This window comes from Cygnus olor, chromosome 3, assembly GCF_009769625.2.
Source record: "Cygnus olor isolate bCygOlo1 chromosome 3, bCygOlo1.pri.v2, whole genome shotgun sequence".
NCBI classification, from domain to species: Eukaryota; Metazoa; Chordata; class Aves; order Anseriformes; family Anatidae; genus Cygnus; species Cygnus olor.
In genome coordinates, this window is record NC_049171.1 from 52,307,616 (window position 1) to 52,451,794 (window position 144,179).

At 39.1% G+C, this 144,179-nt stretch overlaps 5 protein-coding genes across 7 annotated transcripts; 2 read left to right on the top strand and 3 right to left on the bottom strand.

Annotated features, from left to right (window-relative positions):
• Positions 1 to 461: 461 nt before the first annotated feature.
• ZUP1 (zinc finger containing ubiquitin peptidase 1) lies at positions 462 to 9,182 on the bottom strand. Of its 2 annotated transcripts, none has more exons than XM_040551722.1 (9): positions 8,924 to 9,182; positions 7,142 to 7,258; positions 5,939 to 6,048; positions 4,983 to 5,151; positions 4,372 to 4,560; positions 3,883 to 4,051; positions 3,036 to 3,187; positions 2,470 to 2,690; positions 462 to 1,268 (listed from the first exon to the last, which is right to left on the bottom strand). In XM_040551722.1, the coding sequence occupies exons 1-9, from the start codon at positions 9,093 to 9,095 to the stop codon at positions 1,221 to 1,223; spliced, it is 1,347 nt and encodes a 448-aa protein (XP_040407656.1). In that variant the 5' UTR covers positions 9,096 to 9,182; the 3' UTR covers positions 462 to 1,220. The 2 variants fall into 2 exon arrangements, with proteins under 2 accessions (XP_040407656.1, XP_040407657.1); XM_040551723.1 differs by lacking the exon at positions 8,924 to 9,182 and adding an exon at positions 8,542 to 8,794.
• A 9-nt stretch (positions 9,183 to 9,191) lies between these two features.
• KPNA5 (karyopherin subunit alpha 5) lies at positions 9,192 to 29,865 on the top strand. Of its 2 annotated transcripts, none has more exons than XM_040551719.1 (14): positions 9,192 to 9,329; positions 11,224 to 11,357; positions 13,806 to 13,907; positions 13,991 to 14,090; positions 14,887 to 14,981; positions 15,675 to 15,806; positions 16,672 to 16,760; positions 17,932 to 18,031; positions 19,626 to 19,789; positions 20,841 to 20,919; positions 21,966 to 22,091; positions 23,208 to 23,335; positions 24,222 to 24,400; positions 26,237 to 29,865. In XM_040551719.1, the coding sequence occupies exons 1-14, from the start codon at positions 9,326 to 9,328 to the stop codon at positions 26,422 to 26,424; spliced, it is 1,620 nt and encodes a 539-aa protein (XP_040407653.1). In that variant the 5' UTR covers positions 9,192 to 9,325; the 3' UTR covers positions 26,425 to 29,865. The 2 variants fall into 2 exon arrangements, with proteins under 2 accessions (XP_040407653.1, XP_040407655.1); XM_040551721.1 differs by lacking the exon at positions 9,192 to 9,329 and adding an exon at positions 9,906 to 9,928.
• A 546-nt stretch (positions 29,866 to 30,411) lies between these two features.
• FAM162B (family with sequence similarity 162 member B) lies at positions 30,412 to 34,847 on the bottom strand. Its single transcript, XM_040553631.1, has 4 exons — positions 34,638 to 34,847; positions 34,241 to 34,352; positions 31,409 to 31,517; positions 30,412 to 31,172 (listed from the first exon to the last, which is right to left on the bottom strand). Exons 1-4 carry the CDS (start codon positions 34,759 to 34,761, stop codon positions 31,074 to 31,076), a joined length of 444 nt encoding a protein of 147 aa, XP_040409565.1. The 5' UTR covers positions 34,762 to 34,847; the 3' UTR covers positions 30,412 to 31,073.
• A 4,675-nt stretch (positions 34,848 to 39,522) lies between these two features.
• Positions 39,523 to 51,003, bottom strand: GPRC6A (G protein-coupled receptor class C group 6 member A). The gene is given in 6 exon segments (XM_040553536.1): positions 39,523 to 40,672; positions 41,646 to 41,769; positions 43,144 to 43,365; positions 46,132 to 46,959; positions 48,979 to 49,282; positions 50,596 to 51,003. Coding segments are annotated over 6 exon segments (2,793 nt in total). The 5' UTR covers positions 50,790 to 51,003; the 3' UTR covers positions 39,523 to 39,551.
• Positions 51,004 to 69,223: 18,220 nt separating this feature from the next.
• RFX6 (regulatory factor X6) lies at positions 69,224 to 108,088 on the top strand. Its single transcript, XM_040553192.1, has 19 exons — positions 69,224 to 70,868; positions 70,978 to 71,134; positions 72,805 to 72,928; positions 74,519 to 74,580; positions 82,641 to 82,718; positions 86,382 to 86,409; positions 91,281 to 91,388; positions 93,891 to 93,968; positions 94,056 to 94,169; positions 95,357 to 95,406; positions 96,222 to 96,381; positions 97,201 to 97,345; positions 98,606 to 98,715; positions 100,754 to 100,871; positions 101,940 to 102,062; positions 103,456 to 103,665; positions 104,196 to 104,705; positions 105,701 to 105,919; positions 107,095 to 108,088. The coding sequence occupies exons 1-19, from the start codon at positions 70,712 to 70,714 to the stop codon at positions 107,259 to 107,261; spliced, it is 2,718 nt and encodes a 905-aa protein (XP_040409126.1). The 5' UTR covers positions 69,224 to 70,711; the 3' UTR covers positions 107,262 to 108,088.
• The last annotated feature ends 36,091 nt before the right edge of the window (positions 108,089 to 144,179 follow it).

Sequence of the window (144,179 nt, forward strand, 5' to 3'; positions counted from 1 at the left end):
ACATGTCCTTCATTTCATTACTTAGAGATTACTAACTATGAGACAAACAGGTTAATGGTAAAACTCCCAACACTTACATCGAGGCATCAACACGCAGCAATCCAAATGAGAGGGAAGTACCTAAGCTCCAGTTAATAAGTGAATGTCATGGGATGATTCAATTGCTTAACGAAACATCTAGAGCTATTTGCAACACACGAGACCTCCCCGCACCCCACCCCGGCCTCCAGCTGCCAGGCTGGAGAAGCATGACTTTTACAGTCAGAGCAACATCTTAGACACAGTATGGCACCTCAAAGGCCCAAGGCGCCTGTTTCAGCGAATGGCTCCGTTGTCTTAAATGGCACTAAGCCTGTATAATGGAGCTCCCGCCCAACAGTCATGTCTCAGAGCCCCCTTTGAGCTATAAATCAGAAAATATAAATAGAAATTAAAACCAAAAAAGGACAAAATAAACACAGTTTTTTAAAAATAAATATTTCATTTATTCATAGTACAAAAAATATTTTCTTTCCACGGCCCCACGGTTTGTCTTGCGCACACCCCTAGAACACACACACCACCCTTTGGACACCACTGTCTTTGATCTCATGCCCCACACTAACACTGACCCACCTCATAAGCACATTTGTGTTTACAGGTGGCGCATGTAGAGAAGCCAGCTAATTAAAAAGAAGTGCAGTAGCAAATTAATCCCTGGTGGAACAAACCATGCCATGTGAAATCACTGAACTGTCTCTGTACTTTGCAAGTAGTTGCAGGAGAAGTTGCAGAAGATGTGATATTTGATCAAATTTTATAAGAGATGGAGCATTAGCCATAGAGGTGGTATAAATACATTTACAGAGGTAAATTTCAACAGGCACTCCAAAAAAAAGTAGTTTCACAGTATGTTTACCCACTACTTATTGACAGTTAACTCTGGTAAATAGTTTGGCTCAGGAAAGTGAGTATTAATTTGCAATTTAAGCAACTAAGAAAATACCCAATTTTCTACTAAGGTAAGAACTAAAACTGAAGAGTTACAGATTCATCTGGACAGAAGTGTTTTGACTGAAGATCAAAACTACAGGTTAACGCCAGTGTTGTGCTTTTCCAGGGCCCCTGAAACTTAGTTCAAGGCATAATTTAAGTCTAGAAAATGTTAAGTTAGGGTCACAGTCCATCCGTTTAATGTTTCACACCCAACAGATTCCAGAAGGAGATAGTAAAGGCATCCTTTAAGGAATCTTCTCTGCTGTTAAGACCCAAGAAGCATGGCAGCGAGCCTAAAAAAAAGTGTGAGTAGGGGAGTGAGAAAGGAGAGAGAACAGTTTAATGAACTATTACACCATTTTAAACCATTAATTTGAAAAGCTTACTAAAGTATAAGGGGTTATATTTCATCTTAAATGTGATCTTTCTAGATAAAACTCAAAACAATTGCAATTTTAAAATTTAAATCAAACCTTTGGAAAGAAGAACCCCCCCCCCCCAACCCTACAAGACACACTTCCTTAATTACAGTGACCTGAATTCTAATGCTTTTGCCAGTAAGGGTAAGAGATAGTGTGTGTCTTGCTGCTATTTCTGACGTGTTCAGGGACAGGAAGCACTTAGATAATGTCTCATTTCAATATACAGCTGTTAAAGACACTTCAGCAGGTGACTCAGACAACAGTTATTTCATAATTTATACACAAAAAGTCTGTCCTGAAGTTTGAAGATGCTGAATAGCACTCATAAGACACCACAGAGTCAGAACATGGCTCCAGCAAATCAATTTGTTAATGCAGGAAAGTGAAAACTTAAGAAAAAATTACATCCAACATTCAGCTGAAAGAACTTTAAGGTCCAAAGAACTTATAATGCCCTATGTGAATCATCTGGACAGGATTTATAAAAAATGCTGACAACTTGAACATATTAAGGTAATCAGAGCTGCATGTTGAATACTTTACATTCTAACTACTCTTAGAAAGCAAAAAGTACTAGTTCTAGTACCCAAGATGAAAAGACATTAAGTGGTTAGGCTTCAGTATCCGTGTGCCTTTTTCTTCAATTATCAAATGCTGACAGATGTCACACAGCTTTACAAAGTTGAAATAAAAACACCCTGAATGTATTTTTGTACTATGAATGTTCTGTACGTACCTTATATGCCTATGATAAGCTATTTAGAATACTGTAAGAAAATGGAAAAAAATGCCTAATTTACATATGCAACCAGCTGCAAGCTTCATAAGAGATTTATAAGCTGTCAGTTATATCAAGGTAGCACCCATTTACATGCAAAACTGTTCTGTTCTGGATATCCTAATGATTACTCAGTTAATGGAGAATATGCAGAAAGTAGTGGAGAAGAAGACTGGGGAAACTGAATAGGTGAAAAAAAATCACCATGAGACCACACACACACACTTGAGTCTGAAAGAGGAGATGCAGATTCTTGTACATTTTCTTACAAAAACTATTTCCTGAAATACTTACGGTTTTCTCTTCCAATGTGAGGATGCCATCTACAGCAACTATCTGGTACTGCTTTTCTTTTAAGCCACCCACAAATCTCCGAAGTAGTTTGAGACCAGTACCATCTGTGCTTTGTTTCAAGAGTTTCTGCATTTCCTGAGAAGGACATCCCGGGTCAAACAGTAGTAAACATAAGGTTTTATTTTTCTTCTCTTCTATTCCAACAACAGTACGACTGTGACCTAATTTCAAAACAGATTTTCAGTATTTAAGACACACATAAAATCCAGTTTACTTGTTTGTAGCATACTACTTATTTTCAAATCAAGGAACATATTACTCGAAATTTAATAAGGTAATTATAAGTATAGAGCAGACGTCAAAACGCTGAGATCCTGCTCACACCCAGCTTTTCCATCAGTAAAAATAGAAGCTTTTTAATGTTACATTTACTTACTAGAAGTTTAACAGTAAATAAAGCTAGGCCTTCAATTGAATGAAGAAGGAATGTACGACACTGCTCTGAATTGCAGCACATATAGATGAAGATAGAGAATAGTAAGAAACCAGCATATTGTGATGCTGACCTTGATGCTGCAAGTAGATAGGCGGTCTGGAAGTACACACTACCTTTGTACCACCTTCATTATCTGTAGAATAGTAACGCAAAACCCACTCAAACAAACGAGGGTGTGTACCCATGGGACCAGTCGGTTTGTGAAAGTCAATAATTTGACACCTATAAAACATTTAAAATAAAAGCAACATAAATTTGAAGCAGGTTGGTTTTTTGTTGTTTTTGTTTTAACACTTCAGTCCCTTTTTTACCACTTCAGTCCCTTCCTCCTGCACCACGAATGTTCTGTGAACAACAGCAATTGCAGGTATCAAGTGGTCATTGTCACTATTTTTTTTTTAATTAAATACAGGCATACAAGATACATAAGTACAAAGCAATGCAGTATGTACTGTTCAAGACCACAGTATTTACTCTGTGGCAAAGAAATACTCTACTCCGTTTGCCTAATGAGCTTATGAAGTTTGCCAGAATTAAAACATTTGCTTTTTGTAGAATTACATCACAGAGCCAAATTAAGAACTCTAAACACGCAAAGTGACTAGCTGAAATTCAGATTCTTCATGACACTAAACTTGGAGCGAAAGTAAGCTTTTAATCAATATCTGATTTTATGCCTATGTGGCACAATTCCTCACCAAGTCTCAATGACCAAAACAGTTACTCAATTTATGTATCTGCATAAGTAGTTACACAACTTCACACTGCGCTAAATCTTACCTACTTATAGGCAGTTTAAATATAAAGCCACTACGATGGCTTCTGCTTAATAGTTTAATTCTTACCTTAATTCTGACCCTTAAAAGACACATGCTTAATTATCACTTAAAAACAACATCAGAAAAAGTAATACTTACTTTATCCTGAGACTGGTTAACAGTGAATAAATTTCACATGCTCCTATCCATGCCTTGGAACCACGTAATCGGTTGTTGAAGTGAGATGCCCCATGAGGATCAAAGCCTTCTTTCCAGGCATCTTCAATCATGGACTGAATCTTCGGTATACTAGGAATTAGCGCAGTGTCTGAAACAGAAAAGCTTTTGAACTGTAGCAACAGTTACTGAAATAGTCTATCAAAACCATCCAGCCTCTTTTATAAGAGCTAATCGACGTTACAAAGATACACCCCCCAAAAAACCCAAAGGTTAAGCTTCAGCCACATAATGCCTTGCCAATAGTCATGCCTTTGACTCTTTTCACAGTATGGTCTAGTGTTATAGGAAACATTTAATGGGTATCATTGACACTAGTAAGCCTTGCTGTATAAATGAAAAAGGAAAACATGGATCAATAGGTTGTCATTGAAGACGTGCAAAACAGGTAGGCAGGATTTTGATTAATACCTCTCAAGCAGTCATTATACAAGCTGTTTTGCAGCAGTGAGGAAAGGAGCATTTGGAAATTCCTGTAACCACAACCCCAGCCTTTGTCACCCAAAGATGAGTGGAAGTGATCTACTCCTGCTGAAAGCCAAACACGTCTCACATCTTTGTTTTCGTTCTGATAGTACTTGCACAATGCTTCAATTACTCCTAGAAGAACAAATATAAAGTTTATCTGTAAAAAAAATTAGTTTGCTGGAAACAGATTACAACTAACTGAAACACAATACAAAAAGCGACTATGAATTTTAACAGCTGAACTAGGTTAGGAAGCAAAAGGTACTAAAGTAGTAAGCACAGACAACCCTCATGCAGTAAGAGATTTTCAACTTCTGATACATACTGCATTTGGGCTCTTAACTTGCTTCCAAGGTTCCACAAGTCTTCAGGTTCGATAAAGGATTAAAAATACGTCAAACTTAAATTTAATTATTAAACAAAGTTGTCACAGATTAATATTATTTGCGTCCTAATTCTAATCCTAAGTAATGAAATACTTAGTTAAAAACTGCTTTGGTCATCAAAAGCTATGACTAAAAGCTATATGCTTAGTTGCTGAAATGCATTCGTACCCGAGGTTTTTGTTTTCCCATCATCTATACCAACAGCCAAACTTTCCATCATGTCAGCTTTTCTCTTGTGATATTCGAAAGGCTGCATCCTTCCTCTATCAACCTCCCTTTCCATGTTCTTTAGGAATTGCTGCTTGTAGCCTCCAGAACTATCCAAGCCATACTGTCTCTGTTAGGGATAGAATGTGCATGATTAAAATCACATTTTAAAAATTCATGTTTAATGATGTAAGAGGCTGCATGCACAATCAGTAACAATGAAAAATAGTGAACAGTGAGACATAAAATCTTCAGATTTACGACCTCTTAGAGCTGAAGGCCAAGCTTCACTCCTGAATAGAAATGCAGAATTAGGACAGCCATACCTGGAAGAGCAGGCACATCTCTCTGCTCCCCCTTGAGCTGACAGCCATTGGCAGAGGCAGTCAATTACCAGGAGGTAGCAAGTGCGGAAACCAATGCTATCAGTGCTGTCAGGTAGGAGACAGAGGGAAGCTTGTGGTGGGGTAGTCACTGAAGCAAATGATGGTGTCCAGAAAGAGGACAGTCAGGATGCTCGAGGCCTCAGGTATTCTGCCAGGTAATATACTCCACGCTGTGCTGAAAGGCAGAGCACTAGAGCTGGGTGGGATGCAGTATGGGGTGGCAGGGTGCCTGGTGAGAGCAATGCAGCACACACAGGTAGCACCTGCCCCAGGGTAGCAGTACAGTCAAGGAGCTCGAGGTAGGCATGCCCCACACCAGTTCCAAGATCAGGGTTGCTGAGAATTTGCATTTGCCTGCAAGCCACTCCTGCACCAACACTTCAGCACAGCCTGCCTGACTGCACAGGTGTGACCTAGTAATGCCATTCTTATTTTCATTTAATCCAGGAAACAAAACATAACAGATTCAATACGATCAGCTTCTAATGGCACACCTCTTCAAAATTTTGCCATTTAGAAATGTTATGGTACCTGTAGCTTTTTAAATTCTTCCTTCTCTCGCCTCTCTTCTTCCAGTCTCTGCTGTTTATCTTCTTCATTTTGGAGCTGTTGAGCCAGTTCTAGATCTCTCATGTTTCCACCTATTCAGGAGTAGCAATCCAAGAACAGAGGACTTGATCAGGAAGTTAACAATGCTTTGATGGGTCATTTATCCAAAGATTCTTTTCTAAGCAGACATAAACAAGGCCAACTAGGCACTACTTTTCAGAGAGGGATCCCACAGTGTACTGAGCTATTAGCAAGGAGTACTAAACAGGACTGACAACATTCAGTCTACTAAGACTCAGACTCCTGATTTCCACAAAATTTATGCAGTCACGGGAGCTGTTGCTTGGCAAATAGTCCAAGTAATACCTCTACTATTAGGAAAACCTCTTTTGTTTACTATGTTTCACTTAATTATTAGCAAGAAATCCTAGTTTCTTGAATATCACAGACCTATTAGCTTCTAGGATCACCGTTAGCAACCTCATAATGCAGTGACAAAAAGAAACAGGTTCAGAGGACTGGATAAGGAATCTCTAGGTTATTATTAGCCATGCAAATAAGGCAAACTTATTTTAATTCCTTTACGTTATCACTATGACTACTGAATCAGCATGAACATTTGGAGTAAAGAATTGAGAAAAAGACGTTTTCAAAAGGTATAGATTTTAAACTCTTTACATGGGTATTTGCCACTCTAAACCCTGTATCATAGGATCGCAGAATGGTTTGGGTCGGAAGGGACCTTAAAGACCATCTAATTCCAAGCCCCTGCCATGGGCAGGGATGTCTCCCACCAGACCAGGTTGCCCAAAGCCCCATCCAACCAGGCCTTGAACACTTTTCAGGGATGGGGCATCCACAACTTCTCTGGGCAATACGTACATAATCCTCCTACAGAGCTAGGAAAATATATATAATACAGCTATCTTTTACACATTTTCCACTCTAAGTTTTAGTTTTGTCTAACACTTCGTGAACTTACTTAACAAGCATGGATAGACATATTTTTCTGCATGTGTAGAGCACTTGGGCAAGCAATAATATTTAGTATAAATTTCATTATTGATATATTCCGTTCCCTTTTTAAGAAATGCTTAGTCTACATTTTGTATGAGATTCTATACTGCAACATGCAAATGCTGTAAATGCTTTCAAAGATTATCAAGCTTGTATCCTTTCACATACCTTCTGAAAAGCTATGTTCCTCTAGGTGTAAATCCACGTGTTCTTCAAGAAACTGAAGGTTTGTACAGGTAAGACTGCATATGGGACATTCGTATAGCTGTTCACCATTTCCAGTGTCTAAAAAAGAAATGCAGTTTCTTGCTTAATGCAATTCCTGTTTTTGCGTGGTTTTCTTTTTGAGAGAGAATGACCCCCTAATTGATATATATGGTCTAAAATAAACATACAGTAACAAATTTTATGTTGCCATTGATATTCCTCGCAGAAAGGCAGCATATACTAAACAGCTGTTATTCTTAACCATTTAGCAACTCCTGGCAAGTCTGAAAACATATTTTCCTTCTATTAATCAAGTTTTATTCCATTTAACTTACCACAATCTTTATAATATTTTCATTAAGAAGTTACAACTGTCAAATCTTTAATAAAAAGATCTGTGCTGCTGATGGAAGTATATTTGCTTACAAAAATTTAATGTTTGTATGATAACGCAGCAGTTGGTGGTCAGAATAAAAAAATAATGCTGTAATTCTTTGTTAATCTTCCTAAGTTTCCTCAAATAAATATTCCTTCTGCAGTTTTAGTATTATTATTGAAGAATACCATCGAACAGTTAAGGTTCAGAAGAACTTCTGGAGATCATTTAGTCCCTCAAATCAGGGTCAAGTCAAACAGGTTCAGGTACTCAGAGCCTTTTCCAGTCACTTTTCAAATAACTTCAATAACAGAAACATCACAACATTGTTGGACAACTTATTCCAGTGACTGACCACTCTCACAGTGAAAAGCGTTACTGAGTTTAAATGGTATTTCCTGTATTTCACCCACAGCCTGCCATCCTGTCTGTCACTGGTCAGCACTGAGACAAAGCCAACTCCATCTTCAGTGCTCTCTTTTTGAGTCACCAAGATTCACTTCCACTTAAATTCACAAAACAAAGGATGTAATATGCTTATGTTAACTGGTTCTGGAAAGCATTTGCCCAAGCTAAAAGCTCGTGACTGGCTAGAAGGGAATTTGGTATTATAATAACCTGAGCTCACCTGTAACATTTTGCGTAACACTACAAGCATTTCAGGAACCTATACAAATACATTATGTACATTAAAAAAAAACAACATACCCTTAATACAGACATTTTGAAAAGAGAAATTAGCATGTAGGCAACTAATTTATTCAAAGTCTGCATTATTTACACCAACAGGAATAATATATAGTAATAATAATATAATAATATATTTCTTAATGCTAACATTTGGTTTGTTTCTTTTTTTTTTTTTTTTTAAGGCAGAATATACTGTGTGTTTGGTTATGCTGTCACATTTTGCATCCTTAACACCACGCTTGTCGTGTCAGCATAGCTTGTTACAAGAGGAATGGCATACTTTGAAGGGAATTACCCAGGGGCTGAGATGTCATCACCAAGTTTCTCAGATAGCTACAGCACCTTTGGACAGCAGGTCCGAAGAAAACGTTAACAATGCTTAAGGTAAAATACAGTGTTAAATAACATAAATAACAGATTTTCCCCGTGCTGACTTTATCCTCAACAGCACCCTTGCAGTCTCACAATCAACGTCTGGTATTCCTGAATATTTCAGTGCTGGATCTTTCCAAAATCTCAACCTTAAGCTGAAAACTGCTTTCCCCTGACAAGCGCTGTAGGCACCCCAGCACCCAGCCGGTTTCGGGGGCGGTGCCCAACCCTCACGACCCCACGGCCCCCGCCCTTCCCCAGCCACCTCCCTCTCCGGGACCCCCTCAGCCCCCACCACCGCTCACCCGCACCGGGGGCGCCCAGCAGCCTCCACCCGTGCGCTCCCGGCTCCTTCCCCGCCGCCTCAGGCCGGGCCGCCGCCGCGTGCCGCCGGAGCCCCTGGCAGGGCGGGCAGCGGGGGTGCCGCCGCGCCGCCTCGCAGGGCAGCGCCCGCCCGCACCCGTCGCACACCAACATGGCGACCACCGCCACACAGCCTCCCGCCCTGCCGAGGACTGCCGTTCCCCACCGGGGCAGCCGAGGCCGCCTCCTCCGCCGCCGCCGCCGCGCAGAGCCTGCTGGGAGCGGCGGGGCCCGCCCCCGGGCGGGGCGGTGAGCGGCGGGGCGGCGGCCGCCATCTTACGCCGGGAGCCGGGCGCCGTTTCTCGCCTCGGGGGCGGCGGCGGACGCCGTGGGGCTGCGCCTCGATGGGTGAGTGACCCCGGTCAGGGGGTCCCCGGCCCCCTGCACGCCTCACGGGGGGTGAAGGGCTTCGGTAGCCGCTGTGCTCCCCCGCCCCAGGGCGGGCGTCCTGCCGCTGCGGGACCCGGAGGCCGCTGCGAAGGGGGGTGGCAGCGCTGGGAGGGGAGAGGGCAGCGGGGCTGAGCGAGCCTGGGCTCGGCCGGGAGGGAAGGGCCGGTAACGGGGCGGTGCTGGCCGCGCACAACAGGTGGGCGAGGCGCGGGGTGCGGCCGCAGGGGGTCCCGTGCTGAGTGAGGCGCAGTTCTGCGGAGCACAGGCGCAGGCTTCCTCCTCGGTGCAGTGCTCCTGAAACCAGAGTAAATCAAGGACCGCCTATCTGTCTGTCCTTCTCGTTCCTCTGCTAAAATCCTCGTGGAGCATAGGGGCGAAGCCATAACATCGCCAGCTTTTCCTTGCTGAGAGCAGTTTTGGTGGGAGCTGCCTCCTAGTTGTGCTTTTGTAACCCTTACGGAGCTGCTGAACTATATTGGGTTGCTTTTGGTACATTCTTCTCTTTTTTGGTTTGTTGCTCGGCCTGACAGGTTTACCAGCCTAACCGAATCAGCAAGGTGTGAATATGTAAGAAGGTTCTGACATTCAAAGCCAGTAGAGTTGCTGGAAAAGTGTTTTTCTTGCTAAATTTGTAACACAAAAGTTGCACAACAATTACAATAAAATTATTTTAAACAGCGTCTTGCTTAGCATCATGGTCCAGAGCCATCAGCAGTTGCCAGGTTTCTTGTTTGGGTGAAGCAGGCTGCCGAGTCCTTGGGTGTCACGTTGATGTCCACCGAGGTCTGTGGTCTGTTCTCCTCCTGCAGCCTGTGTTTATTACTCAGCAGTCCTTGTTACTGCTGCTATTAAAAATAAAAAAACAAATCTCATCGTGCAAGTTGACAGAGACGTGTGGCACAGCTCTAGAAGTGTAGTTAAGATATTCTTATGTATGTTGTCTTGTTGTGAAAGAATTTCATACGACTGAGTTTGCTTGGAGTCTTGAATCATATTTTTGACAGTTAATTATTTCTCAGATGAAGGCTACAGTTCTAGCTTTGAAAATTAGCACTGGGCTATTAACAACCTTTTTTCAGTCAGTTTGATCATCTCAGTGACAGAATCATGTTGTGTTGCTTTTATCTTTCCACAACTGATATGTCTGAAATGATGGGCAGATTCCAATCCTCTTTATACATCAAAAGAGCTGTTAATTAAAATGAGTCAGTGTTTTTTTTTTCACTTAAAATTGAAAAGGGTATGCCTATCTGGGTGCTACTGACACCCCCCCTCCCCTTTTTCTGTAGAGTTTTTTTCTGTATACAGGTTAAAAGGAGACTTAGCATAACCTTTGTGTTTGTACAATTGGCGTTTAAAAAAAAAAAAAGAAGCAGTGCAGTGGGATGTTAAATGAAGCAGTAATTACTGCAGGTTTTCTTCAAGGATTTGTCCTTATTTTTGAATACACTTGCTGTCTACGTTCTGAGAGGGGAAAGCAAGTTCTTGTACTTGCTGACAGTGGAAGACAATGGTTCCTTCAAACTTAGGTCAAAATTTAGCAACATAGTGTTTTTGCTTTTATTGTCTCAGTTTGCTCAAAAGATCAGTAACTTCATCTTGCAGTAGTTTATGCCCTTTAATGAAGCGTCTGATTGCTGAGATGACCTGCAATTTAATCTGCAGTTTAGAGACTGTTTAGGCAAAGATTTTTCCCTGATTTCTCTCTTTGAGATTTTTGTTGATGAACTGGATATTACCAACAGCTACAGGTGTACATATAGGTGTTGCTTTAGATACATTTTTAGCACAGGAGACGGCAGATTTGCTTTTCAAGGTTTGTCCTTTTGAAGTAATTCTTTCTTTTTAATAGACAACATGTCAAGCCCGGGGAAGGATAACTTCAGAATGAAAAGCTACAAGAATAATGCACTTAATCCTCAAGAAATGCGCAGACGAAGAGAAGAGGAAGGAATCCAGCTTCGGAAACAGAAAAGGGAAGAACAGGTAAGCACCTTGATGAGCTGTTGACTGTTAAGTGCTTGTGAAGTTAAGTTCAAGTATGTGAAAGGACTTGACTAGATGCCTGCCTCCTGTGAAGTAGAATCCAGAGCACCAGGTTAAATGTCTGTTTTCTGTGCAGTTTTGGGGAGCACCAGGCACATCTCAGTAAGATCATAAAGCAAAAACAGTGAGCAGAGGCCCTTTTAAGTCACAAGGGCATACAAGGAGATACCTGTGTCTTAAATTTAATCTCTAGTCTAGGTTTAAACATGTAGGACTGGGCTGAAAGATACCCTTATATCAAATAAGGATCAGAAAATCTGCATTCTCTTGTAGAGTTTGGACCAAAGGTGCAGACTCTAAGTAGGGGCGAGAGGAGCTTTCATCTTTGAATCTGTACTTCAGGTTGCTCAAGAGCTTTTATGCAGTAGCCTGGCAAAGTGGCCAACAAATAGCGGTCTCTGGACTTTTTTTTTTTTTTTTTTTTTTTTTAAATATTTGCAGTTTTATGAACTGAATTGTTAGTGATCCAAGTACATGGAGCATTGTATAATGTCATGGTTGGTGGTAGTTACTTTTCTGAAATGTTTAGTAGTTCGTTGCCTGGAAAGTAAGGAATACAGTTTGTTTTTCTGCTTGGACTGAAGTGGCTGACTCATGTCTCCCACCACCTAGAGAGTGTCCCAGGCACTGATCTGTAGTCTCCTCTGAGGTGGGAATGCTTACCTTTCTCCTGGGAGAGTGGTGCTACTGCATGGAAAAAGAATTTATAGTAGATGGGTCGGAAAGGTAAGAGAAGGAAGTAGTATCCTACTGGAGTATTTACCTGTGAATGAATTCATCCGAATTGCAGTTTCTGGTGAAAGTTTTGTGTCTTTTGTAATAAATACTCCATAGTTAAATTTCATGTATATATATATATATATATATATAAAGGGGTTGTTTCCCATGCTGGCTTTTGTAACAGTGAGAATACTTTAATCTTAATCGTTAGACTAGTGTTGTCAGCAGTTTTTGCGCTGTTGGAAACAAGTTTATGCAGGAAAATGAGACTGTTTTGTTCCAGTAGAAGTTATAAATTGCAGATAAGCCATGTTCCTAAACAAAAAAAAAAAGTTTGTTTCAAGCAAGATCTTGCTTGTCATTGCTGAATGTTGGAAAGAACAAGTGGTCTTCTAAAAGAGGAATATTGTTTCTTCTTCCATTTGTGGATTTAAATGTAATTAAAACTTGTTTGTGTCCAGGATTCTGCAGTTGTTTAGTGCCTAGGTTAGTGCCCAATCCAGAAACGTGTTGGATGAGGGAGATAATGCTTTGTTTTAGGTTCCTGTTTGTATGGCTAGATGTAAATGTGGAGCTGCTTATTCAATTTTGGGCGTATGTGACAGCCGAAATGTAGGTATCTGTAGACAACTTTGAGGACAAAATGTTCTTCAGAACTTAGGAGGTTTCATTATTGTGCCTAGAGGTGAAATCTGAGACACTCCATGGACTGAGATTCTCATGGTTATTTTTAAGGATACCAACATCATATTCTTAGAATTGTTGATTATTATAGACTATAAGTGTAGTAGTGGATTCAAGATTAAACAAAATAGTAAACAGGTTTCTGGAAGAAAACAGGGTAACGAATGCTATGTTTGCATGCCAGAAAATGATGAGGCATTCGTTAAGTATAGCCTGTTAAATACTACAGTGCAGGTATGTATTTTAAGCATAGTCAGTTCATGAAGCCAAAGTGATTTTTGGACACAGAAAACATTTAAGGTTACATAATGCGAAAGTTCACCTTGAAACTACACTACGTTTTCCTCCAACTATATTAAAAGCGTTTATTTTTTCTAAAACTGTATACTAGGTGTAGGTACATAGGTACATAGATTTTAGACTTTCTGTTAAAGGGGGAATGCAGTGTGATGAAACACGGACTTTGGCTCTGTGATGATGATTTCAGCCTATGAACTAAGTAGCTTTTGGAATACCGTTTTCTGCTTAAATATAAATGCTGATTTATGAGGGATAAAACAATGGAAGACCTGTATCTTGCCTGTCACATTTGGACTATGCTCTTAGTCATATGGTCTGAGTTTCGGGGTAGACCTATGTCCACCAGGAGTTGGACTCGATGATCCTTGTGGGTCCCTTCCAACTTGGGATATTCTATGGTTCTTTTTCTTACATTTGAGACATTTATAGATCTTTTCTAATGAAAAAAGAACTTTAGTTTCTGAGGGTTTCCCTGGAGGGTTACAGTGCTGTTTATGTATAGTAGTGTTTTTCTCCTTTATGTTCTTCAAATGTTACTGTACTTATCCATTTGAATGGATGAGTAGGAAGGTGAGTAGTTGAAACACTGACTAGTATTGGTGAATACATTTTTTTTAAGTATGTCATCAGTACCCTTTCTATGCTAAGTTATGATACATTCTCAACATTTTTTTCTTTGTTTAGTTGTTTAAACGTCGAAATGTTTCTCTCCCGGGAAATGAAGAATCTATGGTAGAAAGTCCAATTCAGGATCCTGATGTCAGTTCTACTGTACCTATTCCAGAGGTAATTGCTCTAGAATACGTTTAGAATATTAGCAGTTCATGTGTTTTAGTACTAGGCCTAAGGAGTCCTCCTTTCATTTCTAGGAAGAAGTTATTACAGTAGATATGGTGCAGATGATTTTCTCAGATGATCCTGATCAGCAACTCACAGCAACTCAGAAATTCAGAAAATTGCTATCTAAAGGTATGTAAACATTGCTTTGTTTGTTTGTTTCTATGTTGTTATTATGAATTTTAGTCATATAGAGTCAGTTAATGTGGTTTTGTTTCTCTTTTGAAGCTTCAGCAAACTATTTTAGTGTAGTTTATAGCAAAACAGTAACAAATCCATTCAAACATAATGGCTAAATACAAGAAGCTTCATTATTCTAACGTTAAATTTTTCAGGCAAAGTGACAAAAGCAAGGATGTTTTGATTAAAGTGTCCAGGGCAGTAACTAACTGCTCACTAACATTACTTAGAGTGCTTGTCTCAGTGATTGAATTTCTGGTTCTAGTTCTGTATTTGAGGGGGTAAAAGTGATATGGGCTGTCAAAGAGCAGTGGTAATTTTGTTGTTCTTGAAATGTACGACATTAAATAGACCAGCAGCCTTTAATGCTGTTATTTGTACAGTCTGCTGTACAAGGGTAGGTTTGTTCATATGAAGTAGTATGTAACAGTAACTGTTCTGCTGATCTGAGTTCCTGATTGAAGAAACAGTGTTGTAACAAGCTACTAACATGCCAATGAGTAATTGTGTGTGCTACTATTATTATACACAATAGGGTGTTTACTGAATTATAGCACTTTATGGAGATGATCCAGCAGTCTTCTGAAGCCAAAAATTTAGTTCCTTCTTTTGAGATTAAAATGATTGCTAAACATTTATGGTAAGAACTTCCTGAGAATCATATTCTTGCTTTGTGTTGTACCGAAAAAGTAATGTCTGTGGTCTCTTTCATTAGACTTACTCAAATATGTTTGTTTTTGTCATCTAGAACCTAATCCACCCATAGATGAAGTCATCCAAAAACCAGGAGTAGTACAGAGATTTGTGAAGTTTCTAGAGAGGAATGAGAATTACACACTGCAGGTGAGTTTGGCTGGTACTAATTTACGGTTTGGAATGGGATTAGAAACACCCAGAAGAGTTTTGGAAAGCATAACTAAATTATTTTTATATATCCAAGCTGTGAGGTTTAGTTGTCTGAAGTTTAATTAATGCCACTGAAATTGTGGCCCAACTCTTGTGAATTTCACAGTAGTATTTAGGGTGATGTATTCAGCTGGTCAGATTCTTGAATGTGGAAAACAGTCTTTGTTCAAGACAGCGGTGTATTGAGAGCATCAGCGTTGATGTGTGAGAGGAATCTGTTTTGTTCTGTGTTGGGTGTAGTGTAGTACCTTTTCTTTCATGAAATTTCAGCTGTAAAAATACATGAAACCAAAAAGCTAAACTCTTAGAAGAAAAATAAATAACGTGTGATAGGAGTAACTAGTAATTGCCTATTTTTGGTAGCCAACTAAATGACACTTAGGCCTTGTGCTCATTGATATTAGAACAATTAATTCAACTGTATGTAGCATAAACAAAAGGAATTTGTACCAGTCAATAGAGATTATTTTCTTCTGTGGAAACTACCATAATAGTAATAACTGCCTTTCAGTGGAAAGGAAAAAAGTTGGAAAAGTCATGTCTGCAACTCATGTCAAACTGTTTTCAGTGATTTATTTTTTTTTTTAATGCTGAGTTGTTTGAGATGGTATTCTTTCTGCTATTCAACAGTTTGAAGCAGCTTGGGCTTTGACAAACATAGCTTCTGGAACTTTTCTACACACCAAAGTTGTAATTGAAACTGGAGCTGTTCCAATTTTTATTAAGTTGCTTAGTTCAGAACATGAAGATGTCCAGGAGCAGGTAACTGTTTCCTTTCAGCGTTTTATAGCTATAAAATTCATTTATGAATTTTTTTGTCTGGTTAAAGAGGTCTTGAGTCCCATTTAACTACTGATCTGGTTTCAGAAAGATAGGAATTCACCTTCAGTGTATTTTTTCCCTCATGCTATTTTTTTCCTGTTTCTTTCAAGTCCCTTTGAACCTGTTTTTTATTTTACTTTACCAAATACTTTGAAAAGCATCTCACTTCTCTCGTGCTATTTATAGGCTGAGAGGATCTAAAACACCGAAATACAAAAAATGTAGTAGAAAACAGTGCTTGTGGATTTTTTCTGTTTCCATGCAGCTTAATTTCTTATATCCTTCTGCCTTATTGTTTTACAGTCTTTGTTAATCTTTTCTTTTTGCTTGCTTGTTTGTTTGTTTTTCTTTCTTTATGTTTAAGAGAGGCTGCAATTTACTTTTACTTAGTGTGGATTTGGAATGTTTGAAAATTTGAGAAAGTTAGCGATTTAACTTTTTTTATTCCTTAAACATTGTGTGCAGCTTTGAGCCAGTTTTAGTACATCAGTGAATGCATAGTGAGCAAATGTAACTATTGAAAAGGGTTTATATATGTTTTTTATTGAAAAGCATCTAAATCAGTGTACTTTCATAATGGAAGACTTTGTTTTCTTGAAAGTATAACTTCAAATGTAGATAATTTACGTTTTTTGTGAACTTACGTGAAGTCATATATAAATCAGTAGTCTTCTGAAATTTTATAGTCAGAATAATACTGCTGACTTTTATGATTCCGTAGCATTTGCTGTAAAAATACTTAGATTATGTGTAAATGATGATTTGCAAGCGTGTATAAACTCACTTGGATGCTTTACTTTTTAAGGCAGTGTGGGCTCTTGGTAACATTGCTGGTGATAATGCAGAATGCAGAGACTTTGTTTTAAACTGTGGGATATTACCACCCCTCTTGGAGTAAGTATTTTAAGTTGTTACTGATATGGGTAATGGTAAACTTAAACCTTATTTGAAAAGACTAGAAGTTTTTTGCTAACTTGAGAATATTTCTCTATTTTATTTTATTTTATTTCTATGAGCCTAACGTTTTGGATTATCTGAGCTTCATGTATTTTTTTTTAATTCATCCATGGCTAGAAGCTTTCAAATATCTGCAAAAAGAATAGTTTTACATCACGGGTATGAAGTTTCTCTGACTTGTGGAACTCTGATTCAGTGTTCTGGATATATAGACTGGGAGGGAGGTGGTTTAAGTCATACTTACATTTGAGTGATTCCATCTGGTTGTGCAGTAGGCTGTCCTCTCTGGCTTCCCTACTCTTGTCCAGTAGCTCCAAGCTCCAGTCTTGCTGTCCATTTGGCTGTTGAGATGAGCTGGGTGGACTAGTTGTTATATGAGCTGTGTTCCATCAGAAGATTTCACTAGGAATATTGTTCCAGCATTTACTGTGCACTTATAACAGGATGTAAAGGAGCTTCATCACAGGGAAAAACCTTACCCAACATGAATACTGTTCAATGTATTCTTGCTTGAAATAGTAAACTGCTGTAAAACATTTGTAAAATAGCTTAAAATAATGTAATTATCTTCCTCAAGGACATAAGGGTTTAAAGATTTCAGACAATTTGGTATGTATCTGAAAACGAACCTGATTTTTCGGGTATTGAATCTTCCACAGTCTATTCAGCAAAAACCAGTAAAACATTAGGGTTTTTTTTTCAGGTGATCTTTTAAGTTCTAATATTTTATGGACCCTTTTTAAAATTATTAATTTCATCTTCTGAATGAAAACATCAAAGTTAACTTGAAGGTGTATTGTGTTTCCAGATTCCCTTTGTGAAAAGATTAAACGATTTACCATATGAGCAGTGCTTTGCTTTATATGCATATATACTTGATTTAGGAATGAGGTGTCCCTGCAAAATATTCAGTCCCTTCTAAGAGAATACTTGCACCATGTCAGCTGTGAAGAGAAACAAATTGAAACTAGTACCCAATAATAGGATTTTTTTTTCCTGTTATGAGGCATTGTTGGTAATAATAGAAGAGAAAAAGACGTAACTTTTTCAATGAAAAGCGACTTTTTATTTATTTTTTTTAATTAATATTATTGCATCTCTTTGACAGACTGTTAACAAATTCAAATCGTCTTACAACAACTAGAAATGCGGTCTGGGCTCTCTCAAATCTCTGTAGAGGAAAGAATCCACCTCCAGACTTCAGTAAGGTATAATGAAGTACTCATTTCAAGAAATCAGAAAAATGAATATTTACGCTTGTAATATGTTGTTAGACACAATCTTTGGATCTGGAGATAGACTTGATTTTATCTCTTTAATGTGATCACACAGTCTTGTCCGTCTCTTGTATCTGCATGTAATCATCTACTTTGACACCTGCACCTGACTAAGTAAAATCTCAGGCTTTTAAGTAGTTTTTAAAAGCCTGAGATTTTACTTAGTCAGATGCAGGTAGTCATTCACTGGTATGAAATGATGGACAAGCAATACAGTGAGGACCAAACCCCTTTGAGCTGTGTTTTCTCCAGATCTTTTTAGAGGATGTGAGTTATAATTGAAACTTTTTTTATTAATTTTACGGTTGTTTAATAAGATGTGAGTTCATGTTGCAGAAATAAAGTTTTTCTTGTAGTCGACAGAGCAGAAAATTGAATTAATTCAGACTACTATGATAGAGGTCATTTGCTGATATGCTCTCCCCTTCACTTCCACCTCTCTCCAGTTAGAAAGACAGTAATGTAAAGATTAGTAGGGGCATTAGCTTCTTATTTTGAGTATGAAATTAACTTCTGGTAATGTTAATGACAATAAAAGATGGAATCGAACATTGGATATTATGGTAGATTAGGCCAATATTAAATAGTCATTAAAGGTAATTTGGAGAGAACGTGTTGAAACTTAGGGAATAGTGATTACTGTCATTGCTACTTAAAAATTCTTGGAGAGAGGTTAACAAAAAGGGAGATCTCTGATGTCAGTTAATCAACTCACTATTGCTCTACCCAATTTTTATATCCAAAAGTAGTGTTTTGTTCCAGTAGCAAAAAAGCAAGGTTTCTTGCTACTTAAACCATTTTAATGTTGTTGGAAAAAAGATACCCTGTAGGTAGCAGCTAGTAAGAATAACTTCAATAGCACCAGCTGGACACACAAAGGAGGCTGAATTGTATAACCAAGGCAAGGTAAAGAATTAAATTCTACAAAGAATGTGAGATTCCTCATCTGTACAGCTGAAACTTGTCAGGTTTCAGCTGGTAGTAAGATGGTCTGGTTTAGTTCGCTCTATATGTTTGTGTGGAGGACATGAGGGTCAGAGCTAGCAGTTGAAATGAGGTTAGCCATAGGTTGTTTGATTTATTCCAGTGAATGTTAATTTTACTCTGAGATTCTTTATGTTAAAACAGCTGTAAACTGGATATTACAAATAACCTCTGCTACTTCTATATCAAAAAGCATTGTTACCGTGAATTTCTATTCTACAAGTGATTTTAAAAAGGATCAGTAATTCCCGGTCATCTAGTTACATGTGAAAGCAGATAGGTTTTATTTTAAGCTGTGCAATTATATACCTAATGTAGTATCTACATAAGTAAGTAGTCTCTTAATAAAAACTTAGCCAATCCACCAATTTGACTTGGTTATCTCGTTTAATCAGGGTATGTTTCACCTAGGTCCTAGTTTATTAATGAACTCATGTGCTTTAGCAGTAAATAGTTTTGCACGGTTATTCCTTTTCAGAATGTTCTCTGAAAGATGAAAAATATAAAACACTGAATTTTGCAACATTTTTCTTTAACCTAGGTTGCTCCTTGCTTAAATGTTTTATCAAGACTGTTGTTTAGCAGTGACCCGGATGTACTAGCAGATGCTTGCTGGGCCCTCTCTTACCTTTCAGATGGACCCAATGATAAAATCCAAGCTGTTATTGATTCTGGAGTGTGTCGAAGATTGGTAGAGTTGCTGATGTAAGTCCCTTCTTCACCATTAACTGTTCTATAGTGCTGTTAATATTAAGGAATTCAAACTACGTTTTGTTTTTTTCACCTCAAGTTTGAATTTATTTCATGAGGCATAATGAGCTTGATTTCAGTCTGACACCTTTTCACTTGCTTGCTAGGTTGCTTGACTCCTGGAAATTTGCCAGAAATTGACAATGAAAAATGCTTTCTCTAAAGTAGTCCTTTATATTTCTGAAAAAAAATAATTCTTCCACATAATTTCATTTATGTTGAAGAACAGAAAGGTGACAACTGAAGATGAAGCTTGAATTGTAATTAAATTTCTCAGCTCAAGTATTTTAATGTTATATTTTGTTTCCTTACCTTTCTAGGAGATGTAGTTGAAAGAGTTGTTGAACTCACAAAGTCCAGAGGCAGGCTTGTGCTGCTTTTGAACTGTTACAGTATGTTTGTTTTATGGTTCATTATTTTCCTAGAAAGGGAGACTAGGTTCCTGTGTTCACATGAGGACTACAGAGTAGGTCAGAGATGGTAGTTCCCAACACTGACAGTTTAGCACAGTTCTCTGTGAAAAGCTCATTTGTACAGCTGTCAGGAGAGGGTGAGATTGGTTTCTCTTGTGTAGATGCTTTAGGACAACTGAAAAGGTTTCCTTCCCCCACACGCCATATACTTGAGTGTGGGAATGGGGGCTTCAGATACTGGCTTCTAGGGTTATTGACTTATAAAAGGGGAAAGTTCTCTTACAAAAGAGGGCTGTTAAGTTTTAGTATACACCTTCCGTGGATGATGCAGGTTCCAGTATTGTATTCAATAATATTTGAGCTGGGTGAAGTGAGTCTGGTGGACAGATAAATTACTCTGTTATGTCGTTCCATAGAGATGCCCTTTCTTTGAATCAGCATTTGGTTTATATTTCTTAAACTTGGTTAAATAGGATGAAATAATGCTGTTTTCCCCATAACTAAAAATTTAGTACCTGAAGTAGACGTTCGTTCACTGAAAATCCAAAATTGTACTGCAGCACTTGGTAATACCAAGCAATATTTCTCTCCAGGCATAATGATTACAAGGTGGTATCCCCTGCATTAAGAGCAGTTGGAAATATTGTTACTGGAGATGATATCCAAACACAGGTAAGACTAGTTCATTAAAGAAAAATGAGTCAGCAGGAAGAAAAATGGTTACAAATCTTTGTATAAATTATTTTTTAAAAAGTTTGCAATAAAATACACACCTAATACAGCTATTTGTGTGCATCAGTGAAGGAACCTCTGTCCAAATCTATGCTGTTAATTTGGCAGTCAGTTTGGACTGGTATTTTAATCATTAAATTACTGCAAGAATGAACAGTTTGTTACAGCACTGTGTGTAGTAGATTACTTCATTCCTGTATGCAACATTGAATGCTGGTTTCCGTTAATAAGGAAAGTAACTTTTTTCCCTTAGTTGGGATTCAATTGTCTATTCTAATTCCCTTTTTCAAGCGTTCAAATGCAAAGTTCTCATTTTTTGTAAGCAATACTCGTACTTGATTTGTCCATGAATTTGTATGTATGATATATGATATCTATTTATATGATAGACCAACTGATGCAAGTTGTCATAAAGGTTTATTTTTTAATCTTAAAAAACGGAATTGAGTTTGAAGGTATGCAGGAAAATTACAAAGGTCCTGTTTTGAAGAAAATTGTGCTTAAAAGGCTTGTAGTACTGGAGTAGGGAGAAAATAATGAAATCAGTTAATTACATAATTTACTGTAAGCAATTTGGGAGTAGATTTCACTAAGGACTTAAATAGAAAATATCTGTTGCTTTAAAAAACAAGTGAGCGAACAACTGAACAAATTAGATTTACAGTTCTCAGTGGTGTAAAAATTCATACTCTAGTCTTAAGCTCTTATTGTAGCCTTCCTGTCTTTATTCTTCTGGTGTTAACTTAGTTGAGGGCAGATTCTTTCAAGATATCTAAACAATTGGATTGTCTATTCAAACACTACAGTATGTATTGAGCATTTTAATTTGCATGATGTTATCTTTCATATTTCTTAGTAGTGTAAATGTGTTGCAAAATACGCTTCTTTTGAAGTTACCTGTAAGTTGATTTTTTTATATGTGCATATACATATATATATATATATATATACATACAAAACAATTTTCAATTCTCAAATTGTTTTAGGTGATTCTAAACTGCTCTGCGTTACCCTGTCTCTTGCACTTGCTTAGTAGTCCCAAGGAATCTATTCGGAAAGAAGCATGCTGGACTGTTTCTAATATTACTGCAGGAAATAGAGCTCAGATTCAGGTATAGCTTGTCTATTAGTAATTTCGGTGGGTTTGTTTTCATTTTACCAGTTCACTTAATTTTCTTTCACAAGGAGAAATGAATAGATGACACATTGACTATATTATTTGTTTTAATCCTAATTGTCTATAATTTTGTGTAACTTTTAAATGTTTTCTTTTTAATTTTGAATTAAAATTACAGGCAACTTCACAAAATAATCCTTTGAAAACAGCTGTCATGATTTATACTAGATAAACTGATTCATTTCTCTCAAAGGGATGTGGTTGATGCTTATAAAGCAAATGAATGGATACTTAACATATTGTGCTAGACTTGCTATCAACAGTTGCTATTTTTCCCTGTGAGTGCATCATCTAATGGTGTATTCTCTTTAATTTTGTTATGCATCATAATCTACCTGTTATTAAAGTAATAAGCAATTTTTCTTTCAAAAAAATTGAAACACTTCACTGGACTAGTTTGTACAAAAAAGACAATTCTACCAATTCCACCGATTTGGAAATGTTGAGCGTTTGTCTAAAATTGGACGATGTCATCAGTACTGAATTACCTGTGGTTAACTATGAAATCCTGACTGTTTCTCCAGGTGTCTGGAATTTTCAGGAAAAAAGGTTCTGTTTGACAAAAACGAGAAATCAGAATTGGAGTACATTTCAGTATGATTTTTTTAATCTCCTTGAATTAGAGATGAAAATGTTAGTTCTTGATGTCAGTTAAAATGCTATACAGTCTCCAATTACAGAAATGGTCTTTTCTATGGAGATGACAAACCCGAATGAAATGGCCAAAGTGAACTTTTGCTGAAATCAAGTGAGGCTTGATCTCCAATTCAAAAACTCAGATTTAGAGCTTATGTCACATGATTTTTCAACAGGTCTGTCCAGTAAAAAGGTCATCAACTGTTCGCCAAAGAGAAATCAACAAATTGCAATGTTAGAATAGTTAGAATTTCGGTTTAGCATTTCTAGTTAGTGTGGCGCCTTCTAACAAAACAATGTTTCCTTTGCTATGAAGAGGCATTACTGACTTCTGTAGTGAGGGTATTAATCTTCTTGCCCTGTGTATACTCAATCTTTATTAATTATTATTAAACATCCTCATTTCATCTCTTAGGCTGTTATAGATGCAAATATTTTTCCAATATTGATTGAAATTCTTCAGAAAGCTGAATTTCGCACCAGAAAAGAAGCAGCATGGGCCATAACTAATGCAACATCAGGAGGAACCCCTGAACAGATTAGGTAAGATTGTGTATGTTGCTGGTATTTTCTGTCGAAGTACCTTTTCTGAGGCATTTTTTTTCTGCAATTGAATCCTAACAAACAAGAGCAAGAAAAACCTGGAAACAACTAATTTCTTGAAACTCTGTGTACATTGACAATCACCTAGAAGCTCAGAAAGATAAGTAGAGTATATGCAGTAGAATTGATAAATTGAATGAAGCCGTTTGGGTTCAGGAGTATTCTGCCTAAAGCCTTCATGAAGTTATTTTCTAGAGTTTATATTATGCTGTCAGACACAATTTCAACAGTTAATGAACAATTTCAGTGTTTGGAAATGGAAAGCCTTGGGAGAGTTGTTTAGAAAACTTGTGCAGTTGGATTGCATCTCTCCATGGAGAAGCTTCAGCAATTTTAGTGGTTTCTATGTGCACTCTAAAGTCACTGTCAAAGTTACATTAAAGCAGATATCTAACTTTTTCCAAAATGGAGTTTAATTAAAATTCTACTGTCAGTGGCTATTTAAAAATACTACGAAGAGTGGATTTTTTCAATAACTAGAAGAAAATGCTTGGTAGTTTCTCAGAATACCATTAACATACTAACCGATTTGAATCAGTAGTTGATAAAACAGATTTTGGAATGACAATATAAAATATTAAAATTTAAAAGCCTGAAAGTCCAGTTAGGAATATGCATGTTAAATTTTTCTATTAGGATAAAGTAGAATATTAATTGTATTTCAGATTAAATTTTTATAAATTTTTGGTTTTAGTCTTTTTTTTTTTTTTGATAAAATGATAACCAATGTGTGTGATAGAGTGGCATATCAGAATAAAAGTACTGGTTTATCAGTCCTCCTTCCCCCACGTCCCCTAACCCCTTCTGTTTTTCTGCTGTTCTAAAGGTATTTGGTAGCACTAGGTTGTACCAAGCCTCTTTGTGACCTCCTGACTGTGATGGATTCAAAAATAGTACAGGTGGCTTTGAATGGACTTGAAAATATTCTGCGTCTTGGAGAGCAGGAGTCTAAGCAAAATGGAATGGGCATTAATCCTTATTGTGCCCTTATAGAGGAAGCATATGGTAAGAAATTACTTACTGTAAAACTGCACACCTAAATTTCTATATTTCGGGTTCTAAATCCCTTGTGAACCATTTTCAAATTTGTAGGTAAGTTTAATGTAATATTTCTTTTTTTCAAGCATAAGTGGACATTAAATGATTAAAAAAATAACAGCATGGTGGAAAAAGTGATTAAATGCAGAAAACGTTAAGATGTTTTTGTCTGCAGTCAGTTTCTGAAATGTACCTTAAGAGAAACATTCTCAGAAATATTTAACGAACAGGTAGGTTTTCTAGTCTATTGGAACCATGGTTTGCAAAAACTATCACCCAATCCTAAAATATAGTTTAGTATATAATCCCGTCTGGTACAGTTACGTTACCAATAGGGATGCAGGATCAAAGTTTTACTTCTTCACAAAGTTAACAACTTTTTAGTATAGTAAATATCAGTAATAGCAAGAATCCACTTCAGATGATAAAATTAATAAGTTTGTGGTTATTTGTGAAAGTACCTTGTTCTGTGTTGTTGTTGTTTTGTTGTTTGTTTTTTTTTTAAGACTTGTGGAATTAAACCACATATTAAAAGCAGATTATCAAAACCAAAATTACATTTGTAGAATTTCATGACTGGATACTGCTGATTTAACAAAAATTGTTAAAACTGGCTCATAATGAATCCAGCATTATTTATGGAGGCTTATCTTTTTGTAGTTTCTGACAAGAAGAGAATTGGCAGGTGTTTGTGTTTCAGTCAACTAGAACTGTTATTAGCTGATGCTATGTTACATCTGATACATCTAGATGGTACTAATTTTTCTGCAAAGTAGCCATTAAATCTGAATTCCCTGTTAAGGAGCTGTATTTCTAAAATCATGCATACCTGGAGAACATTCTTTTGCAATCTAATGTATAAGAGGAGTAAGTATTAGAGAGTTTAAAGGAATTTTTTCTTGTCAAGATTTTGAGTCTGTTCAAAATTTCACCTACTGAATGTCTAGTTCCTTTTTTTTTGTTTTTAGTTGAGTAGAGAACTGAAGCTGTAGAGCAAGTTAAGTAGGGCAAACACCTGATGACATCACCCTTATTTCTTTGTCCTCTATCATCATCGGAAGGGTTTCTTACAAGCTCTTCCAAACCCAGCATAAATGAAAACTGAGTTACCTTAAACAGCAAAAAGGAGTTCTGAGTTGTAACCTAACTCACTTCCAGGCACTTAACTCTGCCAGCAGAGCAGAGGTTATTCCCTCCAGCTTGCAAATGATAAGCCTTTGGAAAGATAGCATCTTCAAATCATAGAACTAAATTTGAAAAAAAGTAACAGGCTGTGCCCAGAGACGCTCCATAACAGGAGACAGAATTTAGAGTTGTGGAAGACTGCAGGAGTAAAAGAAAAGAAATAGGGATTTTGGAAATTGCTACAGGAAGCAGTTGTATGTTATCCTGACTCCCTACTTTGCTTTCTTTGTACCTAAGGAATGTTTCTTTATAGATACAGTAGCTGCCTTCTCAGCTTAACTGCTACTCATTTAGTATAGTTTTAAAACTATTTTGAACAGCAGAAGGTGCTGCAGAGAATTAAACCTAGAAATACATGGGTTAAGAAATTCAGTTACTTATCCATTAGGATCATTTGGCATGGAAGAAAAGGCATATTACTTGTCAGAAAGAATGGAGAGAGAGGAAAAAAGCAATTGTGTGTGAAGATCATTGATTTTGAATGAATTCAGATGGTTTGGGGTTGCCTTTTTATTTTAATGTGAGGACCACCACTAAGTCTTCATACTTATATTAGTCTTTGAATTCATTATTCTTCTGAAGCAATTAGATTTTGAAAATGTTTTGTTTTGAATTTAGGACTTGATAAAATCGAATTTCTTCAGAGGCATGAAAACCAAGAAATCTACCAAAAGGCTTTTGAGCTCATAGAGCATTACTTTGGTGTTGAAGAAGAGGATTCCAGTATTGCACCTCAGGTGGATGAAAGTCAACAGCAGTTTGTGTTCCAACAGCAGGAGGCTCCAATGGAGGGATTTCAGCTGTAAACTATTAAAGTGAAGAGAAGCATAAAATGTAAACACTTGTAGGTTTTTGTTTATTTGTTTTTTTCTAGAGGTCTTTTCTTTATGGCCAAAGTTAGAGAAGTTGAGTATGTTTTGCAGAAATAGATGAGGAAAGCAGCTCATGCACTTTTATATATTGTTAGATACAACTGTTCTTTGTTTTGTATGTGTTTTTTTTCATTCTCATATGTACAGAAAACAACTGTGAGTAATGTCTAAAGTAAAGCATTAAATGTGATTTAACAAGAACTGTTAAGCTAAGACTCGGTAGGATTTTAGGCAGTGGTTCTGAATTTTTCATGTAGTCTCAAACTGCATATCAGCAATACAGTTACTGACAGTTGCATTTTTGGCAGTAGGCTTGACTTGCCCAGTCTATCAAATCTACCTCTTGTATTGAAGCAAAAACTTTGCTTCAGAACTAAGGCATGAAATAAAGATGAGCTTTTAAGAAGCTGAATTGGAATGTGAAAAATATTTATTTAAATTGTGAAACTTCATACATTATTTACTTTACAACACACTGTTGGAATTTATTTATAAAATGTATTTAAAGACATAATAGATATATATATAATGCTAATTACGCAATATAACAAACATATTTCAGAATCATTTGGGAAGAGGACTGTTTCAGAGGTTTCCAAATTGGAATCAGCAGAGAGCTTGCTTGTCATTTGATGCTTGCTCTGTAACTAAAGCTGCTAAATGGCATTAGAAGTCAGCCACAAATACAGTACTTTGCTGTGAAAGCAGTTGCTGTAGTTACCGCAAGAATGCTGCAATTATGAATGACAGAGATGGTCATTTGCAGAGTTGGAAATACAAAGCAGATGGTTTACAGCTGTCTCCTGCCAAACACCACTTTAGTTTGAGAAACGTTGCAATGTTTGCCTTTCTAGTAACAGTAGCCTCTTAAAAGTTGAGACAGTAGTTGTTACGTTTTTGACCAAATAGGGCTACTGCCACTTGAATTGTTCTTTCAGTTAGCTAACTCGGTTTTCTTTTGGTAAGAATAGAAATACTGCAGTGAAGAATGAACAGAGAATCACTCCAGCTGAATGAAAACTTGTTGTACTGTAAATAGCATTAGGTATGTGGACACCAAAACTAACTAGAAGTTACTGTATTCTAAATATTTAGGCTCTACAATACACAGTGTTTGCTGTTTAAACACTAAAAGAAACAAAATTCTAATGTCCACATCAACAGTTTTGAATACAGAAAAACGTATGCTGTGCTTGGACTTGCATATAGTGTTTCTGGAATATTAGTAGTATGTCTCATTTGAAGAAATTAATTCTTTGGGTTAACTAAAGTATGTTTCTTTACCTGTAATTAATGTATTAACATCGAACTCCTGGGTTAAGTGAAATCTTTGGCATATGGCAGCATTTCATATTTCATAAAAAGCTGCAGTTCAAACACCAAATTACTTATCCCACGGCACTGTGCTTGTCACTAATCGGTATCTTAATGCACTGAAAAATACAGGTTCAAGGTGGTATCATTTACCATACCATTTTATATTTAGAATTTTTGTATGTGCAAGTTAAGATTCTAAGATGTTTCACTTTGATGTTACAGCAATATATACTATATTGTATTTGAATGGGGGACTTGAAGTGGATTTTTTACGATTAATGGTCAGTTTTGACTAAGCTGTAACTGGCAGAAAAGAAACCTCTTTTTGAAGTCTTTTTACTGGAATTTAGAGGTGTAAGAAGAGTGTATATAAGGAGTGCTGTTACTTTACAAACTCTGGATAATGAGATATTTTAGCAAATGACACTTTAAACCTAGATTTGTACAGCATACAACAATTTTGAGTAGTGTAATAATACTGAGTACAGCTGCCAAATTTTCAGATGTTAGATGATTGTATTTGTGCCCTTTTTACTCTTAGAGTTTTAGGATTTCATATACTGATCTTCCTTCCCCCCATTGGTTCAAAGTACAGGGTAGTGATCATGGAAGTCTACCAGGATTACTAGTAAGTGCTAAATTCCAATGTTCTTCTCGTGTTTAAAAAAATTATTCAGGTAACAGGGTATTCCATTGTGTCTAACAAACTTGTTTTGATAATGTTACATAACCAGCTGTGCCTGCTTTTATTTGGAGGACCCTGTAAACATTGCATTTATAAGCCCCTCTAACTTAAACCAAATCTGACCTATAAAGATCTTGATTAAAAGACTTGAAAATTTAAGGAGGGGATATATAAAGTATTATATTTGTTTTGAAAGAATGTCTTCAGTCTTGTGGATATATTAATCTGTGAACAGTTAGTGACTGCACTTTATGCATTTAGAAAAATATATTTCATGCCTCTGATATATTTAAGTGTAATAGTTTAAAAGGGAACTAAAATTGATGGACTTTGGCTAATAAAACCATAAATTAAACTCAACACTTTCTTTACCCTGAAGTTAAAAAAAAAATATATATATATATATATATCATTAGTTATTCTTTAAACTATAAAATACAAGATGGCCTTTCCTGTTTTATCATTGGATTTATTTCATGTTTTGTTTAAAAGCACATTAATTAACACTATAAAGCCAGAGATGATGTCTTACGGACAGCTCTGGGGTAGTCATTTGCACGTAGGGGTGTGAACATGATAATGTTGCCTAAGCAGATGAAAACAGGGGAGGCAGGGGAGTATTTTGGCATTTTATGATGTACTGAAGTGCCCCGTTATTTACGAAGTCTGTTTCAAAATCCAGGGTTTTGGCTTGGGGGGTCTTGGTATTAAAAGGGTACCACTTGTTCTGCTTAAATGTGAATACCAGCTAGCTAATCTATGCAACTATGCAAAGCATAAGATTTTTTTTTTCAGTTCCCTACTCTTGATACACTGAATCATATCTAATTTCTTCATCATTGCACTTTTGTCTGAGGACTGGTTCATACAGCTTTTTAATTTTCTAGTATTTGCTTTAAACACTGTTGCTAGCAGCAATCAGAAAATAGTAATAATGTTGGCACAAAAATAAGTTAGCTGTAGAACAAGTTTGCAACTGGAAAATATTTATTGTCGGGTCTGTCTTTTAAAAAAAAAAAAAAAAGATGCACTATTGTCTTTCCTCTATGATTATTCCTCAGTTGGTTTAAAGTTACGAAATTTTACAACTGAGGATTTTTGTAATAGGTCTACCAATTGATATGTAAAGCTTAACTTTGACCTCAAGAGTTCACTGAAATTTCAAATGAGATATTTCAGTTACTTACAGCACAAGATCTTCGTATAATGTGTAGAAACCGAAATACCTGTATTAACTTTAGATAGTAATAGTGCATCTTTTAAATTCAGGCCAAAGGCCCATTACTGTAACAAAACACATATGAGTAGTATGCAATATTATGGAATGTTAAATCTCCAAATACCATACAGAAAACAATAAAACCTATTTTGCAGAAGTTTATTGTATTTATTTAGTGTTTTAATAAATGCGGCTTCTTAAACTAGAAAACACAAATGCCATTTTGAATACAACACTGAGTCAAATGAATTCAAAATGGCTGTTTTCTGCACTGTAAAGCTATGCACTACCACCAGACAAAACTTTTTGGTTAGATATTTACAAAACATATTTAAACATATACTTGTATGAGTCACAGCCCTGTCTTCACATGCAGAACTGACCACCTGGGGGAATTCTCATGAATTTTGTAAGGACTTGAGAAATCGTGGAATTACCAGTCTGTTTCCCTTGCCCTCACTTGCCCAAACCTCCTGTCAGTATATAAAATCTGAAGTATTCTGGCTGATGAATTTGTTATGTACTTAGAATTGCATGCCTCATTTTTGCAATGTCAGTACTTTCATAGAATGGCTTGGATTGGATTGGAAGGGACCTCAGAGATCATCTAGTTCCCACCCCCCTGCCATGGGCAGGGATGCCACCCACTATGTCAGGTTGCGCAAAGCCCCATCCAACCTGGCCTTGAACACCTCCAGGGATGGGGCATCCACAGCTTCTCTGGGCAACCTGTGCCAGTGCCTCACCACCCTCTGAAGAATTTCTTCCTAGTCTCTGATCTAAATCTCCCCTATTTTAGTTTAAATCCATTCCCCCTCGTCCTATCGTTAGCCAACTGAGCAAAGAGTTATTCCCTGTCTTTTGTAAGTCCCCTTCAAGTACTGAAAGGTTGCAATAAGGTCCCCACGAAGCCTTCTCTTCTGTAGGCTGGACAGCCCCAGCTCTCAGCCTTTCTACGTAGAAGAGAACTGCTTGGTCTTTGCTGTATTTAACCTTTCACTCAAAAATACAACTAATCTTTCAGTAAGGAACTTTAATCTGTGTAACAGAGCTCAAAATCAAGCCTGAAAGAAGGGTTTTAGGGCAGATAATGAGATAGTGGAAACTTGGCAAGCCCCTTACCTTCCATTCTCAGGAAACTACCTCATCTCCTCTGAAATTAATTACTGGTTTTAATCATATGCAACGAGTATGTATAGTATCTTTTATAAAGACCTCAATTTCTTTCTGTGATCTTGTAACTACTATTGTTAGCTCTAGTGTGTGCAATACTGTAGTTGCCCATTTATTGGTGAAATCCCTAACCGTTCTTGGTGACAGTTAACTTTGCTCCTACAAGAACATTTGGCACCTCACGTAAAGTTACTTTGTCTTTGACTCCGCTGCTAGCGCAGCCTCTTTCCGCCACTTGGCCTTCTTTGCCAAATTCCAGCTTGTTAAGGACTCATGACGTGCAGCAGCCTGTAGAAGGAAAACACCTCCTGAAGAGTAATGTTATGAATAACATCACACAGGGAAAGCTATCAAACCTCAGGAAACACCACCCACTTACTGCTTTATTTCCAGGGTAACAGGAACATTATCCGAGACTATGGCAGCTGTAAGTTGCTGCTCTTTGAATTTTCTCCATTAACTTCTCACTGAATTACATCATTTCTAAAATATGCTACATGTTAGCTAGCTAGCCATATACTCACCTTTTTTGCTGAAGCAATCACTGCAAAACAGGCAACAATGGAAAGGCCAATCATGATGTAACAAGCTTTAACTCGAGCTTTGTTCCTTGCCCTGTCTAGCATCTCTGGCCTGCAATTAAAGTTTTTGAATTGAATCATAAAAAAAAAAAAAAAATGAAGCATCACTCAAGACATCATGAACATCACCACTGCAGAGTAAAAAATAAAGTAGTTTGTAAAGCAAGCATCTTTAGATTGCTATAGTGTTTAGTTTTTTTGTTTTGTGCCACCCAAGAGCTTTGTATTTTGTGACCCTAATCAATTTCCAATGGAAAAACAACATTTAATGCATTTAGGAATATTTTCAGCTGGAAAAAAATAATAATAATAAAGGTTTATTAGTGTAGTAAATATTTGCACTTAAATACTTGGGCTAATAGTACCAGAAATCCTACCTTAAGATCTATATAGATATAGTGAAATGTGAGGGGGTTTGGGGGAGTATCTATTTTAATCTGATAGAAGAATATATGTGGCGCTAACAAAAAATGATGAAAGCAAGTTCCTTCATTATCCAAAATAATCATTATAAATGTATTGTTGTCATACCTAACCTGTTGAGATGTCATCCTGGACACTGTAGTTTAGGGACTTTACATACTTAGATATGTGATTACAGCAGAGTCTGTGTTGCTCTGAGCTAGAATTTTTAGTGAGTTCTTTAAAAAAGCCGCAGCTTTATTGTTTAAAGTCATCAGCTGATGTCAGCCTGCTCGCTATTACAAGAACACATACCTAAAGATTAATTTTCCTCGTCATCAAAGGCAAAAGTAAGTAATGAAATCTGCCCTTGCTTTTGGCTGTAGTTGCTGTAAGAGGGGCATTCTGCAGCCCAGCAAGCTCAGCTGGTGCAGCTCCCATTCGCATGGTTTTCGGTTCCAAGAAGTAGGCTGCGTGCTGCTGAGCACCAGGAGTGCAGGACATCTCCATATCACTACAGTCCTCACAAGACTTTCAGCTAAGCCATCTCCTGAGCCAGGCGTTATACTTGGCAGTACTGTTTTTAGGATGTTCCATTATAATACTGGCTGTGCACTATTTTCATATTTTCTTAAATTGACTTTATGTATCCATTACTTCTCTCAAAGGCTTAATGGAATGGTGGAGGGCAAGTCATGAGCAGCTATGCCACACTACTCCCCTGTACAACAACACACACACACACACACACATTATGCATGGCAGGTTTCTTGTTGATAACTAACAGTACCTGTGGTTTTAAGTCACCACTTGCGTGGTGTACAGTGGTAAACACAACCTCTTTAAAACAAACCGCACTACAGATCAGTGCATAAAACCATTAATCTAGAATCCATTTGTAAGAACAAAAGCAAAACTGTAAATGTTATTAGTCTGGCTTATTAACCTAATCATATTTCATAGTACACTAATTGAAAATCTGAAGCAGATTTTCACTTTCTCCTTGCTTTCTGCCTCTGCTTTAAGGAAAGCAGACCTTATTATCATCTCTAATTGCACATTAGGGCCTGTGTTACTCAACCCTTCATCAAGACTTTGGTTAAAACTGTGAAGTCCTAACAGCTCTTTGCTGTTGTTTTAAACATTTTGACCAAGGGCTGCAGATTTGAGCCTTAGTACTAAATATCTTCAGCTGCTAGATTTTGTTCACAGGTAACGGTACCTTGCAATTCTTTATTGACTGTTAAAGCAGTGACACTGTTCAGCTTCAATGTCATAAAATTAGCTTCTTTTAGAATATTATGATGATTTCTAAAAAGATGTTGCTTGTGCAGAAAACAGAAAGTGGTGAGGCCAGAAGCAAGTGATTTGTTTGCATGTGTGTGGATCAGCAGAGGCACGTGCCTTTAAAAACACCTCTCCATGATTTCAATTGCCCAACCACTCAAAGCTTTTATAGCTGCCTGAACCTTTCCCTAAGGGGAGACTGTCAGATAAACACGGAGCAAAAGATGTGGGACCCTCTAGAAAGCTGCTGCCCAGCTTGGGAAACAGCAGCATTGTTGTCAGGAACAAACAGTAAGAGGAACAGCTAGAGGATGCACTTGCTGCTTTGCACAGCTCTGTTTGCTGCTTGTGCTGAACCTACCACCCTAGGCAGGGACATACTGCGATGACAAAAAGCTGTGTCCCAGAGAGAGACACGATTGTACCTACCACAGCCTAAGAAAAAGGCCGTGGCTGGCATTGCAGGGGTTTCATACCTTCCCTTGGGGAACAGTAACTTCCACCAAGTTGAGGTGAGAAGCAGGTCAACGCGAGGCGAAGACTACATCAAGTACTTGGTTTTCCTTGGATTTGCCTTGGGGAGGAAGGGATGTTTTTCTCATAACCTCTGTATCTATTTTTTTTTCCTCAAATTCTTCTTCAAGCTATAATAAATTCTAATTTGGTTGATGTAATCATTCTGGGACTGTCAGCTCCCTTAGAGCCATTTATGGGAGCTATAAACAGAACATAGTTTACTAATAACTTCCTTCTCTGGTTACACATTAGGAATAAACAAAATAAACAAAACATTTTATATATATACACACACATTGTCTACATAAACATACATGTGCGCACACACACGCACACACATATATGACCAAGGCTATCTACCCATGATCCAATTCTTAATCATAGGCTATGAGATCTCCAAGGGATGCTTTTTCTTTCTAACCTATAACCTGCACAGGAAACTCTTCTGCCCTCTAATTTGTTTCAAAGTTTTCGGTGTTGAAGCTACTGGCTGGTTCAAACCCCTCAGAAAACTCAGGCACACCCCACCTCTTTCCCTTCGGCTCAGCAGGACCGTGCCGACACACTTACGGGATCCTTGGAGGAATCTCTTCTTCCGTCTTGAAGCGGCCGGTCCAGAGGAGGATTTTTCTGTCGAACTTGGAGGGTTTGTAACTCGCAACCACCTTGTGAGCCTGCTCAGCTTGGAGAAGAGAAACAAACGAACCACGGCACCGAGTGAGCCTGTCAAGGGTGGGAAGGGAACCCCCTCTTCCAGCCCCTACCGGTCGCTGGGGGAATCAGGCTGGGGGACTCAGACCCCAGCGGGCGTCTCTGGGGCTCTCCGTCGCCCTTCCACCTCACCTCTGGGCACCTGGGCCGGGAGGCGAACAGAGGCGAAGCCCCGAGCTGCCTCGCCCCCCACCCGCCCCATCCCGTCGGGGAGCCCCGTGCTGACCCCGGCCCCCCGCAGCAGCCCTGCCCTTACCGCGGCCGGCTCCGGGTCCCCGGGCGGGCCCCCCTGCGGTGGCAGCCGCCGCTCCCCGCGTGGCGGCCGGGCGGGTCGGCGGGGCCGGCAGCAGCCGCCCGGGGCGGAGGCACGGCGGGAGCATGGCCGGGCCTGGGTCTGCACGGCGGGCACAGACACGGACATGGACACCGCCACGGCCCAGGCCCCGCCTTGAGGGGCCGCCGGGGAAGCCGTCCCCCGAGGGGGGCCGCGGGCAGCCCGCTGCTAGGGGCGGCCCCTCGGGCCTCGAAGCCGGCCCCGAGAAGCCGCCTCTCGCCTCGCCTCGCCTCGCCTCGCCCGGCGCTGCCCTGGAAGCGTCGAGATGAAAATCACGCGAAAAGGGAGCCCCGGGGCAGCCGGCTTCGAGCCTCGGCGCAGGGTGGGCCCGGGTCCCTCAACACCGACCTGCACCCAGTGCTCCCAGGGGTCCCAGACCCCACGCGACACGCTGTAATGCTTATTTCAGTGGGAAAAGGGGGTTTTGTTGCTGCGTTGTTTGGGTTTGGGGGTTTGGTTATGTATGTATTTGCTTTTGAGTCCTGGTCAGAGTTAACCTTTATTTCGAACGAAGACCAAAAATATCATACAGGAAAATAAACAAGCAAACAACCCCGACAAATATTGAAAGAAAGACAAAAAGTCGTAAAGAATACGTACTTAGTAAGCAGCCTGTGCCGGTGTGATACAGGTGAGGTAACGCAGTGTCTCAAGGCAAGTGTTTCAAACAGCAAATCCTTTTACCTCGGTCAACCCACGCCAGAACCCCTGTAGCTTCACAGTGATTATTGGAGCAATAAACAACATAACCGCCCCGACGGTTTCGTAGCAGAATGGAGGAGCCCCGTTCACCGGGGGTGCATCAAGTGGTGGCAGCCGCCAAAGCCCCGTGCTCAGCGTGAAGGCACGAGTCTGAAGCCTTGCATCATTGGTAAGGCAGAACTTTGTTCCCTGTTTTCAGCAACAGAGCCTGAGGTAGACAGCTCTTTCTGAAAGCAAGTTGTTGAGTAGAGAAAAATCACAATCTTTTTTATCAGAATGGGTTCTAGCATCCTTGATCTTAATTAAAAAAAAAAAAAAAAAAAAAAAAAAAAAAAAGTTTTGAACAATATTTCATATGGAAAAATATTCAGGAAAAGTATTTTTTTTATTCAGTAAATAGTCCTGTGTTGATGTTTTCTTGCTCACACATAGTTTGCATTCTGAAATCATCAAAATAACAAAATGTCCTTATTATTGGAAAACCATAAGGTAAGCCATTCCAATAGCTCATAACAAATAGGAAAAAAAAAAATACTCCCACATTTTATTTCAGAATTGAATTTCTTCCTGCAAATGAGACATTATACATACAGAAAAACCCATTTGTCTGAGCCCTGTCTAAAAGCCACACTCTGTCTTTCTCTTGTCTGTTAAAAAATACTGGTGATGAAGAACAAGTATGTCTCTGCACACACACACAGCAGCTCTGCCTTGTTTCAGAATGTCCTGGGGGAGACGAAGAAGCACCAAAAGAAACAACCTGGAGGATAATACTAGGGTATTGTAGTCTGCCTGTAGCCCTTCTTCCACCTCAAGCAGACAGACATAGCATCAGGTAGAGTTCTTTGCCCCTGGAGACCCAGCTGGGAAGAATGGGAAGAGCCAGAGTGCCTGGGGTGGGTCTTTTCAGCTCCACACTCTGTGAGCAGCATCCCAGTTCCTGCTCTTAGTCACTAGTAATGCTGGCAACCTCTGCTGTCAGAGTCACTGCTGTTCCAGCTGCAGTTGGCACAAGTGTGGGGAGGAAGCCCGGAGCTCAGGTAAGCAGTTCCCAGCTGTCACCAAAGAATGTGAGAGCAGAGAATGGTGCCAAAGAAGAGGGACACCTGTGCAGGGGATCACCTGCTGACATCTTCAGGGAATTGTGTCCTGGAGGAGAGGGCTTGAAGTACTTGGTGACCTTCACAGTCTTCATTCTCTCTAAAGATGTTGCACAGTTTTTGATACTGGCTTTAGAGGGCATTCAGTATTATTACAAGGAATGACATAAAACCATAAATGATTGAATAGAGCAGCCTCCCACAGACCTCAACAAATAGCATTTCTATGCTTGACTTCTCTGGACAACATTGTGTTTGGGGACCATGTGTCCTCTCTATCACTTTCAGAGACGAAAAACATGAAGATGGACATTTTAGCACTCTGACGGTTTGTGTTGGATTCTTTTCAAAGTAAGAAAGCAGGGCATCCCTTGAGCCAGAAAGAAGAGCCAACCTCTTCAGCCTATGCAGTCCAACCAACACAGACATTTAAAAACATACACAACACAGCTTGATATCTCTCTCTCCCTCTCCCCCCTCTCTCTTTTTCCTCCCAAGGCTAGCTAGCAAATCTGTTACATCCTCTCATCTAGGTCTGGTTGATTGTGCTTTACAAAGAAGATGTGAGTATCTGGAGAGGCAGACATAGCACACAGAAGTCATTAACAGAGGGGACTTGGTGGCACTACGGAAGTGGAGAAGTTTCTATGCAGTGGAGAGCTTCCTAGGAGGAGGAGGCATGGGATGTATTTAAAACTAGATCAAATAGAAGAACAATTTTTTTTTTTAATTTTTCCTTTCTTGTCTGTTCTTTCATGCTCTTCCCTTGGAATTATGCCCTATGTGATGCCTTTCCTTAAAGATCGCCTGTATAGACACCTTCGTAGTGCTGTCATAGTTCTCCCAAGGCACTTTCCTCTCTGTCCTGCAGGGGGAATCGCCCTCCCATGCTTGGCTGCCAACATGAAGGACACTCGTAAGCAGCTCACTGAGATCTGGGTGGAAGCACTGCGCAGGTAGGTGTGTTGCTGCAGTTCAAGGCCAAACCAAAGTTCATAGGGAGAGGTAAGGAAATTAAGTAAGCAAGCTCAATTTTAAATAACAACACGGCTTTAATCATCCCCGTGTTCGAGACATGATATGCTCACCACTTTTGAGAACAATAAATACAAGTACAGCATTCTAGCCATATTAGCTTTTCTAACCAGCTTGGCACTGAAAGTCATTGTGTGATGTAAGCTTTGTTTTCCTCTTTGAGAGAGAGACATTTTGCTGCACCGGCAGCCAAACTGTAGGAATTTTAACCTTAATCATACATAGCTTCATATACCAAACAGTACTCATAACAACTGATGCATAAACAGCATTTATCATATAAATGTATGTGCATAAACCTTCATTCTTCTAATCAGCTACAGAAATTACATAACTGCTAAAATTTATACGTAAATTGCACCCTTGCCTTTTAAATTACTTTAAAATGTCTTCACAGATGCATATAAAGTATATGCCGACATCAAAGTAATTTCATTACCTGTGTCCATTCCTGAAATGTGATCTATAGATATTTTTAACAGAATCCTGGTAGCAAAATCGTATAGATATGGGCTGCAACATATAAACAGAAATGATAGAAAAATAGATATATTTTAAAAAACAATAACGTATTATGTCTGTGTAACACCAAGTCTACTGAACTTCATTGTGGCTTGCCAGAGTGTCCAATTATTCCTGATCTAACCAGATGTTAGACAAAACTGAAGACGTTAACATTCTTTCACAGTAACATGCATAGAAATTAAGACTGAAAACCATGATTTCTCTGGTCCAGACTAGGGGCTTTATGAACACAGACAAGCACTCTGCCCAGTCCCAGCCTGGCAGCACTGCTCTGCTGTTTAGTGTTTGAAGAACCCCTCCAGCCTGGCTGTGGAAGCATCCAAGAGAAAGCTGTGGCCTTCTCAGCATGAGAAAGACTTTGCCATTCTTTGCCTTAGAGATGCAGTACAGTTGTCCACTGAAAAAATCCTCCTTCTCGGAGCGTGCCTCTCACACAGAAGCTCCTGCATAGCTATAGTCACGGAGCCACAGAACTCTGCCAGTACAGCTGACAGCAGTTCATTCCTGTGTTATTTCAATGTATTGGAATACTGCGTTACTGTGTTCTTGTCAAAAAATCAGATTTTTTTAACATGTATCAAAGAAAGTAAAATTCCCAGGTTGCATTCATGTTGATTCTGGTCATTACATTATTCATGCTAATGTGGGGAATGAATTGGTGTTCATAAGTTTTGAACTAAGAGCACACCTGGGGACAAGCATAATGGGTCCTCTCTCTGCATGCGTCACAGGAGTTGCATGAGATGAATCAATGTGTCTCATCTTAGTATGGGTGAAAATTAGATTAACATACATTTAACTACAGAGCTTCAGAGAAATCCTTCAATTTTTATATAGACCTGTCTCTAGCTTATTATCACCCTGGTAAATACAAGGCATTTTGAAAGTTGGTGTAGAACTCATCTGGAATAAGGCATGTATTTTGGGCAGAGATTTTTTTTTTTTTAAAGGATTCACATATACCAAATGAAAATAGTTACTTTTGGATGTTCACAAGAATGGAAAGCCTATCTTAAAAGTGGAGATTAAAGGACTGAGCTTGTTTATCTTAGCAAACAAAGGCTAGGAGAGAGCTCTGTTTGATCTGTAAAACAGACCCAGGTGAGAAGAAAACCTCCTTAAGCAATTGGGCAGCAAAAACATAAGAAAAAGTGAGTGTAAGCCCATATGTGCATGCCTACTTGTCTGTGAGAAGTAAAACCTTCCTAACACTTCTGCCTGGCTCAGAGGGCCTGTGGGATGGGAGTGGGATGGGGACAGGAGGGAGATGCTGGAGGGAACTGTGCCTGCAGGAGTAGGGGCTGGACCCTGTGACCAGGGATAGCCTTTCAAGCCTATCAATGAGTAACTGCTAAAGTGCCAGAGGCATTTCGGGTGGTCTGCTCTCCTTGGGGGGTACCAAACGGAGAGAGACCTGAAAAAGGAATGGCTCACTAAACGGCTTTTCATCTTCCAGTACTTCAGCGCTACCCAGTCATATGCTGGACAGTCTTTTCCTGGACACACGTCTTACTGCACTTTTAGGAAGAATTTTCTCTTTTATTTGCTTCTGCCCAGGCACTTGAAAAAGGCAGTTTCCATTCGCAGAGTTTTTCTCAGCTTTACACGAGCCTGAGACAGTAGCTTGGGAGCCAGAAGACTTTGAATCCAAGGAAATCTGGCTAACAGCAACACTGCCTGCGCTCTTGGAAGAGTACGTGTAAATCATCTTGAGAAAGGCAGACTTCGTGTTTGTTTCTTGCTTGTAAATTATGATATAGCACTTAGGAAGAAATGTGCAACAGAGAATCCCATAATTGGATATTAAAACAACAATGATTTCCACTGCTGGCAGGTATTTGCCAAATGTAGTTGCATAGACAGGGATAAATACAATCCATGCTATAAAATAGATCAGCATGCCAAAGGTTATGAACTTAGCTTCATTGTAGTTCTCTGGTAACTTCCTGCCTTTAAAGGCAAATATGAAGCAGATGAAGGCTAGAGCAGCTATGTAGCCCAGCATAATCCCAAAAGCCACAACAGAGCCCTCATTACACTCTAGAATTATTGATCCTGGAATTGAGAAATTTTGCATTACGAAAGGAGTCCTAAATACTAGCCAGAAGGTGCAAATGATAACTTGAATCCCAGTGCAGGTGACCACGATGGGAACAGGTTTATATGCACATTTCAGGAGATTCTGCAGCTTGGGATCAAAGCTGAAGGCTAGTAAAATTTTTAGCGACTTTATTAAAATACATGAAACGCAAAGTGCAAAGCTTATGCCAAAGAGGGATTGCCTAGTTTTGCATTTGAATTCTGTGGGTTCACCTATGAAAAAGATGGTGCTTAAAAAAATGCAGAAGTGACTGAGGAGGATAACATAGCAGACAGTTAAACCTCCAGATGCCTTTACCACCGGCGTGTTCAAGTTTTTAGTAAATATGACACTGATGGAGAAAATCATCACAACCCCAAAACTGGAGAGGAGGAGCAGGAAAATAGCAAACCAGTCAGTCCAGCTGAGGAAGTGGATCGTCTTCCTGTAGCACGTAGTACTGTTCACAGGAGCCCAGTAGGTTTTGTTGTGGCACCGGTAGCAGTAATCCATATCTGAAAGCACAAAAAAGGAAGATAAAGTCGGAACCTGCAGTAAATCTGATAGCTCTGGCTGTTGCTGACACAGTCCTGGCGGAGGAGCTGGGGGCCTGGGGAGCCAGCAGTGGCTGGCTCTGGACAGACACAGTGAAACCAGGGCAGTGGTTTGGGATTGAATTGGTTGTCTGCCCGGAGAGGAACTGTGTTTCTTTCATCCACCTAGTCTGACAAGAAAAAAATACTCTCTTCTCAGACATTTTTTGAAATGCACCAGCAAGAATAAACGTTGCTGTAGATTATGCTTTCAAAGAGTGCTTTTTCTGTAAAATTCCTATTGCCCAATAGGGAGAAATTTCATTATTATTTGAGTAAAAAAGGGGATAAAAAGTAATTTCTTTCTGCTAGCTATCAATATTTTTAAAGTACATTCTACCCCAATTTCTTAATTTCGTCTCTCTCCTCTGTATTTAATCTCCCACTTTTAAACTACAAATGAACCAGCAGTAAAGTACACATTGGATTTGATACTAGAAAATACTACTGTATGGTCATATCTAACTTCACAGTGCTCCTGTTCAAGATAAAAAAAAAAAAGTGCCAGCATGCAAAATATTTAACCCTCATGTTTCCACTGGGCTGGCTGTACTGCCATTGGGCTGGCTGTACTGCAGAAAGATACTGAAGCAAGGCTTTATTTTCACGAGAAGTGGTCTCACAGAAATATCAGCCAGACTTTCCATCCAAATCAAGGATAACACTAGTCAACTGTAAAATCTGATTGTTTAAAGCTTGGTCTTCTAAAAAACATTTAAACTAAGTTTTATATGTTGAAGAGTGTTCTTCCCTTTCATATTTGTGAAACCGAGCATCAACAAATGTTTTAATATCATTCCAAAGTTATACACGAGGTTGCCAAGGCTCGTTATACACAAACCAAACAATTCTATTGATTTCTAAATCAGCCTTTATTTGGATCACAATTCTTTACCTGTTTGATTGCTGTAATGGTTTTCTGGGCAGTAAACACACTCGTAGCAGCATGTGTGTGGACTTTCTGTAACCTTTTTCATCTGTCCCGGTCTGCAGTGCTGGGAGCATGTTGATTGAACCTTCTGCAGTGAGCAGAGGATGAAAAAGAAAAAAATCAGCTCAGGTGCTACTAATTACAATGAACTCTTAAAATAGCCCTCCAATAACACTATGGTTTGAAATCTTTTTGTATCTAACATATTTTAAGGGAATCTGAAAGTGATGTTGTAAAAAGGCAGTGTAGGCAATGTGTTTCTTGCATTTTCTCCACACACTCAAGAAGTGACAGGATGGGGCATTATCTACCTGATAATTTTATTTTTTTGGCCCTACTTCAGTGTGATTGTCTATACCTTTAAAAATCCAGATCCAGCTTTGAAAATAGAAGTTAGACTTCTGGGATCCAGACCCAGAGAAAGCACAGAAGCCTCTGAGAGGGGATTCGGGTGGGCCACATCACAAGTGTGGTCCTGACACCCCAGGGCATACACCCCGGCTCCAGTGGGTGCATTGAACCACAGCTCTAACATGCCTCACCCTCAGCAGATCACCCCTGAATTGCCAAGCCCCACTCTCAGGTGCGTGGTCAGGGCCTTCTCACAAGGCCTGAGTTCAGGTCCTTCCAAAGACAAGTTTTATAAAATGGAGAAGCAGTCCTGAGGGACACTGCTGTTTCTTCTCCATCCCAGGTGGGGCTCACAAGCGGATGGAGGCATTTCCTCGCCATCCTAGGCTGTGCCACAAAGAGGGACAAAATGTGAGGTCCTCTTCTGTCCTCAGCCTTTCCTGCTGGCTGAGGCTTCACATAAAAACTATATTCATCCCACCCAGTAAACTGTCTTTCCTCTGTCTTATTAGCAGTGAGTGCTTTGCAGCACAGCCACATTCACTACACAATAAACCAAAGCCTTCAGCCATGCACAGATGACATTACCCAGCTGGAACTGGCTGGGGCCACCCACCAGTCCTGCCTACACCAGTGCCAGGGTTCTGGATGGTGCTGCCTTCCTCATAGTCTTGCAGTTGTGCTGACACCAGCTCTAACAGGAGTAAATAATCAAGACTTTTTTTTTTTTCCAACATTAAAGTCAGCAGATATGAGTCTTCATGTACAAAACAAATGGTTGCCTTATGTAAGAGAGGGTACATTTATAAGTATTTTCCATTTTAAAACCCAATTCAAGATTCTGGAGTAGCATCCTTAGGACAGATGTAACTTAGGAAACCTCTTAAGAGCATTCTGGAGAAATAACCCAATTTCAAATCACTGAGCCTGCTTACAGGCTCAAGTACTTCTCAAAATATATATAATGGTAGTTGAATATATCCAGAGAGGACGCTTCACTCCAAATGGAGAACATGAAAGTACATGAGAGGTTTCTAGCTGACACATATTTTAGTTGTGAATATCAGAGAAAGAACACATGAAGCAAATTTCAGGTGTTATCTCAACAAACTGGAAGTTACCTTTAAGTTCAGAAATTCTTTTTTTTCTCATCATCCTCAAAGATAAAGTCACCTTTCTCTGTGTCATATTCTGCCATAGTGGTGATTTCCATGCGACCATCAATTTCTTTCCAGAGAAGTACATCATAACTAGTTCTCATATCTCCTTTGGAGTCAAACTTGATTTCTTTATCATCATCGATGACTCTAACTTTTTTAAGTTCTTCAAGGAGCTGAACAGAAGAAATGATGACATATCAATATCATTTCAGTGGAATACACTCAATACTTTCAGATCTATATGATAATATCAAATGAAAAAAATATATTGCTTTTTAGGAGTGAAAAAAAATCTTAAAAGGGATCTGTATAACTGTTAATCTGACATCCTATACAGATTTACATTATTCTGACAATCCTGCTGACGTAAAAAAAACTATTAAGCACAAATAATCATTTCTTAACTCTATGCAATGTCTACAAATACCCAAGTTCGTATTTTTCTTTCCAGCCTTGGAGGTTTTGGTACGATGATGGGAAAAAAAAAGATTTTGCCTTCAGGAAAAAATGGCCTTTGGGACTTCCCTTCTTGTAAAGAATGACTGTGAATGAAGCTCCTGTTGTTACTGTACTGTCAGCAAAGTAGATCTGGACAACATTTCCTTCCAGAGTAAGGAAGGAAATTGACAACCCAGACTTCTTCCCCCAGACTTCCTCCCCCAGGGTCTGGAAATATCTAATTTAGTATTGTTTTCACCCGTGACTCTGATACTCTGTATTGCAAGGTGGGACACAAAGTCATGAAATGAACGCTAAATGCCAGTTTGCTCAGATGAGGTGATGCATGGCACAATGGCAGCGGATGGCAAGGCTGTATTTGATAGATCACAGGAAATATCAAAGCAAGCACTCTTTGATAAGACAATTATCCAGCTTAATATTACAACCCATTCATGTTACCTTCTCCCAGTTCACATGGAGACCATAAAAGGTCTTTCATTAGCTACCGTGGCTTCTAATTGAAGCAAAGGCTTTATCCCTTTGCAGGCTTAACAATTTTTAGTAATAGGGGTTAATCAATGAGGAAACAATCCAAGGTTTTGGTGAATGGCTGAATTTAACTGCCCTTTGAAAAGCACAATCTTACATAGATCTTCCTGTGATAGTTGTAGCATTTAAAGAAAATGCTGACAAATATATGACTTTAAAAGTCTCTGGCATATATATGTATAAACAAATCTGGCATGCATTATTTTTTCATATATAACATCACTTTTTATGAGAGTTCATACATTCTCACTGCATGTCGACAAATTTATGAAAAACTAAAGTGTGCTTTTAAATGATATTTCATTTTATTTGGACATTGCACAGTCTTGCGGGATTGAACAGGATTTTTTTATTGTTGTTGTTCTGTATCCTCAGGCTACTCACTTAATTCTTCTCATCTCCACTTTTTCAATTTCCCTAAAAAATATGGAAACAATAGAACTTTTGGAATACATCTTGAGCTTCAGACAGAAGGTGCTAATAACTAGCAACAGTATGATTTAATTGATATTTATTTTTGCATGTGTTTAATAGTGATGACACTGCTGTTTCTCTGTATGTGGAGGTAAGTGATAAGGATTAGTTGCATCCCTAGCTTTAAGTATGCTGATTTCTGAAGGGTTTTAGTTTAGTGTAGAGAAAATGTGTTATGAAAAGAGCACAGGGAGAATAAGTCTCTCTTTTGGTTTACTTCATGAGTTCTAAGCCTCTTAACAGGACTTTTAATTTGGGTGGTTTGGGATTTAATTCAGTAGTGATTAATTCAGCATCCCCTGTAGAGCAGTCCTGAATTTGTCCCATCTGCATTTACAAATTCATGTAGGAGTTTGATTGTTACTGGGTGTTTTTTTTGGGGGGGAGAGGGGTGTTTGTTTTTTTTTCAAATCCCCTATCTTGGTTTGACCTGCCCTGACCCACGATAAGAGGTCAGAGCAAGTCAGAGTGGTTCAGTAGATGTTTGACTTTTAAATGAACTTTTGTTTAATCCTCTGAGTAAAAGTGTGTAAAAGTGAATACTTCTGAGCAAGTTCTCAGGTAAAAGGTCAGGTCAGGTTTACTTGTCTGATTTTTCCTGTCCTTTTCCCACTCAGTAGAGTCTGATAACAAGTACCTAACCCATCTGAAAGATTGTGTCACATTTTCCTAGCAGTCACTTCGATATAAATCAAGACCAGACAGAAGAATGGTCTGCTGCATTTTCAATTTCAAGTAACGATTCATTACAGAGGTATATAAGCTGGACACAGACAAACTGGGGACACAGAGAGGGAAATTGAAAGGCTTTGGGGAACTTTCCTCTCCTGTACCATCCCCATCACTCAAGAGCACTCGTTGCTGATTACTACAGTGGTTTGCAGCAACAGGACCAACCATCAGCAGCAGAATAGATGATAAGTCAGCCATAGATTGACTTAGATTTCTATTCTGTCCCACACAAATAGCTAGTCAGATGACCCAGCAAGCAGCCTACAGACTGGAGCCTTCATCCAAGGTGGTGACTTCTCTGCATGCCCTTCAAAGGTGATGTGGGAAGTGTTGGAGTAGCTAATGAAGCCCAGCAGCTAAAGACCGCCTCTGCACTGGTGGATTCAGGCATTTCCAACTGCTGCTGCTGTATGCATGAGGAAAGAGATAGTGGGTGTGAATTGCAATAATTCTTCTCTATCTATAGCAGGACACAGCCATGGCTTAGCACCTGGAGCTTCTGTGTCTGCATGAGCCAAAACAAGGGAGGCAAAGCTGGCTCTCAACACTGCAGCAGTTAGCAACTGCTGCTCTGGCAGAAGGATTGTGATTTCAGTTGGCCCAAACAGTGGTGAAGAAAGGCAGGAACAGGAATAAAAAGACATTCAGTACAAGGACCAAGCCAGCAAATCCAGGAAGGTGGGAGGAAAAATGAGAAGGAAGTTATGTAGAGAGAATGAGACCTGAAAGAATTAACATCATACCTCCCAGGGAGTGAAAGCGGAGGGATCCTTGCAGTTTCTGTCTTTGCATTGCCCTTTAATGGCATGAGCAATGGCATAGACTGCAAGTATAGTACTATGGATAAATCCGGGTTCAATGTTGGCATTCAAAAAATCATCTCTCCAGATGTGTTGTTTATTCTCAACATTTTGCATCAGATCATCCTGGGATTGGTTTGAAATGCACATTTGAAAGTCGTAATATTCCAGGTGTGCACAGATTGACAAAAGCATAATATATTCACCTAAAAACTTGTTGTTTTCAGTGGGCTTTTCATGAAGGTTCCTCAGAAAGTCTTGGAATGTGGTTATGTTTCCACTCTTAAATCCAAATCCCACAACAGTTCCCAGCTGTCTGATATTGGGCATTGTACTGATTTTCACTGCTGTTGACCAGTTATCACTTGCAATCCAAATTTTATTTACATTTCTCTCAATTGCCTTCTTAAATAGCTTGAGCACATGGAATTGTCTCATAAAGACTACAATAACATTTACTCTGGTTTCCTTGACAATCTTCTCGACTGCATGATCAACTTTGGTATGAAAGGTTTTGTCAGAGAGATAGGCAGGCAGCAGTTCTTTAAAAGCTATGCAAACATTGTTTGACATGGCCTGGACCCCAAAGCTTTCCAGAGCAAAGCGCCCGTTGTCATCATCAGTGGCTATTACTCCAATCCAATTCCACCCAGACTCACAGATCAGATGGGCCATTGCTCTTGTCTGGTGGAAATCACTGGGGATAGTCCTGAAGAATGAAGGAAACCGGATTTTGTCACTAAGGATTTCAGCCGACGATGCAGGACTGACCTAGGAGGAGAGAACAGTTAACTTATGGATGCGCTCTCCTCTAAAGGATGCTGAGACACCCAAAGCTGCTGCGACTTCTTTCATCCCACCTGACTCGGGGCTCCCTCCTCCTGTGGCTGAGCATGACCAAGGTGCACCCAACTGGGGCAGGATTCCTCACCCTGCTGTTAGGATGTAGACTTGTGCACTGTACCATTTCCACTCTTTTCATCCTCATGCACCTAATTGCTTTGGTGAAGGCAGAGAATAAAACCTTTCAAAATACCTATGGCAGTTATGCTGGTATAAGGATTTTGCTTTAACCTGTTGAGATACCATGAACATGCTGTTCAAAACAACACTTAAAACATTGGAAGTGCTCAAATGCTGTTTGAGTTATTCAAATTTCTAGTACACTTACATTTTGCAGTATTTTTCTAACACTGAGTATATTATGTTTCACCCACATATATACTTTCTCTCCAAAATTTAATTAGTGTGTTTTAGAGGGGTCATATGGTCTGTTAGAAGAGCCTACCAGGAAAAAAAATAAAGTTAAAAAAAAAAAAAGATACTAAAGAATAATATAATAATTCTTAATTCTTTCACACAAAAAATATGACCTTTTTCTTGTGAATGTAGCAAGAAAAAAACATAAATGGAAAAAAATTATTTAAATCTATTTTCATTTTGATCCTTGCCTAATTTGTTCTTTCTTTCTTTCTTCCTTTCCTTCTTTCCTTCTTTCTTTCTTCCTTTTTTCCTTCCTTCTTTTTTTCCTTCTTTCCTTTCTTTTTTCCCTACACTCTTATTTCCTACGTTGCTTGACATTACTTAAAAAATACATCTAAGCTTTCCAAAATGAGAACCACCTATCCGGAGAGGTTGCCAAAGCTTAATGTTGTTAGCAGATTACTACCAATAGTAATCTCCTATTGATGGTAATCTGCTATTGATAATGTCAGATGCTATTGATGAGAAAAATCTGTCACCTTTTCCATCTCCATGTCACAATACAGATTTGTTTCATCACTTGCCTTTTAATTAAGTTCAAGCGTGGCATTTTAATTTATATATCAACTATAGTTCCTACAGTGAAGCTGGAGATCATAATTACTCCCTACAATTGCAGAGGAAAAGATTTGGTTAGAATTATATTTAGTTCAGATTTTAAGTGTTTTGCAGGTTTGTTTACTATGTTGCTACTTTGCAGTAAGGTAATATATGTCAAATTACCATACCTAATGTGTGGCAGAAGATGGTGTGGAAGTGGCCCTCCTGTTTCACTGTTGGCAGCAAGTCCTGGCTTTGACACCAACTTCTCTACAACAGTGAAAGTAGTAATAGAAGCACTGGCCTAAGTGCAAGCGTGGGACTGTATGCACTAGTACTAGCACTAGCACTACAGAGGTCGGAAATAGAGAAGGGTGTTTTGGGAAGGACCAATGTGGATCTACAGGGTTGTATTCCTTCTCTTCTACAGCTGCTTGAAGAGCACCAGAACTAAAACTGTATTTTAGAGCAACATTTCTCCAAACATTTCCAGACTCTAAAATCTAACGTCTCTCAGGCAGGAGAGAATTTCCAAATTCTGGCCGAATTAGATTGTGTCTTGATTTTCAGCTTGGGATTGGATATTGTTATATTCACTGCCAGCTAAACTAGACACAGTAGTTGTAATTTGGTTTCCTGAACAAAGGCACTGAGTGGCAACTGAGGTACTCTAAAGTAACCATCACAGCCAAGCAGGACAATCCAGTCGTGTTGCCAGGCTGACAAAAGCCCAGTGCCACACTTGAAGAGCAGGTGTAGGGGTGTACCTTGGGCATATAAAACAGCACTACCTGCCGTTGTTTAGTCAAGGGGATCAAGCCCTCCATTTCGAGTTCAATCTCACCCCTCCTGATGTTCTCAGTTTGAGTCAAATCCTGCTCTGTAACAAAGATGTGACTCGCAATGCCTCCAATCAGAGCCACATCTTCTTCTAGCCATGGTAAATTTGACCCTCTGTCCAAAATGAAATAATTTCCTCAGACCTACCTGTGGGATTAGTTGTAATGCCAGCAGCCTTGAAACTGCCATTGACACCTCAGAGTAACTGGCTCCAGTGACTGCCTTAATTCTTGGTATGTAGTCTGAATAGTTACACTTGAACTCTACAATATCCTTAGAAGAATTGAATTTAGACAGGAACCTCAGGGTAGATGCCATGGCTTTTGTAACTTCTGCACAGGTGTCATAGATTTCATAGCCCAGAGTAACTCCAGATAATAATGTCGAATTGTTGATCATTTCAATAGCATGTATCATTGCAAGTGTCTGAAGAAAAACTTGAATTTCAAAGCTGTCAGGAAACACACAAGTTTCATTTTAGAAAAACATTTCTAGGACTAAGGCTGAAGCACAGTTTGTTTTGAGCATATCCTCTAGAATTTGACAGCTACTGAAAGAAAATTACATTTAATGTGATTTGCTTGGGTTTTAGTGTACAAATAAATAATAAATAAATAAATAAACAAACAAACAGAAATCATATATTTTTGTCTCACCTAAATGGAAGAACAAGCAAAATCAAAACAACACTTCAAATATGCTTGAATAAAAATGCTTTTCTGAAAAATGGGTGCTAAAAACAGACTTTTTACAGTACATGAAAATTTGCAAGTGATATCAAGAAGTATTTGTCAAAGCCAGTGAGGCTGTTACAATTTGTTCCATCTGACCCAGCAGGCATATTTTTAAAAATGAATTTATTTTCAACAAAAGCTTGAAGCAAAGAGACGACTAAATATTTCAGAATAAAAGAAAATATTTCAGAGGTAGATGTCTTCCAGTGGTTGCAGAAACATTCCTAAATCCTCTGTAAACCTGACAAAGTTAGTACAGCTTTCCTCCTTACTGCCAGTGGACATGATAACACTTTCTTAATCAGAAATGTGCTACAACAGGCTGCCTGCAGTGCAACCAATGCTCCTCTCAGGTTATGGTCTCTGAAGTTACAAATCTTACAAACCAAAATAAATTTCAAATGATCTTGAGACAACTTATGACTTATTTTGATGTACATTCTAAAGCTGAACTAGCACATGACATGGTGTCTGTATAGCCTATCCTGTAACATAATGCCACAATTTTAATACAAGATGTAATAACTACAGTGATTACAACAATTACAATCTAGTCAGCAAAGTGCTATCACAGATTATAAGTGATCTGCCCTGTGGGGTGAGTGACATACTTCTATATGTGCTTAGATAAAATAGAGCAGACTGCTTGTGATCGAACCAGCTGGTTGCAACTTCATAACAAATAATGAACTGCACAGCAGACTAGTTTACAGATATAGCAAAAAATTGGTATTAACAGGGCAATTAAATGATTGTTCAGCACAAACCTCAAAGGCTATTTGACTAAATATGAAGACTGAAATAGGATCAAATAATCATTCCCTTCCTCAGGCAGCCATAATATTTTCTACTGTAATTTTTCCATTCTTTGTCATTCTCTGTTACATTGCATGTAATTTATTTGATGCCTAAGATCTTCTTAAAGACTAAGAAATGCAAGAGAAACAGATTTTGTTGATCTTAATATGAGAAGTGTACACCAGATGCCAGTGATCTCTTTTGTAATGTATGCAATTGTCATGTTACTCACCCAGCACAGTTCTGAATGATTGGCTTGATGGGATGCTCTTCTGGATGCAGCATTTCGCTGTGAACTGCAAACAAGCCTCCTATAACAATGTCTCCTGGAGAACTGGCACCCACAAAGTCATCAGTATTCTGGCAAGAGGAGGCGATGTCAGCGCTGATCACAAAGCAGGCTATCAGAAAGCTAAATATTGCCATGTTTCTAGTTCACTTGTTCACTACCAGCTTTAAGTCCTTTAAGCTAGCCACAGTGCCAACAACTGTTCCTATGTCATCTATAAACAGCAGCAAAGGAAAAAGGCTGTGCTCAAAAGTTAGTCACACCTCATAAGGTGCTTGTATTTGCTTGACTGACTTAGGCTATCTTACTGTCACAGAAAGCGTGAGGGTGCAGGGGCGTGAGAGTAAAGAGGGAGGGAAAAAGATAAATGAGTTTAGGAGGAAGTGCTAAACGTTAAATCTGTTCTGCTGTGTTCAAAGATTACTGGACTTAATCCGAAACACATGGCAAATATTTTGGTATAAATTTGGGCTTGTCTTGAATACCTTCCAGCTGAGTGCAGGGTGAGGAGTCATCATGTAATATGGCAGTGGTATTACTGTGATTAGGTCTAGTCCAAAGAGTACTGCAAAAAAAGACCCTCTCACCACAGTGGGCTTTAGATAAGACTGTGGTCTAAAAACAAGCAAACTGGAAAAATAATAATAAAAAATATCTTCTTTTCTCTCAATTTTTTTAAACCAATTTTATTTTATTTGTACAAAAATGGTTTGGAAAAGCTCATATTCATGGTTCTGATGCACACGCAGCTCCCTGTGACTTCAGCCAGCTTTGGATCAGGTTCCGTATTACAAGCCAGACTATGAAAGGAGGAAAGCACACTTTCTTCTCCGTCTGTCTGAGGACACCAGTACATGTGCAGCAGCTCCTGTACTGGGGAGGATCATGTGCAGCCCTTCTCAGTGCCATCATTCCCCTCAGACCTGCAGGAATCCCATTTGCAGAATTGGATTCTATGCCAGGAAGGAACTGAAGAAAAAGAGAAGCAGAGGCTGGACATTCAACTTTCATAGACTCCAACCACAACCTTCAGGATGAACCTCTTCAGGACAGAAACATTATTGATGCTGCTAAACAATACCAATTTATGTAAGAGACACAGATTTGACAATAAGCCTTTTACTGATATTGGCTTGTCTATTTTTATAATGATGGCTTCTTCATATTTTGCTTCTTTTGGTAGCATGCCAAAACACTGTCAAAGGAATGGGGTCAGTCATAGTACTGATTGTCTCTGACTGTATTATAAGAAAGCTGGCCTGTACCTAAAAATTTTGAATCAAGCGTTGTTTTCTTGCAAGCAAAACAGAGAAAGGGGATATCTGTTATATATTCGTTCTGATAAACATGATGCATACTATATAACTGATTTGGATTATTATATTTTGCCTTGTTTCTCACTAGTCTCTTTGTAATTACAGTACCCATTTACAACAGAGATACTACTTGCAAATGCAAATGTTAATCCCCAGTTAAGTCACCATTCAGCATCTTTTTTGTTATAATATAAAAGCTTGTGTTTCTTTCATCTGCCTTCTTTCTTTCTGTGTGATATTCTCACTGCTGGTTCAGGGCATACAGTAAACAGATGCTTGCATTTTTCTTAATGTATCTAATGACATGTATTTATGAGGAGATTAGGACACCAGTTTATTCTGCTTCTATATTGACTTGCAAAAATTCCATTTACTCCAAAGTTATTCCTCTTGACTTATAGCAGAGTAAGTATAGTCAGATCCTGACCTTAACTTATGAGATATCCACTTGCAGATATTCATGTACCTGTTTCTCTCCACCCAGGTAATTCTCCCTCAAGCCTTGCTCCATTTATTCAGGTGTTTCATTTTCCCTGACTTTGCATATAACTTCCTCTAAACCTTCTGCCAAATAATACCTAATGGTACCTAATTCCTTGGGATTGGAGCTAATCATTTTGTTAAGTAAGCCACAAGAAATATTCATCTGTATGCCTCTAGTATAAAATAAAGCATTTAAGGAGCCAACACTAAGTATTGCATTAAAGATTCGTTGGAAATACAGTACTGATAATTTGAAACTTTATATTTATTATAATCTATGCTTTGTAAATAAACTCTATGCAGTAAATAAACTCTACTCTGCCCAGTCCCTAGAAAGCTATTAATTTGTATAGAAGAGGATTTTACCTAGAAACAAAAATAATTACTTGGTCATTCTGGAAAGCGGAAGTTGACAAAATAAACATCATATATAGTTGGTGCCTAATTTCATGTTATGTATAAAAACACAATGAAATGAGGCGTGCTTTAAATTCAACTACATCAAGTTTGTGTCACAGTGTAGCATATTTTCACAGGGAGTTTTTTTTTTTAAATTGTTATTGCTTGTTTTCAAGAACTACATCTCACAGTTGTTAGTAGTGAGAACTACTTCAAAGAATTACTGAGATAGGTCAGCCTAATCAGGTACTGCAGAATCAACTGGAAGTGTTTGCAAATACCTTTTTTTTTTCATTGATTCTTAAGTACCAATATAAATAAGTGTATAATACAAAATGTCCTTTGCTTAAAGTTTAATGATGTGTTATTATAGCATCACTAGAATTTCATAGTTGTCTGCATAGGAGTATTTCTTTGGAAAAATGCAGGAGGATGTGATACTTTCAAAAGTCAAATGCAAAAGGGCAAGTAGAATCAGTTGTAAGATTCAGGGGAATTCTTGATGTATCCTCATGTCTAGGAAGCATCCTTTAATGAACTGCGGAAAAGCAGGAAAAAAAAAATTAATGAGAGTCACAGGAGAATTCTAAGAGCCTTTAAAGGAACTGGTGGGATACAGAGATATTCTGTTAGGGTCACTGTATGACAAACCTACTCAAAGGCTTCACGATCCAAGATGTGCAAGAGAAGCCAGAGGGAGTTGAGTATGAGACCAGCTGAGTGTGCTCTCAGAGCAGCGGATACAGGTAAACGGATCACCTCTCTCTTCCGTCTTTGCAGCCTCTAAAACTGGACAGGTTAGAGCTTTTGTGCAGCAGGAAGCTTTGCAATTGTCAGTAGCTTGGTCAAGCAAAGAGAGACTATACTGTGCAGGAAACAAAGACTTTGGCTGAGACTCTCTGTCCCAGCTTTTGTTATTTTATGGAGAAATTAATGGTTATGTTCTAACAGAAATACCTTCTCTGTGCAGCCCATCCAGTCAGATAGTGTTAGAGAAGAAAGATATTCTTCATCATTTTTTATTAAAAACTCTTTTTAATGGTACTGTTTGCAAAATAATACACAACGCAGAACTAAATCCGCTGCTAGGCATGTGCAAAAGTGAGGGAAGGAATGAAGAAATTTGGATATTCTCACTGCTACTCAAAAATTTGAACAACCACTCCTCACTCAGGACAGGACCTACCCTTACCTGAGTGAGACTGACCTGTTTGGAGGGTCCAGCGCCATTCAAATAAAACCCTGTCATTTGTAAGGAAGCTCTTCTCACTTTGCTCCCATGGAAATTATGAGCCACAAAATGAGGAAGTTGAGCCACAGTTTTAAAGCCCTGAACTGAGTGGCTTGTCCCCAGTTCTACCACTGACTTCTTGTGTCTGTTCTGCACAGACTTCCAACATAACTTCCCAACCCCAGCCTGTCATTTACAGTCAGGTTTCTGAAAAGCTCCATCTCTCTCGCAAATGAATTTGTACTGAAATGCCTTGAAACTCTAGACTTAACCTTCTTCTGATGCATATCATATCTGCAAAATGAAGAATGGTATTGCCTTTCCATTTAGATCATAAGCTCCGTAGAATAACTGCTGTCCTAAACTTATGGTGAGCCCCCAGGTAATGTGGGGTATTTTGGTACAAGTAAGAAATAACATAATGATAAGGCAGGAGAAAACCAGCTAAACTAAGCCAAGTCCTTGCATAAATCAGTGCTACAATAGAGAAAGATACTTTACACCTGCTTCGCTGCAAAGAAACGATGTGTTTTTCCATTAGTCTCTATGCTTTGCCTTGTACAAGGCAAATTTAAGTAGGTATTTAAAGGTCTATTAAAAAAAAATAGTTATTACTTTTCACATAGCTGTAATTAAGCCTGGCAATATTGTAAATATGTTTTTTGCATAAGCCTTAACCCCCTAGGGAGCTGTTCTGTACCAATGCTGGTGACTGCTGTCATCTCCCACCTACCCAGGAGATGACATGGCATCTCTTTGCTTTGGCCAACAAGACACCACTTGGCTTGCCTTTGTTTTGGGGCAGTAAGCAGCATGCATGAAAGGCTCCCAGGTAGCCCTGTGGCTCCTGCACAGTCTTGCTGAAGCCCATGGGAGCTGCTGTGCCTCACAACCATGGATGAAAGGCTGGTTGAAGGCCTACATACTGATGAAAAAAAAAGAGTCAGTGTGAAGCTCAATATATATTGACTATGAGAGGAACTTAGGTACTCTTCAAAAACCTTAAATGGCAAGAAAAAATAGTGTGAAACAGTTCTTCAAAATCACCAGCAAAAAATCCTGTGCAATTGGAAACAACATTTGTTTCCTGCAGGGAGGCCATTACAAATGAGTGCATAACACCTTCCAGGCCACCAAGAAAGTATTGTCCCTTGTGAAATCATTTTATTTTCCATGCAATCAGTTTAAGGAGATGTTATCTTTCAGTATCATGGACTGCATCTATATTAATAAAGACAGGAGAGAGCAGTGAAGTCAAAATATCACAAGGAGAAAATATTGGTTGAGATTGCTAATAGACTAATAGAGCTGCTGTATTTAACCCAAAGATTTTATATTGCACAGTTTTTGTGAAGGAAGTTTACACAATGGAGCAGAAATAGATGCAGGTATTACATTACTTCATTTTAATTATCTTTTAAAAAATCTACTAACTGGGAACTCTCTAAGCTTAATATCAGTTAATAAAATTAAAGAATAGAAAGGAAAATACCCATTATTTTTGTTTGTATCCAACTGAAAAAAAAAAACTTAAACATTAAACAAAAAAAAATCAACAATGAAATGGAACTTGGATGAAAGCCAAGCAACATTAATTCCTGAGAAACAAACTAACTCAATTTTCAAGTTCACTGGGTTTGTCCTCTGAAGCATGTCAGCTGAGCTGCATGATGGAGAGGACAAATCCTTTTTTTCTCTATTAGGTCACAGTATTGTAATGTGCCTCTTGATGTTCTCTGAAAGTTGGATTTCCCTCTAACACAAAGGGTTTGGTTGGAGTACTTCTGGTAGACAGCTGAGATGCTGGAATATCTGCCTAGAGGAGGGCTACAACAGTGCCTTTAGCCTCCTGCCCTGACTGTCGGGGCAGTTCTGGGCAGCCCCCCCCCCCCCCCCAGTAATTTCTTTTTCAGAAAGGGTTTTACTCAATAGTCAATGCTGTGCATGTTCAGTGCATCTCTGCTATTTATACTGCCACAGACCTATAAGAAACTGAAGCAGTTCTGGTTCATCAGAGTTGCAGAGGGGGAAATTAAAGCTTATTTCTACAATATTTTGAGTTCAGAGCGAAGATGTTGGTTTCTTTTAACTTTTCTAATATTTTAATCTACTTAGATTAAACTTCAAGTTCAATATATTTTTGAAATGAAAAAATGAAGTAAATTTTATTTTTCTGATTTTGAGGAAAAGTAATTTAGCTATTCCAAATCCGATTTTTTTCTGTAAAAGAACATTTTTGTTGTTGTTTGTTTTTGTTGTATTTTGTTTTGTTTCCAAAATATTCTAGCAAGTCTGTTCCTATCCCACCCAGCCAAGATAGTAATCAGCTGTGCAGGACAGATGCAAAACAATTTTTCATAAGTACAGCATGGTAGTCATGACCCAGTTGATCAAGGTGGTATTTGCAGAATTATTCACCAGGTTTTATTTTTCTCCTTTGCTCCATCTCCTCTTGTCTTAATTGGAAAACAAGTGAGTAAAAATGTCATTCACCTATTGACAATGCAAACATTTGGGCCCAACCTGTAGTACAAGGGCCATCCAGAGGGAAAGGAAACCTCTAGCCTAGATATTTGGCCTTTCTCCTGAAAGGCTGGAGGCCTGAGGGGCAGCCCTTCTGTCAATGACAGCTTGCTGTTGGACAGAGAGACCTTTGCTACTTAAAGAAGGGGTCTGAGATTTCTCAGTCCCAGTGCCCCATACTCATTGGAATGTCATTGAGGATTTGTTTGAGAAAGCCCTGCTAGCCTGATAGTCAGGCACCCTCCTCAGACAGTCAGTATGTTCAGAAATTCCTGGGTGTGTACTGCTTTCAATGCCTTGTGTATTATTCATGTTCTAGAAATTCCCATCTGCAAGAAAGCCAGGCTGGGATTCATTTCACATGAAAATATCAGTAGCAAGTAGGTATAAAGTTGATGATGATCCTCTCAGTGTTATTAATTGTGAACAAACCTTAAAATAGAAAGTAAGGCTTATAACATTTTTGAGTTTAAAAATATAAGTGGTTATGATTTTTAGATATCTTAAAGTGAATTGGTTGCGGGGGATCTGAGGGTCTTAGCTTTGAACATAGACTCTTCAAGGGACAGCTAGTTACCTAAATCCAAATAGTTGTCTTGGTGACCTTGTGCTTATTCTCACTAAATCACTTTTGCAAATAGTACTTAACATTTTGTTTTCTTGTTTGTTTGTTTAACTCTTACAGTACTTGTCCCCCATAAGTTCCTCTAAAAAAATGTGTGTTTTTTCAGCTATTTTGGAGCTGGTATAGATTTAATAATATTAAGCAGTAATTAGAATAAGAGAAATGAAATAGTACTGTTTTAGGAGCACGGATTGAAAGTTAGGTAGACCCTGTCTTTTAGAGAATACCTTCACCACTAAGAGAGATTGTGGAATTACTCGCATTCTCTTCGGCCAGAGCCTTCAATTATTCAGTGCAAATATCAGCACAGGAAAGAATGATAACTCATTTGATTCCCTTTCTCAACATACTTTATCAAGAACAATTCTGGAAATCATGGGTTTAAATATCTTCAGATAGAAAAATAGAAAATAGGAAAATAGAGACCATGTTTCCAAAACATGTTGGCTGGCAGTATCTAGTATGGTACAGCAGGGAAAGAACTGTTTTTCACATGCCCTGATTTCATAGAATCATAGAATGGCTTGGGTTGGAAGGGACCTTAAAGATCACCTAACTCCAACCCTTCTGCCGTAGGCAGGGATGCCACCCACTGGATCAGGTTGTCCAAGGCCCCATCCAGCCTGGCCATGAACACCTCAGGGATGCCCCAAGAATGGGGCATCCACAACTTCTCTGGGCAACCTCTTCCAGTGCCTCACTACCCTTACAGTGAAGAATTTCCTCCTAAAGTCTAATCTAGTTTAAGGGCATTCCCCCTTGTCCTATCATTATCCATCTGAGTAAATAGTCCTTCTTCATCCCTTTTATAAGACCTCTATAAGTATTGAATGGGAACTTAATTTCATAAGAGTCCCCTTCTTTTCACTGTCTTGAAACCACATACCTGAGCAAATACATATGTGTTTACCTTCTCCCTGAACACTCAGCTATTGGAAACAGGTAAAGATAATTTGGTATTTGACTGGATGATCTCCAACTGCAACTATTCTCTGATTCTGTGATAATACTGCTTCCAGCAGTGTTTTGAGGGAAGTACTGGTGTAGTACAGTAGAAGAAGGTGTAGTATAGAAGAGACAACTGAGATTTAAGGCTTTTCTCAGTATTTATTACTGGCTAGTGTAGGCAGTCCTGAGCTCAGCTGGCTCATCTTGGGGGACCCCATTTCAGGGAATCTATACCTCCTTCACTTCATACTGGAGACCAAGGTCTTGAACTGAGCTGTATGGAGCTTTGAAGCCAAAGGCAGAGAATTACCTTATAGAAAGTAAATAGACTTTGTCTCAGCTAATGTAGTTCAAGTTTGATATTTAAATACATTTTAAACCGACTCTAAAAAGTTTGGACCTATCTCTCAACTTATTTTGTCATTTTTTGAGAATTGATTCAAGGTTGTCATTGCCACCCTTTTTCTGGACTTTTAAAATTTATTTTCTCTTTCTTTTGAAATCTTAAAAGATCTCAGCTCACCTTATAAGGCTGAACTGTGTGTGTTATAAAAGTAAACATACATCTGCAAAGAGAGTACAGGCAGAACAGGTGACACTCGTAAAAATTCCTTTCAGATAAGGAAAAGAACCCCAAACAGCAAACCTGCAGGACTCACTCTGGAGTCTGACTTCAATCTTCAGAGTGAAAGACTGAGAAAAAAGCAAAGTTTCACAACTTAAAACTATTGGGAATGGTCTCTGCTAAAATGTTCACTCTTAAATCTCATGGAATAGCGTTCAACATGCTTCCTACAAAATATTTTACACTGTCAGTTAAGAAGAGTTCATATACACAAAAATACCGCATAACTAGCTTTATGGGAGAAAAACTGCTTGAAATCATTCCTCCTCACTGACAAGAAACTGTATTTGAAGACATACCACAAGAATGGACAAAATCAGTAATCTGCAGTTACATCTTCACGTGTTCATCTTTATGAAATACAGTACAAAGTAGTTAACAATACACAAAAACATTCTTTATCTTAAATTTGGTATTAAAACTATTTGTGATCATCCAGCCTCAGAAGTTGTGGCTGGTAGAACAACTACCATTACATTCATTAATGGGGAGAAGAAATAACTTGTGTCAGAAGCTAATCAAAAGACTGAAAGAATTGACTAGAATCTACCAAGGATGGAAAGAAAAAGGTATCTGTGGAATTGGCTATGTGATTTTTGCAGCTTTTAAATTTATTATTATTTTTTTATTTACTCCAGAGTAGATTTTCAGGCATTCAATTTCCTGCAATTCTCAGGTACCCTCATTGGGACCTATATTGATAAAATCATTATTTTCACACTGAAAGACAGAAATCGCATGATTTCATAAAATAAAAATAATAATAATAAAAAAGCTGTGTTTCTTGGTTGGTTTTGTTTTGTTTTGTTGTTGTTTTTAAAGTTGGTATTTTCTTAGAGATAAATATAGCTATTTTAAAAAGTTTACTTCTTTTACCAATATTTTGTAATAAATTGACCCACTTTAAAATCTGAAAGGATAAGCATAAATCTTTCGCTACAAGTTACTTTAAAAACTTCCCACGCTTCAACTGCAAAGGGTTTTATATCAGCTTTATAATCCCAAGAGGCAGAGAGCTAAAAGAACTTCAGAAGACTGAGGCCAGTGCACGTAGTGCTTCCCCATCTGTTTGTTCTTATTTTAAAATCGGTATGGTTTCCTTCTTTTCACATATCAACTTGTTTACATAGATTTCCATCACTCACTGGGAAATTCCTGTTTTCACTTTGTTCCTAGTGATAAGAAAAATCATATTTGTGGGCGCCTTAAAAGATCAAAACATAAACTCAAAAAAAAATCTCTTGATTTAGAAGAAATGACAGCTGTTAATTCATAACCAATGGCTGCCCAAGGTCTTGTCCATGATGTAATAATAACTTTCATATCCAGAGTGGTTAAAATCCTTCACCTACCTCTACTACATTGAAATTAGTTTTATTACAGTTTCCAAGGACTATAGAATAAATGTTCTAGTTTACATGGATACAAAATTCTTTAACACATACTTGTATAGGAAGTTGTAGGTGGGCAGCAGATTCTGGAGACAATGTTTTGCTTTTTACAAGGTAACTTCATTATTATTTTCACAATAAAAATGTGATGATGGTGATGATGGTGGTGGGTTGCATTTCCATCAGTTCTCTGGCATGTGAGTTGGTAGAGTCTGTGAATATCTATAGGTTGATGAAAGGTGATTCGTAATTACATGATTCCAAGAAGTGAGGCAGTAGGAAAGGTCTCTTCACAGGCACAATATCTAGTCCTATCTCATTAGTGAGAAATTAGGAAACAGAAAACTAAATTCTGTTCTGAATTATATCAGAGCAATTTACAGCTTGACCCTGTGGAGGTGTCTTGGCTCCACTAGACTACTCTGTGTGCTCCAGGACTGAAGTGAGACAGACCTTCTCATGACAGACCTTGTCATGAGTACAACTTTATATTTTAATATCGTGTTTCTGATGCATCATTCAGTTTATGTACATCAAATAGTTCCTTATTCCTGCCATTCACTGTCTTTCCACAGGTCGTGCATTGTGATCACACACTAATGTTCCATGCTTATTGGTGGACTGGTTTAGATGTAAAACAAAATGGTTTTTGTTATTGCTGTTGTTGTTTGTTTGTTTTTGGTTTTATTTTCAGAAAGAAGCAAGAGTTTACAGTACTCACAAGAAATAGAAAATGAGATGTTAAGTTTGAATGCCAGTTTGAATGTTACCTTATTTGTATTTATATATTCCAAGATGACAATAGCACTATTACAGGTTGTCTTGCACAAACAAACAAACAAACAAACAAAAACCTTCATCTACAATCATAAGTGAATCTCCTTAGTAGGAGTTATTATACAACCTTAATTTTGATACTAAATGACTTGTCCACTAGTGGCTAAATAAATCCCCTTCCCTACCAACACTAAGAAGAAGTGCATCAAGGACTATGGGTTTATTAACAACAGAACACTTTTAAATAGTACATTCTCTGAAGGGAGGCATAAAGAAGAGGTGGATGAACACATGAACTTGATCCAACTTCTTCCCAGTTGCCCAACATGACATGATATCCTTGAGCCAAACAATGGCGGTTGTATCACCTGTCCTACCTTTCATCAATAACAGAGAAATTCCTTTAAAGTAAGGTAACAAAAAGGAATGCTCATCTTGGGCCTGTTCACCTCTGGACAGTGATCTCCACTAAGAATGGTAAAATCCTCTATAGCACTTCTCACAGAAAATCCCAAACTCTGGCCCCAGGAGGTTGCAGATAGCATGTTTCTCCAGGTTTGAAATCACCCTGTGTTTTCTGGCACAGTAACCACGTAGTAATCAGAGAATACAAATGGACGAGACATTCAAAATTAAAGTAGAGGGCATCTATTTAAATGAATATTCACTTTAAAAATAATTTCATTCTTTGTGAGAAGAGGATGAAAGGAAAACATTTCTGGTTCATGTTCACTAATTGGAAAATTGTGTTTCAGAGGATTTAACATAGATGCAACATCTCTGGCAATCTCTCTCCTAACTCCTCTTGCACATAAGTACACAGCTTCCTCTATGCTTACATTATAGATAACATCCTCGTTTGAAGACTAACTTAGGCACACGCATTTTAAAAGTAATTCTTCAAACTGCCTTTCCAGAACTACTTTAATAGAGGATTTGAGGAAGTTGATGTTGTTTCTGTAGTCATTATGTCTATTGTGAGATATATAAAATGCCAGAAGGAGGAAAAAAATGCATATGTAGGTGTTTAACAAAAATCTCATATGTGAACTTTAGAGTAAGAGTTGTTTATTCTCATCAATACAACCCAAAATATTTTGAAAAAGAAACATCATGACCAAAGTTTCTCATCATGAATTTAATTCCCAAGAGATCTTTCTCATCAAGTATGGCCCTTTTTCAGTCTGTTTTATTTATGTTCTTTCCCATTTGTAAACAGTGCATGTCTAAGTGCCTTGTTTTTAATGAAGTGTATCAGTAGCATTTGATTGGAATTTAGATAAATGAGCAGATAAATCCATCTGTTTTCTTCAAGTTTATATGCATATATATGAGAAATTAAAAAGGTAGCTAAATAAAGACACCAAATTCTGGTCTTTGTTATGAAGTCTTATCATTTTGCACCCCAAAATAGAAAGGATAAACAAATTTCTTTATGAAATTTCATTTAATTTTGAAATAAAAGTGTTATCAGATAATCTACTGTGGAGTCCTTATAAAGAATAATAGGAGGATTGCATGGAAGAGTCAGAAAAAAAATATATATATAACTACAAAAAGGACTTTGTCCTGTGCAAGGTAATTGTAATAGTTCTTCTCATAGATATCAGTATGCACTATTACTTGTAAAACTTCTGTAGTTTGAGACTTCGAGGATAGAGCTAGAGCAGACTAGGCACTCCACATAAGAAGTAGTAGTTCTTCCCCCAAAAGATTTACAAGCTATCTGAACTCTAGGAGCCATTTCACTTTATTTTACAGACACAGCAGGTGACTTTTCCAAGGGCAAGTCAGACATACTGAAAGCAAGCCATAAAACCTGTCTTTTATAGCACCCTTTGCCAAGTACCATCATAATAATCCACCCTTTTCTGGCAGGCAACAAAAATATTCCTGTCAAAGATTTGACAGAGAGTGTGTGGACAGATAAACTTTTGGATGAATCTCTGCTCAGAGGATGCAAAGCCACTGTAATTTTTTTCACTTTCAAGATGTGAATCAAAACATTTTACAGAGGACTTCAGTCACTTAGGAGCTGATGCATAATCAGCCTGCTGCAAGTGTCTTGCTTAGTTAGGATGTGGGTGCTGGAATGGAAACAGAGAAATACTTCAGACTATGGTATCACTTTGGTACACCATGAATCAGAGCATGCAGTCATTCAAATTACAGTGGGACGGGGTGCTCAATCCTGCACAAATGTCCTGTTCACTCATTCTGTTGATAAGAGACACAGCAAAGACCTGTCTAATGTTTTCACAACATTTAGCAGGTTGAACAGGTGCTGGTGAAGGTGTTCTAGGTAAAGGAGGGAACTAGCTGAGGCTGGCTGGGTCAGAGGAGGTATTCGGCCTCCTTCGGTTCAGTGTATTAAACAGAGTAGGAAATAAGCAAGATTGCTTGTTTAACGTCAGTGGTTTGGAAAGTGCCCTGCCTACCAGCAACCTGACCATTACTTAACGTATCTGGTATTCCTCTACCAAGCAACTCACATCAACTCAAGATAAACTCAACTCAACTCAAGATAATCTCAGAGAGATCCTTAAGGATCTCTGTCCTCTGCAGCATGTGAGGCTCCACACAGCTCCCTCCCCTGGACACAGCTGGTTTTCTGCCCACTACCCAAGCCCCGATTTAAAAATAAAAAATAAAAGATTAGTTAAATGTGTTACAGAAGTGTTGTATTGCGCAGTATCTATGTGGGATAATTTGTTCAAAGAAGGCTGCATTAATCTAATAAGCATCTTTTGCCAGATGCACATCACCTGTTACAGCCATGAACAGGTCTGTGGTTCCACACTCAGTTTAGCAGATCTGGCAGCTTATTGCTGCAGAATGCAGGAGATCTTCCATTTTCACACAACCCCTCCCTCCTCTATCCTAGCCAGTCTTTCTTTCTGTTCCCAGCTGTGCCATCCCACCCATTTTCTGGCACTCATTACACTCACTGGCTGATTTACCTCACTGAAATATCAGAAAGCTGTTTGTTGTGTTTTCCTGGTCTTGCTTTCCATTATTTCAGTGAGCTAAACAGGCTCAGAGAAGTGTCTGACAAGTGCTGAAGCTGGCACAGGGCTAGCAGCAGGAGAGTGTGGCCAGGAAAAGGGTGAACAGTGAGACAGGGAAGAAGGGAAACAATCTGTTTTCAGCAGTGGTGAGCTGTCTGTGAAATGCAGTGCTTTATGGCACTGTACCCAACTGGTGGTAGAGCCCTTACGAGCTGGCTTTACATAAAGAGAATAGTCCCTTGACTTTAGTGGTTTGCTTCTGTTAACACCTATTTAGCAGTTATTTGCGGATAGGCTACATATACAAGAACAAGTGTTGCTAATAGAGCTGTTTGGAGTATCTACAGAAACTCTCAGGACCACTTCTTCGAGGGTGAACATATTCTCTAACCTCAGCTCTATTCTTGGATCATTCCCAGTGAAACTGGAGATGTTTGTATAGCTGTCCAGATTAAAATTCAGCTGGCCTCCTGACTTTTCTTCCCATGGATGCTGCCCACCAAAGCACAATGCAAATACATGAACAGTGAAGTGGCTGTTCAACCCGCAAGCTTGTAGGAGCATGTACTTGTATGAATACAAACATTTTCTCACAATCTGGCAAAGAGAAAACATTTCCTCTAAAAAACGGTGTTTTAAAACTAAGATAAGTAACCCGAGATAACTAACGAACCCTTGAGAGAGGTAAGCATAGGCAATTTTTACTTCCATGTAGCTCCATTAGGTCAGGCTATGAAGTCCCCAGCTGTGGTTTGCCTCAGCCCCCTACAGACTGTGGAATCTCCCTGGGTTTGTAGAGGATGGAGACACGTCAGCTGTGAAGGGGCTACTATAATACAGATGCATAATGATGGGTTGTTTATTTTGAAGTTTGCTTGGAGGGGGGGTGGTGAACACACAGAAATATCCACTTCTGTACAAAAGAGAAGGGTTTTTAATGTACAGACTTCAAGAGCAGGAAATAAGTAAAATGCACGAGTAAAAAGAGAGGCAGACAGGTCTGGCTGTATCAGCTGGAGTGAGAGCAGGAAATACATTATTAAACATCACCATCTACTGGATGTCAGCATCTGTTCCTTGCAAAGGGATCCCTAAGCTCCTACAGTGAATTACCTTGTCAGGCAAGCCTCTGCTTTCACAGATCTGACACTGCCCATGCAGTTGCTAGCAGATCAAGACCTGTGGACCTTTTCAGCACCAAGATGGAAAAGCTTTTCAGTGTTTTGAAATCAAACACAGAATAATCCTAGTGATATAATACAGACTGAAATTGTTGATAAGACACAATGGCAACTTAAAAAAAAAAAAATCCACGTTTTTGACTATTATCTGCTCACTCTCTTGGCTGCACAGATACTGCCCAACCATATTTGTGTGATTTCGCAGCATCAGAACTAGCAGCTGGGCTCACAGAGCTTGCTGGGGCACTGGTGCGGGTTGCACTGCCCTGCTGCAGCATCTGGCCAGTGAAGGATGCTCCCTCGCTTCCCCACCAAGGGCAGAAGTCCCTGGCCCCATAGTGAAGTTCTTGTTCAAACTACTGGAAATTAAAACTGTTCCTAGTAATGAGTTGCAGGGAATCAGAAATGGAGTTCAAAAGCATAATTTAAAAGAAATAAGTGTTAGTGTACACCAAATAGCCCTGACAACAACATCGTATCAGAGCTTCTATGTAGTTCATTTGCCTGGGGAGGATGTGAAGTGAAACAGTTTCCAGCACTTACGTAAATATCATGAAGTTACACAGGAACAAATCAATAGCAAATTGTTTTTCTATTGCTTCATTTATCTTCAAAACATTTTTCAGTTAAACACACAGAATCCCTCAAGATGTTATTGGCAAGTCATATAGATGTAAATAAAGTTGAAAACATTTTGCTGCTATGCGATGTGTTGGGAAAACAATAAAAAGGAACATTGCAGCAAGATGAAATGGTGCAATACCTGGGTGCTGATATAAAAGATGTTTCACATGTAAATTATGGACAACATTTCCATTGTGCTACAGATCACATATATCTGAGCATCTTATTCAGGTTGTTGAATTTTGGTGGGATTACACCAATACAAAATTTGCATAAAACCTTGTAAGACTTCCTCACTACAGACAGGGAAGAGAAACAGATTTGTGAGAGGATGATTTCTTCCAAGGGGTAATGTGACTCGTATCAGTTATCCCTGGAAGACAACCTTGTTTCTCCACTGGCAGCAAAGGGAGACTGAGGTGACCAGATTAGACTCAGAAAACTAGCTCCAAGACAAAGTTAGAAAAGATGTATCCCATGCTTCCTGTCCAGGGACAAATAACATGATTGCAATTCAATAATAATAAGAAAGTGCAATTTTGGAACAGGAAAATAATAAAGAAACAGATTCTGTGGATACTTCAACAGTTTTGCTTCATAATTTATCTTTCATTCAGCAATGAGCAGCATTGATGAGACCACAATTCTCAGTGTGCACAACACCAAATGATATTAAAATCCCTAGGCACTAGCAATACTCTAATGTTCATGGTATTATCCTGTATGTCCCCAGATAGCCCAGTTCTGCATCTGCCCCCTTTCTTCTGTCTCCCAAAGGCTGAGATCATAAATCTTGTGTGGACTGTCCACACCAGCCGTACAGGGCTCAAATGGGAGAGTAGGATTGCCTGGCTGCCTTAGCTATTAGTATCTCTCCTTTGCTCCAGCAAAGAGATGGAGCACACATTCCTGCCTCTCAGGAGTGGGTATGTGGATCTCAAAAGAGGATGAGGTGGTGATTTTGTGCTGGGTTAGTCAGCCTCTGAATCCCAGGAATGGGAGAAAAGAACAAGGAGGTTTTATCCCCATCTGCTGCATTATTTGTTAGATGCTGCTCTACTCAGATGTGTGCACATTGCAGGGAAAAAAGCTGTTCCTGCTTCAGGAGGGTTAGTCCAGGAGTCCATTCTGTGTGATAGATGGACGACAGATCAAAACTTGAGCTAAATTGTGAAGATTTGTTTCTAGCATGAAAACCATTTTGAAAACGTCAGTTTTGCTGTTCATAGATGTTTGCTAAAAAGGACTCAGAGCATTTTTCTAGCCATGATACTAGCCTTGGAAGACAGGACAAGGATAAGAATGCTAAGCGATAATGAAAGCGCTGTGTTTTGTTTATATGAAATATGACCTTTCCATCAGGATGAATGCTTCTGAGATTACATCAAACAGCAGAAAACTAGGAATTAACTCCTTCAGGTAAAAAGAGTATTATAGAGTGTGGTAGTTATTTTGCTAGAAACCTTTCCAGTTGCGTTAAATCAACACCTTCAATTAGGCAGGTGCGACAACTTCTCACATTTAAGATTCAGTAAACAGAAGATGGACTCTTGATAGTTTGCTAATGCTGGATTAAGTGCTTCAAAATGCATTAGTGAGGCAAAGGCAATACAGAAGCCAGGCAAATAAACATAAATAATAGCAAAGGTGCCGCTGAAGGCAGAGCTGAAGCAAGAGATCTGCCCATCAGACTGGTAAGTGGATTTGAAAATGGAAGTAATGTGGTAAAAAGGTAGGGGTAGGAATTGTCTGAAAGAAGGCAGAGGGCTGAAATAAGTAAGATAAAAGGTGAAGACCAAAGCAAGGGTAACTCTTTTAGTTCCAATAATGCAAAGGCATCATGATTTCTGAGGAAGTTACAATGAAAATTTCAAAATGGCAAAGAAAATTACTTGCAGGCTGCAAACCTGTGGACAGCTCCCTGGGCTATTTGGTTGGGTTTGGCAGTCCATGTCAGGAGTTCCTCGGTGCCAATGAAATACCACATATGTACCCCACCAGTGTCTGAAATGTGAAATTTAAAACTACTCTGAGAACTCCCTGACTACAAAGCATGACACGATGACTGCTGAGCAAGTATACTCTGAGGGATGGAAAAGAAAACTTACATGGTGAAACAAAAAGGCAAAAATAAGTTCAGGCAAAGAGAAAAAATATGTTCCTTTTCCACTCTGCTGTTCAAAATACTATCACAAATAAGATCTAGCCTGCTGGGAGAGAGGAATATGGGGTGTCCTTCCTGCTGAAGGGAGATAGTTTGACACCAGTAAATATTTTTTGCTGGCAGGTGTTCTGGATATGATGTGACCTGCCCCCTCTGGAGAGCTTTAAGGACCAGGGAGACAAATAGTTCTGGGAATCATATAACAATACCTGTCTATAATCCTGCCTTGTTTTCATGGGAAGGGAGAAGAGGGACAAAATGATTTCTTTCAACCTTTTATGTCTTTTGGCACTACTTTCCGTTACTGTGAAAATGATGCAGTATGAGACAACAACCAGAATTTCAAGAACACCAGCAGGAATGATGTAGCAGAGGATAAGACACCAAACTAACCCAAACTTCACGACTGTACATCCTCACTGCCATGCAAACCTACACACTAGTGCCAATGGGAGGGGCAGGACAATCGTGACAAGAGTCATAGGCTCCACTGGGCAGCAGTCCCTGTGACTTCGTACCCAGACACAGCACCCACATCCAACCTCGTGTACAGTAGACAACGTGGAGAAAAATATTTTCTTTAAAGCAGAGGGATTTGGTTGTAATATTGCTGCATGAGTGAACAGCTCAAACACTCAGAATTTCCCTTTGCCTGCTGGGATTAATCTTCCCCTCCTATTAATTATTTTCATTGTCAAAGATTTTGTATGGAAACTTTTAAAAACAATTTGAGTTTATTAAAGGACACTGTCAGATAACAATAATTTACGTGTAATTTACTGTAGGTCACTTACAAAAAAACCTGTCATATTTCTATTAATTACAGAACAGATACTTTTCCTCACGTATTGGCAGTGGATGATGTACCTTTCTCATGCAGGCTTTAAACATTACATGTTTACCTAGGAGCACTGGCCTACCCATTTTTCTTTCTTTACTGCTGCAAACATATGCTTAATTTCATACAAAGGAGGTAACACCACACAACAATCATTGACTGGCTTTGAAAGAACAAGTAGAGGAGTGTTTGTATGAGCCAGAAAAAGTTACTAAATCCAAGGAGAACTTCTATTTACCAAAATGGCTCTTAAATCATCATCAATTTTAGGTAAAGGTAATTAAAGCAGTTCCTGGCCCTCAGAAGCAGCAGGAAGGGACTATAAGTGGTTGCTGCCCCAGGGTGTAAACTAGCTGGTCCCTGGACCAGACCCCTCACACAGTTAATCCCTGTGTGGTGATGGCTAGAATTTGTTAGTGTCACCAAAGATGTTCTGAAATAATAGTGAAAGAGAATCCTGCTCTTGCACAACAAATACTACATTTAGCTCTGTATTACCAGGAAGATATAGAATTGTGCTCACAAGAGATTCATCACAACAGTTAGTAGCTGGGAGGCTTTATTGTACTGTAGAAATACCGACCCTCATGGGCCAGACTCTGAAGTAGTCAGGTCAGCCAAAAATTGCAGAGAAGTCAAAGGGCCAAATGTGATTTTGCTGCAACCTCCAAACAAAGTCATTGAAAACAAAAGACGAACTGTCTCAATGAGTTATGCCAAGAACTCATACACGGGCAGAATCATATGTGGACATAGCCATATGGACAATGTCAATATTCAGCATCACATATGAAGTAAGAAGGAGACGTGATAACTGTGAAGAAATGTTTGAATAGAGCAACCAGTAAAGAAGGAAGTATATTTTACATACATATGGGCAGAGGAGTAAATGGAAACTGCAGAAAGTTTGGGCTAAATATCATTTTTGACTCTGGGACTATCCCACAGGTCTTTGTCATCTCAGAAGCCTGTCACTCATCCTTGTGATGCCTTCTGAGGCCTTTGGCAGGTATGGGTGCACCTGGGGTTTTGTTAAATATGGATGCAACAGGCCATAACTGGTTTGATGATGTATCTGTGCAGGAGTGGAAATGATAACATTCAATCACTTTGTACCGCTGGTGGGACCGTGAGTCGAGGTGCAATGGAAGGGCACAGATGGGAGAACAGCTCCTTGCAAGCCTCGTGCCTGTGACAACCCAGCACTACCTGAGGGCTGAAAAAGGTCATCTGGCAGCACAACTTGGGGCTGCTCACCACCACAAGCCATGTTGGAATCTCCCAGACGTTATACAGAAAAGAGCACGGGGCCTGGGATTTTACTCTGTTGAGGACATATTAAAGCAGGGGATGTTGCAGTGATGATGTTACTTTGGCATCCAACCAACAACTGCTGTGTAGAAGAAGCCGTTCCATCTTTTCTGTTATGGTCCCTGGCCACCTCTCCAGGCTGGCATACTGAAAAAAAACCGGCACTTCAGCAACGCCTGTCACATCGATGCGATTTAGTTGCACACAACCAAGACGTGCTGTTCCACCACCAACAGTTAAACTAGGCAATAAAGAATCACAACGACTTAAGGAGCAGGTGCCGGGGGGGTGCCTCCTCCTCGGCCCCGTGGCCGCCCCTCGGCCTCACAGGCTGCGGACGAGCAGAGCCCCCCGGGGCCGCCCTGGGAGGAGATGGCGGCGGGGCGTCGCTCCCTCACGCCGCCGGCAGTTAATCATTAAGCCCCCCCCCGAGCCTCCCCGCACCTCGGCCGAGCCCCGTCCCCTCGGCACCGACCTCCCCCGGCTGCCGTGAGGAGGCAGGGCCCCGCCGGGGGCACGCCTGCCCCTCCTCGCCTCCCCTCAGGCTGCCGGCGGCCCCGCGTCCCGGAGAGCCCCTGAGGAGCCCATGGGGCGCGGCAGGTGCCGGTGAGGAGCATGGCCGAGGGAACCGAGGCTGACGGCGCCTTCCTGCGCCTCCCGGCCGAGCAGGACGAGCGCTACGCCGAGCTGCTGGCCGCCGGCTTGCTGCCCTGCGCCCGGGACGGGACGGGCGCCGAGAGGGGGCTCCCGGAGCCATCCGCCATCAAGTCAGGTAAGGGGCCCGTGAGGCGGGACGGGCGCCGTTGAACGGGCGCCGCGGGGAGGAGCGGCCCTAACGGAGCCCCCCCGGGCGTCTCCGCTCTTCCCTCCCCGGCTCGCAGAGCTCCGTGCGGGCAGCGACAGCCTCTCGGAGGACGACGAGGATGCGGACGGCCGCGACGGCAAGCTGAAGGGCGCGGGAGGCAGCCCGGCGGCGAAGAGGAGCGTGGCGCAGATGATGAAGGACAAGAAGAAGCAGACGCAGCTCACGCTGCAGTGGTAGGGCCGGCCGGGCGCGGGGCTGCCTCTGACGGGGGGCTGAGGGCTTTCTGGTCTCACTGCCATCAGCCCCTGTACAAAGGAGGCCCTCCCTCCCCCTAAATTTCCGATTTTTCTTTAATTAGCAGAAGTTTATCCGTTAACAGAGATCTCTGTCACACCCGCACTGGCTGGGAAAAATCGGGAAAGACCGAATTTACGCAAGAGAAAAATCCCAAGTATCGGCTTACTGTGCCTGAACCGACGGTGCAAGCATCCAGCATAGACCTGGAAGGAGCTTACATAGCTTCTCGTCCCGGGTGTGCGGGAACACGGTAGTAATCAACACGTGGACAGTCGATTATACGTTATTTTGTTCCCGTAAAATCGGGTTATTCCTTCTTCCTAGAAATGATAAACCCGAAAATCTTGGAAAACGTAGGAATGAAAAGTTACCTCAGACTTTCCATCTGCAAATGGATGCTTTAATTATCCTGTATGGCCATGGCTGTTCGATTTCCATCGTCTCAATATATATATATTTTTACATTATATTCCACCATCCACAGACACCCTCCCTTTACCTTATTTTATCTGGGCAAAAATTAAACAAATAAGAGGTCGAATTCTGCAGACTTTAATTCATACAGGTCTTTACTAAAATACTCCTGAAGTTAGGGAGCTAATATTGAATTAAATGGGAACTTGGTTACCAAATCCAGACTGTAAATTTAGAGTTTTCCTTCAATCTGGGAAAAAAAAAAAAAAAAAAAAAAAAAAAAAAAAAGGAATAGTCCAGATATCCCGGTTTCTTAATTTAGTTTACATCTGACTTCTTAGAGCAGACAGTAAATTGTAAGGATTTGAGTCTATTGAGTCAGTGCAAAATTATTTAGCATGCAGTGTTTACTATATAGTATGTTCATATAGATTGTTGTAATTTGAAAAGAAACAAATTCATTACAAATCATTCTGGGAGTAGCAGATAATGGAGACTGATAAAGAAAAGAAACTGACAAGAGTGGAATACCTAGCTGTTACCAAGAGTTCAGTTAAAGGGAAGACAGACAATTTTTACTTGTTTTTAAAATTAGACTTTAATGACCTTTGCCTAAGCACTTGCCTTTTGTAAACTGATGCATAGAAGTGCATACCCTCCAGAAAATGTCAAATCTTTGATTTTTAGTATGGTTTGGTCAAGAAATAGCTTCAGGTCCAGCGTGGAAATTAAAAAGCAAAAGTAGGAAGAAAAGAGACATAACTCCAGGTATTAAAGATACAGAAGGTGCAAGTTCAAGCCCCTGCTCTGTTCAGAAGACAGCCTTAAACCCAAATCTTTCACGGTATAGTTAGTACTCATATTTTCTGAGCAAGGCTGCCTCTGAGGTGGTAGTCATTTAAATCAAAATTATTTAAAGCAGAAGTGTGCAGACTTTGAAAAAGGCTCATTAAGAATAAGGGACCTGGCCCCATGCTTTCCATATTCTGCAACTACCCTAAGCATGAAGTGTAGAGTCAGTCTCTTGTACCTGTCTTGTTCACTAGAAACTCATCTGTGTTCTGTCATGGATATCTTCAGTAAAATGAAAAAAAAAAAAAAAATGAGGGCAGTGCCATAAACACAGATGGAAAATAAATTGGAGAGACGTGATATGTTGCTTTTTACTCTTGCAGTTTCTTTCTCTATACAGGCTGGAAGAAAACTACATTGTCTGTGAAGGAGTTTGTTTACCGAGATGCATCCTTTATGCACATTATTTAGACTTCTGCAGAAAAGAGAAGCTAGAACCTGCTTGTGCTGCAACTTTTGGGAAGGTAAAAAGTAAAAGTCTTCATCATTCATTAGACTAATTCTCATAGTTTCTAAAACTAACAGTTTGGTACACCTATGTCAAAATGCCTGTTAAATTATTTTTTTTTCCTACTGCTAATGCACATGGAGTCAAACTAATTACTACTATAACGTATGGAAGGATTTCATGACAACAGCTTTAGGATAATGAAACTGAAGTTCCCTTTGATTTTTTTTTTTTTTTTTTGTAAGAAATAACAATATGGCATTTTCTCCAAGAGCTTTTTTTTTTTTTTTTCCCCCTCTTTTTAATGGTGACATTAATAGGGCTCTTTCCACAAAAACAGATCTGATATGGAAGACACTTTTAATTATACTAAAGGCAGTGTAAAGTGAGAAGTGACACAATAAGCAATACAAGAAGGGGAATAAAAATTAATAACACAAAGAGCTCCTGAATGAAAAATTGTTGATTCCTCCTCTTTTCTACCCTTCCCTACAATTAATCCTGAAATCATTTAATGAAAGGGAGATGTGAACTCTCCAAATTAAACCCTGAGTAGTTGGTGAAACAGGAAACCAAAAATGCTTCAAGGATCATCTTTTTTTTGAAACACTACTGATCTGTTCATTGTTCATAGATAGCAAAATGCATTAATTTAATTAAATAATAATAATGGATGTAAAATCCAGTTCATAAAATGAACTTACTAATTTTTTCCTCTTGAATTGGATATACTGAGAAAGTATATGTCTAGTTTTCATTACATAGTTTCAGGATAAATGAGGAAGACAGTAGCTTTCCATTTAAACATTGTTTTGACCATGATCTAGCTTTTAGATCCAACTGTTAGTTCTACCTCTATTACTGAATTAGTTTTTTACTTAATAAACCATCTCCCTTAAGCATCATTTACAGGAAGAATAGAATGTTTTTAGGGCAGGAAGAGTAGAATATTTTTAGGGAACTAATCTCAATCTCAGGATTCCAGTGGCAGAATGTTTTGCTTGATTTGGATTAAATCACAAAACATGATTTTTTTTTATATGCAGCATAGAGCATAACAGAAATTTCATAGAGTTTCAGAGCAGATAAGTATGTTTAAACCTGTGCAGCCTTTTGATAGTGAAGGAGATAGAAATGCCCACAAGGTAAATATTTGCTTGCCTTAACCTTCAGATCACAATTTTCAAATCAGAAATCACTTTATTTCTAGCTGTTTGACTTTCAAAATGGAGTAGCTAGCAGCCAAATCTTTCCCTCGCTTCTGTTTAGATCCCTGAAGTGAAAGACACAGTTGTACTTTAGGGACCTGAATGGTGCAGGATCCCAGTGAAGAAAACTAGTCTTTGTATTGTAAAAGTGAAAATGGAAAGGAAGAACAGACAAAAAGGGTGGGAAGACAGGGGGTACACAGTGAGATGGACAAGGATGGAAGGACCCCTGCAGTGTAAAACGTGCTTAATTGTTTTTGTTGTGGCTTACGTGTCACAAATTCATGAAGTACAGTAGACTGCATATTTATTCTCCATTTTTTTCCATGAAGAGATTGCTTTAAAAAAATATATATATATACCATTGTGAGAGATTAATACTGTTATTTTCTCTTTAGACCATTCGCCAGAAATTCCCTCTCCTTACCACAAGGCGGCTTGGAACAAGAGGCCATTCAAAGTAAGGCACAATTATCTGTGTATCCACTTACAGAATAGATTGTAGCAATTAAATACATTTCCATGCCTCCATAATGTGTAGTAATTGGTAGAGGAGGCATTCAGATGGCAAGCTGTTAGTGTTAACTTTCATGCACCTGATGAAACCAATACAGTGTTTGAATTTGAAAACATTACTGCAGGCATAGTTACTAAAACTAAACTGATTAAGCTTCTAAAACATCATCATTTTCAAAGAGCCTTGCACTGGTTGCAAATAACTTGTCAAAATGTTATATATGTACATATATGTATAAAAAAACATTTAACATATTTTTACAGCCATTCATCTTTCTATAAATAATGTGCTATTTAACCTTTTTGCCTTTTGCAAATCTGACAATTTTCAATCTGTTCTCTTGATAACAATAGTGATTTATTTAAAGACACCAGAAAAAAAGTATCTTAAATTTAGAAGAAATAATACATCTGCACTTTGTTATGGATAATTTTTAAAAACTCTAATTAGTACACAGTCTGTAGTGTATTCATGTATAATGTATCCAGTTGATTTGTATATTTCAACTGTGGAATATTACAGAATCACAGAATCGTCTAGGCTGGAAGAGACCTCCAAGATCACCTAGTCCAACCTCTGACCTAACACTAACAAGTCCTCCACTAAACCATATCACTAAGGGCTACATCTAAACGTCTTTTGAAGACCTCCAGGGATGGTGACTCAACCACTTCCCTGGGCAGCCCATTCCAATGCCTAACAGCCCTTTCAGTAAAGAAGTTTTTCCTAATATCCAACCTAAACCTCCCCTGGCGCAACTGTAGCCCATTCCCCATCGTCCTTCCACCAGGCATGTGGGAGAATAGACCAATCCCCACCCTGCTACAGCCTCCTTTAAGGTACCTATAGAGAGCGATAAGGTTGCCCCTTAGGCTGTGGGAATAGATATTTATGCATCACCTATGGCAAAATATTTTGCTAGTTCAGATTCTGGCATTATCCTTTAGGCCATGACAAAGTTAGTGTAAAACTGTGGAGAACAGTTGGAACGACATCCCTTACATCCACTCTCCCACCTGTGCCTTCATACCAAGACTGCCAAGGAAGTACTGCTGAACTGTTCCCAGTCTGATATTTTTTTTTTTATTTTTAATTGAGAATGCTCCTTCTTAAGGAAATAAAAAAAAAAAAAGTGTGGTGTATTGATGTAAGGAATGTAGAGAAGTCAACGCTGTAGGGTATTGCTGATGTCAAGGTATGAATTAGGTAATTTTAGGAAACCTCTGCCCTTGTTTGGGGAGTCGCAAATACAATAGTGCTCTGTATTGCTTGAAACCAACACTGATCCTGAGCTTTTCTTAGTGTTGTTCATTAAATTGTTGTTTCAATGTTTATTAATCTCTGTTTATTTAAAAAAAAAAAATGTTTAGTGTGCCCATACCATTCTACATAAAATAAGGCTCGTTAAATAGTTTTATTCTTTTAAAGTAACTTTCAAAAAACTTAATGGCTTTCAATCCCAAATCTAATTTAGATCAGATCCTTATCTGTAAATTTCTATTGATTTCAAAATAGGTTTGTCCTAAAAATAAGACAATGCTATGAGGAGCAAATTAAGACAGATATTGTGTCCAGCTTTCTGTGTATACGTAGAAGTCAAACATTTATTATTAATGCTTATATTTTGAGATATACATGCATTTAAAAATGTGAGTAGGATTGTTCTCATGCTTAAAATTACAAATGTGTTTATGTAGATACTGAGTAAGACTCATTAAATTAGCCTTATAGAAGAAAGTACAAAGAGTTGATGGTTTACTAAAACACAACTGGAGACCAAAAAAACTATCAAAGAACAATTTTGCTAGTCAGTAAGATAGAAAACTAGAATATTGGTACTAAAAAGAGAAAATCAGACATTTGGTTTGTTTGGGAAAAGTATTTTTGAAAGGCTTAGCCTTGAAAGACAAAGGTACTCTTGTCTTTCAATAATCTATAAGCAAAACTCAAAATGAAAGGAGACTGAAAGAAAAAAAAGCAAAACAAAAACAAACAAACAAACAAAAAACACACAAGATTGTGGTTTTTGTAAGTGCTTTGTAATATATTAGGAATGTCTGAAAGATGCATTGTTTACTTTTACAGTTCTGGGGGGGTTGTTTTGTGTCGTTATCTCGCCTCTTTTCCTACCTTAGAAATATCAGAAACAGCCAGGCAAGCCCACCCTATTTTTGATGAAGAATGCACTGGAGATGCCATTAATGAATTTTAGGTTTTGTTGCATATACAAAATGGGAAATAATTTCAATTACAAATTTTAAAAGACATTGTTTCTTTACTATATCTCAAATATTTATTTTAATAAATAAATTAATAAAAACAAAATTAATAAAACAAAAAAATAAAATTAAAAACAAAAGAAAACAAAAAATTAAAAACAAAATTAATAAAAACAAAATCCAAAGGAAAGCCTGCATAGAGTGTTTTCCTTTCTATAATAAAGGGCAATTCTTGTTTAGCTTCTGTCACGGTCTTACAGTTTTGTAATCCATTGATTTTTTTCAGGAAAAACAGAGTACACAATCTATCTTGTAGTTGCTGAATAGAGTTTTGAGGAGAGTTACATTTAGAAGGCTAGTTTATAGGGGAAAGAGATTTAATGGATTGTCTGCTGTGGTGAAGTTGAGCTATAGTTACAGGCGTAAGCTATTGTAGATTTAGTCAGCTTTGCAGATGGACATTTGCTGTTGTGTTTAAGTTTTTAGGAGATCTGGCATTTATAGTCCCCAGGAATATTTGACAACCTACTAGTTCATCAAAATGTCTCAGTTAAGTCTTACATTCATAACCCAATGTATTTGGAGAACTACTTTCAAGTCATAATGAATGAGAGAATACAAGGGGAAAAGACTGCCAAATGCTCATTATATTTTTGATCTGACATATTTAATACATTGATAAACAAGATCCAATCAGGATCCAAACTTCCAAAAATGTCATGTATCTGCATAATTTAAAGAGGAATGTTTCAAAACAAGTTTTTGACATGGGAATCTCACCACAAAATTAATTGTGTCAGTGTAATTCCCTTTTCTCCGAGACTATCACAGAAGTACTTCATGGGCAGCTTTTCTTCAGCAGATCCAATAGTCCTACTGACCTTGGTGGTATTATGTGCCATATTTTCATATGGATTAACTGTTCTTGAGCAATTTCCTCAAAAGGATGAGGCATCAGCAGGTTTTGTTTGAACATCTGGCATTTGTTTCTCCATTTTTTTTTCTTCTGGATTTTTCCTCAGAGACTTTTTGTCTGCAATTCTCATTTCCACTACAGTAGATTTACATTGTTCTGGCTGTGCAGAAAAGAACCTCGTAAAAGGCACAAGTGACAATATCTCCAGTTCAGAGACCAAATACAGCAGCAAGTAGTCACTGAGAAGTGGTAGTATAAGTAACAACCAGTATCTCTGATGTTGTGGATCATATCAGAACCATAGTCTCACTAATAAGGAACAAAGTCATTTCTGCTTTGGCCAGGTAACAGTTAGTCATACAAGTATCATTTATGGAAGTATTTCCATTAAATTAATTGTAAGGTAAGGGGCTGTTCACCAGTTACATTAAATGACTGGTTACTCACTGCTTTTGTCAGCTTGAGCTCTAGATGTTGTAAGCAGTGTTGGGACTACTCCTGGGACTGGTAGGAGACACTTCTTACTAGTGGTTAAATTCTAATTTTTTAAGCATGGTAGTGGAGTGACATTGTTTTAGTTCTGTTGTTACTGTCATTATTTTGATATAATATTAGTAGGAGGAGTAACAGTACTAACTATTCCTGACAGTGATGTTTAGTGTGGTGGTATTGCCTAGGAGGCAATCATCATCCAGTGCTTAGATGTTGCAAAAGCATGAAAGGAAAAAGACAATTCCTTTCTAATGGAATCATTATTCTTATAGTGCAAAGAAAAGCTGCCTCCCTAGGAATAAAGCGCCTTGCTGCATACTGTATGCATACACAGTAACACACTGACAGAGCCTGGCTGTGGACAGAAGAAAACAAAGAAAGTCGGTTCCCTCTTCCATCCATTCCAAGGCGGCAGCCATTGTTTTTCTTCCACACTGAAACAAGTCCAAGCTCTTTCTAACATCCACATGAACTGAATTCCAGAAAGCATTGCTGATCTAAGCTGAGACACGGGTGCTGCTCTAACGTGCAAGAACTTACATCAATGTTAGTTCTGAGCAGCATTTGTCATCTGAGGTTCTGGATAAAGGAGGGCCTTAAAAATGGGTCTAATAAGTCCTTTCGATTACTTGAGCTTTAGATTATTAAGAACTATCCTCAGAGTCTCTCTCCCTCTGTGTTTACATCCAACAACCTATTTGTACAGAGGTGTAAATACTAAAACACTCATTTAAAGAGTTGACCAAGAAAGTACAACAAACTAAACACAATTTTGTTAGCAACACTACCCATGCTGCTCGCTCCAGATTGCTGAATAGCAGAGGAAGATTTCTGTATCCCTGCTGAATGGGAGAAGACCCAGACCTGGAGCAGGTTCCAAATCCACCTTTTTGCATAGGCAGTGTTGAACATGCTACGGCCACTACCAGAATTTAGTTATATTCTTCATGGTACATGAATTACCTGGAGCAGCTATTCAGGAAAATGTGCATACTGCTCAGACCATACACACAGAAGGCTGTTTGAGCTCAAGTTACAATTTAATTTCTTTGTAGACTTTGATCAATGTTGAATCTTAGCTTTTATCCATGATGTCTGAAAACTATTATCTTATTTATTAGGAGTGATTTAGTGGGTTAATAAAACTGATATGGCAGCTGGCCCCATGATAACAAGTTATTGCAAGTCCCTGAACAGCTTAAGCCTATCATTTCCTTATCAGCTATCATTTCTGTCAGTGTATGCTAAAATCAGGGCTACTAGCTACATAGGAACATATGTTATAATAAGCCACTGAAATTAAGAGAAAATCAGTTTAGTTTGTTCTTTAAAAGGTTTGTTACAAAAACAGAGAATAAGTTCCTTATGATGACTGATTTCCTTTTATGAACTGTACAATAGAGATATAAGAGTGGAATACACATGTAAATAGGCACATAAAGAGAAAGAAGGTACTTGAAGATGTAGGTTAAAGATATTGTCAGTGTGTCTGGAATGGGTCTACTGCAATCAGCAGGGAGTAAAAAATCAAAAAAGTCAAAAATCAACAGGGAGTCAAAGCTATTCAGCTAAGGACTTTGGTGTGTAAGAGAATAAAGATCTTTATACCTTATTCCTCTGTGAAGTACTCCAGACAGAACTTTAAAAGTACGGATTATAATTTATTTATTCTTTTATTGCTTCTGTGTCATGACTGGAAAGCTGTACTTTTTTAGTACTAAAAATTCAAGGCAATTAGAAAGGTAATTTATAAGCCTTTAAGACACACTGAACAGATACCGAAAAAAAAAATCTATTCTGCAGTTGAAAAAAACAAAAAAATTAAAGGAGTAAATTCCGGTATCTTGGGGCATTCCAGAACAGGAACAAGTACTGTGCCTGCCGTCAGAAACCTGAGAATCCAAATCATACAACAGTTCCTGTTTCTAGCCCAAATATGTTTATACTGAATTAGATGTGAATAATCTAGACATCGAATCCTAACTTTGTAAAGAATTACTGATTTTCTTTGGCCTCTAGCCCACTTCAGCTTTAACAGCAGGGAATTCCAATTTTGTGGTGAAAGTGTGAGGTTTTATTTTTAGAATTTACAAAATGACGTGTGATTGAAACTGAGAGATTTGGGGTGTTGGAATGAGATGCCGGCAACTGCTTGTTAACATAGCCAATTACAAATAAATTACTCTGCCTGTAGCATTTTTAAAGAACTGGTCACAGCTCTATTTAGTTTTTCATCCTGTGCAAATTCAAGACAAAGTAAATGCTATTATTTCAAAGGATCCATACATATGCATTTTTAAGACTTCTTGTGTCACATTTAAACTAACTGAATTTCCATGAACGAGGAAAAATGTTTATGCCTTTAGCATTTTTGCCAGAACTCTGTCTAATATTAGAAATTTTCAGATTCAGGTGTTTGGCTCAAGTCCACCTGTTTAATACCCATAAACCAAAGCTGTTGGTTGAAAACCTTCCGGACTTTAATTCACAACAGAGATGACGCACTACTGTATCTGAAAAGGAGGCCAACTGTCCAGCATTATGACATTTAATGAAAGGTCACATTTAATGAAAGGCATCCTAAACCACCTTGAATTGTCACTTTGATTTGATCAGTCAGCTCTGACTTTACTGGGTAAAAAGAGAACTGTACTGAGCAGATGGTCCTATGTCTGAGCTTCTGAGTATGAACAGATATTTTAAAATGCTCTGTTCACCACATCACCATTCATCAGAGAAATATGCTTATGGGGAAAGAAAACTAACAGTAGAGAAATAGGCAAGAAACTCTTGGCCTTCCTAAGGGTCACCAGGTACCTCTGTGTTCCAGTGATATTACATAGACTCATCAATTTCATATGAAAAATAAAACCTGTGATGCCATAGGTTTATGCAGCCACTTTCTGCCACAATTTCTTGGCTATAAAATCCTGAGTGCACCCAATAGACCGTCCAGAAACAGAATGACTATTTCAGATGAGATTTTCAAAGACACCTAGGCTAAGCAAACATATCCTTAATTAGGAACATCTCCTTAAAGGAACATCTTCCTTAAAGGAACATCTCCTTAATTATCATTTGTATCTAATGCCTTTAGTCAGCATTGTAAATGTAAAGCATTTGAGGTTTTTGTTCTTATCTGCAACTATCCCATACAAGAGCAAACAAAAAGATTGTAAATTTATTTATTTTTGTTTTAAATGGGCATCACCAGGAACATCAGAGATGAGCTGAAAACTCATGTGTTCTATTAAACTATTGGCCAGAGGATTTGTGTCTTAAGAGTGAACTTTTATACAAGTCTTTGAGATGTTTCAGTGAAATTAGTGCAATGATCTTGCAATGTACTCTCTGTATGTTACGCTTGGTTTGCAAGCAAGGTATTTCAACAGCAAGTGTTACTTTGAAGCAGTGCAGTTAAACCTACTGCCATGGTGTTTTCAAGATGACTTTAGTTAAACCCAAATGATCCTTAATATGCAGTCCATAACATTCTTACACAAGTTTGGTTTAACTCCACTTTAAATGTACTTTGTTGAATTTATAAGACAGGGCCTATCACCCTTGATAGATGAACTCAAGCAAACTTTGCTATGACTGAAGAAGAAAGAGCTGCCCCCAGCTTGCTCTCCTGCCCTACTTCTGGAGGTCACTTTTGTAGCAAAATGAGTGGAAAGCAGTAGCTACAGCATAGCTAGTTTTCTTAGCACCAACCCACCCTCTTCAGTGTCTTTGGTTAAGGTGTTGTGCTCAGAAATGCAAAGGCTGAGCAATAAACATGTTTCCTTCTTTCATTTCTGTTTTTGGAGCAATAATCTCCAGGAGAGCAGTGAGGGAAACAGTTGATGATAACTGCTTAAGCAACTAAATAATGCAGCAGTCAGTCAGCCTACAACCTGAGAGATGAGTGGATGAATGAGATATTGACATTGCTAGTCATAGGAGGCTGAACACTAATTTATAGTGGAGAAAATTACTGGGGAGTTATTTTTAACTGAAAAGTGCTCTGTAGAACTCTAAACGTAACAGCGGTAAGCCTGATAGATTACACCTGACGGATCAAACCCTTGCAACAAACTGGAAATAAAATGAAAGAGAAAGCATGTCAGGGAAAAGAGATATAACATGTTTCTGGGAGATTTGTTCTTCCAGCAACATTCTTGAAAGAGAGAAAATGTTTTAAATTTAAAGAAGAAGCTAGCCTTGAATTTTGGATCAAATCGTGGCAATACTGTTTTCTGAGACCAGATTTTTTCTATGCCAGTGAAAGGAATAAGCGGAAACTGTAAAGAAAAGCTTTCATGTAGCGTCCAAAACCAATTTGACAGTTTGTTTTATGTCACACAGAAATAAAAACACCCCTCTTTTTTCCGCAGGTATCACTATTATGGAATTGGCATTAAAGAAAGCAGTGCATACTACCACTCTGTGTATTCTGGAAAAGGCTTAACCAGGTACAATAACATAACATCTGAGACATAGCTTCTATCCCTACTTTAGAAAGATGGTCAGTGAAAATGTAACTTTAAACTTCCCTAACGAAGGTATTTATAGGACATTAATTGTTGTTGATACCAGAACTAATATTGCTGTGTATGTCAGTGTCTGGCATTCACAGGTTTAGGCAGCAGTTTGCTCCCTAAAGACACTGATTTTAATTTAACAGCTTGATCTTTATCTTTTGTTTGTATCTTCCAGTATGGCCTCTTTGAAGTCAGAGTAGAGCTGCATCAGCTTACATCATAGGAGGATTTGTTAGTGTAAAGCAGCAAAACACGGTTTCCAGAACACTTGTCTCATTTTGTTTGCTTGTGTATCACCCTCCGATTTCTTTCCCCAGGACAGCTTCCCATTATGAAACGTCTGGAGAACGGTGTGAAGCTGGCACCTGTGGGCAGGAGGGAGGGGTCAGTGTAGATTAATATTTACAGATCCTTTGACTGGCTAATATCAGTTTAAACCTAACCCAGGAAGCTCTAATTATATTTATTTAAGGGACAGCTAGCAGGATCAATACGTTACGATAGCTGCCTGTTGGTTTGCCAAAGATTAATAGTTCGTAAAACAAATGTCTCTGTTCACATATGGCTTGAATGACGGCTTTCATTGTCTACAGCAGTGTGCCTGTATAAGTGGGGACTCTGAGAAAGGAAAGAAATAAGGGACTTTACAAACACACACAGAAAATTCAGTTGCTGGCAGATTCAGGTTATATCCAAAGAGACTTTTCCCAGACAACAGGGCAAGTGTAAAAATTGAGGGTAATGTTGCCAGTAATGCTGAAAAGGTGGGATCTTTCTACTGCAGGACTTAAGGTATAAGACTAGAATATGCCATTTCTCTATCCATTATTTATCCAGAGCTGCAGAGGTGTTGCTGGTACACAGCTAGATGCAGTTCTTTCCATAATGCAGCATTATCTTGAACAAGATAATTTAATTCATTCATTCAATTGACTAAAAGCAGTTATTTTCACTTAAAGGAATATAGTCACTCTTAGTCCTCAGCTTTAGGTCAGCCAGTGCCCTTTTCATGCAAAGATCTGTCCTTGCACAATCTAGCCATGATGAAGGCAAAGAAATTGGAGATTGTGCAAAATTCCTCAGGGATGGATTTTCAATGGTATATCCTCACTTAAATATGTACATAGGTACTCCCCAAGATTTTCATGAGTACTTACTGTTCTGACAACCCCTATTTCAAATGAAAGATTCTTATGCACCTTTGAAAATCCCACACTCTACATATCTGTATCTTTAGGCAACTTATGCCAAATCCTCCAAAGGAATCATGTCTGGAAATTCCTAAAATTTAGGTAATTTTTTTCCCCAAGGAATGTACAGATTTCTCTAGTTGTCCCTACAATGAATGAGAAGTGCTTTAAAAATGACATCTGGAGAAATCAGAAAGTAGATAAGTCAGAAGAGCATCTAAGGTGCATCAGTAGCAGTCTCACACTGCGTAACAGCAATCTGATGCTGAGGAACTGAAGCCAATTTGAATCAATCCATCCCAGACATACAAACTGTAAGACCTACTTGGGAAGCTTGTTCTGAATACTGTGCTGCCCTGATTTCTGATACAGCCTTCATAAAATAGCTTTCTGGTGTACTGCTAGCATTTCTGTTACACTAAGCAAGGCAGAAAGAAGTATGAGGAGAGGGACTAGATTCTCATCTTATGAACTGCTTAAGATTCACTAGTAAGGAACCTTTTAGTTGTGTTAGGACTTGTGCTCTCATGTTGGAGGTGTTGAATTTCCAGGGTCCAGCAGACACTAGCTGATTTAGAACAGAAGCTCAAATGCTGACTTTGAACGCTCTGGGCCATCATTGTGTTTGGATATGGCTATATGAAGACAATGATGCGGTAGCCTGGGTTTAATAACAGGCTTCTGGAGAAGAAAAGTCAGGTAGTGTAAGGATTCAAAATAGCGCGTGAATGTGCCAGTTGCTGGATGCTGGATATAATGATCCATCTTAACCTCTGCCCTCTGCCTGATATCTGTTCTAGTAGGTAAGCTATAAAAATGGTTTCTGAGTCAAACTTGGAGCAGAAATAGCCAGGGAAAATATATGATTTGATGATGGTATCAGATCACACCATGCCTACCAGCACAAATAAAGGCATATGGAGGTCTTTACCACAAGACTTGCATATTAGATAGCAGCTTGTCAAAAGATTAGAAGGGGCCTTGGTTTAGTTGCTTAAATATATGCCTCTACTACCATTTCAGATTTAATTGTCATTCAAATATTGATATTTAGGTAATTGAGCTGAGCACAGTAGTCCTTAAATGCATGGTTGTCAATGCCTGAATCTTTAAATTCTGCTGTAAATTGACCTCCTAGTTCCTTTAAATATCAAGCCTTGCAGTGTGAAAGGACCATAACTAACACCAAAATTGTTGGTATACACATCATTTTGAGAAGCTAGAGATAGTGATTAAGGCTCTGGAAGAGCAATGCTAGCAGATGCTCTTTAGTGTTTTTACTGTACATTCTGCGTACTTTATGCTGTACACGTGGAAATCCACAGTCCATAACAAAAACATTTAGCTGTGAAGCTAATTAGCAACTCGCAGTCAAACTGAGTTACACTTTCTTTCATGCTCATCTATCAACAAACCAGGAAATTCTGAAGGTAACTAACATATGATGAATCATCGCATGATGTCCTGGGCAGGTGGAATTCCATAGGCCCTCAGCCTCTGATTTTCTTTTCTGTCAGCAGAGCATCAGAACAGTAGGAAATCACAATATTGCTGCTAATAATTATAAGTCTTCATATTGCCCACAGTATCTTATCGGCTAGCAGAACAGGAAATAATGATCAAGCAAGCCGTAGTTATCTTGCACATCTATTTTTAGACTGATCCTTTAGAACCTCTATCCTTACACACCCTCTAGTGAAGAAGCTACAATTTAAAATGTGTGTTTTCTAATTTTTGTATTGAAGAGTTGCCTCATAGTCCAATAACGTCATTGGGAATCTCTGAATTGGACTATTAATAGCACAGTCACAATACTGCAACATATTTTTGACAGCTAATGAATCTTTCATCTCAGAAATTGATTTTGCCTACATCAGAATAGTACTGTGGTGAAAGAGAGTGAAAGATCATTACATTTTCTTCATTTTTCCAAGAAGTGTAAATTCTAGATATTTTTTTTCTATTCTGAGTTTTCTCATCTGTATTAAGAACATTATGAATTTCTTGGACTCATGGACCTGCACTTATGATCCCCGTCTGATATTTGAGAAGTTGCAAAGATTCAGAGAAAAATAACTGAAACTGAGTTTCATACATTGTTTGGTCAATGATCTGAATCTTCATGTTTAAAATATATCTTTCAGCAGGTTTCCCTGATACCCTCAGGCACTTACATGCCAATGGCAGAAGTTAAGGAAAAAAACATCAATTTTATTCTTATTACATTTGGAGAAACAGTCATTTTTCCAGTTGATCTATATTATATAACTATTTTATATGTATATATAGGTATGTATGTATGTGTATATGCTTGCATGTATGTGTGTGTATATGTGTGTATATATATATAAAAATAAAAATGTTGTGCTTATGAAAAAGTAATTAAATACATTTATTTTCAAAGGTTCTCTGGAAGCAAGTTGAAGAATGAGGTAAGTGCTGTAGTCAGTTTCCTTTCACTTCTGTCATAATCAAAATAGTATTTGTGACCTGTGGTTTTGTTCACATTCGTTTCTTTGAAAATTTCAACAGTATTTCACATTAAAGATTAGACTGCATAACCCTTTTTCATGATCCTGAGTATTTGCTCTTCTAAATACTTTAAGAAAAATCAGATTAGAAGGCAGATTCCAGGGTTCATATTCCAACCTAGCTCCTCACAACTGCAGAAGTTTGTAACAGACCCTCCTACAAACAAAGGATCAGTGTCTAGCTTCTTAATTTTTTGCATCAATTAATTTTGTAGGACTTTTTCAGAATCTCATTGGTCTGATTGGAAGTGAGAAAATGCTTTTAATAAACTGAACTTTATACCTTTTCACCGGCATTATATTTTAATATTTTTGGCTCTTCATAACTTTTTACTATGATCCATCTTTATGCTGCTTTTGATTGCTAGACAGAACAAACAGCAACTCAATTCACTTTTGATCAGCCTTATAGCCTTTCACTGTACTTCACATTTTAATTTTGTTCTAGAAAAAAAAAAAGTTTTGTAAAAGGCTTGTCTCCAATTTCTATCAGAAATATCCCTTCTGTTGAATCCTAGAACTGTGTGTGTTTGTTTCACAAATAACTTACAGTTTCACTGCTTTACCCTCTGGGACAGTCACTGTCATTCTGGTCATATTTGTACTAGAAAATGACAGATTCTTGCGCTTCCTATATGAATAGATAGGGATTGCTCACAGGATTGTTCTTTGGCACCGAGTTCAACTGCAATGTATAGCCTTTATCAATACTATTAAACTCCTAATCCTACAAAACAACATAGTCACATCTCAGACACAATGCCAAGGAGAAAAGCCGCTAGCATGCAGTAGCTGTTGAAGCGTGTCTGATAGTTGTTGGCAAGAGCCAAAACAAGGCCAGGAATAATAGTGAATAATACCATTCCAATATTGTCTGGGAACATTTCCTGACTCCATTTAATTTACCAGACTAAATATAGCCTCTGTGATCAACTGATACACAACTGGTTTTCTCCTTTTTCATTTCCAGATAAGCAATTCCTAGCTGATAGCAGAAATTCTTATTGGTCCCTGAGAGTGTAGCTTTACTCTATTGATTTTCACTCCCTTTATTGCCATTATCTCAAAGCCATCCAGGTCTTTCTACGTGACCTCTTGGTCTTCCTTTTTACTGATGATTTCATTAGCTCATGTCAGCAAATTTAATCTATGAAGTATTCAATGCCATCAGTCCCAAGTCTGATCTTTGAGAATCTTTACTTCAATTCGTTTTCAGCCCAGAATTTTCACTGTCAACACAACATGTTAGCATTACAGCTAGAGTCAGTTTCTTAAACATTTTACATTCTTCTACTAATCCCTGTTCTCACCAGCATAACTAATCATTTCCCATGGTGACACCACGTCAATTATTTTAGTGAGGTTCCAGATTAGATCTGCTCTATTTTCCCCATTCAGATAATCAGCTATCTTATCAAAAAAAAAGATAGTGCTATGCTGGGGATATCCCCAACATATTCAAGGATTTATGAGCACTGCTAAAACATTTGTTCTTTCAGGGTTGGAGGATGAAAATTTCTGGTTCCCTTGGCATAAATGAATGAATGCACACTTTCCTTCCATCTCAGATATGGAATTCTCAATCTATTGGGAATTCACAGTCCCATAAACCTGTCTTGCTTCTGCCCCAAAGTTCAATGCGTTGGTCCTCCCAGAAAAAGAATCACAAGGAAGTCTGTGGAAATAAATGACAAAAGACATACCAGTGTGAGGTTTCATTTGTGTGGCTTTATGTTATCTGAAATTACTCAGACAGCTCTTAAGAGAAAAACAGGCTTCTGTGGTCAAAACTGAATTTCAGTAATCTCAGTTTACTAAAAATTTGGCAAGATGCTTTCCATTAAAGTGAATAGGTGATATATCTTCATTCATTTGCTTGAAAGCACATGCAATTAGGTATTCCAGAAAGATTTACAATGATTGCATAAGGTATAATTCCCAGTAAGAACATAAAGACATTGAAAAGATGTTAAAGCACTGATTGTCTAAATATACTGAGTAAATGGCATTTGAATGAACACTTATTGAGTGCCAGGGACACTGTTTACTTCTGGTATGTTTTATCACGTTTTCTAGTATTCTCTCTGTAGGGGGAGATATCAGCAAATTCTTTTATCTAAACCAGTTAGTGGACCATTAGAGTCTGCATGGTTAATTAGGCAGATAATATTACTGTCATTATCTTAATGTTAAATGGCCATTAGAAACAGATGGCATTAAATTGAAAGGGCAAGTGGCAGTGGGTTAAAATATTAAGCCTAGAGCTGAGGCACAGTCATATAAGTCCATTAGCAAGGTACAAAACATTGCAAATTATCTTCTTTTAAACCACCCACCACCATCACTGCCTTCTTTTAAAAGAACTAATCTCTTTTAATCAGACATTTTCATATATTTAATGGGTAATTGCATCATAAAGTAATTGAAATTACTCCTATTATTAAACAAAACAAAACGAAACTTCTGATACTTATAGGCAATTACAAAACTGCAAAAGTATTGATGTGAAGAAGTACTAATGTTTTTAAATTTCTCTAATTTCTTTGACTTAGAGTGTATCTGTATTTGGATAGTAGATAGCACAGGCAAAGTTTTTTTACGTAATGTAAGTACTCATTCTTGGCTATCTGTTTTGGTAGACATTCCACCCTATAAAAATAGGGGATAATATATATGTTGAATAAACCAGGTACAGCTATAGTTTTCTGAATACAGTATTTGAGATAATTTCACATGAAACTGGCCTCCAATTGGTGAGTTTTTGGGAAAATATTCTCTTTTGCACTTCTTTATACTATATTTATCTATATACCTATTATTCCCAGTTAAGTGAAATCTGACTGTATGTAAAAGGGTAGCAAAATACCACTTCAAGTACTATTCAAATGTCTAGGGCATGCACATAAATTCCATTAGTACAAAAGGAATCTGTATAGAAGTAGTGGATTTACTGCAGGAATATGCAGTAGGCATGCTCAAGCCCCTATGCAAAGCCTTGACATGAGGACTGGGTGGACTGAAGTGGAACAAAGGGTTTCAGCCAAATAGTCTTTGGATTTGAATGCAATCCTATGAGAATAAGCATGATTCATTCAGTAAAGACAGCATGATAGTACAGATTTCATTGCTTCTCTTGAGGATGAGGATTTCATCTTATATTGTTTTAGAGCTCAATAAGCATAATGTGGTATGCATTATTAATATAAGCATAGCAACATTATATCACTACAAAATATGACTGTTCTACTTTGTGGAGAAAAAGGCCAAACCAGATTCTGTGAGAGTATTGTTACAAACCTAAACAAAGATTGATTTACCTTATATTGCTTCTGGTTAGTAAATGCATGTACAAAGTGGCTGTTGTTTCATCCTTTGCAAATCTAATCTCTCCAAAGGCTCACATCTAACTATTCAAGATGTTTTCTCAGTCTGTAACTAGTACAAAATATGTTTATGATATTTCAGAAGTTACAAGCCAAAGAGGCTAGAGAGGTGAACTCTAAGAACTGCAAGGAACTCTCAGATCAGCAGAATTTAATATAATTCAAGAAAAATTTGTCTTGTCTCCAGGTCAGTGTTGACAGTGCATCAGTAAAGCAGCTAGAGAACATGAAACCTCTGAGAATACCATTGTTACTGAGATATAAAACAGAGATCATATTGTTAATAACCCCCCTTTCTTTTTTATTTCTCTTTGTTGTTGTTAAAGAGTTAGCCCTAGCAAAATGATATATTCCTTTCCTGTAAGTCCCTTTGAAACTGCATTTCCTCTTTCCAGGCTCAGTCTATGACCTCTGACTTGGAACTTCAGGACTGAGATGCAGTACAGGGCTCTTTCTATTGTGTAGATCTGTGACTGTATGTGCCTGTACTACCCAGCACAGTTTTATTCTGTCCTTATGGACAAAAGCAAAATGCTCCAAAAATGTTCACAGAACCAAGTCTAGTGTCTCTGAGGTGAATGGCCAAACTTTCTGTCATTTCAACAGATTATGAGGAAGCCAGCTAAAATCAGCGTCATGCCCCAGGAGGGCATGCAGCTCAGGATCCTGCCTTTTTTTCCTACAAAGCTCTTGGTACATATGTTTATGTGTATCTATTTCAATACAGTAGGAGACAGAACTGGAAGATATTTTCTGGGGCTTCACATCAAGTCGTCCACAATCACAGACACCTATATAATAAATACATCATTCAGAAGTGTCCATAGGCCCTACATGCCATCACACCTATAATGCCATAAAATATTATCAAATTTTATGATAAACTAAAATAGTGGTTATTGTAGTAAAACAGCAGAACCCACTATTGTAATGCCATCAGAGAGGGAAGAGAGCAGATGAAATCAATAATACTACCAGTACCCTATATCCTTGCACAAGAAAGATACATATTCAGTAAAACTTAGGGTTGCTCTGAGGATGTCACAAGCCTATACTGTAGAGGAGAGTAACAGATTACATTCTACTTTAGCTTTTAAACACAGGTTAACTTCAAAGCTTGTAGAATTCCATGAAGTAATGTGTCTCGAAGGCTGCATCATTCTGAAAACTCAAATTGGTAGAATTTAGATCTAGGCAAGTCCTTAATTGCTTTTCTGAGCAGAAATCCAGATCTGGATAAGTATAATTATTTTGAAGGATGATCTGAATGTAAATATTCTGGAATGTTGAGAGACTCTTTAGGTAATATACAAATTCAGCACAAATTGTTTGACTCAGCTAAAGGTGTATTAAGTACTTCAATGTTACTGTTTTTCCCTCACATTTCAGGGTGGTTTCACTCGGAAATATTCTCTGAGTTCCAAAACTGGAACTCTCCTCCCAGAGTTTCCAAGTGCTCAACATCTTTTGCTTCAAGGGTGCATTTCTAAAGACAAGGTAAAATATGAGCTACTTCTCTTCTAACTTACAGATCAAAAATTGCCACAGAATGTTTCTTCATATCTTAGCCTTTGAGGTATTGACATGAAAGAGCCAGAAATGTCCACAATCAAACAGAGGTGACTGATTTATAGAGGGGGCAAACCTTTACTAACACCGATTAACTGGCTCTCCACTGGAAAGGTGGTTGAATTATTTACCTATTAACTGACTTAGTATTTTACAAACTGATGGTATGTAAGACGGGGAGAGCTAAACAAACAAATAACTCAGAGTTGTATTCATTCCAAATGCCTTTGGATTTAAGGTAAATTTTGTTCTGATTAGATCAGAACAAATAATTCACAACAAATAATTAGATGAACTTTACACTCATTCATTAATTGTTTGAAAAGAATCAGTGAAAATCTGACTATACGGGATTTGGGGGATTATCCTAAGGGTTAGTTAGAAGTATTTCTGTAGTATGTTTTATGTCTAACTGATTGCATGTGCGTTAAGTCTGTATTATATTTCTGATCTGCTAAATTCCTGAACTGTGCTAGACATCTTTCTGGTACAAATTGTGAACTCTCTAGCTTAAACACCAGTATGGGTCCTGATGGTGGTTGTCTTGAGATACATTGCTTTAATGATTTTTGTTTTATAAGCCATACATTGCTTTTAAGTTTGTTCTGTAAAAGTAGTGAAGCCCGGGGTTCCTGATGTGAAGAACTAAACAAAAGGAGCCATCTGTAGAACACAGATCTTAGGTGGAAATCTTACAGGTTCTAAAGAAAGCCCAAGAACTGGTGTCCTCAGTAGTGTACATCACCTGCTGCAGTAGACTCCATTAGTGAATTGACATCTCTCATATATACAGTGTTCTTGTAACATGTAAATCTGAGGAGAATTTGAGGTTCCCTACAGGTCCAATACAACACTGTAAGAAAAACTGGATTTTACCACACCAACAATGAACAAAAAGATAAAACTCATTTTGTCTTCATTTTGAATTGGCAGTGTGCATTTGCTCTGGTGTTGGGACCAGGTGACCCAAGGGCCCAAGAGGGCCCATTGTAGGTGACTTCCTCTGGGAACAGACTCCTGGAGTTACAAGGAAGCTGGGGGAAGAGATATGAATTTATGTGTGTGTCTTCCTCTTTCTCTCTCCTTGCTACTTTTTCCTCATTCCTTGTTCTTACTTCCTGTTTTCTTTCTCTATTGTCTTTCCCCTCACTCAGCTTATCTGGCCAAGAGTTATTGAACTCTCTCCTGCAGTTCACACTGTTATCCCTTCACTTACTGTCCCATCACTCAGTCCCCTAAATTAAGATTCATCCAAAATAATATGATTACAACAATATTTAAAGCTCTAACAGAGGACAAAAGTTAAATGACCTTTACAAGTCTTTAAAGTCAAGGAAATGTGTAAGTGAACTTTAGATACTCTGTTGAAGCACCACACATGAAGTTAGACTCCTTCATTAAAGGTCTTAAAAATTGTATGTAGCTGAATTTGCTGGAGATTGCATAAATGTATCAGTCTGCACTAAAACAAATTGATAGTTTCTGCATTTTATGTTTCTGAAGAAAATAACCCAAAATTCAAATTTTCAACAAACTCTTCCAAAAAAAAAAAAAAAAAAAGCCTCATAATGTTCTTGAATCTCAGCCTTTGCACTCTTTTTCAAAGACATGTAGCTACAAAAGGAGCTGTGAAAGTCAGGAAAGTACATTCCAAAGAAATCTGTATGTGAGACCTATTGAAATAAAGCTGTACTAAATTCATTCAAAACCTGGGACTGGTTTGCTGGAGAAGTTCACAAGCTGTAACAAAACTTTTCATGATTCTAGACAGTAAGAATGGTTTTGCTAGCATCCTTCTTTCTTTCCTTCAAATATTTTACAAAACTCTTGTAATTTACTACAAATTTTAAGATTTATGGTAATTTTTTACAAACTCTTGTAATATCTCTGCAGGGTTATTAAAATAAGGGAACACTCCACTCAGATAAATTAGCCTGATGAGATGAAAAGGAGTTCTGCTTTTTAAAGTTCAGTTCGTGTAAGGCAGTGATTAAACTTTGACCAAATGACTGGCAGCTATTTTCTCATTTGTCCAACTAGATGATGTTTCAGAACACTCATAGACGCCTATAGTAGCCTAATGATTAACTTGCACTACTCTTTAGGATTAATCTTAGCTTTCAGAAAGTGAATTTACCTTGCCATCTGACTGGCTAATCTAGCTATTGTCTTTGATATCCACATGTTCACATTGTATACAGGATTCAAATGCTACAGTTCTGACAGTAACATTGAGACTTAGAGATGTGGATAAAAAAGAGAGATGAATGATGTCATCACTTCAAGATATACAGACCCTACTTGTAATTATGCATTGTAATACAGTTTATTTTGTATGTTTAAATTCTAGCTACAGAAAGCTACAGATCACTGTAGCAAGAAAGGAGAGAGAGCTAAGAAACTGTTTAATCTTTCTTTCTTCCAAAATAGGTAGATACTCTTATCATGATGTACAAAACACACTGTCAGTGTGTCCTTGACAATGCAATTAATGGGAACTTTGAAGAGGTAAGATTGTTTGAATACACATTCTTGGTATATATACGCAGGCAGACAAGAAAGCATTGTTTATGTCCATGATTCTGGTTCTTTTAGATTCAGCATTTCTTATTACATTTTTGGCAAGGAATGCCTGACCATCTTCTTCCCCTGCTCGAAAATCCCATCATTGTTGACATCTTCTGCGTTTGTGACTCAATTCTGTATAAGGTAAGTTAGGTATTTAGTTAAATGGATAATCTCAGCCATAGTATAGCTTTTGCTTGTGCAAAAATAATATCAAAGAATATCAGGATGCCCCGCTATATAGTTAGAAAGATTGTCATACCCTCTATAACACGTTTGACAACTACCTGTCAATGGGAGGAAATAATTAATGGCATAATAAAAAACACCAAGCAGTCAAAGGAAGAGACTTGAGGCTGTTTAGCACCTACTACCTTATCGTCATACATTTGTCATTCTTTAATGTACAAAAACAGGGGAAAAATACACAAAGGAAGAAAACAGGTATGTCTTAGAAACATATCAAGCTATAAAGTAAGAAGGTGATTAGCACTGAAGATCATAATTACTACCCTGGAGATGAGTCATTAAACCTCATTTACTTGTAGAGGTTATATTGTACCTTGTGTTTATGAGGCTTTTCCTGCTATAAACCTGATGTCCCAGTAGATCAATACTAACTTTACTTGTAATAAATATGTAAAGTGACAGAAGAAGAAATACTACAGGAGCCCGAATTAGAAAACTGATAAGGTAGAATTACTCAAAGATCATAAATCTATCATTCTCTCTCTTGTCCGTCTCACCATTTCTCACTCATAATCATGTTAGATATTCTTGGCAGCACAGCTGCCAGAAAGGAGGAGGAGTACTACTGTGTTTTTATCAAAGTGTTTGGATTACTGGTGGAAACAGATTTTTGGAATATAGTCCAACAACTTTGTCCCCTGCAATAAAATGCCCCAGGAGGCAGGCCAGTTGGCAGAGTTTTTTGCCAACACAGTTCCTCACCACACTTAGCCATAAGAGATTTATCCTAAACCCTGAACACCTTCAGTGCCACATGCAGTATGGTAAAAGAAAGAGTCAAACAGCTCTTGAGAACTTGGGAAGTTACTCTACTGTAAGACAGGAGTGATAACACTTTATTGTTTTACTAGCATGCAGCAAACAGGCATATATTAGGAATGGGAGATATCTAGGTATATAATAAATATATATAATAAATATGTTCCCATCTAATAGTGTTGGGAGAAATCTAGACAGTAGGTTGAATGGCTTTATTCTATATAAACTCCCTGTCCTTATCACTTTATAATCTAAGAAGATAAGACATGAATGAATAAATGGCCAATGGAAGCTTGATATCGTTTTCTGTTACCTTTTTGAAGGTCCTTACAGATGTACTCATCCCTGCAACGATGCAAGAAATGCCAGAAAGGTAGGTATAATAACTCTATATTCTAATTGCTAAGCATGTTCCAGGAAAATATAGAGTAAATAGAAATTATATATCCTAGAGAAATTTTCTCACAATATTTATGTTCATTTTTATAACAGTTGAATGTGTATGACAAAATACTATCAGCTTTGAGGACAGCTATAGAAGTAGAATGGCCTTAAAATGATAGACACTATTTTAATGTCCGGTTTCAGTGTCTCGTTGAATATCTTGAAATATGTTTCTTCTACACTAAAACCCTAGGAGAGGCCCTATCCCCCTCCCGCCCCCCCCCCCCCCCCCCTTCCCAAAAAAAAATGCTTACATTGTATAAAGATTTTTTTTAAGATACTTTTCAGGTTTATGTCCTATGTATCATCATGATATCTAAGCTTTATTTTCAGCAAGATATTAATAAGAGGATTGTTATAAATTACCTCTGAATCTTCTCACTTTTCCTTTTTCTTGGAGGTTGTCATGTTTGGAGTTTTATGTCTAAGACTTCAAGCTTCAGATATCTCTAAAAGTTATTGGATTTCTTATGGTTTATTCTTAATACTAGTGGTTTTCAACCTATTTCAATTGACAGGTGGCTTACTTTTTTTTTTCTCAGAGTGGGGTACATATCAAAATATAGTCAGTTTTAGCCTTATGATGATCAGACGTCTGTTTCCTTTCAGGATTACCTGAGGAATAATTCACAGATCTGTCCAGGAGTCTGTGAATCACAGACTGAAACCCCCCTTTTTTTTTTTTTTAAATTAATGCAAGACAGTTTTTATTGATGTTTCTCTAAAACACATTTTTTGCTGTAGTTTACTGGCAGATATAAGAAATTTTGCAAAAAACTGGGAACAGTGGGTTGTTTCTTCTTTGGAAAATCTACCAGAAATCCTGACAGATAAGAAATTGCCTATTGCACGAAGATTTGTTTCTTCCCTGAAACGGCAGACATCATTCTTACACCTAGCACAGGTAAACAGAATAAGACTTATACATCAGAAAATTGACAATTACATTCAGTTCATTTTGCTGGCTAGGAGATGTAATGCCTCAAGTTTTAATCAATATTTCCATGAAAGACTTGCATCTTGTAGTTTTCAGCACGAAAGAAAGAAGAGGACAGAAATAGATCTTATCAAGACGTTCTGAACTTCAAAAGAAGTAGTAGAAAAGAGAGGAAAAAGAGGGGAAAGACCATGGTTATAGTGAATTACCATCATGGGAACTTTAGGCAATCATATGATAAAGTGGAATTTTTGGTATTTGTTCTAGCTCTAAATGGGAAAATATCAGATAATCCTTCATGCCTAGCAAAGTTTCACTGTCTTGCCCATGATGTGAACTTACCTCTTTTGAAGTCTGACTGAAATGAATGTAAGTGATAGGTAGCTGAGTGCTCCAACGCTAAGTTGGCAGGGTACAAGTGTCTGCAATTGGGAGACATCTCCATAGGATGGTTTGTTAGATTGTAGAAAAGGAAACAGTACCTTTCTGGGAGCTTAAATGCTAGCAGCTTGGGCTTTTGAGGGTGCAGCCCTCATGAATAACTGTAGATACACTATGTATTCACCTTGAGTTAGTTTTCTGTTGTATAAATATTAAGACAGACTTGTGGGTGACATTGTGAAAATGAGCTGAAAGGAAGGCACATTAGAAGAACATTAGAATTCTAATGGAAGAGAAACATTATCACATTTGACCTATAAAAAACAACCACGAAAAGACAGCTCGTGATTCTTCTCTGAGAATTCTTTCAGGCTTCTCAGCATTTTACCTTGTTTTCTCTTACAGATTGCTCGGCCAGCCCTGTTTGATCAGCATGTGGTGAATTCCATGGTGTCGGATATTGAAAAAGTTGATTTGAATAGTATTGGCTCTCAGGCACTCCTTGCAGTCTCAGGGAGCACAGATTCTGATGGGGAAGTCTACAGTGAATGTAAGTCCATGGTGATATATTTGTAACATTAAAAGAAATCTACTCTTTCATTCCTTGCCATGCTAGTCTACTTGGAGATGGGCTGAGAAAAGGCACAGTGACACTGCATTTTCTGATCTAGCTCAGTGTTAACATTAGTTTAAGAAAACCAATTTTTTGCCCTACTATGTCCTACAAAAATAGAAGCTTGCACTGGGAAGTCATCCAGGGTAGAAGATTTTAAACAGTTGTTGAAAAAATAATTTTCATGTCAGTTGCTAATTGCAACAAAATCCCTTTTGAAGTTTTGTCTTGATCATGTGGGGATATTAGCAGAGATTCTTGAAAAAAGTCGCAAAAGTTGACAGTAATTATAGCTTAATTAAATGGATACTTGAGCTAGTTTACTTTTTTGGTTTTGTTTTTGGCTGAAAGTTGACCTTTAAAAAACCATACAATTATCTATAAACTTTAACAGCCATTTTCATAGACAAAATAGAATGGAGTAAAGTACGAATTCTGGGGGTGTTATTTTTTTTACATGTTGCTATACATAGCTATTTTGGGGAAAAAAAAAAAAAGAATTAGCTGTCTTCTTTTTTGAAAATATAACTTTGTCATAGGAAGCATGATGATCAGAGTTTGGAGAGCTGAAAGAAGAGCAATAGCAATGTGTCATCTTCTAAGGACTGTTACTTTGATCATAAAAGTTTGTTCTCTTAAATAATGGTTCACAATCCTATTCACATTTTAATTTGAGTAGTCCACTTCCTATTTTTTCTGTAATTGTTTTCTATTCTTCTGTTCTCCCACATCAGCTAAGAAAAGAAAAGGCAAAATAACCAGTCATACAGGCACTTTCTCCCAAATGGGAATTAGGGAAGTTAACTTTACATTATATTGTGAGAAATTGGTAAAACATAAGGGAAACCTTAAGACAGTGTACAAGTCAGCCGCATCACAGATAAATCTGTTCTGCTAAACTTAGTAACAGATAAGTTTTCAAGGCTGAACCTAAAAATGAATGGGAAATAGCAGTGTTTTTTTTTTCTTTTATCTTCTTGTAAAATTATACTGTATGACTGTAATGTTAAAATAATTAAAATATGTATGTGTGATAGATGTGTGTCTCCTTACTTTGCTGAATAATTGCTCATTTCTTCACTGCTCTAATTCTTTGCCTTTCCTTTCCATGCTACAATATTGTCATATGGCTGGTGAGTGGCTTTTTCTCATGTTCAGAATAGCATGCAATGATATGTTCTCCTTTTTACGTGGTAGATGACTCTATTACAGTGTTCCAAGAACTGAAGGACCTTCTAAAGAAGAATGCCACTGTGGAATCATTTATTGAATGGTTGGATACTGTGGTTGAGCAAAGGGTTATCAAGGTACCTGTCAAATATTCTGCTTGACTCAAGACCAAATCCTACTCCCCTTATTCTTGATACAGTCCTTTAACTATGCAGTCCCACTAACTTCCTATGTGAGACTGTCATTTCTGCTTCTATATCCTCATTGTGACCAGGGTGTTCTTCACTTGGTGTGAAAGTGAAGATTATTAATTAATCATGTTGAGTGCTGTTGAAAAAACTAAGTCAGTGAAAAAACTATGTTTGTGAAAAAACTACCTATCTTAACTAAAACATGAAAGTCAGCACTGTCACAAGCTCTACATGGAAAAAAAAAAAAACTTATCTGTGCATGCATGCAGAATCACAGGGGTATTGCCCAGTGAATAAGGTGAGCCAAAGTTGTCCTTTAGAGAAGCAGACCTTTCCTTCATATTATTCAGATGGTACTGCATGTCGTATAGGTTAGTGCAGCAGATGGATTCAAGAGTAGCTAACCTGCAGCAGGATTTCTACAGACGAAGATGAAAGATAGAGTTTTATAGCTTTATAAGGTGCTTAACTTGGTAATTGAGGCTTTTGGTGGTATTTTTTCCCTGATTTACAAGATGCTTTCTAATCACAAGTATTTTATATAGATGTAGTTATGAATGATCACACTATGGTTCAGAACAAAGTGAGTTCTCAATTATATCTCAAGGAAGAGATATTAACCCAATTTGCGACACTAATTAATGTAAACTAGCAGAAAGAAATGTTGCACATGATATTGCTTACTACTAGCTCTAAAGACTGGTCTTCCCATCAGGCCCTGTTCTGTCTGGAAATGAAATGTTATCTTGTCCATCATTTTAGGGACCATCTTGATATGAATGGGTGCAAGAGGCAGAGGCAATGCAGTTAGTTTTGACTGGCTTGCAGAAGAGTTCTTCTGCCACTTACAGAAGTGGGCATGTCATTTTCCCTTTCTTCACCTGTTTTCCCAAATTTCAATGGGACAGTCATATCTTCTTTCTTTCTAAAACAGTCTGATTTTACTAATATTTACTGTCATATGTTAGCAGAACAGTGAGGTGCTTTGGGTGCGTCAGGGCAACAAAACCCAACCAAGTCTTTACATGCACTTGCCTAGACACAAAACTCCCAGTGAAGCTGAGCAATCATAGCTTGCTTTAGAACCAAATGATTACAGTCTAGAATAGATTCCACAATTTTAAAACACAATTCTGAATAAACAGACCAGGCAGAAACATTGAAGTACTCTCCCATTCAGCATCTTCTATTTAGTACTGTAATTATTAAAGTTAACAGGTATGTTTCCTAGCATTGTTTTCCTGTAGTTAGGGGTAAGAAATACCAGAAAGTCCTGAGTCTAGATCTATTAAGTAGGAGCTAATCATTTACAGAACATATAATCCTTCCGTTGCTGTCTGTGTAAAGTGTTGTTACTGTCAAAACACAACAGCTTCTTTCTGCTTGCTGCTTGAGAAAGCAACAGGGCATACTATTACCACATGAACAAATCACAGTCAGAACAAAGTGACAGTATGAAATGAGCAACTTTAAAAGCTTCAGTGTTACAATAGTAAACGCACCAGTGTCTGAGAGAAAGTCTGGGAGGTATTATACAGATTATAATAAATTACAGAGACTAATTTGTGTTCCCTGTTTATGTGGAATAACATGGCACTAGAGGGTGTTTTTTGTTGTTGTTGTTTTCTTTTTGCTCTGTATACCTGTATATTTACAGAACAATTTGCCATCTTCAGTATTAGAATACAAGCTAATTTATACGTCTTCAGAGCACAGCCAGAACCCAAGTGGTAAACAGTTTGCTTCATCTAACATGGTCAGAGCTCTACTCTGTTTGCGTTGTAAAGAGTGAATTCTGCTGTTTATCACTTTAGGACATGCGTTCTGAAAACAGTTTGATTCAGGCAGCTTCATCCACTCTACCACATTAGCCTGAGTCAAGGACTCCTTGAACTCTCAAGAATATTCAGTTCTCCTTTATCCTCTCCTGTGTGTAGAAAGCAAGTTAGCATACCTACAATATTTTACTACTTCTGTCTTTCAGGCAAGCAAGCAAAATGGGAGGTCATTAAAGAAGAGGGCTCAAGACTTTCTTCTAAAATGGAGTTTTTTCGGTGCTCGAGTGATGCATAACCTAACTCTAAACAACGCATCAAGTTTTGGTACCTGGACTTTGTAAAAACACTCATATTTTGTACATAAGTGCTGGCATTTATCTACCTTCCACTACTTCCTCAGCAGAGAAGCCTGTCATAGTCTAAAGATTCTTTGATCAAAGCCACAAATACTGTGTAATGTGCTTTTCAAACTAACATTTTACAGTAAATGATAGCAGTAACTTATTGGTGATCTGTGTCACATGTTCATTTTCTGAAGGTATTTTTCTCTTGAATTGCTGTTTGATACTGCTTTGCCATTTAAGAGCTAGAAGCTGTTTGTTTTGATATGCCACTGGAGCTGTAACTATGTATCTCAGTAGGAGACTGAAGATTTAAATTATTAGTTTTACATGTGGACCAGTTTGGGAAGGGTTTGTTTTCATAATAGCACAATGAATTTGGTAGGTCGCTAGTGTTATTTAATTCTGGGTTCAGCAGACATTCAATTCAACAGTATCTGTGGTTTTAAAAATTAAGGTTCACAGGTCCATCTTTAGAAATGTTTGGTCTGGGGAATTCTCAGAATATTTTATAAAATAGAAAATGTTAGAGCAAATTAAATCCATTTTAAATCCAGTACATCATTTCCCAACTTGTCTTTGCAGTAGTAGGTACATCATTTTCTAAAATTCAGAGGCTATTTGAAATAGCTGTAAGGACAGACACATTTTTAATGTCATATATCCTTGAAATAAGGTCAAAGACTTCACCAGTTATTGTCTGGTTATTTAGCACAAGGCAAACAGAAATAGAGCAGAGGCATTCTAGCAGACTTCAGCCTTATCTAGCTCCACTGTGTGCCCTCTTCAAGAATAAAGCATGTCTCACTTTCATCAGTATTTTTCTTTGATGTAATTAGTGGTCAAATAGCCTACAGGACAGTAAACAATTGAGCTAGGTGGGCCAGTGCAAAGAGAGATTAGAGCTAGAAGTTAGGCACTATTCCTTGTTGGTCTTGCCAGGTCATTTAAAGTCCACAATTATTTGTTTGTTTCACCAGCTTCTTGTAGAGTGGTGAGAGATGGTCACAAAGATAACTCAGCTACTCTCTCTCTCTTTCTCCTCCAAAAGGTTCTTTTCATTTGGTCCGCATGCTACTAGATGAGTACATCCTGCTTGCCATGGAGACACAGTTCAACAATGACAAAGAACAAGAACTCCAGAATCTACTGGACAAATACATGAAGAATTTAGGTAACTAGAGCTTGTTTCTTTTGAACGTGTTCCTGCATTTTTAGAGTTTTGCATATTTGTTGAACTTTAAGCAAAAGCAGACTTACAGTCTTCTGAAGGTGTAGTTCTATGTGACATTGTCAAATCCACCTGAAAAGGCTGTGAACATTCACTCAGCAATTTATTCCCACTGTCAACCATGGTTCACTTAATAATGTTTTGTGGGAATGTGAATACACACGATCACTGAAGTGATCTTGGATGCTTCAAACAGTTTTGTGGATGCAACTGAAGGACCACAATCTGCAGTGTGTAAAGAAGTAAAATAGCAGAGAGAGCAGGAATTCCCAATCCAGTTTTTCTACCAAAGCTGAAATATGTAATTATGCCTTGAACTAGGAATGTATTAAATGTTAACAAAATGTGAATGTGCCTGCAAGATTGGAACACAAGTTGGAACCCTACTTAGCATCTGACTGAAGTATTACTATATGGAAAAGAAATAAAAAGAGCTTAAAATAGTATCCCGTATATTTTCCAGCTACCAGGCTTCTTCAGAATTATACAGTTTGAAGACATATGCTCCAGGTCTTTTATAAGAAATGGATCAAATTCTGGTTCAAGTTAATCTCCCAAAATGCAATGGAACTCCACTGGGCTCTGTTGAATTATTTTTGATTGACATTAACATCTGTAATCAGTTCTTAAGTCTTTGGTTGTTATTACTCTAAATCTGCACTTTGCTGCAAGAAACTTGCATAGAATTTATCTGAGAGTAGATGGATGCACTTTTTCTTTTAAATCATCCTTCAGGAAATGCCTTGTCCCATGTAGCAATTGCCTTCTCCTTGAACACTTAGGTGAAGTCCTTGAAACCATAGGGTGAAGTTACGGTTTCCACTGGAAAATACCAAAATTTCCACTGACTTTATCAGTAGTCTGCAGAAAACTGAAGAACAACTGAGTATAACAAATGCTTTGTTCTATATGTCTGTATGAAAACAGACAGACTTTCTGTCATTCTAAAACTCCCATTGTTGATTCTTCAGGCTGAAGTATCATGAGCCTTAATGTAATTTGCTTGACTTCATTGCTGACATTTATTACAAGGAAATAAATCTAATCCATGTCTTTACTGTGATGACTTCAGTAAGGAGCTGATAACACCATCAGTATCTATTCTGTAGATCTGTGGTCACGGAATATAATTCGGACAGTTCGTCTGGGAACATCAAGAGTAGAGCATATTTGTTTTCGACTGCATGCAAAAGATGGAGGCTTCGCTGGGTTTTAAAATAAGCAACCAAAGTCATGAACAGATCAGGCAGCTCATGTGCTGCCTATATACTAGTGTTGAATTTATGTGCAATGAGCACTTATAACAGCCACCAACAGTTTTCACTTACTCTTCCAGATGCAAGCAAAGCCACCTTTACTGCATCACCCAGCTCTTGCTTCCTAGCAAATCGTAACAAAGCTGCTCCTCTGACCAGTGACACTTCAGTCAAAAATGAGTGCCTAGCAGAGCAAACCTATGTGTCCTTGTCAGCTAGCCAGCCCAGCAGTGTACCTTCTGGTCTGAATCCCTTTGCCACAGGAGACAGTGAAAATATGCAGCTGACAGGTATGTATCTGTTCTCCTAGTCTCTCTTTCTCCTATTTGCTTGTTACTCTTTCAATCCACGGTATCACATTACTGTAAGAGTAACAATGACCATATGTATTTATGAGGACCTCTGGTAAATAACATTTCGTGAGCTCATCTTCTGCGCTGATTCATGGAAGGGGGCAACTGTAGAGCCCTGCCAGTAAGAGATCCTCTTGGTACAATGGTAAAAATACCCTACATGTCCTGGCTTGATGAGGTTCTTGTGAGGCATGAACAAACAATAACATCTTGAGTGCACAAGGCTTGTATCTGCTGGAATTTCACACTGAATGTGGAAGCCTCCAATCTGGAAAATGAAATTGGGAAGTTTCCTAGCCCTAAACCATGAATTAAAGAACCAGCATTGTACAGGTGGGAGCCAATGGATATTGTCTGTAAAGGTTTCAGATGGTAACATGCACTTCACCAGCGTGTCTTAACACATTCCGTGTATTCAGCAGTACTGCAGTAGTAACACTGTTGATGGCTAATGTTTATTGTTCCAGGTCAGATGGAGCTGTCTGAAAGCACTGGTCACCTGATGACTCCACCCATTTCACCCGCCCTGGTCAGCCGAGGAAGTGTTATCAACCAGGGGCCGATGGCTGTGAGGCCTCCAAGTGTAGGCCCGGTGTTATCCACACATTCACAGTGCTCTTCCTACTCAGAACCCCTTTATCAGACTTTGTCGCAAACTAATCAGAATTACTACGGAAACAATTCCAATTACCAGGCTATGTTCAGAACTCAGGCCCATTCCACGCCGGGTGTTTACCACCACAGAGCAGAGCACAGCCGATTCAATGCATTAAGTGAACAGCAGTTCTCCAGAGACTACTTCAGCAACAGTTGTGCTGTATCTCCGTACAGTGCCAGATCTCCTTCCAGTTATGGTCCCTCATCCATGCCTCAGGACACTCACAGTATGCAGTTTCTGAATACTGGGAGCTTCAATTTCTTGAGCAACTCAGTGTCTACTTGTCCAGGAGCAACATATGCCCCTAATGCTTCCAATGGTATTAATATATACAAATATATTTTATTTTTCTCTTCTGTTTCTCTTTCTGTGCTGGAGTGAAAGAGTCTTTCTCTGCTTTTTCCTATGGAAGCTTGTTTTCTGCTCTTATTTATACCTTCCCATTTTCCACTTCTCTGATGGCACACATAGATTGCAAAGCAGCTTAACGAGCTACTTCAGGATTTATTTTCCTCTGGGGAATCCTCAGTTGACCTCAGATGCCTCTGTTGCACCTATGCCAATCTTCTTCTAGCACCATTGCTGTGTCTTTCACAAAGGAAGCAAAACCAGGATGCCTTTGTGATTAGCAATCTCTTGAACAGTCCCCAGAACACCTACTCTGAAGCAGAGCAGGCATAAGATAACTTACCTTTGGGATCAGCATAGTGGGCCATTCTAGTCATAGGTTCAAGATGGTGAAAGAGAAATGAATAAAAATTTGCATTAGCATTAACTTGAGACTTTGGCCCTAATATTTCCCATGCTTCAAGTGTAAAGTTGTTGCCACAATCTGCTTCAGAGATATAGTCAGCAAAAGGCCACCCTCTTCTGGAGGAAAGACACAATGGAAAAATTGGAAATATGAAGTTGTGTATGCTGTATTACCATGCAGAATTTCTTTCCATGTATATTTTCCTTGACTGTCAGCTTCAGAAGGGACCACTGAACTCCCTTCCATGAGTCCGCATGACTGATATGAGTCCATATGGCGTCTCTTCTGTCCTCTGATCACAGGCTACTTTTTAATTCTGAACTTAGAATGGAGCTGCAATTCTGTACTGAAGGCATGACTGAATTCCTAGGATTTTTTACACCCTTGTTACCTACCCCTCTTTTGGGTCAATCATTGCATGAGTTACTGATGTTATTAGGCTATATGTGTACATAAATAAACTTATTCTTGAGGGATTCAGCCAATAATTACCTATTCCTTTCTTTTCAATAGTAATTTTGCTCTGCTCTTTTTTTTTTTTTTCAATCTCCTGTCAATAGGATATTATGGAAACAATATAAATTATCCAGAATCTCACAGACTTGGATCAATGGTTGATCAACATGTTTCTGTAATCAGCAGTGTAAGTAGCATTCGATCATTGCCATCATACAATGATATACATGATCCACTGAATATCTTGGATGACAGCGGAAGGAAACAAACAGGCTCATACTACACAGAGTCCCCACCTTCTATTGTCTGTCGGACTCCTATGCGTAAGTATATCCAGTACTGAGGAAGAGCTATGAACTGTTTGGCATCTTAACAAGTGCTGAGAGTTAAACTGTAGCTCACATATAGCACATATAAGATGCAATATAGAGATGAAATAGCTAATACATCCACCTGGGATGTATCATAAGATATTGTTTCCTTAAAATTTCAAGGCAGTGGGTTTAATAACTCTTTGTTCCTGTTAAGAGGGCTGTGATACATTGTCCATGAGGATTGGAATGGCTAGCCTGAATTGCAGGAAAATCTATATTAGGAAATATTTTCTAACTGTTAAGTGAGCTAATAATGAACTGGGCTCCTCTAAGGGCTCTTTACGATCCTCGCTGTCAAGCAGATCAAATGAACCCTATGTCAGGGAAGTCTACATACATATTTCCTGTAGTATACTCCCTTCCTGTCCTGTGCTTCAACAACTATGTGAATTAGGCAAATCTCCTACTGACAGTGAATTTTAGGCGAAATTACCTAATTTGGTATGTGCATCAAAAAAATGGTAGCTGAGTTTGCTTTTATATTCCCAAAAGGCTCACAAGTATTGCTTGGAAGATGTAAACTAGGGCACAGCCTCTTCGTTTCTCCATAAGGTTACCTCTTCCTGCTACTTACCTGTTAAGCATGCACAGAAGATCAGTCATTACTTGAATTTTTAAGGCTCTACAAGAATTCAATAGTCAGTTCTTTTAAGGATGCTAAAGAAGGGGAAAAAGCCAGCACCACGATGAAGGGATTGTGCCCACCAAGCGTCTTTTGTATTCTGTCTTGATATGTTCCAGGTGGTGGCAGTGGTACCATCAGTGAATATGGACCTGAATGGTGCAAGATACGGAAAAATGCATATAGCAAATGTAAATAGCTTTGCACAGTTTTCATAGAAGATGGCTTATACTCAGGCTGTAATTGTCAGGCCTGGAGCAGGATTTTTAGCTGAGTTCACTGACATGAGGTTTTGACCTATACCCTGATGCTGTGAGGAGCCACTGAAGAAAAATTATAGAAGTATAAGTAAATTGAGTGAAGTATAAGACTGTTGAAATTTCAGTCCTTCAGATGATGCACTTGGTAGATAAGTGCTTCCATCAGATTAAATTGTACTGTGTTTTTTGTTAAATACAATAGATAGAAAACTTGCAATGATGATAACCTTTTTTCCCCACAGCTTCAAACATGCAAACCGCATCTTCTTCCCAGTGTATGTATGGAACATCTGGTCAGTTCCCTCCTCAGGAAAATCTGGAGTCTCATGGCCCACCAAGCAGAGAGATGGTATCATCTTTACCACCAATCAACACAGTCTTCATGGGAGCAGCTGCTGGGGGAACCTGAACTGGGACAGACATGTCACTGCCTTAAGCTTACTTTCCAAATTCAGACATTAAGGCTATGATGGCAATACTTTTATGCTGATGAATTAGAAAAGTATTATATATAGGTGTAAAAAGAGCCATTTTAGAGATATTAGCACCCCTCCACATGGAAAAGAAGCTATATTCATATTGTGTCCTGCTTGTGAATAACTCAGGATTGGTTTCATTACAGCTTTTAAGTCAGAAATTCAGGGTGAGCATAAAGAACCAGTGATTCTTGAAAGCAAGACTAAGTTGTAAAGAAATGATTACATCTCTTCCTAATTTATTAAAAATGCTATTTTAGTCTTTCACTTATATCTTTTTATATAAAAATGTTTATTTAATGCCTGTGTTGCTCATTATTTATTAGGACCACAGAGTAACTGTTTACTTTCTCTTATTTGACAAATTGTCAAATGTATGTATCCTACCTCCTATGGAAATGTTTACAAGGTCAATTTTTACTGTTTTAAATGAAACTAAGACAAATTCTTTTTTTTTTTTTTTTTTTTTTTAACTGTGTTGTGCTTTGGAAAGTCAATTTCAAATGTCTAGTGCCTATTTGTGTAAGTGAAAGTCCTCAGGAAGTAAATAAAACATATTGTGGGATTTTTTTTTTCTTTTAAAATGGACCACTTTCTCTTAAAATACAACCGACAAAACATGCAGGTATCATTAGCTAACTAATTTCAGTAGCCTGCTACTGTAGCTGGTTAACTGAAACAAATGAAACTATGCCACAAAATGTCATGGGATTTTGATATTACTTGTGGTATGATCCCCAAATTTATACTGGTGGAAATCCACAAAAAGACGTCCATCAGCTTTCATGGGTATAAGATAATTGTGTGTATTCAGCCCCGAAGTAGTAAAATGATCAAAAAATTTTGCAATCCTCCAGATCAGCTGTTTTAATTAAAAATATTTTACAAGTGCCATGATATTCTATATATAAATATTAATTTATGTATTTTTTGAAGAAGCCAGGTGAAGAATATTTACTTAATGATATTAAAGAGGACAGAGAAAAGAATACACTAATAAAATAAGCTTCTTGCTACACATTCATGAAACAACAGATGTCATTTTATAATCAGATGGACCCAACATTAGATTTAAATTTGAATTTAAATGCAGTCTTCTGAATTGAGCCTATTTAATGTCCAAGTTCCTACCATGTTTTCTGTAATGAAGAGTCTGACCACAGGAAAAAAAAAAAAAAGAAAAAAAAAAAGTAATATGGAACATTGACAGGGTTAGCTCATGAATAATTCCTGTTGTGACATATTTGATGCAGAATTGACACCATAGTTCAGTAATAAAGATGAAGACTCCAGCTCAATCACTTCTTAATTCAGGGTGAAGTCCTATGTTGCATCCAAAAATGCTATACTGATGCAGGAAGGTTTTGGTTTCAACAAAAATTCTCAATGGTATTTTGTGGTAATGCAAGCAAATATTTATTGGGCATGGCTTTACAGCAAGTGAAGTGACTACTGCAAAATAGTTATTTCTTCATAATTATTCAGAACAGGATACATTTTCTCCTAACATTAATCTTATAAATTCAGGATCTCCATCTAAACTGGTCAACACAGATTTCATCTATTGTCAGTGCAGAGATCCCTCCCATTCCAAGTGGGATAAGATGGGGAAGGGAAGTAGAAAGGGAAGAGATATCCCTGTTCTGAACTACTTGGCTCCCTCTGCTGACAAATGGCATGGCCTATATAATTACTTTAAACTGGAAACTCCTAGATCATTGAATTTATGAGAGTAAATATGTATAATTTAAAGGAAGTAGGCAACCACTAGCAGACAGGGTTTTAGTCCATCAGGTCCTACATAAAAAGCAAAGTTGGTGGCACAAAGTGACTCATATGTAATTTATATGCATCATTTTCTCTTTTTTTCATGTGAGCCATTTTGCATTGGGGCTTTTTTCTTTTTTGGGTGGGGCATAAACTACTTTATCTGCACTTTATCTGAGATAAGAAACAACAGCCTACCATTAAATGTGCCGATTCTCATGATGGCTGCAAAACTCAGAGTACCATGAAGTATCACACTGTTGTAAATTTCAGTTCATTATAAACAGTAAAGAGCAGGAAAAAAAAATCTAATATTCAAATAGCCAGTTAAGCGGAATCTCTCACAGAGTTGCATAACAAGGCAAAAACATGATAACTGTATCCAACAAAAGCAAATGAGAAATGTCCTTCTCATGACCAGTTCAGCTGAATATGTGGTTTGATGAATGGAGTAAGTTTTATCAGTGGAAAACACAATTGCTCACATTTTTTGGCGATACCCCATGGGAAGATTCTTACTTTTGGATGTGTAGCAGCATTACAGTAAATAACATAGGGAATTAATGGAGTGCCTACTTGGTGGTCTGCAATGCTCAGTTCAGTTACACTTTTGTATATGCATTACTATGTCGTTTCTAATATATGCATGCAAGGAAATCTGAGATTAAAAAAAAAATGTAGATATTGAGCACAATCAGTGTCAAATGAATATTACTGAAAAGTGGATCTTTTTTGGTGTTTGTTTGTTTTGCTTTTCCATGAGAAGGAAAAATACAAGTGAAATCCTTCTGATCTATTTGCCAATATCACTGAATTTGAACAGGTGCTAGAAAAGGCAAAATGGATGAACAAGTCAAACCTGCTGTCAGTTCTAAAGTAAAACTGATTTTAATACAAATTAGATCAAGCATGAAGAAGCAATATTGGAGAAGAATCAATTGTCTTGTGTGGCATGATTCCGTGCCTAGCACTGCAGCAGGAAAATTTACATAATTCATGCTGGAAGAAAAATGCAATTCTCAGAAGACAATTAGGACCATGAGAATTTTACTCTAGACTCACAATTAGCAAAAGACATTTTGCCTTTACCTTCAAATGTGTAGAGAAAGCACGGTGAAATTACTTGTAAAAAGGACAGAACTGCAAAGAAGTGGCACTGAACACTGGTTTGGCACAGTTGGTTCCTGATTTGGGCTCCACAACGAACCTGAGTGTCACACTGTCATCCCACATGCTAATTGTGTCTTACTGGGTAGGTCAGCACTCTGCCAGCTCCCTCCATCCCGTAGTGAGTGGCTGTGGAGAGGAAGGGGGCCTGCTCTGCAGTGGGTTGAGGTGGAAAGAAGAAACTAAGTGTTAGGAGAAGAATCAATGATCAGGCAGAAAAACACAGGACTCAGTAGGAGCAAGAGAGTAACAATACAGGTTGTTAATGATGCACCTGTGGACAAAGAGGCACTGCTACACGCAGGGGGCCCCGCAGCACCAAATACTGCTGTGCATAAAGGGGCCATCACGCTACACCTAAAATCGTTGAGGCTGCCTGCTGGAGATTAGATCTAGGTAATACAGGAGGCCTTACCTGGCTTTGGTACCTGGGAAGAGATAACATTTAATTTGGAGCTGTATGTAGCAGCTGTTTGTATGAACAGTTTTGGGCTAAGGTTTAATTGCAACCACTGATCAAGCGTTAGGGATAGGATTATATATAATATTAGCCTTAGAGTTGGAGTCTGGGCGAGGGTAGGCTGTATGAAATTGGCAGCCTGAAATACACCACAGGTCTAGCTTTAATGATGAACTCAGTTTGTTAAATTTAGGAATGGTTATATCTAGGCTTAGGGGCTGGGATTCACTCTATCATGTTGCATGAGCCTGCATAATGCCTGAGCTTGGTTTATGGCTCTGGAGAGTGGGGCCTTTGCCTAATTCGGGAAAGTTTGCTGCTTTATTCTTAGGGATGTACTCAGGGTGGAGCTTAAGTCTGAGTTAGTTTTGGCATTAGGGTTAACTGCAGGGGTTGGGTCAACATGAAGTTGAGACCATGAGTGAATATTAGATTTAGAGGCATCAAGCTCAGCTTAATGCTGCTGCTTACAGAGATTCACAAAATATGCTTAGTTCTAAATGAAACAAAGTACAGACCTAATCTATTAATATAGATTAATCTATTAACATAGATTAATATATTAATCTATTAATATTGTAGTCAGAATTAAGATTTACTTGGTCAGGAACTGGTGAAAGTGTGTTACTTGTGCATTTATCAGGGGCTGTTGAACTCATATGAAACCTGTTGCCAGACCAGCTGACCTACATATGATTTTTTCAAGGTCTAGTCTTAAAAGTAAACTTCAAGTTGAATTCAAGTTTACATATGGAGATTAAAGAAGATGGGCCCTTTAGGTTAAAGTCAGGTCTAGAAGTAACTTTCTAAGTGTGAGTAATTTGATGTGAATAATTGATGCGAATAATTTGATGAATCTGAACTAATTATGGATTTAAGATTAGTTAGAGCCTTAAAATTAGTAAAAGCCATAGACACAGTCATTAGCTTCATCTAAGAGTTGGAATAAAAGGCTAGGCCTGGATCAGTAACAGTGTGAGCTAGGATCAATGTTAAGTCTAGGAGGCATTCCAGAAAAGAGAGAGAAGCTTCTGAAATGTGAGGTTTGGAGTAATTCCTAATGTTAGGACTGGACTTGTGACTAGCTTTACACTTAGATAGGCTTTAGTCTAGAGCTGGGGTTTAGGTTACCTTAACCTGGTAAACCCAAATTACGTGCAAGCCTGAAAGAAGTCATCAAGCCAGGGTAAGGGCCATTGTCAACGTGGTCATTTAGCTGTACATAACTGACAGGGTATAAGCTTAGGTATATGGTTAGGTTTTGGTTTAGGGTCTAATCTTTCTGAAGTCTGGATACAGGACAGACAATATTGACTAAGGAACTCAGTCTATTCCTGGAGCTGGAAAGAGCTTTTAAATTAGTTTCAAGTCTATTTTACTTAAACATTCATAGAATGATAGAATCACTGAATGGCTTGAGTTGGAAGGGACCTTAAAGAGCATCTAGTTCCAACCCCCTGCCACAGCAGGGACACCACCCATTAGATCAGGTTGGCCAAGGCCCCATCCAGCCTGGCCTTGAACACCTCCAGGGATGGGGCATCCACAGCTTCTCTGGGCAACCTGTGCCAGCGCCTCACTATACCTTCCAGTGAAGAATTTCTTCCTAATTTCTAATCTAAATCTACCCTCATGTAGTTTAAGACCATCCTCCCTTGTTCTATCATTATCTACCTGAGTAAAGAGTCCTTCTCCATCCTTTTTATAAGCCTCATTTAAGTATTGAAAGACCTCAGTGAGGTCTCCCCGGAGCCTTCTCTTCTCTAGGCTGAACAACCCCAGCTCTCCCAGCCTTTCTTCACAGGAGAGGGAAACGTTTCAAGGAACCACATAGGTATTTTAAGGGAAAAAGCTGAAACTAGATATAAGTTATTAGAGTCTATTAGAGTCTATTAGAGCTTTACTGAGATTTGGGGATATTGCTGCAGGGGTCCACCTGGTTACATTATCCACACTTGTGTGCAAGATCTGTCATGAGTACAAATTGGAAATCTAATTGCACGGGCAGCCACAGAGTTTTGATTGTGGTAAGGGTATTAATAGGTTAATGTTGCAAACAGAGAAAACTGTGTGGATGTGTAAGTATATCATCAGGAACTGTAGATGGATGCAGAGGAAAAAGAACAAGAAGAGAAGTTGATACCGTAAGGTGTGATAAGCAGCATTCCTGGGGAGTTAAAGCAGAAGTCTGGAGAACAACAAAATTATTTTGGATTTCTCAGACGATGAGCATAACCATGAGGAATTATCTTGCAATAAATTATATGAATCTGAAAAAACAGAGGGAGAAAAATAATTTTCCAAGTTGCTCCTGAGCTCAACATCTTCCCTTCCAACACTATACTTAGAGGCATGCTCTATCCGTCTATCTCCAAGAGAGAAAGAAGAGCTCTGCCCGGAGTCTCAATGCCAGCCTTTCATGGAGACCAGAAATCACCCTCATGCTAAGGAAGTCAGAGAGCCACTCAGCCTCTTCACTGCTTCTACAAACATTTTTGGTCATGTGAGTTATGTTGAATGCTTCCTTCCTATGATATTTAGTACCTCTGGAATCCCAGATAAATTAAATGTCCTTCAGTGTTTTCAGAGCAGTTCAGCACATTTCTAAAGAAAAACGGTGTGCTTTGGCACTTGGTTGGAAGATGCAGCTGGAGAATGGAAAAGAATTGGTGCCTGCAAAGTAGGACTTAGGAGTTTTACCCTGTTTCTCAGTGGGGGCTTCAGGAAGGAGGACAACTGGTCACTGGCTGTCTTGGCATGTCTATGTGGTCAGTAGCTGAAGATGCTCTGCTGGAAAAGAGGCACATTTTCCACACCTCAAGATGAAAATGATAGGTATAGGTAGGACTATAGGTATCTCTAGCCTCTAGAGAGATGCTGCAGCATTGCTAATGATTAGACCACAGATAATCACCATTACTGTGATGGTGAAAGACCAGGAAAGCAGGAGATCCTGCCACAAAGTATGCTGCTTCCATGGTCACCACACATTTGTAGCAATTACAAGGTTCAGCAGAATCAATTCTCACTGAGCCTGTCAACAGAGACATGAGCAGGGAAAGCAGGGGAAAAGCAGGGCTGGGATCTGAAATGGAGGGAGGCAGGACATTGTGCCCATTTCATAATTAGTAACACCAGATACCATTTCTCCATATTTTGGGTTCTTCGTTATTTGCACAGTTTTCTTCCCATTTAACAATGCTGCATGTAGCAATGGTTACACAATTGGAAACACGTAGAAGATTATATTAGCAGTTGAACTAGGAAAATCTACTTCCCTTCCTTTTGGCTTAGTTGATTATTATCCTTGATCAAATAAAGGGCCACATGTTCATACTGCCCTTGTGCCCTGGTTGCTACAGTAGAAAGAGACATACAGTGAAATTCTACATTTCGAGTTTGATATTATTCATCTTTTTTATTCTTGTCATATTTAATTCTTGTATCATTCAGTTTTTTTCAGAAGATGACTTTTTAATGTCAGCTGTTTCTCATCAAGATACATGGAAATCACTCAAAATTTAATTAATTAAAATAATGTGTTTTAGACTATCCACACTACAGTAAAAATACCAAGTATATAACACAAGGGTGAACAATAAACAGCCCTTGCTTTGTCTCTAATAGGGTCTTTTCATCTTTAGTTTGATCAGCCTTCGGATCTAGCTCCAGTGTCCAGCATCCTCTAACAGCATCTTTACTTACACTCTATACTTTTTTTTCACAAGTAGGTGTGCCAGCCACTGCCTGATAAACTGAATCTGTCCTTCTCTACAGCCAGTGAGTTTCTGACAGCCCCCATCCTTCACTACTTGGTAACTACATTAACTGTAGAGATTACATGGCCAACCTACTGGCATGCTTAAGATAGCAGCTATCCAGCCTCTGGCTCTTGAAAAAAGAGCTGAGGAACTACGTTTGGTGCCCCAGATGTAACAGTTCTCTTTCAATTCCATTTCTGAAGCTACCAAAATACTCATTATTAGAATTGATAGCATGGGTAATTTTAAAAGAATTTTAGAATATAGGAAGTTACCTATACTAAGATCACGGAGTTTGCTCACTTGGAAGAAAATCAGATCTCTGGTCTTCTTAATGTAAAGTTTACACGAAGTGGAACAGTGTCAGCAGAAGAAACTAAAGATACATCTGTACTGTCAGATAGGTTTGCCTCTCTGCTTTGCAGAGTGGCCTTCTTCTCTTCATTTTATAGTCCATCCTGTATAACTGCTGGAGCACGTCCAGGCTTCACCCCAAAGCCAAGCAGTTCCCTCAGCAGGAAAGTGGTATAAAACAAAAGTTCATCCACTCCAGGGGCTACATCTGCTCTATATTAATGATGTTAACCAGAATTTGCTCTCCAGCCCTTTAGTTTTCCAAGGATATCCTCACAGGTCTTCTGCTCTCTTCGAGGAGTCGGGAATGGGGTGCACACTATTTCTGCCAGCAATCCTGGACCACTTGGACATGAGCAAAGCTGAACTATGTAGGCCTGGAGCTGTGGTTCTCTTTCTTCTACTTCCCAGGCGGGTATTTGTCCCTGAATAGTACTTTTGCTCAGCAAATCCTTCTGCTTAGCACTTGTTGCTCACACAGATTCTTACAGTTTTGACTCATAGGATTTCCATGTGAAACCCAAGCCTGTCCATGCGTCATATGGGGACTTTAGACCCTTCAGCTGATGTTGAGAAGTCTGGCTGGCAACAGGACATGTGGTAGTAATGCAGCAGGGTACATGAAAATCTTTATTCCCTTCATGGCTGTGGGCCCTGGGAAGTCTCAGTGCAGTCAGAGAGATGTATGTGAGATGTCTGGCTACCTGCATGGGCCGTACTGTGAGCCCCAGCCCCAGGCTGGCTGCAGCCCTACAACAACCCAACCAATAAGTGTAACGCCAACCTCAAAGGCACACAGAGCCGTTCAGCCAGGCAGACTGAACTGGGCATCACACAGCATCTGAGCTGAAACTGGATCATGTCCAGACAGTGTGCGCTGGATAAGGTGTGTTTTATCCACATCTGGCTACATGTTGCATGTCCTGGGGGCTAAACTGGAAGCTGGCGAGAAAGATAAGGAAAAAAGTGCCCAAACATTTTTGAATGTAGACTTTGGAGTCTGACTTTATTAACACTGAGGGGTGTGAAGAGCTTTTGCTACATTTGAGGATTTAATCCTTAATCCTATAAGTAATAGAAGATACCTACTAAAAATATTTGTATGTATTTGTATAAATACTTGTATAAATACTTAAAAATATTTGTAAAATATTTGTATGTATTTCTAATTTAAAGAAAACATTTCTATAATTAGCCTTATCTATCCATCTTTAAAGAAACAGATCTTTGCCCTTTCAAGGCTGAGCATAGCAACATATTAAAAAATGTTAAAAAACAAAACAAAACAGAAAACATGCGACTGTAGGTCCAAAGCCTAAAAATGCTAGCTTTGGTTCTTTCAGCTTAGTGACAATTAAAACAGTAACTTAAGGCTTCTACATCTGCGTTTAGTTTCTCAGTTAAGCAAACAGCTTTCCTAAGGTGTTGCACACTCAGCAGTTCCTGCTTACTGGCATTAATGAAATGAATTTACCAGACAAGGACATGTTGAGGAGCCACAGAGATACAAACAAAATTCGCAGAATGAGGGTGGGTGGCTCGCGCTGTCTTTGCTTCATGTCGCTGGCCCACAGCAGCATTGGTTAAAACACTGCCTTTTTTCACAATTACAGCATGGTACAAGGGTCCTTGCTTAGAAAAAGATATAAATAGAAACATGCCCTTTCTTTACAAGGGGAAAAGAAATTGGTGAAACCCAGTATCATCAATTCCAGCCTTGTTAGGGCACATATAAAGGATGTTAAAATGGCTTGTAGGGAGACATAGCCAGTGGAGAACTCGCAGTGGTTACTGATGTCTCATGGGATTAAATTAGACAGACTTTCTCACATACCTACAATCATGCTGCATTGGCCAATTTTCTTTCAGCTGCAGGATCTTTGAAGAAATTTTCATTTTCCTGAGGAAGTTTTACAAAGCGAGTTGGTGTGTATGGCCATGTAAGACACACCAAAGGGTGGCCAGCCCTCTATCTGCACCTGCAAATGGATTCCTAGTACGTCTGTACTGCTTAACAGCAAAAGCAGCCTCTCTTGAGCACTGTTTTATCTGCTGTCCTCCAGAAGAGCTTCAGAAGTTATAAAGCCAAACAAACTTGGGCTGAGATCAAAGCATAGGATGATAGAACATGTGTGGCTGCCATGATATGTGGGAGAACAATTGGATCTGATATTCAGGTATGTAGGGTGTTTGCTGTCTGATTTTAGCACTTTCATCTGTTCTGGCAGAAAATTCTTCTTTGTTTGGCAAACTAAAAGAAGAAAAAAAGTGAATTCTATTCAGTACAGCTGGGAAGATTCCCTACCACTTGTACCTCTAACTCTCAGTCTCTCTGTCTGTTTTTTAAAAAAAATACTTCAGGTTCATATGACAAGTTGTGAGAGTACATTTCTCTCATACACTGCTCAAAGGAGATCTACGCAACTGACTGCCGATAGGAAAATGTAGGTGAACGCACAAAACTAAGGCAAGGCAAAGCAAAATGAAAAGACATTTTTACCTAATGGGTGCAAAAAGATTTCTGATCTAATAATCATTTAAATTCAGAGCAGCGAACCAAGAATCAAGAATCCAGACTTCTGAATAATTTTGCATTTGTAAAACTGGGAAGTCCCTACTTTATGGCAGTACACATTCGATATGCATTTAGTTCTGCTGAAACTGCAGAGCAAACAAATGTGGTGAAGCAAAACAAAACAAAAGAATCCCACTCAAGTGGGAGAAAGGAAGACATACCATTAATTCATTTTACAGAGGCAGAGAAAGACAGCCCGGGCTTTAATACCTAGCAGTATTCCTATCAGAACTGTTTCAACTAAGATCTTTTCTGCACTGACTTCATTACAGATGTGTAAGTCCAGATTTTGGTGATGCCAGGTGCTAGACCAGTCCAGTTTATTTCTGTGGCAATGCCAAATTGTTACACCCCCCAAGAAGGTTTGCTATGCCTTTCCCCATACAGATTTAGTGCAATCTGCAGATTAAGGCAAATCCTCAGTGATTTGCCCAAGTTAACACAGGCAGCAATGTTACTGTTTGAACAGCATCAGAAACAAGGTGCTGGATGTCCTGGTCAGATGGGGAGATACCCAAGTCAGTCATCTGACACAGGTAACTTCACAGAGCCTGCTGCTGCTCTGTCTTCTGCCTTCCCTCCCTTTCCCTAAGCATAGGGAGCTCGGCGGTCCCCACGTGAGCCACCCCGCTGCCCTGAGCAAGGAGCAGGCAGAGCTCAGCCCTTCAAGCAAGGTGTCCCACCAAGAAGCTGGCTCCTTTGCTCCTGGGACCATGGCCCAGGAGGAGCTAGGAGTGGAAGTCCTACGTGCGCCTCTCCTCGCGGTGACCGAACGCTCTGTGAGCTTTGGCGCATTGTCTTAGGAAAAGGAATGACCCTCATTTTCCCTGCTACCCCCATCATGAGAGAGGCTGCGAAGCTTACTGCTTTGCAATTAAAAACGTTATGGCGTTTTGTTCCCGGAGAGGGGGTGGGGAAATCACCCATGTACCATAACAGATGGTTTAAGTACGGTGATTACAAAATCCTGAAGTTAAAATAGTTTAATTACAAAGTCAATACTGCCTCCAACCTCTGCTAAGCCTTTAGTGTAAAAACAACAGACGGTATAGTGCAAACGGTAGGACAATATTTAACCAGAACTTTGCATTAGCTACTGCAGTACAGCTCTCCATCAGGCCTTCAGTAAACGGAAGATCAACTGATTTTCCCAGCTTGTATTTGTTAACCATCTCTGCTTTAGTATCAATGGGCGGCTGTGAGAGTCACAAACAAACCCAAGGAAACAAACTGCAATACTATACCGCAAGCTGAGGCTCAGCAAGATTGCGTGTAAAGTCCAATATTGCAAGCATACAACTGAGATAAATATTAGCACCTGACTAGTAATTAATATAGAGATTAAGAGAAAAAAATAGAGCATGTAGGTAAAGTTATCTAGACACAAAATAAAAATATAATTAGGTGAAATAAGCAACATCTTATTTCAGACCATGGATCTTACAGAAAAAAATAACAGGACATGGGAAGGCATATGGCAAGGAAAAACTGGGAATGGTGACACAAATCTGCCCATTGCTCCCAGTCGGAACCAATGCCACAAATGGCACAAATTTGACCTTTCACATGGAGGCAAAGCAGCAACTGTACACGTCATATGCTAGGAAAGTTTCACTAAGCTGTGCTCTTGCAGCTGAGGGACTTGGCCTTGGTCTTTCCTGAGTGTGTACGTATTCTGCACATTCTTTAGTAGTTGCAAATCCTCCCTCTGTTGGCTTGTGTCCCTTATAAACATCGTCTCAAACACAGAGCTGTAAGAGTCAGAGGAAACCTGACTCTGCTTTATTAGCAATAAGCTAAAATCTTGTCCCATTTGCTTCCATCACGATTCATTTTAAGATACTCACTATTCAAACTATGTACAAAGCACCATGAAACACTGGGTTGTTACCACCCTGGACCGATAAAAGCAGGGTCTAACATGCTGGTGACAAGACATAGGGACTCATGAAAGTAAAAGCAAAAATGGACAAATGTGAGATCATCTTCAACACCTCTTCTCACCCTCTCTGACCCCAATGCAAAGTCAGAACCTAAAGCAAGAAGGGAAATGGGCTCCAAGAGTTACACTATAACACTGAGGAGTTCTCACAATTGTGTTACCCCTTTATAATTTTTTATAGTGTTTGAGAGATGAAGGGAGTCTTTGGATGTCTGAGATCATACTTGCTAAGTCAAATAAGAGTTTCTAGCAGGTGATCTCTTTTCCTTGAATTTTTAATAAGGATTAGAGAGCTGCACTGGCTAAAAAGTGGGGCAGGAAATACCCTTGTGAATCTAAAGAAAAATCTTCTTTAATTATTAAGAAGGAAGAGGAAACATTCCTAGATCCTGGTCCTGCAAATTGCTACATATTCCAGTCCTGTTTTTATTAAATTAACTTTACATACATGAGTAGCACCATTGACTTTCAATTAAGACTACGTGCAGGACAAAGTGCTTCGTTTCATTGGAGTGGAACTGATTCTCCATAATAACAGGAAAAATAAAAATAAAAACATGAACAAATATTTTGTTGGAAATCGTATGATAACTCAAGCATAGCACTGACAACACAAAAGTAATAAAAGTAATTTGCATTGCTACTTCTTTATGAATGCTTTTGTTACTATATATAATAATAAACAGCCCTTCAGAGCATATTGTAGAAGCCTTCTGAATTTCTAGTAATTTCTTATATTCTTGGACTCACCTCCCTTTTTACCCCAAGTATGTACTTAGTAACTAGGATATCAATAAAAAAAAATAAGGCACAGTCACAGCATTTTTGCTACTGGGATAATTCTGTATTTAAATGTGCCACTCTTTAATGACTGCTCTAACCCAGCATAACTACAGCCTAAAGTTTAGTACACAATGCTGGAAGCAGAACAGGAGATGAACCTGATCCTGGGTCTGCCCTTGTCTGGGCATATCACAGAATCACAGAATCACAGAATTGTAGGGGTTGGAAGAGATCTCAAGAGATCCTTGGGTCCAACCCCCCTGCCAAAGCAGGTTCCCTAGAGCAGGTTGCCCAGGTAGGCGTCCAGACAGGCCTTGAATATCTCCAGAGAAGGAGACTCCACAACCTCCCTGGGCAGCCTGTTCCTGTGCTCTGTCACCCTCACCGTGAAGAAGTTATTTTGCGTGTTGGCGTGGAACTTCCTGTGCTCCATTTTTTGGCCATTGTCCCTTGTCCTGTCCCCACAAACCAGTGAAAAGAGGTTGGCCAGATCTCTCTGTCTCTCACACTTAAGATATTTGTAAACTTTAGTAAGATCCCCTCTCAGTCTTTTCTCAAGGCTGAACAGACCCAGGTCTCTCAGCCTTTCCTCCTAGGGAAGATGCTCCAGGCCCCATAACATCTTTGTGGTCCTCCGTTGGACTCATTCCAGGAGATCCCTGTCTTTTTTGTACCGGGGAGCCCAGAACTGAACACAATACTCCAAGTGAGGCATGACCAGGGCAGATACTTCAAGGAGGAAGGTGTCAAGAGAAAGCTCCACTTCCCTCCCTTTCTGAACTCTAAATGGGAACTAAAAGCAAAGGCTGCCTTCTACAAAGAGCCTATTTCTACCCCCCCCCCCCCCCCCCCCCCCCCCAATATCACATTCAGTGCCCATTGTTTCCCATTGTTTGGAAAAGGTGTTGTATCCTGAGCAGGATAAGAGAAAATACATCGATTTTAGTGATTTCAACTTAGAGCGGATATTGCTAACCAGAGGCACGCTACGAATTCTGTAGTTAGACTGGGAATTTTGGCTGCCATCATTAGTAGATAAGCACGTCACCAGGAAAAGCATACTAACATAGCAGTTATAACATTATTCAAGAAGCAGATCCTTGGAAGAAGGTACTTCTGATGACCAAGTATGATAGCACTGTTAAGTCAGGCTGCCAGACAGTAGTCATTTCACATGATGCACATTCAGTAAAACTTCTGTGGTCCAGCTACAAACTATGCCACCCATATTCTGCCTTTGTCTGACACACTAAGTCTTGATTTTACTCAGCATTTTGTAGGTAGGCCAGACAGAATTTGTTCCTAATCACAGGAGCATTGACTTCACACACTTACACAGGAGATTACTGCTGTGGCAATCATTCCACATGGGAGCTCTGCACTCTGAAGACAGATGATTTCACTCCAAACTCACTGGCACGGCTTTGGACGCACACTGACCACACAAGTGCTATCGGTGCTGTCATCGTTGCTGTTATCTGTGTTCTCAAAGTACTTAGCGACGCTGCCTAGGATTGTGGCTCCGTGGTGCCGGTGGCTTCTCAGGCACACGGGGGAGGAAGGCCAGTACACAAGCTCGCAGCCTGAAAGTTTGGAGCTGGAATGGCAACACAGGTTTTTTCAAGGTCCCACACAAAAGCAGGGAATCTGAATTCTGCCCGAAATATACTTCTCCATCAGAACACAACATACATTTTTAGTAGAGGAACATATATAAATAAATACAAGCAGTGGAAAACCAATTGTTCTAGGTCTGACCTTTTCTTCTCCCAACAAACATTTGCCCAGGGTCCTCTGCAACTTTTGTAATCCATTAGAAAGTGATACTGCTGTTGCATGACATGAACAAACAACCAATGCAGCACAAAGGCCATAACTGTATCTAAAAAGCCTTTGCTTTGTCAAAGCCTTCCACTAATGCTGGCAACAAAATTATTGAGGTCTATAATAAGCTGATCTCCTGACAAATAAGCCTTCTTATGAGCAGTATTAAACTTTATGTCTGCTTTTAAATTAAACACTTTGGGTTTATTAATGTTTCCTTTCCTCTCCAAATTTCTTTGTTGAGAAGAGGTGCCAGAGGAAATGTACTAGCAACAGTAGGATGTGAAGTATAGTTTAGGATACATTAAACATATGTTGATGGGGCCATTAGTGGAGTTTATAGATACCACCACCTGTCTCTTATTCCACTTGCCATTACTTTAGTGACTGAAAACATACTGCAAGAGAGGTGGTATGCTGCCATTAAATCTTTACTACTGTGTTAGAAGGAACCTAAGAGCAAATTCATGCCTTATTGCCAAAAAGATTTTCCAATAATGGCTCACTCATTGAGATAAATAAGCCTAAATAAATAAGCAGGGTGGGGGTAGGGGGAAAAGAATACATATCACTCAGGTTTTGGATGCAAGAGAGGCACTGTGAATTTGTGAGGGAAATACTTGCCGTTATAAAAGTACAGAAGGATAGGCAATGTTTTACTTGCTCCTCTCAAGCTAGCAAGCATATTCCTTAAATCTTCAATGTAAAATCCATTTTCAGGTGTACAGGGGACAGAAATCAAATGCCTTCATGAAAAACAATTAATAAAGGAAGAAAGAGCAGTCAGGCATTGGAACGGGTTGCCCAGGCAGGTGGTGGAGTCACCGTCCCTGGGGGTGTTCAAGGAAAGGTTGGACGTGGTGCTTAGGGACATGGTTTAGTGGGTGACATTGGTAGTAGGGTGATGGTTGGGCCAGATGATCTCGGAGGTCTTTTCCGACCCTAATGATTCTGTGACTCTATGACTTTGCTCAAATAAGCACACACCAGGCCAATCTATTTAAAAGCGCCGGTGATTTCGGCAGGCCTCCTTCCCCTCCTGGGGCCATGGGAAGGGGCCGAAGGCCCCACAGGCCGGCGGGGCCGGCAGCCACCGCCCCGGGGCGGGGAGGGGCCGGCGGCAGGCACAGTCCCAGCCCCAGCCCCAGGCCCCGGTGTGGGATGGCCGCCGGCCTTAGGGCGTCCCCTGGCGGCGGGGGACGGGCAAGGAAAGGGGCGATGAGCGGTGCGGGGAGGGACAAGATGAGGGGGAAATGGGGAGAAGACCTACTGGCCCCACAGTCATCCCCTGGAGGTGGGGCAACAGTGAGCGCATCCCAGAGGAGGGTTTGGATGCGCCAAAAGCACCCCGAAACTACAGGTGGGATTTCCTGAAAGCTGTAGTTCAGAAAATGTCCCTCGTTTTCCCACTAAGCCCTAGCCCTGCCTTCCCCAGACCTGCGGGGCAATCCAGAAGTGCGCAGCCCTCTGTACAGCCACACGTGCCGTAGGGCAGCCCGAGGGAGGGATCTGGCCCTTGCGGAGCAGGGCTGGCGGGGCGCAGAGCCCCTCGTTCGCTGTCCCTCCTGGCAAGGAAGAGGCTGCAAGCCTTCCTCCCGGCCGGGGAAGCGCCAACTTTGATCGGGAGATGGCAGCACAGCCCTGGAAAGCTCCACAGCCTCCCCGCACACGCTCCCTTTTAGCAAAATCCCGAGAGGTTCGCGGAAGCAACGTACCCTTGTGCCCACTGGAGGAAGAATTTAAAAGGCAAAATCTTTTATAGGTCTCTGGTAAGTGTCTGGGCTGAACTGTAAAGAGTCCAGTGAGCGATCAAAACTGGAATTGCTGCTATGCATCACAGGAGTCCTTGCTGCAGCACACTCTGCCTAAAATGCTGCAACCTGCCACAAAAAGCAAAAAGAAACCCTCAAGAGAAGATGGACCAGAGACACCACTGGAGACTTCGTTGCCTCATTGCTTCTATAACTTCACATGGATGTATGCACATATCACCAGCAGAACTATAAAATTTCATGATAGCAATATCAATTTTTGAAATTTCTCTTCCCTGCTTCCCAGTATTTGTTTCAAATGGCTGAAAAAAGAGGAGTGAAATCTGCTGATGTTAGCAGAGCTTTGTGTCAGACTCACACGCTGCTTGATGCACACAGAGCTGATGTAGCATTGCCATAATTTTGCTTACTTCATTCCAAAAGAAAAAGAAAAAAAAAAAAAGATAAATATATATTAAACCCAAGCCTGTTGCTAAGTCAAATGAGCCTGAACAAACCTGAAGCCACTACAGGCAGGATGTTTCTCACTTACTCCTTGATGAGTTTTCAGTATGAAGCTGCAGGCAGAGGTATTATTTTCAGGCCGTGTATTTCGCTCCCCTCTTGCCTCAGACTTTAGACTTGGTCCATACGTGACTGAGGAATTCCCACAGACCTGCAGGTGTTGCCAGGAAAAAGCCGTGCAATTCATTAGGTGGTGCTGAAACGCCTTGCTGGAAGCACTGTCATATTGACCATGTCAGCATTTTCTACAGTTGATCCACCTGAGACCTTAATGAGGGGAGATGATATCGGAAAAGCTGTTTGGACTTAGTTTGGCACAAACTCTGGCACCTTAGCCAGATTTAAGAGCTTTTGGTATTCACTGAATATACAAATCAGTCCATGTAACCTCTTTTTGTGCTCTCCAACATATCCATAGATCCATCTCATTTCTGAGACTTTATTTAGTATCGGAAACATTCAAAGAGCGTAACAAATGGAAATTTAGGACTTAGCCAGATTGTATCAGTTGTTAGTATTGGAACATCAATGGAGCTCAAACAAGTTTCACTTGGCAGGACAATTGCACAAAAGCATTTGATGTTGAATCACAAGTCAAGGTTCGCACACACAAAAGAGTTCAAATACAAGCAAATTAAAGCCTCACTATTAACGAAATATGTTCTTGCTTCCTTTCCACTTGCCAACTATTTAACCTGGTCAGGAGATAAATTCACATGGGATTAATTTGTTTAGCCTACCTCGGATTCCTCCTGGGTTTCCTTGAAATGAGGTACCCTTTGCTTCCTATCCTGTACGGTTTTGTAATGCAGCCGCACATTGTTGAAAAACTGCCACAATTCATGGCAGGGTGGCTGCACTTCAGCAATGAGAGAAGTTATTTGGAATACATATATCTATATTTGCATGCTTGTGAAGCTTACGTTAAGTAAGCTGTAGGAAGATCCTTGATGGACAACACCATGATGCGCGACGGATGGCAATTAAGCCATTAACATGAGTAAAGAGAGGCTGATCCTCAGTCTTGTGACCTCCAAAGGAAATTTTGAGTATCTTTTTAATTTGAAAGGGTGAAGGCTCCTGCAGAGAAAACAAACAAACAAACAAACAAACAAATAAATAAATAACTTTGTAGAAGGTGAAGAAGAAATCTTCTCCATTATGTTTATAACCAAGCAGAGAAGACAGTGACCTTTGTGTGCCATGCCATCTGGGGATTTCTCCTTAGATTTGGGGGATGAGGATTTCTCCATACCACACTAACATCTTCCTCTCCCTGGCACTTCTGCAGGCAGAGCCGGATGGACTCAGGGCCTCCTCTCCTTGCAAGGAGGCATTGTGAATGGAGCAGCATCAACACCTCCTCTTCTGGGGCAGGGTGAGAAAAGAGAAGGAGAAACAGACATTGCTACCATAATGTCAGCCCTCCAGCTTTTGCTGGGAAAGGAACCACAATCAGTACATTCACAGTGCAGCAAACAGCAACAAGAAGAAATGCAGAGACCTCCCTTGGGAGAGATGCATGTGAGAGGTTTGTCCCATCATACACCCAAGGGATGACACCCAGGGGCTGCAAAGGGCTTGGCACACCCTGAGGGATTTTACGCCTCTACATGAAGGTACGATGTTTGCAAGAGTGCGGAGCTGGAGCTCATTCAGATCCACACAGGATTAGCTAAACACCTGTATCTGCAAACCAAATTCATAGCCCACGTGGGATCCAACACAAATTTGACTCAGCTGACAGCTAACTGGGAACTGGAAATAAACTCTGCTTGCAGTGCCTAGTGGCTGGCACAGGAATGTGTGCTCAGTCCTTAAAGAAATGTCTCATTGCACCTATTCAGTAGGCACTTTTGGTGCCCTTATGCCTACACAGGTCCTGAGAAAATCATCAAGCAGGAGCCCACGCTTTTTTCACCTTTTTGTTTAAATCCAGATGGGGCATCCAGAGGCATTTTTAAGCCAATGTGATGAGGGCTTCCGCTGAAAGGCAGCAGTGAGGTGGGCACAGGAGCTCTGATAACACCCTTGACAGTGCCCCTTCCCCACGGTGCTGGATGCAGTGCAGACCCCATACACAGCCCAGCGAGCAAGTCTGTCATTTTTGCCGCTGGTTTGTCTCTGGGCTGGCGGAGCCCCGCTTGCCATCGGCACGGAAGCTGGGAATGGAAAACAATTTCGACATTCGCAGCCTGGAGTCCTGCCCTTCACAAACACATTTGATGTTCATACATGGTCTCTTGGCTGCTGCTGCTGGGGACCATCTGTTGGGATGGCTTCGTGCCTGATCAAATGGTGGTATGCCAGTTTCACTGGGACATGGAATAGATGCCAAGCAAAACGCGTCTGGTTTTACTTCTATTACTCTGAATTCAAAGCACATGCTAATACTAATCCCCATTTTAACACTGTTGTGGTGCCAGTTAAACCTTCATTTTTTCCCACTATCTGCCAGATTTCTACCACGTATTTAGGCTCTTAATGAAATCCAACAGAAATCAGCTCTGTTAATGTCACACAAACACGGCACTGTTTGCAGGGCTTTGGTGAGACGTGCTAGCACTAATGACAGAGGTGACTGCATGAGAGTTTCCTATACACATAACACAGGATCCCTGCAGGAGCTGGATGAGGACATTTCTTTAAAAGTTGCTCCTGAAACCACATCCAGCTATCATTAAATTTTATCCTTGTTGGAAATATGACTTATCAATTTAACATGACACTGTAAACTAGGCATAGCTTTTAAAAAAAAAAAAAAAAAGCGTCTATCAAACATGCAAAGGCTTTAGGCATCATGTGAACACCAGTCTGAGATGCTCTAAAGACATCTTTTCAATTAGTTATGAGTTGACCATAGCTCCAGCCCTGATCTATAGTAAAATCTTCCGTGTTGTGGCTGGATTTGCTGTCTGGGTTTATATGACTAACTCCCTGTGAATGTTCCACATTCAGAGAAGTGTGTGCCTGTCCTCAGCCAAGATGAATATTATTGTCAAAACTGCCATCATTACAGCTACTGTGGGTGTTCAGATTCCTTTAGTGTTTGTGTCTGCTACAGATGTTCCCTTAGGTGACGGATTTTCTCCTCTACTCCCACAGCCTAAAGGAGCAACTGCTGATGGGTTTCCCTTTCCTCTTAGACCCTCTGAGGCTGGACATCTCCTGCCACCTCCTCGTCCCTCTGCCCCCAGGTGGGGAGATGACAAAGGCTGGATGCTGGCCCTGCACAGCTGGATCCCCACTGTGGGCAGGGTGGGCAGGATCCAGATTTGCCAATGGAGATTCCCAGTTTTAGGAAGGTCTGGGACCTGTCTTTCTGTCAGGTGTTCAATTCCTCAACTCCCCGATTCCTGCATTCAGGATTTTGATTGAAAGCATTTCATTTGTTAATGATGTGTCAGATTCCTATGTTATTATCATTTAATAACCTTAATTAACTTTTTAACCACCTTGCTTATGTTGCCTTCTTGTATATTCTTAAAGTTATTGTTTCTGTGGAAACCTGAAAAAAAAATGCCAGTAAAGGCAAAAGAAAGATGGGGAAGATGGAAGTTAGTTTCTTTTGGTTTTGCATTGTACCAGGGGTGGGGGGTGGAGAATTATTTGAATCTACTAAGTAAATATGGCAGGGCCTGGAGCACAGGCCAATCGATGGCATGTGGACTGGCCATAAAATTAAAAATAAACTTAAGAGTAAATGTGCAGCTAAATGCAGACTGTGGGGATAGGATGTGAACTTCAGCTATTTCCTGGAGCCAGTGTGGTTCCAAAGTTTAACAGCTTTAGCCTTTGGAGACCCGGAGGCGTGCATACTTGTTTTCAGTTTCTCCTCCTTTCATCTCCCCCCCACTCGGAGCCCTACCACCCTCCCAGCTGCCCTTCTCGCTCCATCCCTCCCCGCACAAGGACACTCCTCTCACGTCCCACATGGCTTCTGCTGTCAGAGCATCACCCCACAGCCTCATTCCTTTCTGTCCTCATGTCTCCCTGCTCTCTCCAGCAGGACCGGGTGGCTCTCGGTAGGTCAAGGCTCCCACTCCCATTTTGCCCTCAAGGCTCACCGGTCTGCAAAGGATTAACCACTACCTGCCAAGTATCACCCAGTGAGATGAGCAACTGCCAGCTGCTTTCTGGGCACACTGGCTCATGCCTAATAATTAAGCTTTTTATGAAGCTTCAATCTTAACTTTTTTTAAATGTTTTTTTTTTCTTTTTTTTAAAGCAACCATAGAAGCCATCAGGAAGGGTTAATGGAGTAACTAACAAATCTTTGTCCCACAGGGGCTGTATGATAGCAAAGAAATGTTTTCAGGCATAAAATTGTTATTGTGGGATATACTATAAAGCTCAAAATTATTTAACTAAGCCTAGTTTGAGCCTTGTGTTCTTTTTGCTTGTGGCCCTTGTGCTTGCATAGAGTCAAGGACAAATTCAATTTAAGAATGTGTTTCTAAAGCATATCCTGATGTTTCTCTCATTTATGGTAAAGCTCTAATTTCATGCTCTTTTCTCATGATATTGTATAATTGTTCTGCTTGTTAAAACAGAAATGCACCTAAAAACAAATTCTAGTGTACCTCCCAAAATGCCTTGAAAAGTCATGATGAATCATTTTTCCTCATTCAAATCACTTTGTTCAAGCAGTTTCAGTCTCCTAAACCAAATCTCCAAGATATGTCCATCCCCACTTCTCCCTGTTTGTCAGTGGCACTCAGCAGCCCAGTGGCACTCAGTACTTCCCGTTAAAACACCTTTTCCCTTGCCACCTGCTGAAATCCTCAAATTGTACATTAACAGACAAAATAGCAGAATAGATAAATAACAAAAGAAAACTCGGACATATTTCATGAATTTTCAAAAAGGATGTTTACATTTTTGAATTGTATAGGAAGAGGAGGAACAAAGGTGTGTACACATAAACTGTATTCAGTCTGGTTCTTGGTTTTGCCTAGAAGAAAACATGTTAAACAGAATCGAAGAATGACAGAATAATGTAAACTCCAAGCACTACAGTAGAGGTTTTCTTGTAGGAGGCAGAAATTAAAAAAACACCACAGGAGAGAACAGAATTAAGGACTTTGGATTTCTACATTCAAAACCTGTGCTTTGGTTCTCTATGCTACTGCCACAGGTCTCATGAGATGCATGTTATTTTCACTGTCTTTCAAGGTAAATTCAACAGATGCTTTCACCTAGCGATGCCCCTAATTGACAGCAGAGCTAAATTTATCTTAATGCACAATCCATAGCAAAATATGTTCTTTCCCTAGTCCTTTGTATCACTCCTCCTCCTACACCAAAAAGAAACTTATTATGAGGAAAGGAATGATAACAAGAGATAAATATTTATCCATAATACCCATTCATATTTATAGCATTCTCACTTCCTCACCACCTTTTCTGAAATGAAGCATAAATAAGTCCATTATGCATTCCCTGCATGAACCAAAATTAAGAATTAGATGTGCAAACATCTTACAACAACTAATAAACCATAGGTTAAAGTTACCATGGCATAGCAGGGTGAGTTAAAGACACTATGGCAACCTTAATATACAAATCTCCTCTCCTCTCCTCTCCCCTCCTCTCCTCTCCTCACCCTAGTATTAATAATTAGTAGATTTATAATTTACATATGAACAAACTTGTATTATCTATCTATCTAGGTAGCGCATAGATATATTTATTCACATCTCACACATGTTTCTGCTTTCTTCTTTTACACAGAAAATGCTAGCAAAGTGCTGTCATTCACAAACAATTACTTTTCTGTACCAAAAATTTGGTGCTGCATAATTGTAATATATCAAAAAATATACTGGCCATTGCTAAAGACCCAGTTCCAGATAGCAACAAACAACATCATCATGTTTCCATGAACAAGATTTACCAAGAGGCAGAAGAGAACTCGATAATGCTTACACCACTATTTTATTTAACTGTAGAGCCTTAAGGTCCCATTGAGAAACATGGTGATATGGGAAAAAAAGTGGTCCCTGCTTTATGTGGCTTGCAATCCTTTATACCAGTTTTCCATATACACTCTCTCTCAATACTGCTTTATTACAAATGTGATATATAACATATTGTTGATGCAGATACCAGAAAATCACCTAAGTGAACAGGTATATATGGTATTTGTAAATGTTCCTAAGAATTTGACTTATATGAAGGGTTTTCTGTTTCCCTCAAAATAATTACTTCTCCACATTGGATGTCAATATGAGTTTCAGAGAGGACAAAGAAATCAGAGGCTCACACATGGAATCTGAGAGAGCAAAATATCAGATATCAACAGACTCCTGTTTCTCTTTTTCTTTCTCTCTGGCAATAAAGACTTAATTACAGCCAGATTTTTCCATATGATGCCTTTATTTTCCCATACCTTTAGCATGCAGCTACACTACCACTGACCCCTTCTGGTCCATCATTGCTTTGAGCTTACAAAGCTATCAATCCTGCAAATGATCTACCAAAGTGATGTCTGGAAGGGGAAAATCCCTCAGCATTATTAAGCCCATGTGGTCGTAACTGAAGCAGTTCTCAAAACAGAGGGTATAGAAGTAATCCTATATTTGGACTACTGATCAGAGTTTCATCACACGAAGTAACCCTTCATCAGTGCAATCAGTCTTCAAAATGTTTCAACAGCTGGGTCTAGTTGTCACTTCCAGCAAAATATTATCACCTGTTAAGGAAATAGGACATTTGGGGACATGCTTCACTAGCAATTTAGGGAGAGCTTTCTTCCCAGGACTGAAAGGCAGGGGGGAGGGGGAGAGCATAGGAGAACAGAGGGAGATTTTTTTAGCTATATTATCCAGTATGCAAAACATAGTAGAAAAAGTAAAATATATTTCCTAAGTGCCTTGTTGGAGGAACCATTCTTCTTGAAACGATATTTTCTATTCAAGCTCTGTCATGAACATTCTGCAAAAATAACAACTTTGCTGAGTGTGTTAATAACACTGGTTTGTACATTACAAACTCTTTCATGTTTTTCACCAGCAAAGATGGAGTTCATTAAAAAATAATTTAAAGTTCTTCTAAAGTCAGAGTTATGCTGGGGAAAATCCAATGTAAGCCAATGACTTCAGGCTAACAATTAAAAACTAAAATCGCCCAAACGATCTTAACTCTGCTTCATTGTATGTATGCATCATGACACAACCTTCAAGTACATCACCATGTGCTGCTTCACACCTGCCCCAACTTGTGTTTCAGCTGATTCTGATGTGATGATGAAGGGAATATCTGTCAATGCATTACCTCTTGCACAGTACACTGCAAACTATAGATCCCCAACGCAGGATTCACCTCTATAAGTCAGCAACCCTACTTCTTTAGCCTCCATAATCATCTTGCAGTCCTTCCTCCAGAGGGCGATTTGTCTGACCTATTTCAAACAGCCACTCAGGGTGAGATGTGCCGCCCTAATTTAGAGAGTTGCATTTGATGTTTAAATGGTTGAGTTAGTACCCTCAGCTTCCAGATCAAACTTGAATGTGGTCAAGGATGATCAAATCACTTTTTTGTGAGATCTTCCAAACTCTCTGTCTAAAAAAAACATGCCTTCTGAACATTATTTGCAAGAGTTTAGGCTGTTTATGTAGTCTTTATGTTCACTAAGGAAGGTAAATGGGTGTAAAGATATCAGACTAACAAGGGAGATGATTAAATGATTTAGTCATGTCTTCTGAACACTAGTACTTGCTGTCATTTATTTTCAAAGACAAATCACTTGCCGTAGTCTACTTCTTTGGTAAAAACAGTGCTCAGTTCCTTGGACTGGTATTAATATTCCTGATCAAAACATCTTCAAATGCCAGATAGGCTCAGCAGTCATTGCCAGACCTAGGCCTAAGTGTCTGATGAAAGACCTACCACACTAAAAATGAACTAAATCAATCAATTTCAAAAAGATTGCAAATTTCTAAATTTCTTCATTTGAGGTTATCTGGAGTTGGTTTTTTTTTTCACTTTATTTTATCTAATGACATATAACATTTTTTCTCCTTGATTGTACAGTCATTTCACCATAGTCATGCAACAACTGCATGATAGGGTTTTGTTTAGTCACACCCATTTATCAAGCACTGTTCAAAGAAAAAGGAAGAATGTCTTTTGTACACAGTTCATGTCCCTGGCCTCTATTTGCTCTGCCAGAGGCTTCCATGGAGCTTGTCTGAAGTCCCTCAGGGCCATCTGTACAAACCAGTCTCCAGCTGGGGACTTTGCCTCCCCTGAGCTTCCTTGGCAGTCTCAGGAAAGAGATCCACACCCCCCTAAGGGTGAGCCCAGTCTGCGACAGGCTGGCTCTCCCTTGGAGGCCATCCCTCTCTCCAGCTATGCCTGACCCAGCTTCCCACACATAGACGTGGACATGAATCTTCCCCTCCCAGTTAGCCTAGAAGCTCACAGTTGCAATGACTGTATTTTACTGCCCGTATTCTTTGCATGTGTCGTGGGTGTCTGTTCTTGGTACTTCAGTCTCACAGTACTACTGACTTCTCTATTGTACATACTTATCAACATTGTCTATTAGCAATTACATTAAAAGGTTTGTACAATGTTTCTGCTTTCCACTCACATATCTTTTACACCAAGAGGTAAATAGCATGGCTTAATTTCACATATTCATCATTTATCACGTATCTATTTATTGAGAAATATGAGCTAGAAAATGTGAAGTACCATGTGGTTTAGAAGTAAAAGCATATCCCGATCTCTACAGAGGCTGATGGACCATAAACCCATTTGCTGATATTTCACATGATATTAAAAAAATAAAAAATAAAAAAATCTGCAAGTTCTATTCAAATATACTTAACATGCCTTAAAGAAGGGCTTTTTTAGCTTTAGAGTTTGCCTTTAAGCTCATTTTCTCTTACCTCTCCTTTTCTAAAGGGTACATGCTTGAAAATTCTTACAATCTGCCCTACAATAAAACCTCATGGAGAGAAATAAGAGGGAGCCCAGCCCTGTTGCAGAGGCAGGGAGTTCAACAAGTGCACGGCTCCTAACTTGAACCGAGACACAGGCCACTGAAGCGGTGCAAGCGGCATCCTCCGACAGGCGTTGCAGGCATTTCTCTCATTGGTGGTAAATATCTGGGAAATCTCCCTGCATTTTTGGCACCATAAATCTTACGCTCAGCTATAACTTAGAGATAAATTACAGTACATTCAGTTGCCATTAGTTTCAAATTAGCAGTGTCATTTAGGTTTCTTTTTGTATAAATATTATTAAAGCTAGAGATTCCAAAAGTTAGGATGTATATTATCAGAGTGTGCTTACTAATCCCAGGAAGATCATGCCTCCTGTTCCATGGGATTTAGGCTTGTCTCTGATTCAAACAGATTTGTGGTGTGAAATGTTAAACAGTGCTGCTGGTGGCTCATTATTCACAAAAGGCCAACACTGATACCTCATTTTTCTTGTCTTCACACACTCTCAATTGCATTGGAATTGGCTCCTTTAAAAATAAAGCAACAAGTGAAAAAAAAAAAAGCCATGGTGTTTTCTTCCATGGTTAGCTGCCAGCAGTTGGCAAAATAAAAGCCTGGGCTGAGGAATGAAGGCTTTTTCTGCTCTTATCCCTGACTGCACTGAAGGGGAATCATGACCTGCCATAGGCACGGGTGGACTCAGAGGCGATCCAGCTCATCGTGCCCTTCAGCGTGAGCTCTGCGCTGCAGCCTGCGAGGGAGGGCTAGAGCAGAGCCAAGTGACAGGGTGCTGACACTGTTTTCTGGTGGCTACCATCAAAAATCATTTAATTTATATGCTTTGCCATGCATGTACAGCAAGTTCCCTTGGCCCCTGTCAAGACTCTGGGAGGAAGAGCCAAGTCATGTCCCTTGGCTTGGCTCATCCTTGGCAGATGTTCAAACTTTCGGCTTGCCTTGGAGCAGATGACATTCACTGATAGCTGTCTTTCATAAACGTTTGGCTTTCAGAAGATAGAGGTCTCTGCTAGGTTATACTGGTCCTGTTTGAAGCTGCAGTGTTTGAGGCCTGAGTGCCTTTTATCCTTACTGCAGGTATTACACGATAACCAGGGAGGTCTGCATGTTCTGTAGCACATCGGATCAAATGAAAACATTTTTCTAATCATCAGACTTCTTTAAATTGCCTTTTTTTACTTTCTTTTAAGAGTGAGGGAGACAACCTAATGCTTTAGAAAAGAACCAATGATGTTGACTTCTGCTGGATAAAATCCTCCTTCAAGATGTAAATGATCAGACATTGAGAGTCGTTCATCTCAGGTACCAAGCCAGCCAGAGATAAGTCAGCGGATGTATCCCTGTTAGCACTAAACTGATACGGAGGCAACAGATGCTACCTCTCAGCAGGGCTTATTAGACCATGCTCAGCAGTGTGCTGACACAGTTACACAGAATCCCAACCTCCCCTGGCCTGCGACTGCTTAGCTAATCACAAAGGCAAAGGAGCAAGCAACTGCATGAAACCTGGCAGACACGTCTTTGCTCTCAGACACTGGGATATAGAAGACTTTTGAAAGTAAAAAGGGGAGCTAAAAGCTCTGCAGTCCTCTGCAATCATGAAAAATTTCCCCCTTGATCAGCATACTGATCGCTGCACTTCTTGGCTTTTGAGCCACCTGCATGGCAGACCATTTATTTGTACTGTAGACAGACTGCAACTGAACACTTGCACTATGGACTGGGTATGTGCAATGGACATCAGGAGATCTCTTACATAGAGCAGGAGTCAGACCATTCAACTAGCAGAGAACAGCTATCAGAAGTAAATGGAATGACAGCTGCACTTTTATCCTCCTTGTCTCCTGCTCCCTGCTGTCATGTCAGCATCCCAGGCTTGTTGTGTACTGCCCTGTGTTGGTGGTTACACCAACAGTGCTTTTCATATGTAGGCAGCATGCACTTGCCTCGTGGGTCCCTCCTGTGGCTCTCAATGCATAAATGGTAAACTATCATTTCAATTTTTAATTCAAAATGAATTTTTAAGTTTATTATTTTAGCAAAGTCTCAACTTGTCGCAGTGACTGCCCAAAGAGCTGTCTTGCATCAAACTGTTCAAAGATATTATAGATGCATAATCCAAAACTAAAATAAGGTCATTGTTTATGTTTTATCTAGTGATGATGATAGATGACCCTAATTAATGTCTTCAGCATAGTATAGGAGGGCAGTTTAAGTAAGTCAGAACACAAACAAGGTAGTTCCAGTACTCTTTCAGAGATTTAATCTTGTTTAACAAATTGTAATTTTTTTTTTTTATATTTTTTTTAATGTCTAAGACTTATGGTTTCATAACAAATCTACCAAACACATATCTGTGTTGCTTTGTTCAAAATTACAGATAGTAATCCAAAACCACATGTTCCAACTGACCAGTCTTATGGGAAACTAATTCTGGGATGCATTTCTATCAATGCAATGGTGAATGTCATTGCTAACTGCTTCAGGTGACATAGGTCTGCTAGCAGGGCTAGATGAGTTGAGGGAAAAAAAAAAAAAAAAAAAAAAACAACTCTGAAAATTATCTATCTCCTTCCAAACTTTTCTGGATTGTTCTTGAACAGTGACTGGTTCTGTTTGAAATCAACCATTTGAAGAGTCTGCCTGTGAAGACTATTCCAGAGACTAACAGATGCACTTTTCCATAAAGTTTATTTTTTCCAGTCTAGTCTTTTCCTTGTATTATTTTTTTCAGTTACTCCAAACTCTATTAAGCTGCCAGAGAAAACAACAGCAGAAATTCTGCAAAATGGAGAAAGAAGAACTAAAGAAATGGATACAGAGAGAATTCAATTCTATTGCATTTCTTGTAAAAGAACTAAATAAAAGATTATTTGCTGAAAGCAGCAACCAAGTGTGCCACACTTATCATTCTGTCAATTTTTCTCTGAGAGTAATGAGTTGTTTTCTTTTCAGAGCTTCGTTTCGTTTAACTCAATATGTAGAATGAACAGAAGGTCCGGGATAATTTGACTCACAGAACAATAAGATATTTTCATACAGGTCTTCCCTGGGTCAATGGGCACTGAGGCAATCAACACTCAGCTGCAGTTAGCTACCAAGTCAATCTTTTGGATAGAAATGGCCACTTGGCTCTACCTGTGCCTGTATAAACAGGGGCAACAAGTAGACAAAAGTTGGAAAGCCTCATCGTGCCTTGCGTGCTTAACACCAGTCCCAGAAAACTTGTCTGGCAGGGCTGAGTGTGATGGGAGCTCATGAGCTGTGTTGGAAACCATGAAATATAGCCTTGCCCCTGAATGAACTCAAAGGTGTATTTCAGCCTATGGCAAGTCAAGCTTCCAGCACCACCAGTCTTCAGGACCTTTGTTCAGTCCTTGTTCAGATCCAAAACAGAAACTTCAGAATGATGTTTTTACCCTACTGTTGAACTTCACTGGCACCTAAGTCTTACCACCTGTTCAGCTGCGTATTTTCCCCAGCACATTCACCAGTATTTGTATTTCTACCATGACAAATGGTGAAGAGAGAGAAAAATAAACTCTTGCATTAACTCAAGTCCTCTCCTGAGAGTCTGAAAGGGAATACTGCAGAATCCAAATGTTTACAACACCTTTTTGTTTGTTTTGAAATAACCGATTTTTTTTAATCTGTTCTTCAAAATTGTTAGCACAAGATAAAGTCTAGGAAAAAAAAAAGTGCAAAGTCAGAACAGAGCTAGAAGAGAAAAAAATTGCTTGAATCTATGAATATCTGAATTCTTCCATCAGCAAGGGAGAAAGCAAATTAATGCTCTGCATTGAAGTAAAATCCTGGCCTAATGCTTTTTATGGGGCATGAGTATTTCAGAGATTCACAGGGTGTACCTGCAGATCTCTGCGTCCTCTTCAGACCCACTGGCAAGGGTAAATGGGGTTTAGTTTCCCTCTGCCAAGTAACTGCTCCTGATTTCCTTAGTGGGGAATGACAACTTTTCAGGAGGATCATAAAATGAGATGGTATGCAGTAAGGGTCTGTTTTCATAACCAATGTAACTTCCGTATTAAAACTGTGCCTAAGGGAACTTGTTGGGGAAAAAATCCTAATGGGCAAATATAGTCTGACAAGCACACTGAGTTAAAAAGTATTTTTATTGTTTTCTCCTCAAAATTAACCATAATTCTTCTAAGTGAACATTTATGTATACTTCTGGCTGGGTGTTTCTGCATTCAGACACATCACATTATGCCACAAACACATGGATTTGTGATGTGCTGAGGCCAATCTAGCTGTTGGCTCTCCCCCAGAAAGGACAGTTTTGCTGTCCCAGATCCCCTGTCTGGGTACCTGCCCTGTCCCATGTGTCAGTTCATCCATTGACCACTTTACTCTTCTCTCTTTCCAGCTTCAAGCTAGAGCAGCCAGCAGAGGTGGCTCAGCCTGCAAATGCAGCAGCTGGGTACAGGCAGACAAGGCGAGGGCACACAACCTCAATCAGAGCAGAAGAGAGCTGTCCTCCTCCTCCATCAGTGGCTCATAGCATGTTGACAGTGAAACTACACCTCAAAGCTACCTGACATTACATGATAGAGGGAAGTGACCACCTTGTCCTTGGAAATAGAAGACTCTAATGGGACTGAGCTGTTGCTGCTCATGGCAGTGTCATTCATGCTAGGGTGTCCAGTTAAAATTGCTAATGATCATTGCTCTGGCGTGATTTAGAGGATTGCTAGAGTTGACTTGCTTTGTTAAAAGCTTCTTTGCTTTGCACAAAAACCATTCAGGAACTGGATCCCAATCTTTTTGAGGATGGTTCAAGGCACTTTCAGAGCTCATGCTCAGAAAGTTTCATCTTGCTGTGTGCTAATTACTCGGTGGGGAGGTACAGTGGAACCAGCAAAGGGTGGAGAGTTCACAGAACTTCTATCACACTGATTAAGTTTTTTTGTTTTTGTTTTTCTGGTAATGATATACAACAGGAAAAAGATTAGGAAATAAGTTATGGAACACCAGAGAACAAAGAACAAAAAAGTGCAAGGGCAACCTTCTACGTAAGGAGTATTTCAGTCTTGTCTTCTATAGGTCTGCTTAGAGGGGATTTTTTCTGTGTCAGCTATGATTTCTGCCATGACCATTGGCACAAAACCAACATAGTGTCCCAAGATCATTGCTGCCAAACCCAATAGGTTTGCTGGCTCCCTTGGTTTATCAGAGAACCACAGAATGGTTGAGGTTGCAAAGGACCTCTGGAGGCCATTTGGTCCAACCCCCAGCTCAAGCAGGGACACCTAGAGCAGGATGCCCAGGACCGTGTCCAGATGGCTTTTGAAAATCTCCTAGGAGGGAGATACCACAACCTCTACCAGCAACCTGTGCCAGTGCTCAGTCACCCACATAGTAAAGAAGTGCTCCCTGATGTTCAGACAGAACCTCTGGTGTTTCAGTTTGTGTCTATTGCCTCTTGTCCTGGCACTGGGCACCACTGAAAAGAGCTTGGCTCCATCCACTTTGCACACTCCCTTCAGGTATTTATACACATTAATAAAATCCAAAATTGCTCTTCCAAAGACAGGAGGACTCAGCCCCTTACAGAACGACCCCAGAAACTGCTTCCCTTCAGCATCTGTATGTTTTTGCCTCGTGTCTGCCAATGACACAGCTGGAGGTGGGTATTACATGAATACCCAAGAGGACAGAAGTGAGACCCCAAGACAACAATGACTGTACCTTTTGGAAAACATTCTCAACAAGACTGCCATATTTCTACTTTTGCATTTGAAAGATCTTGTGCTCTCTCACATTATAAACACAACCAGTGCCAGTGAATTAAGATGCACAAGATTTACAGACCACATTCACAATTTTATTCCGCCCATTATTTTTTTTTTAATGGAAAGTGGTGGCAGCATAAGCACTCTAATTATATATTACAAGAAATCTTTCTTATCTCTGAGATAGCATGAGTATAGTTCAGCTAAGTATAGATAGGCTAGGTATTGTGCTTTAAGAAAGGTCTTTTAAGTCTTTCACTATTCAAAGATGACTAATTTTTTGAGAGTGGAGCTGTATTGTTAATTACACATATTTTGTGTATGTGCGGATATAGAATTAAAAGCAATTTCTGTCCAACAGCGTTTTGATATACAACACACAGATTGAACTTTCAGCCTTCAACTTGTGATTTTTCCTAACAGTCATCTGAAAAATGTAAAAGCATTGAACCTGGCCACCTTTGAACTACCGATGTTATTGTGGTGATTCAGGTTTTCCTTTGAAAATGCTGAAAGAAGATCACAAATGCTGAAAGAAGATCACACTACAGTGGGAGAAAGATAGGACTCAGTGTTTTTCCTGCCAGTCTTCATAGCACTCACATATTTGTTTCTGTATTGGTAGTGATTCATATCACAAATGCCTTTGTCCATTTCTCTCTTTCTGCTACAATAGCCCAAGTAATTAACTAAGTGAAGAGGCTGTCAATTAAACACTGATACTAATCTTGGCATAAAAGCTCCCTTAAGAAACACTGATTTGGAACATATTTTACAGCGTCACCACTGCCTTCATTCAGCTCACTTCTCAGACAATTAAGTGCTCCAAATGTTTGTGTGTCATCCAGGCAACATTAGTAGCATGAACGACCCCTGCTATAGATACAGTCCCTGCAAAGAATGCCTAGAGAATACAATGGCTATTGTGCCAACGAGGCTTATTTTATCAAGCAAGGGACATTATATAGTTAATTAATGCCAAGATCTTTAATGATAAGATTGTCAAGGACAATTAAGAAGATGACTATAAGTGTCCTTGGTAACAAGAATGTAATACTGATTTTAGCTTACTTTCACTAAGTGTGGCTTAAAGGTCAGTTTCTCTGAAGTGTGAATACTTAAGCATTCCTTGGATAGATGTCATTATACATTAATCTCAGGAGAAAAACACTTTTTTTTTTTTTTTTAAATCTATCCATACAGCAAATGAACATTAATGTGAAACTCTTGCTAAAAAATTAAGGGAACATAATTCAATAAGAAACATCTAGCCAGTGTCACATTCTCAGCGAGAGCTCTGGGTCCACTGTCTGAGATGAATTCAATGGAAAGACTCGCCCTGACTTCAGCTCATCTGGCTCAGGACCCTGGCCATGCAACTGGAGGATACACAGCCCCTCCTAGGTCAGCCCACCCATGCTCAGTAAGCTTCTCCTGTTTCTCACCTGTCCAATATTGGATGCAGTTTTACTTTGTCTTTTACTGTGTCTTGCTTGTGCACCAAAACCAAGCTCAAATGGCATTTGGTATAAAATGCCTCTGTGAAATAAATAAGCTCACAGAAAAAAAAAAAAAAAAAAAGTGATAGACTTTTAGATAGATAGCTCAAATATGGAAATTAAATGAAGAGATTTAAGAGAGATTTCTGTGTGTGCCCCCTTTAGAACAATTGATTCTACATGGTGCTATAGATGGAAAAGGAAATTGGGAAAAAAGGAACACGAGGAAAACATTTGTTAAAATTACTTACTTTCAGAAACATTAGGTTCAAAGTTACATTCAGATTTCCAAAAGATCACCTAAGAAGCTCTTCAGAACAGAATTTGCTTTTGAGTGCTCACTAGTAAAATAAGAAGATACCAAAAGGTAGAGAACCCTGCACACCTCCTACTGCCTTTTATTTATTTTTTTCCTAATAGAAAGGGAAAATGACTAAAAATGTTGACCTAGGGAAGTTTGTACCAATTACTTGCTGTTGATCTTGAGCAAAGTAATGGAAATTAGTTCAAGACCACTGAGAAAGAAGTCTGTTCAAGTCCACCAAGACTAAGAAACTGCAAGCAACAAAAATATGGTTAAAGGTAATTAGCAAGTTTCAAGGAACATGGGTTTTCTTAAACATAAAAAGCAGTAAAACTACGCATTTGGTCAATAATGGTGACTGTTTTATGGTAATATAACTTGGATTTATCCCTGATACAACATCAAATGCCGTATTGATTTTAAAACGCCAGTTCAGTCTGAACAGGAGACACGTTCTGTTTGTAAATTGCCTAGTTTAATGGGTTGGGGTGCCTGGCCCCCACTGTGATGCAAAACAGAATATAACAACAGCATGTGACCTTGAAAGCTGCTTACATACAACCTTGCTCAGTCACCCCACAGAAAGTACAATCTTTTTAAAAAGCCTTTTCCAGAGGAATCAAGATCTGGCCCTTCATTTTAGTATAAAAATGCATTTCACCAGTTTAGAAGATCTGAAAGAAAAATGCAGTTCTGCAATGCAATAAGTTCACATAAAATATCTTTTCACTTATTTCATACCCAATTCTCTCCATTTCATCTGAGACAATTGCTTTCCAAATATGAGCCCCCACACCATAAACACCTTCACTAGGGCATGCCTGTCAGTCCCTGAGGTGCTACGTGCTGAGATGTTGTTTCTGCACCTATTTTTATTTCAGAGAGCTGATGCCCAGTCATGCACTCAGAGCATCGTGGAAGGTGAGAGCTCACACTGCTCTCCCCAAGCATTTGCCAAAAACACAACCGCACACGCAGCTCCGTGGCTGCATCCCATGATCAGAAGTTGGGTGCTTTGCATAAGGATGTGAAAGTCTGGAAGCCAACAAAGTGCTCTGTTCACAAACATGCCACATCCCCCAGTTGGCACCTTCAATTTCTCATTTTTTCCTTTCATTCTTTCATACAGCAGATTCAACTCATCTCTCTGTCAGGTCCTAAGCTGGGAAGATGTGTTATAAAAATGCATTTTAGCTGAACCCTGGCTCAACATCTGTGGGCAGAAACAGAGCTACAAGGTGTTGAAAGCCCAAACTAGGAATAATACTGCTAAATGTCCATTATAGTTGCCTCAACTTCTTTCCTTCTCTCTCCTCCCCTCTCTACACATTATTTCCACTTGGTTCTGATCTTTCCCCTGTTCATCTACACAGACCACTAAAGAGTATGTTGGGGTTTCTGTGCAAAAAAAAAAAAGTTGATGCATAATCCAGTTTTCAAGAGTGCAAATGTTTGTGTACCTGCATGGCTGTCAGAGCATCCCCTTTGCAGCCGTATCAGAACATACATCACAAAAACAAGCAAACAAACAAACAAACCCTCAAAGATACAATATGGCAGCTCACCAGCCAGTGACACACCCCACGTCAGGGGCAGATGGTTTGCTAGTTTACTTCCACACTTGAGAGCATTGCTGGGTGGTGATGGGACCTCATGAGAAAAAGGCTGAGCCTGGAAGCACAGCCACATACCCTCATCCCACCAGAAGTTTTGTGCAGCTTCAGAGCCCACTCTTCAGATTACTTTGCACATTTGGAAAACCAGGATATTTGTTTACATGTGAAAAATATATAGAAATTTTGAAGCACCAGCAGTAGAAGAAAATACACTGATGCTTTTTTTGCTACAAAGAAATAAATCTGCTTGCAGGAAGGTGGGTTACCTGCTTGCTCAATGTAAAGAGTAATAGTGAATAAAATGAAAATTGCTTGGCTTTTGCACAGCATTTTTCACATTCTGTATCAGAGCTATTTGGCCATCAAGGATATACTGACATAAGCAGCAGCTGCTACTCAGCAAGTCTGTTATTCCTAACTACCTTATAATTTCTATATTATTAATTAATCACATTTCACGCAAAGAAGTTGTAGTTCTGATTGCCTGCTGATTCAGATCAGCTTTATTCACAAGCTGCCTTCCTCGCTAACTGGTGGATTGCTTTTGCTGGCTCAGAAACTTGAACACGCAGCCTCTCTGATGCTGACAGATTCCATCTGCTCCCCTTTAATTAACATCTAATATGTAAACCATCTAATACATGTGACAGTGCATAACAAGGGATTAAGAAATAGAAGGTAACCCTTCATCACAAAGCTGTGCCACCCCTTAGGATCTCATTACAAATGCTAAACAGTACCAAAACAAAATGGGAACTATACACAAGCAGAAACAGCAACATGTAGGTACTCTCACCATCCCTAGCATAAATATATATTTAGACAGAGACAGAATAAAGTGGAAGGTGTAACAGCTTTTATAAGTGGGTTCACATAGGTACTGCTCCAGCTTGGACATCAGCTGATTTAATGCAATTACAAGTAAGCATGGAAACTACTAATTTGTGTTCCCAATTGTTGTTAGCAGGATAAGAAGCATTTTCTATAAGACTCTGAGGCGATCCATTAAACCCATTAAAAGTGCTAATTAACTCATGTTCTACAAATGAAAGTGTCTGGGCTGCCCTCTCTTGTCTAATACCTGCAAGCAGCCAAAAGCTGGGGCTGAAAATAGACAAAGAACACCTTCTAGGAAAGCCCTGTAACCAAATTAAGATGTCAAAAGTAGGGGAGATAAAATGTTCTTCTGCATCACAGCAGCTGATGTAACAGGCATGAAATTTATGTGGCTGGGGGACATGGCTTGCCACCATTCATGGCTAGCTGAGTTATGTGAAAGGTCAAGGCTGCTATGTCTTTCTGATAACATCGAAGCAGAACACGTGCATTTGGAGAGTCTCATCCACACATGTATCCAGTGAGATAGTTTAAACTCATGCAGAACAGCTGCAACAGGGCTTGCTATGCTCAACAAAAGGCAGGAAGATTAGAGAACATGATAATAAGACATGAAAGACCCTAATGGCAAGAGGAGAAGGGGAACTGTGCTTGCTAACCCCCAGCAATGACAAAATCATTATCTGAAACTTCTTAGAAATGACTGAAAGAGAGGGGGAGGGATGAACAGGGGGACAGTATGAGATCAACACCTCCTGGAAGGGTTGGTCTTTGGTTGTCTGCAGAATGTGAGCTACAGTCTTGTGGTATGAGCTCCTGAGTAGATGATTTTGTTTTACGTTGTACCAGTTGTTCTCCATTTGCCCAACGTGGGTCTGGAAGGCCAGTCCCCTAAAGCACACTCATGTGAAACTGCTTTATGCTGCTGGCTGGGCAGCTCTGACAGGAGGGAGGAAGAACTGCT

Excerpts from the sequence above, each read along its gene's own strand:
- ZUP1 (XM_040551722.1), bottom strand. The coding sequence starts at position 9,095 with ATGTTGGTGTGCGACGGGTGCGGGCGGGCGCTGCCCTGCGAGGCGGCG. Across the intron at positions 4,561-4,982 it reads TGGGAAAACAAAAACCTCGG|GAGTAATTGAAGCATTGTGC; the intron begins GTACGAATGCAT and ends TTGTTCTTCTAG. Across the intron at positions 4,052-4,371 it reads GTATAATGACTGCTTGAGAG|ACACTGCGCTAATTCCTAGT; the intron begins GTATTAATCAAA and ends TTTCTGTTTCAG.
- KPNA5 (XM_040551719.1), top strand. Across the intron at positions 14,091-14,886 it reads CAGAAAATTGCTATCTAAAG|AACCTAATCCACCCATAGAT; the intron begins GTATGTAAACAT and ends TTTGTCATCTAG. Across the intron at positions 24,401-26,236 it reads CCTTATAGAGGAAGCATATG|GACTTGATAAAATCGAATTT; the intron begins GTAAGAAATTAC and ends TTTTGAATTTAG.
- FAM162B (XM_040553631.1), bottom strand. The coding sequence starts at position 34,761 with ATGCTCCCGCCGTGCCTCCGCCCCGGGCGGCTGCTGCCGGCCCCGCCG. Across the intron at positions 31,518-34,240 it reads GAGATTCCTCCAAGGATCCC|GCCAGAGATGCTAGACAGGG; the intron begins GTAAGTGTGTCG and ends CTTTAATTGCAG. Across the intron at positions 31,173-31,408 it reads TGATTGCTTCAGCAAAAAAG|GCTGCTGCACGTCATGAGTC; the intron begins GTGAGTATATGG and ends TTCCTTCTACAG.
- RFX6 (XM_040553192.1), top strand. The coding sequence starts at position 70,712 with ATGGCCGAGGGAACCGAGGCTGACGGCGCCTTCCTGCGCCTCCCGGCC. Across the intron at positions 86,410-91,280 it reads GAAGCAAGTTGAAGAATGAG|GGTGGTTTCACTCGGAAATA; the intron begins GTAAGTGCTGTA and ends CTCACATTTCAG. Across the intron at positions 105,920-107,094 it reads TGTCTGTCGGACTCCTATGC|CTTCAAACATGCAAACCGCA; the intron begins GTAAGTATATCC and ends TTTTCCCCACAG.